Source organism: Sparus aurata, chromosome 4, assembly GCF_900880675.1.
Source record: "Sparus aurata chromosome 4, fSpaAur1.1, whole genome shotgun sequence".
NCBI lineage: Eukaryota > Metazoa > Chordata > Actinopteri > Spariformes > Sparidae > Sparus > Sparus aurata.
The window spans coordinates 33579834-33701729 of NC_044190.1; the positions used below are offsets into that span (position 1 = coordinate 33579834).

General features: G+C 42.8%; 2 protein-coding genes across 4 annotated transcripts; one reads left to right on the forward strand and one right to left on the reverse strand.

Moving 5' to 3' along the window:
* Positions 1-41520: 41520 nt before the first annotated feature.
* Positions 41521-115371, reverse strand: cd276 (CD276 molecule). Of its 2 annotated transcripts, none has more exons than XM_030415083.1 (8): positions 115115-115371; positions 108713-108808; positions 93778-94128; positions 90853-91149; positions 65308-65445; positions 61516-61557; positions 54625-54663; positions 41521-42424 (listed from the first exon to the last, which is right to left on the reverse strand). In XM_030415083.1, exons 2-7 carry the CDS (start codon positions 108756-108758, stop codon positions 54641-54643), a joined length of 897 nt encoding a protein of 298 aa, XP_030270943.1. In that variant the 5' UTR covers positions 108759-108808; positions 115115-115371; the 3' UTR covers positions 41521-42424; positions 54625-54640. The 2 variants fall into 2 exon arrangements, with proteins under 2 accessions (XP_030270943.1, XP_030270942.1); XM_030415082.1 differs by lacking the exon at positions 115115-115371 and adding an exon at positions 115054-115107.
* A 698-nt stretch (positions 115372-116069) lies between these two features.
* ubl7b (ubiquitin-like 7b (bone marrow stromal cell-derived)) lies at positions 116070-121648 on the forward strand. Of its 2 annotated transcripts, none has more exons than XM_030415081.1 (11): positions 116070-116180; positions 116636-116816; positions 117026-117145; positions 117245-117330; positions 119453-119537; positions 119640-119697; positions 119831-119964; positions 120488-120537; positions 120629-120805; positions 120961-121074; positions 121279-121648. In XM_030415081.1, exons 1-11 carry the CDS (start codon positions 116178-116180, stop codon positions 121417-121419), a joined length of 1149 nt encoding a protein of 382 aa, XP_030270941.1. In that variant the 5' UTR covers positions 116070-116177; the 3' UTR covers positions 121420-121648. The 2 variants fall into 2 exon arrangements, with proteins under 2 accessions (XP_030270941.1, XP_030270940.1); XM_030415080.1 differs by lacking the exon at positions 116070-116180 and adding an exon at positions 116187-116402.
* The last annotated feature ends 248 nt before the right edge of the window (positions 121649-121896 follow it).

Here is a 121896-nt window from a genome sequence, read left to right on the forward strand (position 1 = left end):
ATGTCAACTACTGAAACGTCTGAGCTCCCAGTGATGTTGTATATTGGCAACAAGGACAAAACTGACCTGTAAAAGAAGACACATGGCATGGTGATTTTTGTACTGCTGAACAAAACAATAACTATTCCAGCTGAAATCTAATTAAAACTGCCGATGTTTGTTTACTGTGAAGGGATTTTGACTGAATGTCACATTTGAACTCCTGTTTCCTTTAGTTGTGAAATTCACCCGTCTTTGGTTAAACTTTCAAAATTCTTGAATAAAAGCCGGGTGTAGATTCCATTCGCTGTTGTTTTTTAATTTTAATTATTTCAATAGTCCCAATAAATCATTTTTAATCACTAAACACCCAATGTAAGTATCCTTAATTTTCATTCTATGCATGCAGACTAATTACAGTGCATTATAAATAGAATCTGGTTCTCTTCTGCAGTGATTAATTAGGTTCCATGTTGCTCCATGGAAACAATATTGTATAACAGAGTCAAACATGTTTAGACTCCAAACAAATGAACATGAAAGAGACCAAAGAAACAGATTACTGTTCAATTCTGAGGTTTGTTTGCGTTTCCAAGCTTAGACGAATTAGGCCAGAGCAAAGAATTCTCAAATCTGGAGTGTAGTGACAGCCAAAGGGAAAGGAATTTAACTGTTTTTCTATTGATCCATCCATTTACAGTTGCCTGTAAAAAATACTCACCCCCTTGATTGTTTTCCCATTTTATTGCTTTCATAAATGGAATTATGGTCCGCTTACGAAAAAATACCAAAAAAAAAAATCACAATGAAAATACATTTCCCCAAAGTAATTTGAATTCATTAAAAATAGATAATGTATAATGAATTGATTGCATAAGTATTCACCCTATTTAAATTAACCGATCTAATCAAGCAGAGGTCTAGCCAATTGGTGCTAGTAGTCTCACAATTAGTGAAATGGCGATCACCTGAGTGCAGTGAATGTGTCGCAAGCGATTGGAGTATAAAGATGCATGTATCTGGAAGGTCCTGTCACTGGTTAATCAGCATTTCTTCTACAATTACACCATGAAGACAAAAAAAAATTCAGTGCAACCCTATGTGAAAACATCATTGAAAAGTATAAGTCAGGGGATGGATACAAAAACATTTCCAAGTCGCTGAACATCCCCCAGAGTTCAGTTTAGTCCATCAGGAAGAAATGGAGGGAATACTGCACATGTAAATCTGCCTAGAGAAGGCCATCATCACTGACTGAGTGACCTTGCAAGAAGGAGTCTAGTGAGGGAGGCCACCAAGACAACTATGACTACTCTGAAGGAGTCAAAAGCTGTTGTCCACCAGTCAGGGCTTTATGGGAGAGTGGCAAAGAGAAAGCTCCTTAAATCTCAACCAGAGTTGACTCAAAGCCATGTGGGAGACTCCAAGGTCAATTGGAAGAAGGTTCTTCAATCTGATGAGACCACAATTGGGCTTTTGGGTCCTCATATTACACTATGTTTGGCAGACACCAAACTCTGCCCATCACCACAAACACACCATCCCCACTGTGAAGTCTGGTGGTGGCAGCATCATGCTTTGGGGATGATTCTCAACAGCAGGCCCTGGAAGGCTTATATAGGTAGAGGGTAAAATTACTATATCTGGCTGCAAATGAATGCAGTCAGATATAAACAAACTGATTCAGTCTGAAAGAGAACTACGACTCGGGAGAAGATTTATTTTCCAGCAAGATGATGACCTGAAGCATGTTTAGAGACGAGGTAAATGTTGTGGAGTGGCCAAGGCAAAGCCAAGACCTCAATCCAATACAGAATTTGTGGCTGGGCTTGAAAAGGGCTGTTCACGCCCGATCACCATGCAACCTGACAGAGTTTAAGCAGTCTTGATTAGCCTAAATGCAGAACACTTGTGTCAATCAGTTGAACTTGTGTAGCTAATCATCAAAGGAAATGTACAAACATACCGGATATAAAAAGTTCACAATATACGCAAAAGGGAATATGTAATAATGGAGATAATTGCTATAGCCATCAGAGAACATAGAGCATATACAATTTAATGTGGTTTATTTATGACAAAACACCACTGGGTCTTGAAGGTTTTACATGAGTGCTTTGTTATAAATAAACCACAAAATTGTATATGCTCTATGTTCTATGATGGCTGTAGCCTCATGTTCCATCCTTGACTGAACAATGTATTAAAATCATGAGGATGTGCAATTTGTTAGAGTCCTACCATATAAACATGTTTTCTTGCATCTAGAGAACAACATTTGCAGGCCAGGGTATCCCTGGCTGCAGTCAAACTGCACAATATGGTTCAAAAGTGATACTGTGATTATTTTTGGCAGATATTACAATTGAAATATAATTCATGATTATTATGGATGATTACATTTTTCATCACGATTTTCATTGTCATTGAAAAACTAGTAAAATCATGATGATGATGATGATGATGTGTCATTTCTCCCGGTCTCTGCCAAACAAACGCGTTTTCTTTCATCTGGAGAATAAGCTTGTAGGCCAGAGCATCTCTGCAACACTACACATTTCATTAAAACACTGTTTTGTGTCACATTTTACCTCTTTTATGAAATAATAGCAGTTCTTGCGCTTTGGATATTGCACTTAGTCATATTGCCATTTCCATTATTTTGCGATAAATTGTGCAGCCGTACTCTGCAGCACTACAGTACTTTATTATAATGCTGTTTTGTCACACATGTAACCTTTATTTTTTTTTAAAAAAATGGCAGCTTCTTGGATATTGCACTTAGCCATATTGCGATTTTGATAATACTTCAAATAATTGTGCAGTCCCTAAAAGGAACCTTTTGCTTTTAATAAGCGTTTAATCAATTATAACCTTAATTTATTTTCCCTGGCTGGTCTGACAGCCCTGCTGGTTCACAATTACAGTGTCTGCTGCAGTGCAAAATAAGATGGACTCTGATTAAAAGACTTTTTGCTAAATTTACTATCTGTTATTTATGCAAATATCCCTCGCGCTGTCAGTAGCAGTGAGGGTCATCAAGGACATTTCAAGACTGTTTTAAACCCGCAGACTCAAACCTGTCTGCTTCAGAAAGAGACAATGCAGCAACACATACCTTTTCATCCACACTGTCATTCGCCATTAGCGCCGAGATCCAAACAGAGCCAACACACAGGACTGCGGAGGCTACTCTCTCACCTGTCTATAGCACTTCCTACAACCCCCTTACCAGCACACATCCATATGTGACAGTTGATTTGTCAGCTGCGTGACGCCTGCCTCTATTAATTCAAGACCGCCTGCCATGTGTCAGCCACTGAAATATATAAACAAATAAAGTGTTCTATTTAAAATTTTTCAAAGGCTGCACAGTAAGCAACAGCACGACCAGCCAGCGAGCAGGTCCTGCTTGTTAAATCAAAGAGCTGCAGTGGTCACAGGATGTCGCAACCCGAAAACTACACTAACATTTCTTTTTTTTTTTTTATCACCTCCCTGAAGAGTTTGCAGGGACTATGATAGAGACACTTGCCAAATGCAGTATTCAGAAAAAGGTCTTCAGAATTTACCAGTGAACCTATAACTGCTAAACCTTTTGAAGTGATTAAGGGCTGATTTTACTGCGTGTAGTTCTTCAGTGGGGATTGTGGTTTCACTTCATTTTTTTTAAACAGTTTTTAGGAGTTTTGATTGCATTGCATAATCAAAAAGTTCAGTCGCTCTGTTAGCACCCTCAAAAACTATTCTAAAGCTCAACAGGAAATGTTTCATAGCCAACGTTGATAAGTACCTCCCTGGAGGACGAAACCGCTCTTCCTCTCTGCTGCTTCACCTCAGGACACAATCAAGGCCACTGTTATTCAGATTCTCTTTGTACCCGGTGTGATTACATATCAAACCTTTAAAATGTTCCTCTTGTTTTTAGTGGATGAGCCACTGCATTGTGAAGTAATTTAACACTCGAGCTCCTTTCCTCTCGGCATAATTAACATATCCAGTGTGTCTCTAATTAAGCAATCTAGATATGCCCATTAGTATCGTCTAAAAATACGAACACTGTAAGAATATCCTTGCCCTTTTTTTTTTTTTTTTTCATCAAATTTGATGGGGTATCAATTTCCATCTTCCCGTTAATTGAAAAAATGTTTCAGAGATAAAAATGCAACACATTCTATGCCCACAAGACATGATTATCCTCGTGATTGAGCGTATCAGGAACACAGATCAAGACGGGGGAGAGGACTTCAAAAATGTCAGATGATCATCCCGCGTATTGTCAAGACAGAAATGGGGCACAAAGGGATTTCAACGAGCTATTAATGCATCTTATGGTCCATCATCGTGCAATGAAAAAGTGCACACCAAACAAAGAATAATGGCCACCGAACAAACAGGCAGAGGTTAAAGCGCCGGCTGAGGCTGCCCGGAGCCTCATTAAAGCAGGCTGCCTATTTTCTTAAAAGCGGCTCTGCTGGCGGAGTCGCCCATAGAAACTCCAAACTGACGGAATATTTCATTAGAAGCTTTGAATATTTCATTTGAATACACATCTTCGGATGCATTTCCTCTTTCCTCTCATACATTAGGAATCAGGCTGCTGCGACAATTAAACACACTCATCTGCATATGAAGAGCAAGCCTGGAAAATCGGCGCTCGGTGAATGGAAAATCCTGGCCGGCTTTTTTTTTTGAACGGGGCCCAAAAAAGGAAGCTTTAAGGGAGAGGGGGCTCCCTAAATTCCAAGGGCCCGGCTGTAGCAACGAGGCCCATCAGGCCTGTCAACACACCTCACGACAGTCATTACAGCCCCGGCTACTCCACACCCTGTCTGACGTCCTGTGGCCCATAGAAACCAACATCCAGCACCTCCTGGCCCGTCACTGCGTCGCCATGGCAACCGCTCTCTTGCTCACAACCCCTCATAGATGTTTTTTTTTTTTTTTTCTCCACAGCTACATTTCCTGAAGGCTGGTTTCAAGCATGACAGCTAGCCATCCAACTGGTGTTACCGCACTTCAAGGTGAAGTTGTGGCACGTTGCCAGTTTTTTTTTTTTCCCCCCTCAAAAAAGTGTGAAGGAAGATGAAAATGATTCAGGACAGATGTATTATAATCATTTTAGAAGTGATCTCATTAGTGAATTACCATAATGCACTGAAGCTTGCCTTTTGAGGAAGTGGTTACTATTATTGTATCTTAACCATTTTGTTTGCTGCTTATTTATGAGATGTGCCAACTGCCTTAGCACTCAACCTCAGCATACCAGATTGTCATTACAATAAGAACAAAGGCTTGGTGTGAAACTAATCAGATTATATTGTTGTTGTTTTTAAAATCATGAATATATTATAATGGTGTCAATTTGCATGGCTTATTATTCTACCTCCATCTTCGTGCCAACAAACTCGTCTCTCACATGCTAAAAATATGATTTGCAATACATTTGTGTGAAGACAGAACTCAAGTCAGCTCTGTTTAGATCAATCATTGACATGTTAATAAGGATATCCCTTTTTTATTTCTTATTCTTTAATTTAAATGCACCTAAAGCACTGTATATCATATCATATCATAGTTATAAGGACTCATATTCACAATGCTTTATAACAATAATCATTATTCATTGTGCAACGCTGATGTAAACACACTTATGTTATAGTGTTCCAGTTGTTATAAGCAACTGTAAATATTCAGAATGCTTATCATACATATAATCAATAACACATAAGTCATTCTGTGATGACTTATAGAGTCAAGTATCAGTACTTCATTATCGCTGGTCACTCACTATTTTTTGCAAGGATCATAGTTCATGAAAATCCTCATATTTGCAATACATTATTATCATTTTATAACACATTCTAATCACTATTTTAATGCATTCTAATGTGATTGTAAGCCTCTGTAAGTGGCCATTTGGGTGCCTTCAGGAAAGTAGTGTTACAGTCTGATGTAATACATTAAAAGTTGGTTATAAGTCAATAAGTGGTCATTGTTTGCTGTCAGTAAAGAGAAAAGAAGCCAACGCAGAAGCAGATGACACAAGACACTGTGAAATATATTTCTTTATTAGGCACTAACATACAGTACGGAGGAGGGATTAATCTTGTGCACTAAAATGTACAATGTGTACAATAGGTGTAACAATAAGTAATGATTATTGTTATAAAGCACTGTGAATATTCACATGCTCTTGTAGCGCTGAACATACACTGTAGATTGTAAGATTACATTATAAGGCAATAAAAGTATGTTTTATAGAAACAGGGCACATTGCCATACCTCATACATGGAAATAATAGCTGTGGTTACATTTACAGAAAAAAACAGCACACGAGGCGATGCAATGAAATATACAGATCTGTGAATTTTAAATGAGACGAGTTCTACTAGCAGCTTTTTGACCGAGCACATCTTTGAAATGCTCAGAATAACACGCCGATGAAGCTTATTTCAAGAGGATGCTGTAATTCCCTTGTGCCGGTACCATTTTAGTTTTCATTGCTATAATCTAGGCGTTCACTTAGAGATGATGTAATTGCCTCAGATCTGGTGTTAGTATCACATTAGCCGATGTTCCAATGTTGTGCTCTTGTGCTATAGCTTTGTCAATTAAACAAGTTTAGCAGTTATTATCACTGAAGCTTCAAAGGTCAGAACTGAGTTACTGAGCTGTCTTCTCCTGCCATGGTAACAAATGGACAAACCGCCATTGTGGCCTGGTTCTGTATATGTCCTGGGTTTATTTCTACTCTCGTGTCTGATAATAATGTCTCTCTTCCCTTCAGTGTCATTTGTCTCCGTGTACGCCGTGATGAATGTTCCACACGACATTTCTAATAGGATCACTCTCTTCTTCTTCATATCCAGATTCCTTTTTCTGCTCATCTCCTCGCTCGGTTAACAGATTCTCTTCTTTTCATGGCCTCTGCGTTGCTATATCTGGCACCCGCTGATCAAGCCGCACATTAGACTGACGTGATGACAAGCTTTGAACTCGCAACTTAACAGCCGCTGACACCTCAGCCCCTTGTCACCTTTGATATCAAGATAACCAACAATGACAAGTCTGTTAACTTCAGAAATGTGAAAAACGCAGGGAAACGGTGGTAAATGCCGTCGTGATGAACGCCGGGATTGTCTCAATAATGCAGGAGGAAAAATCACCACAGCTAAGCATACACACGAGCGTTACATACAGGTTTGTTTTTGTTTTCGGCATATTGGAAATGTCCAGTCGTGGCGTAAACCCCATTGACGTCAACTGATGATGCATGAGGGTCTTGAGGAGTTGTCCCATTTCATAGGGGGAGATTTCAATCCCTACCACTGTAACTCTGCTCTGAGGGGCAAGAGAGCAATCAAATATGAGGGGTGTGGGCAAAACTTGGAAATGGGATTGGCCCTTCGACTGTGTGCACAAGCACAATCAACACACTGCTGGTGACTCTGACACCATCACAGACGTTGGGTTTGTTTTCTTTTTCTGAACTCCCGTATTGATCTTGCGTAGGGGCCACTGTCTCCCTGACCGGATGTCGTGGTCCGGCTACCAAAAACATGTTTATTGTGCAGGGCTCGCTGTGACGTTTTTAAACAGTGCAGGAGATGGAAAGAACAGACGTCTTCTGCCTTAATAGGTGATTTTGCACAACCCCATTGCTTTGAGACAGGAAATTAAATTTAAATCGTGCTTCCCACTGGCTGTTCTACACTCGACTATCACGAGCGTGTATTTATGGTCATTTCAAAAACACACTGCTGTTCTCATAACTTTCATTTACAATAGGCAGGGATCTGAATGCTCGCGCCATCTGGTACCGTTCCTACCTCAAAGAGAAAATGCTGAATCCTCAATAGGGATTTTCATTAAAAAATGATATCCCAATCTACAATGTGATACTCAGGCAGCGATGCTAATTAAAATTTCATTCGAGTCATCCTTTACTGATTCTGATTTCTTAGTGTAGTCGCATACAAAACTGTTTTAAAGGGAGTTATAATAGCTGAGAATTAAACAACAATTACGGTTATGGTTATAGATATTTAGGCCTATCAAGCGTAAGGAAATAGCATTTTAAAGCAGAATAACACAAAAAGAGTTTGTCATTTATTAAATTTGCGCTCTAGAAAAGCACTTTATTCCGCGTATATCATGAAAACGTCGCTTTCTACATCGCTGACTTTTAAAATGTGTTTTGATGTAATCAAGTCGGCTAAATAACAACCTGTTCATCAGGCCCGTGATAAATGGTGTCGGTTGATTGTGAATGCGGGAGAGCGGTTTGCAACAGTTTGTGTCTATGGAAGTGCCTTTGTGGGTATTGTGATGAATATTGCATGTTTCAGGCGTGTTTTATTGTACTACATGTGACAGCTGGCCGCAGCGTGTGAAACTGCGGAGCATCTAGGCGGAGCTTTTGGGTCAGAGACGGATCATGTCGTCTCCGAGCGAAGAAGGAATTTCGGTATCAAAGAGCTGCTTCGGAAGAGGCGACACGGCAGAAGAGGGCCTTCTCATGTCGACGCTTGAAATATTTATTTGATACAATAGACACTTACAGTTGCTGTAGCTCAAGTGTGACATGATTGAAAACCACAGCAAGCCATTAATTTTTCACATGTGGTTATGAGTAAAAGATGAACCGGAGCCCCTTTCTTATTATTCTCGTATTATTTATATAGTCAACAAAGACGTGGAGGTAATTAATCATTTTGTTCACTTTTCTCCTCATTTTCTTGGCCTGACAGTGTTGTTCACTGAACATATTGTTTCAACTGAAGGCGCCGCATTAAATGAATTCTTATTAGCCATCTAAAAATAGTCTCCTGGTTTCAGGGTCTAGGCTGCCTGTAATCTGACAAGCACAGAGGGAGCATCATGACCAGCCAGCTGCCAGAGTCGTACTGAAAAACATAAGGAAAATAGGCATTATATCATGAATCTCCGGTGGACTATCAGTTGCTGTTATGAAAGATTTTCTTGCTGATCATTAGCGCTGGCAAATCACCGTGAGGTCGCTAGACAGTTCACTTCTGGCGTTTCCCCGAGAAGAATGTTTTTCATTCGCATTAATTTGCCATTTAGCGTCGTACATTCATGCAGTGAGAATCGAGCTTTTGGTATGTCGATGTGAGTTCGGGGATCGGAACATCAAGGCAGAATTTTACGAGACCTCATTTTGGAGCGTTTGCAGTGAGAATGGCTGCTTTTGCCCGCTGTGCTTCGCAGCATATAATGTTTTATGCTTTGTTCAATTATATTCACACTACGGGCCCCATTCTTTATCCAAACCTCTCTTTCTCTGTCATCACATTGTCCATATCCATATTCATTTGTAATCCTGAAGCCCGCACAATAACGCCCTTTGTAAAGCACCTATGCGCCTTTATCTACTGTACTTCTGCCTATTGTCTGTTTATGTGTATGTCTGACATCATTGATAACAATCTAATCACTGCGAGGTTCTTCTGAGAGGGCTTTTCAGAGAATTTGCGTCAAGGTCAGACGATCACTGTTATTATCAGTAGCTGCATCATTCTGAGAACACGTTCATCGGGACAATCCAGCCACTCATCCTGGATAGGTCACCACACTAAAGCAGGACCAACACATGGAAACGAAGTCAGACGGAGGTAATTTTATAGTTCATTCATTTAAAATCCAAATGCGCAAATATGGATAGCACTTTGTTTTAAAGCGGTTTGTGACGTCTGCAAAAAGCCTGTTAGCGAATCCAAACTTCAGTGACTTGGTCATTTTAAGTAAGCAAATGTTGTTGGCCTGAAAACACTTCCTTTTACATTCCCTATTCTGGTGTGCGAGTTTATCGCAGAGGGCCTTGGGCTCGCTCATACTCTCAATCACAAGTGTGTAACAGATAGACATCAGATAGCATCTGTTGTGATACTGCATCTGTTCGAAACTGCACTTCTTCAATGGGTCCAAAAATAGCCAATAGTCAGAATAGGATACAGCCATGTAAGAGTATCATTTTTCCACCCACCAATGTGATGTTTGATACCCTGATGCATCACAGTAATGTGCAATGTAATCAGCCTTAATGCATTCCTGTGGCAATTATGTTACACTCGTTGTTTAAGAAACATCAGACAGACCAGTCGGCTGTGAAGGCCGAGGTCAGAGGCAGAGAGGTAAATGTGTACTTCTCTCTTTAATTTGGTAAAGAAAAACAGAACAGCCATGAAACCCCTCACAAGATGATTTCTAATGGGTCATGGGCCAATGAGTTGAGTCAGCCAATGTCACCAACGTGCACAGACATTGAGGCAATAGATGGCGAGCTCAAACTGTCCCTAGAATATAATGTATAATGTAAGGCTACATTCAAATGTGCACATTTAATATGTATCATATCAACATTCCTACGATCTTGTCATATCACATTGACATTGAAAAATATAGACACATTTTTATTTGGCAGTGGATGGGATGGCGGTGGCATGGCAGCTGGGTAAAATGAGCCAGAGACCACCATTTGGGATGGCAGTGTAACATTTGTAAGCATGCAGTCACCAGGTGCCTTCAATGAAAGATTGGAACAAAAACCAGATACATTTGATGGGACATCAGGATACTTCCAGCCATGGAAGCAGCAGAAATATATATGTATATATATATATATATATATATATATATATATATATATATATATATATATATATATATATATATATATATATATATATATATATATATTCTGCTGCTTCCATGGCTGGAAGTGTCCTGATGTCCCATCAAATGTATCTGTTTTTTTTTTTTTTTTTTTTTTTTGACAAAGTGTCAGTACAAGTCCCATATATGGATTTTAGGCAACAGAACCAGCTCAACAAAAATGTAGCTTTTCCAAACCCTAACCAAGTGTTTTATTTGCATAAATCTAACTGGACCATAAACACAACACTGTTATCATACTGATGCTAATGAACCATAAAGTTGCAACATAAAAATGTGTAACGTTTCAACTAGGGATGTCCCGATCCGATCTGCAGGATTGTAATCTGGGCCAATGTGGGCATTTTTCCACTGATCAGGGATGGGCAATTTTGAACGTAAACCCCAGGCCATTTTTTGTTTTTGTTTTTTTCCACGCCAGAGCACAATTTGTGGCAGAACGCAGACGCGAACGTAACGTCACTCAGGCAAACCTGTGGATCAAATGTCTGCAGTGTGGAACTAACTTTTAAATTAGTAAAAAGTCCAACGGCGACGTGTAACATCTGTAATACAACCGTTTCACAAGGGGGTAACAAAACAGCTGCATTTAATACTACTCATTTGGTATGATAAAATATTGCAGAGAAGGTAATTAAACAAATCGCTCTGGATAACCAGCTCATCTCTGTAGTAGAGGTTCAGGGTTTTCTTTGTCATCTGGAGTTTTTGAATCCCTGGTATGCCCTACCATCTCGGCATTACATATTATCCATTGGATTGGGACTTGGTATCGGCATTTACTAAATATTAAAGGACTCGGATCAGGATCTGGGTTATAAAAAAACCTGTTTGGGACATCCCTAGTTTCCACATATCCAGGATTTGCAGAAACCTAAATTCCTCTCATTTACCCTGGCGTCTGTGTTGGCTCAAAAGAAGCAACAGCTTTGGGAAAAATCAGTGTCCTTGAGTGTAACCTATCTCCCTGTATTCCCTTCAGTCACTGCAGGCAAGTTTCACTGTCTGCAGTGCAACGACCTGGATTCCAATCCGCTGGGAAAGAAGGTGGGGATGCAGGATAACAAACTGCACAAGGGATTGCAGCAAGGATTGGCTTTAACACATGCACCAATTACAGTGAGCACAGCGTGCATCCTTTTCCAAACACTGCTGAGCGCGCCACACGCCCCCTGAGAAAACATCTGCTTTTGTACACAGATCCCAATTCTACTCCCACATTCAGTATATGCATGCATTATTCTGGTACACATGAGTACACAAACACACAGACACACACAAAAAAACCTTGTTAACACACATCATAATGCGCAAAATTAAAATAAAATAACTGCTCTTTGTTAAATAATAAAGCACATCTCAATTTCCTTCTTTCACATCAAACTATAACTGAAAAGCACAATAGTCTTGCTATTATCCTTATGCCTTCCAACCGTGAAATTAAAATTTACTTTAAAACGTACTAAAACAATAAGTAAGTAAGTAATTTGATCTTTCATTATTTCTATTTTTATCAAACCATTTAAGAAGGACTCCATGCAATCTTAACTTTTCCTGTTTGGGACATTCACAGACTCAGTTCTATTTGACCAACACGCATGTCTTTCCTGGGACATTAAAGTCTGTATGTTGCATTTCAATTAGTCTTTTGTCTCAATTCAATGGTGACAAAAGTATGATGGAGAGCTACGGCCTAGCTATGAGCTATGATGCTACATTAAGCTTTTTTGTCAAAGTGAAGGATACAATATTGAATACGGCAGATTAGTTTCATAATTGATTAACCTGCAGATTGTTTTCATTATCAACTGATCAACCGTTTAGTCTATAAAATGTCAAAGTGAAAATTGCACATCATTTCTCAGCCGCCCAAACGGTGTCTTCAAATTACTACTTCGGTCCAACCGACTGTCCAAAACCCAATAAGTCTTCATTTACCATCACAAATAACAAAGAGAAGCAGCAAATCCTTACATTTAAGAGGCTGGAACCAGCAAATGTTACATTTTTTGCTTGAAAAGGGCGACTGTGGCTCAAGGGTAGAGCCAGTCTCTTGTCATCGGAAGGTCGCTGGTTCAATTCCCCTGGTCTGCATGACGAAGTGTCCCTCGGCATGATACTGAACACCACACTGCTCCCGATGTGCTAGGCGGCACCTTGCATGGCAGCCACCACCATCAGTGTATAAATGTATATACGTACATACATACAAATACATACAGATGCATTAAAGCTAAAGATTAAAGATGTATCAGTAACACAATAAATAAATGTACAACTCTTGTTAACAAATATCTATATTTGATGGTCACCCATTTCTAATTACATGGCAGGTTGCCCACTCAATAAAATATTATTACTGATTATCACAAATACTGTAGGGCAGCATGTTGCACGGTGGTGCCAAATCAGTAACAGCTAATCCAACATTTGTACCTACAGAGAGGGTGTGTAGCAGTATGAAATCCTAATTCAGACTCTGAATATAAAATGCCAGACACAACATTGCAAGGTTTTCTCATTGTGTCCCCCTAGTGAGAGGTAGCTGAGAATACTTTGATGGAATTTCATCATACTGAAGTTGGTGAAGCAATGAAGGGTACGAGCCTCCAGAGCCCTTTACCCTCATATCTTATTTAAAATGAACAATCAAATTAGGATTCCAATCTAAACCAGGGCTGGGCGGACGAAGGAATCCATCTTCCATCGCCAATGGCTGACAGTCATGACCCGTGACCATCGCAACGCCGTGATTTAAGAGGCGCGCCACCAGAGAGCGCAATAAAGTGGTCCGTGCCATTACCGTTGCGGTAAAGCAGAAGTTGCTGGCGTTTGGGACATGATGGAATGAAAATGAAAAGAAGAACGTGTCCTGTCCTGTTTATTATGTTCTATCTAAACCCGTCCTGTTGGGCGAACCCAAGACTTTCAGTTACATTGGTGCCGGCGTTCTTTCTTGTCTGCAGGCCACCGTTAGACTGTTTTGCTCAACCGCGCGGTTGTTACTGCGTTTTCTTAGCTTAGCTTCCTCAGTATAGCTAGCCAGCTAACTTTGTTTCAAGCTTCGGATGCTGAACACAGCTAGGTTATGGACAAAGACAGTTGGAGGTTGTTGACTTTGACGACAACCTCCAACGTCATTGTCAGTTAGTGTAGGATTTAAGAACCATGTGACTTCGGGCGACCAATTGGTACCTTTTTATAGGGGACATCATCAATTCTCAGATGGTGTGGACACATTTAAAACACACAATAAGACCACATTTTGTTTCAGCAGTTTGATTTGGTCATATACCGCACATTTCTGTTAGTCATTTAGCTTTTTATATGGATTGCCACAACAGCATCCGCTGTTAGCAGTTTAACATCACAAGCTAGCCTCGTATGCACAAACATTTGTACACACTCGTGATTTTCACTCGTCTTTCACCTTCATCAATAGACCAAAGGACAAAGACTCAAAGAATAATCAAAGTTACCGGATTAAATCTTAGTTTCTATGATTGAGATCAATCATACTAATGACTTGTTAACAATCTGAGTTTTGCAAGGAGTTTTACAAACGCACACTTCAAACAGGCCTGCTGACACTGAAACGGGTGGAGACGGCAGATGAGGCGACGGTGTTGTGTGGGCACCAGCTCTGGCAAACATTTCTGCTTATATTTCCGCCCGTGCAGATAGTCACGTTTTAGAAAAAGCACAGCAGTGAGCGAATTTCGAAGCACAAGTTGAAATGGGCATAAACAGACCTCTCTTAGATCTCATAAAGCACTTTACTTTGATATAAATTCTTCACACACATCAAAGAGTCTGTACTGGCTTATATCAATCTGCCGGTTCAGTCGGCAGTTTTAAAATACCACAAATGCACATTCTTTAAATTTAGATGTGTGTGTGAATGCTGCATAAAGTCACAAAATGACTTGTTGGTTTGACTGAGTAAAATATCATCACTGTCCTGATTAATATTGTAATATCACAAAAATAGATCTAGTCTTCCTAATGCAGATCTGTTGGCTCATGCTCGGATATTTTTCACAGCTACGGTTGCTAATTCAGCGATCAGTTCCAAAGACAGTTTCACACCTCGGGAGCTTCAGGTTCCCCCCGGCCGGGGATACTGATAATCAGTCCCTCACAACTTCCCGGAAGGTGTTTCAGGGGTCGTCACTTGAGTTTTGTTGCTGTGCATTTTCCTAATCAGGACTCACGCAGCATAGGAGCCTCAATTAAATGTTAATTCTGCAACAAGTTCTGGTCGAATAAGCACATGACCTCCCGCGCCTTTTCCTGCACATTAAACTGTTTGGCTATTCCATTCAGATTTCACGTTTGTTCACTGAAATCACTCTCACTCAGATTATATAAGGATCAGTGCACACTGAGCCCCTAAAATATCTCACAGCACTTTTTCTTCCCCTCGAGCAAAATGCAAGACACCATTTTTCTCTGGATAATCAAAAACCACACTATATATATTGAGCAAATGGGATTATTATGGAGGCCTGTCAGTTTGTGAAATCATGTACTATAATGAGCAGACTGGATTACTTTTTTTTACAGCGTTATAGTCCACATGTTAATCTTATGGATTACTCTATTGAACTATTACCATTTTGGTGTACATTTACCCAAAACGTACTGATGTCATTGTCTCGTGTGCATAACTTCTTAGTCAAACATGGTAACAAGAATTTCAATGCACACACATAGAAAATTGGACATGGCTTTAATGTAAAACAAATTTGGGGTGATTTAGAATTTGGGTGCTGCATGTAGTTGTCTTTTTTTTGCTCCGGACCTCCAACAAAACAACAGTGAACAGGATATTGGCCATTATTGAAGCCCACGGTGCTACAGTAGGATTGCTAAGTGTAGATATATGCATTAATTGCATTTTATCATTACTTGCATATTGAGTATTAATTACATTTTTGCCATTAGCTGAGTTACGGAATATAGATGATCACCGATGACCGCCCACATGTGAACCGCAAATTAATTGCAAAATTGGACCATCTCGATCTTGATACAGAGTCGCAATGCAATGAGAAGATAAATGAGACAGACGTGTGCTGTGTTTTTACTCTAAAGCGCGATGATTGGGTTGAGAAAGAGCGACTGAATTAAAGGCTGTCCATTTCACTTCCACTCAGTGAAATCCCGTAGGCTTTGACGTCTGGAAACTGGGCGCGCTTGTCATCATGAAATAGATCATAAGATTGTGGATTTTAAGGAAACATATATATCTGCCGCCTTCCCTTCAACATGCAGATCTGCTCGCTCATCAGAGCAGCTCCAGTCTTTGTGACACAGTAGCCTATAGGCCATTACTTCGGATGTGGAAAATGTCAGATTCCATGTGGGCGAGACCAGAGAGTGGCGACTACAGACACAGACGGGCAGCTACATCAGAGAGAAGTAGCACATTGTTGAATTAATTGAACCCTCATCAAAAACAAAACAAAGAAATTATCCAATCCATGGCTCAAAACCGTGATACAATTAGACTCATCAGCGATTACATTACTTGCCCAAAATACTTAGTCAGACAACAGACGCTTCAATTACAAACTGGAGGTGTCTGCTCCACCACTTATCACTTATAGCGTGACGACGGCCAACAAGATGATGGCGTTGAACTGGCCATACACGCATAAAGTATTTAGAATTTAAACCCAATGCTAACAGGGAACCTGATAACCTTATTGAGGGAAAGGGAGTTGGTAACCTCACTGTGAAGTTGCAGCCTGTCACCTGCAGCTCTTTCAAACAGCTCCGCCTGTATCCATTACTCCCACTAACGTATTTGCTGCAAGACGGATCCAGTGTCAAAAAATGGTGGAAATGACTGTTGTTTTGCTCTGCAGACACATTTTGATGAACGATGGCAAGTGAGTGCCCGGCATACTGAGCACAATGCATTTCCTGTGGCCGCAACTTCAGAATAGGAGTCAACATGCGGTTCACCAGTTCAGTGCTTTTAATGTGAAGCCGCAGCAGTAGGGAAAACTTTTTAACTGGCAGTCGATGAATACAGCACTCAGATAGCGAGCATCTTTTCTTGCGAAAAAAACTGATGCAATCAATATCACTGGGAAAATATCGTCACCGAGACCAGATGAGATCCGAATTTGAGTTTTGCCGCCTGGACTGTCATCATTCACAGCCACGTGTGAGTGGCTAAAAACAAAGTGGTGGATTTTCAGCCTGCTTGTCCAACACATTTAACTCAACTAAAGTTATGCATTGTAATCCCATTTCCGTGAAAACATTGTTCAACCATCCCATCCCACACACAGAAGAAGCACACGGACGGCCGGCCAAGATAAGCTACCGTCTCTTGTGAACCAAAACTACGTCTGGCTGACAAAACCCACTTCCGCATCCATGACTCGACAGCCACTATGTAGGTCAACACCCTCTGACAGGCTCTATATGCTTCGGGGGTGTAGCTGCGCATTACAGAGGAAGCCTCATTTACAGAGAGACGGATACACACACACACACACACACACACAATCCTCAACCAACACAGTCAGGACAGGTACAGAAAGAGGTCATGAGCATCTCGGCGCGTAGAAGCGACTGATTCGACTCTACAGCATCACAGAAGACGACAACAACACACAGCTCACCTCGTCTCACCAGACTACAGTAAGATAAAGTGAGGCGCTAGCATCCGGGAAGCTCCCGAGATAGAAGCCACGCAGAGCACTTCAGTTCTGCTCAGAGATAAGGGGTGAGATGCAAATCCCCGCCCCCCCCTTTCAACACAAAACTACGTTGCGATTAAGACTCACAAGTGACGTAAACGCATGTTCAGGAGGATCAGTGAGCGGCGCGTGCCGAGTCAGAGGCACGACAGGCTGACGGATTCGAGCCCCCTCGCTGCAGCTTCTATACATTGGCAGGTTAATAAATGCAAGAATAATTATTTAGCATGCGAAAGAGCCACAATGCACTGGCCATAAGGCAGGAGTCCCTAATTACTGCCTTGTGGGGCCTTGCTTATCATCAGCGGCAATTTTTGTGTGGCAAATATTCCCACAACAGCCTTTGATGTAATTACTTTCCAAACAGCTCCCCTCAAGCCAATATCCTGTTCTAAATTCATGGCTCGGCTTGTTTGCGACGTCACTGGAACACACACGTTTTTCATTTGTTGCCCTGTAGAGAACATGAGACGCCGCAGCCCCACCGACACCAGGACGTCAAAACCGAACTACGCTCGCACACTGCGACAGAGCAGATGGGCAAAGACCACAGAGAGCATGCTGGAAGAACAGAGATCCATAAATAAAAAAAAAAAATAAAAAAAAAAGACTGGTGTTGTTGTGGCCAATTTCTAACCGAGAGAGGAAATAAATGTAAGGGAGATTTAAGGATGTAGCTCCTCTGAGAATCAACCTGCAGTGAGCTTCGTTACCCAAACTACAGAGGAAACAGAGGACAGGACCACAGTGCCTCCCGTCTACTGTTCTTTCTCCAGACGCTGTTAAAGGACAACTGTAGTAGCTAGAATGGGGGGGGGGGGGGGATAGTAAGTTCAGTATCGACAGAGCCGGGCTCTAATAGTGGACGATGATTCAGAGTGTTTTTATTTATTTTTTTTTAGCGAGGTCAGGAACCTGTACAACAAGTGGAAGAGCTGCAATTCTTGTGAGAGTTGCTTCTCACACAGTATTTCCTCCATAATACCAAGCTTCTCAAATGGAGTTACTGACAAAATAGTAGCTCAGAAATATAAGAAAGGATCCTAACTGCATTCATTAAAGTAGTGTTTTTTTTTTTTTTAATCCTGTTCCTGGGCCCCCTGTCCTGCACGTTTTTAAAGGCTTCCCTGCTCAGTGTTTCCCACACATTCGCTTATTTGCGATGGTCATTGGTCATTAGATGCCACATATTGATTTTCTACTTTGGGAGCTGTTTTCTCTCTCACTCAAGACAGCGCATCTGTCGGTGAATAGCATGATGTTGTATACTCCAATATATATGGATATGGATGGTGGTGTGGTTTTTAGTCTGCCGATAAAACCAACGAAGAAGAAGGAGGAGGACTGTTTAACGCAGTTGGCTTAACCGTAACTTCCTCTGCAAAGAAGACGGCTGGCCTCATTTTTGAGATCTGTTGTCGTGGCCAAGCCGTGTGATGACATCGTTGTGTGATGAACAATAACATGTAAAAGAGTCTAGAAGAGCTACCCAATTACATTTTATCCCCATCCGAGTTAGCTCTGCGCTAAACCGGAAGTTAGCCAACCAGTTGGCAAAGTCTCAAGTGCGCATGCTCTATGGCACCCCAGCTGGACAGCCACCGCCACAATTAAAGTCTGATTCTGTGGGAAACACCGCCTGCTTCATCACACCAGATTCAAATGAGCGTTATCGTTATCTAGCTGGGAGGGAGGCGAGGGTGGTGATGTCAGCTTGAAAATAACAACTATCCACTTTAGCTGCTCCAAAGTGTTGCCATCGTACTGGCCGAAAAAAAAAAGATCTGATATCAGTCGACCTCTACAAGTTTCTCTTTTAAAAACTTGAAGTGGTTTTCTGTCATATGCCACAAAGAAAACGTAATTTGATATAAGTAAGGGGAACACAAAAACTACATTTTTTTTCGAAAGCTATTTTCTAACACTGCAGTTAAACCTTGGCAAAGACTGTTTTGGCATTTCAAAGACAAAAAAAAACATTCAAGTAAAGAAAACCTTGAAAATAAAATCATACACAGCATGAATCACTCTGAATGAAGTAAAAAAAAAAAGTAAATAAACAGAAAGTTGCTGCCGTGGCCTCCATTATTAAAAGCTCGCTGCAGCTCTATGAATATCAATTTTGAACTTTACCAGTTCCCAACCAGCCATGACTCGGCATCCTTTATTTGACTCCAGTTATAAAATACTCACAGTCGCAGTAGTGTGGTGCTACTTTGTAAGAGGCGTCTCTGCACACTTTCTCTGTTGACATTGATGCTTCTATAGAATTCGGGTTAATTACATTTTCTCTTCTCCTCCCTCTGACACATAATGTATATTTTTATTTTGGTGACAGAAAAAGGCCCGGGTGCCTGTTAAGTGCAGGATATTTGGATCAAAATAATTCATAAAAGAGGTTCCAGAAGAACTCTGAATGGTGTACTCGTCCTCACAATGGCGCTTTAGATCAGCTGCCTCTCAGTAAAAGTGTGTCGACGTGTTTGAGCAGTTGCCATAACACATGGTCATTATCAGCATCAGCAGCATCATCATGTGAACGCACTAGGGCTATTTTCAGAATCAGAAACAGAAATCCCTTTTAACAGCTCCACAAACGGGGAAATGTGTGCGTCACAGCAGCCAAAGGACAGGTCAATATAACAATAAGTAGTAATAATAATAATAATAATAATAATAATAATAATAATAATAGTAAAAAATAAACAATAAAAAGGAACGAAGAAAAGCTGGGAGCAGAAATGGAAATAAAATCATATATACATTATGCATTTTCATTCAACAGACACTGACTCAAAACTCTTCCTCAGCTTCCTCATGAAGTCACTGCCCCGTCAGGTTCATTGAGTCCCTTCATGAGTAGTGAAAAGGTGCCTTGTTGGACAGTTCCTCTGTTCGTGTACTGTTCACGCAGAGATAAATCAAAAACACAGCAGTGGGAGAGCCTGTTTTTGGGGACCTTTCATCACATTTTATGACTATTGAATCTTTATCGGTGACCAGAATGTTCGGCCAGGCCATTGACCTTGACAAAAGTGCACAATTCAATCTCATTTCCTGCTTCAAAACGGCCACAATTATCGTTTGGCCCTAATAGAAACACGTCGACAAATTGCGATAGCCAGACTTTGTTTTGCCTTGGACGAGATTGTCATGTCCCGCTGCAGACTTGCTGTCACCCGGCTGCGAAATAGAGATCACGGACTGGGGGGTTCTCAAATGAGTGTGACCTTTTAAACCAGAGATTTGTCAACGCTCTCACGACTGCATCACCATTCTCATAATGACTTGATGAAATCTGCTTCAAAGGACCCTTACATATTTGGGGTGGGGTGGAAAGGGGAAATGCATTTCTGCTCATGTAACTTGACAAATTGTGCTTCAAGGTTTCTATTTATATCTTTCTCATCTCACGGGGAGGGTAGAATCTTCCCAATTCCCTTGCCGTTTGCCAGAGGCTTAGTGTGACATATTGCTAATCTGGTTATTATGCAATTTATCAGCCGTCTCTCTTTTACAGCCGTGCATGGATATTATGCAGGTTTCTTATGAGCCTAACTGCAATAACACTGCAAGGAGCTAATGAGCAGCCGCTACTACTGCGGTAATACATCTCAAGTCACTTCAGGGTATTCTTGTTGCAACAACTTGTTAGTCTAAGTCACTCCATTAAACTAACCAAATTATTTTTTTTGCTAATGATATAGAGAGCCTCTCAGGCTGGAACCAATGGATTGTGACCAAAACAACGCAGGAAGGAGTCATCGGAGTCCGTTGTTTGACAGCAGATACTTCAGGAGGGGAAAGTTACGGACCCCGCTGCTGCAGACCGAGAGCCTGACGTAACTGGTACCCTGGATGGATGCAGGGGATCAGGCATCTCAGCGAGGATTCATTACCGCCCCTGGCGTCTCTCAACACATGAGGTATGGCCACACAGCCACGAGTGGGGCCTGCTTTTTTGCAATGTGCGCGCCGCTTGATATGGATGACAGATTGCGGGCGGCCCGGAGCGAACATCATCCTGAGCCTCGGACGGTCATCCTTTTCGGCAGCGGCTGCGTTTTTTTGCGCCATCAGCTAATTAAGGGTGGCCCCGTCATTAAAGACACGTAAATCAGACCTTAATGTGGCTCAAGAGTCTCGGTTGAGACACTGGGCGGGAAGAATGTGGTCCTCTGATTTAATGGGCCCTGAGCTGAAGGGGATATAAGTCTTGATAATGATGGCCAAGTACAGTGTATTGATCACCGCTCCCTCTGGTGTCTATGGGGCCTAAAGCAGCCAGCACGGAAATTGAACTGGGATTTCTCAGCTGTGTAGAGCAAGCTCACACAGAGGCGAGGCGGTCAGAATAACTTGACTAATGTGTTTGTATAAGACCACGCCGGTTCACTTTGTCATTTCTACAAGATGCCCACTCATTTGTCCATCTGGCCGCGACTGTAACAGAAAAAAGTCAATTCTTTGGGGCTTTTTGGTAAAAAAAAAAAGAGATTGCTCTTGTTACATAAAAGTGTTTTTCTTTCTAGGGGAAGAAAAGAAAAAAAAACAACTTTGGCAAAAGACAACCGTCCTGGAAACATGTGCACACAAAGGATTAAGGACTTTGCAACTAGGTCTATTATTTGTTACTCTTGATTGTCAGAAGGATAAAACATTCACACCGAGTGGATGCCAGGCGCTGAATTAATGGTATCTCTTCAATGTGCAGTCCAGCTCTGTTCTACACACAATTCCCCTCTCTGTCACCGCTCCTTCATGAGAGTGCTAAACGCTGGCAGAGGCTGCACTGGGAAATTAGACAGTCAGAGCTTCCTCTAATTACACGACAACGGCGGCAAAAGTTTTGACAGTTAGCGGTTTGGCATTTTGCATTCCCATCATTATCGTAATGAAACATTAAATATTTATCATATACGAGTCAGGGGGGGAATCGTTTTGCCCGGTGTCATTAAGATTTTGGTTAATTATCATGGCCCATTGGGTCCAGCACCTCCCGCAATGTGCGACTACCCTCCGTCCATTATCCACGATGTAATTATCAGCACACTCTGTCTAGCCACCATCACAGCGTTTGCTCTTGGAAACATGTTCATAATCACCTCAAGATGTTGATTTGGCAAACACCGTTAATGGAAAGCTCCTGTTAGTTTGCCTGGTACTGAAATCAAAAGGTGTTGATGTAGACACTCGGGAGTGCTTTCTACAATTAACTGTTCCTGAAGTGCCCAGCTCGCAGTGTTTTACAAAAACTGCCTCCCCGCCGCATTTTCATCACGCAGTATTTTTAATTCAAAGTATAACGATAATGTCTCCGACCTGCAGTAATGGTGATGTGAAAGTGATTTGTTTTTTTTGTTTGTTTTTTTTTTGGGGGGGGGGGTTTAACCGTTCTTCCTGATTTTATATGAATCTCACTGTAACAATTTAAATGTTGCTTGTATTAAACGTATTAGCGTCAGTTAATCACTCATGCATACACAATGAAAACGGCTTCCAACTTTCCTGTTGGGTTCAATACAATGAGCAGAAAATCATGAAAGATCCCTTTCTCACGTTGATTTGGCTCTGAACATGGAAGATGAATAATAAATTAGTATTTCATTAAGAATGACAAATGTACCTTGTCTTTCATACAATGAAATGAACAATTTCATCTTGTCTACATGTTTAGTCCTTCATTGTTTAGCACAGAACACTTTATGATAGTAATATGTTTTATGACAAATGTGTGACTTATTCATATTTTCAGATTTAAGAAGATAATGATAGTCATTTTTTTAATGACACAGGTCAAATTCATAACGGGGCACTAAAGTCTAAACTATTAGCAGGATAGCAGTTACACTCACCAGGGTCCATTAACATTTTCACAAAGTAAACGGCGACTGTCTCCCTCTCAAGAAGAGCAGCTTCAAATAGTTGTGTCGCCTCACCAGAACATACAAGAGAGGAGGACGCCATCTTCAGCCAACCCATCATATAAAAAAATAACATTATTAATAATTAAAAAATGTTAGCTAGCTTGCAAGTACCACGTGGTAGCTAATGAAAGATAACTTCTTTGCAAAAACTTGACATTACTAATCACATTTAGTGGTGAGCTATCTGCCAAGGGTTGGCTGATTACACCAGTTGAAATTTAACTCAAGTTTATAATCCTCCTTTCATAGTCCAGGAAGTTCAGTTAGCTAAAGCTGTGCCAAACATCAGTATAGATTGCAACATGTTATTCTCACCATAACTCAGATTGAATCATTCCATTTGGAATAACATATAAATTAAAGAATTAAATTCTCTGAAAGGAATTGGACACATGACAAAAAAGATATATTGCCAGAATCATCAATGAGATTGTAAATGTGATTTTTATCTGTCTTGAACCAATAAAATGGGCGACTTCTGTGTCACTAAAGGTTGCTAATGCCACAACCTCCTCCTCCTCCTCTGATTGGCCACAGGAAACCTCAGTTTCATTGTGAGTTTTCAGCCCACCCACAGTGAGAGGTGCCAGTGTTTATGATTACAGGTGGTGATTGTCATCCATTCATTGGTTTGGTTTGTTAAATTCATTAGATCATTTATTTTAAATAACATATTTTTGTCTTTTAACCACACGTACTTTACTTCCACATTGTGCATCCGTGCATTGAATTTACAAATGCCAATTAGGCTCACTGTTCACAAATTTCACTTTGAATTTAGACTAAATATGATTAAACAGGTAATACATTCACCTACAGCATTACCAGACTTCGACAAATACTTCACGGAACACATCGGGTCACGGCACTGCTTACTTCAACCTCCAAAATCATGTAATATCGCAGATGTATCATGGCATGTTCCAGAGCCTCCTCACATATCAGCATCAGTTCAGGAAAGCAAAGCATCGTGTGCTGTTCCCCGAACTTATTTACCGAGGAAAAAATGGTGGCATTCATCATCTCACAAAGACTATATATTTTCTCAGTGTGCAAAGTTTTCACAAGTTGCAACGTGATACTTTTGTTTCTCAAATCTGCTGGAGCCCGGAGGAGTTGGTCACGTTTCTGTTGAGGAAGTTTTTCTCGTTTCTCAGCTTGACGTTGAAAATCAAAAAGGCGCTGACCATTATTTAAACATAAGCAAGAAATCTTACAACCGCCTATACGAACACTTGTGCTTAATCTTTGATGGTGCCCGCACTGAACGGCAACATCCGTCGCAAACATATGGAAACACAAACAACATCACAGACTGGTGATATAGCCCTACAACGCGTCCAAGCGCAGAAGTTTCTTTTCATGTCGGGAGGCTCATTAGAAAATCTGCTTTGACTTCGTCCTTGCGTTTGGCTGTAAGCAAAACATTTCTGTGGAAGTTAATATAAATAATGAAAATGATTTGGCGAGATCTGTCGGTGGGAAAAAAAAAAAAATAAGATTCATGAACATATTTCTACATCACAGGGATGGCGGCTGTCATATGTCTGAGAAGCGTTTTCCTTACAGGCCCCTAGTGTGTCCAGTGATTTCAAACAGTAGGAAGGAGGATCTAGCGCAGCAGTGCTTTCCGTTCGCCTCCCGCTGAGAAGCGACTGTAAGTGTGTGGGTGCTGAGTGTTCGTGTAACATGTTGCCTGTCGTGTGCATTAACTGCCAGACGTTAATTACTTGTTTTGCTGACAGTGAACCAGGCGTGAGCAATCTTTCCTGTCCTTTTTCTGAATGCCCCCCAGTCAATTACCAAGACGCTGCAGGTCACATGACCTGACCTGATCACAAATGGTGTATCTGGCCATCTGTCAGCGGTTTGCTGCAGTCAGCCGGTGGGAGGAAAACATAGACTCTGTGTCACATGTCGTGCTTATGTCATGTAACCTGGTAAGTCTGAGCGGAGCCCAACTGGGCTACTTTTTGAGTGCTCTTGGTAACATATATGTGAAATATAGTTTGGTACCTGAGAAGTTTTGAATGGCACAGATGGTGCCAAAATGTACCAAAAATGGAAATTCTGCCCAGGTGCTCTGTACTGAAACCTAAAATTTTGTTCTGATTCACTTTATTAGCATAGCAGTTGGCAGAGGTAACATTCAGATGTTTTGCTACAGAGAATTGGAGCTGCAGCTGCAACATTCCTCAGGGATATTCATTCTGAAAATGTATTATTATTATTTTATTTTTTAAATCTTTCATTTAGGCTGTGTGCCCACTTAATTTACTCGGACCTAGTGACATTTATTTATATTTATATATTTATATATATATATATATATATATATATATATATATATATATATATATATATATATATATATATATGTATGTGTGTATATATATATATATATATATATATATATATATATATATATATATACTTACACATCTAAACAAATATCTCAAGTGTTCCCTTTATTATACCTTGATTATTCAAATAGACCTTATTTAGTAGTTGCAGAGAGACACACTGTTAATTATCAAGCAGAGACAAAAAAAATAGAGGCTGGTTCTTAACAGGTTAAAAGTATTGGGCATCACATGTTATTTACATGTGTGTTTTGTAAAGTGGCTGCACAAGCTGACATTCCAAAAGTAAATCTCTAAACTTGCATGTCAGTTGGAGCTGTGGTTTGTCCTCCAGTCATCAAAAGGCAACGCACTTACTCCGCAATTACTCCATCACCACAGCCTCTGCTGACTGTATGATCTGTAACCTCACAAAGACAATGGTACTGTGAATGACAAGAGGAGAACAGTCGCATTAAGTCCTCCAAATAGTTCTGGGGGGGTCATTCAGGATTAATGTGGGCACAATTAAAGCAAAAGTGTCCAGCCGTTGAATGTGCTACAGTGGCTCAGTGGGAAATGAAGCACGTGTTGTCTTTATATAACAGTCTTTTTCATTTGGGTTTCCTCCTGTCGAATTCTCCACTTTGCAGTGTCCTGTGCTGACATGCTGTACAGAGTTAAAATAAAAGCTTAACATTTCGGGAAATACATGTATTCGCTTTATTGCAGGGCATGAGATGAGTAGATCAATATGATTTTCATGTCCGCGTGGTAAATCCGGAGGTGAATTAAGCAGCTGCTTAGCATAAAAGTGGAAACGGGAGAGGAAACAGCTTGGCTCTCTCTAAAGGTAACACCTCACCCCTAATCCAACACTCGTTAGCACCTTATATCTCGTGTGTTTAATCGGTAAAAAAAGGATTAGTCTATTTGAAAAAGGATGTGTTAAAATTAAATTCTGGTTCGCTGCTTGAAGAAAAGCGCTCACGGCAACATATGTCCTGAACGTAACTTGCTGATCTTAACTCTTTACGACCATAAGTTAGCGTGTTTGCATTTTAACCCCAGATTGTTTGAAATTGCCTATATATACAGATGCGTTATTCTTCATTTTTCATGGATCACACTTATTTAGAGACAATATAATTTATCTGCACATCACAATACACAGTTGATTTTGTGATTTGACATCCTCTACGTTCAGTCCACGTTATTAGCTGAAGAGCCTCGAAACTGGACAATCCACAAGTGGAAAATTGATTGTGTCCTTAAATAAAATGTAGTTCATCATGCTAACTGCTACATAAAAGAAACAAAGGGCATGAGTTTCCCCTCCAGCAGTCCCACAGTGCAACGAGTTCATCTAGACGGCCAATAGACAATATTCACATGGCGGCATATTCACATGGCATCATCTTAACTTCACCCTTTCCTGAATTCTGAAAGGAAAAAAACAAAAAACACCCGGAGGGTCTTTGGGACATATTTCAAGGTAAAACAACACATTTGATAAACCGTTAGCTAACAGTAGCATTCTCATCCAGCGTGTTTCACTTCCAGAGATGTGTGTTGATGTTTTAGAATGAATTGGTCCCAATATTTGTCCAACTGGCATTGTGTAAGACTTGGTGTGTGAGGTGGTTTAATGCTAAGGTTAGCTTCTTTCTGATGGAAGCTAATGGGTTAGCAAATATGTTGTTTTAACTTGAAATGCGGCCTCATGTCCCTCCAGACATTCACTATCCATCGTCTTATCGGTCGCTGATCAATCAGGAAGTGTTCAAATGAAAAACAGTAGATGCTCTATGTTTATATGACTCCCAACGTGGAACGCAGCAGCACAGCATCGAGCCAAGACCGCATGGAGACCACTTCCTGTTTCAACCAACATCTACGTAGCAACACAACCAGGTGTTTTAAACAAAATTTCAGGACGATTGGACCAGAATTGAAAGGTGAATAAACATATATTTTTGTCATTTCTGGGGTTTGCAGAAACATACGATGCCAACATTTATTCTGACGATCGGGTTGATCTTAATGGAGTCCCTGAGGAACGCAGCCACGCTGAGGGGTCACAGACAAAAGACTGACTACTGAATTAGAAACTTTCTTTAAATCCTACCACTGTTATGTTTTGATATCGACAGAAAATAGTTTTTGGAAGGCACACAGAGATGCACTCAGTTCAAAGTGCCTCAGCGTTTCTCGCCGGCCCTCTGATCACACATCTATTACCTCTTGGCTATTATACTGAAACAAGCTAATTTCACACTTTTCGTTCATAAAGAAGGCCCTTTTACCGACTGTGATCCTTGCATTTAGCGTGGCGGTATCTCACGTGGCTCAACCTGTCAGCATCAATTTATCTGGAATTAATCAAATTTGACCCAGCGTGACTCCTCACGGTTGCTTTTTTTTATTTTGGTAAGTCGCTTCACTGCTATTTGCGGGAGGTCAGCACTCGGAGACATGTAAAGGGGATTCACGAGGAGATTCAGCGGTCCCAGCAGAGAGGGGACTGGACTAATTTCATCACCAAACACATCTGTCAACTTCCAGTAAAACGTAGGGAGAAGAGACACAGCCCTCCATATAAAAACTTAAACGACTTCACTTTTATTTTTCTCCAGCTATTCATAGAGGAGGGGGTCATGGAGATGAATGCCAATGAACAGCTGTGTTTATTCATTATTCTTATCCAGGGCGATAATCCAAAGTTTATCTGATATGGATTGCGGAGAGCGGAGACGCACCACGGGAAAGCGTGGATAATTTTGGCAGAAGAGGCAGGCAGGCCCCAACACACCCCCACCCCGAGCCCCACCTCCACCCCCACCCCCACACAGGGCCTAATCTTTTATTGAGCATCCTGAATAACACAAACGAGTTCGTGCATCTTTATTTGTAACATTCAAAGGGACCAATCATTATCTTTTAATTACTAGTACCCAGTAGTGGGGCCCATTACAGCAAAGTAATTAATCTAACTCTTTGGCAAGGGAGGGGATCTGTTGTACAAACAGCAAGTTCATTGAAACTGGTTTTGAGCTATAATTTTTACTCACCAAGAGGCACTGAATAACAGATTACTGGTGCAAGCAAGAGCTAAAGTGAGGCGGCACAAAGCGCTGAGGGTGCTCGTGACACGTGCGCCGCACAATAGTTTATCAGACACTATTTAGTTTTTTTTTGACATTTCCTTTTATTTTCCCGGCTCCACCGCCGAGCCAAAAAAAAAACCAAAAAAAAACACCCGTGGCACAATGGCTCGAGATGAAAGACCGAAATAAATCAATGAGCAGAGTGCAAATATATTATGATCACACACAATGCCTGGTGTGAGACACCTTTGTCTGCATGCAATACAAACGCTATTTATATCCCTTGTTAACGTATTAGCGGTTGCTCCGGCTCTGTTGATGATTGATTAACATGTCAAATTAAATCACTGTCAAAGTAACATTAGCTGTGCTGATATTCCAAACAGTCCAATTACAGCCATTAATTGAGTGAACCCACTCAGCTCTCAAGGACAACAGGAGACTCTTGACGACCACAGAGATCTGATTTCACCGCCTGTAACCCACTGCCAACTTTGGTGTGGTCTATAGGAAATAACAGTTCAATCACTTTGGGTCGTCTACACAGGAATGTCACACAATTCGCAGCACTGTAGAAGCATATTTAAACTCCCTCTTCTTGGTGCAAAACTTGCAGATTCCACCCTTCGTCAGCCCTGTTTCCAGCAGCAAGAACAGCGCTGATAAAGCTGCTGTTAGCTGCATCAAAACACATCCCAAGCTACAGACCCAGATATGTTTCTTTCTAAGCGTTGGAGATGAGTAAAAGTGAATATTAAATGTCCAGAAATGTGAGACCAAACGAATACCAGTTTTCGTTGTTTACGCGAGAACTCACAACAAAAGATGTCAGAAGAGGCCTTTTGTGATTCCAGCTTGTTTGGGACTCTTTTCTGTCGACTTTAATGAAAAAAAATTTGCTCTTGATAAAAATTACATGAAATTCTACAGCTCCTTATTACAGTAGATGCCAATTTGCAAAAAAAAAAAAAAAGCTCAGATAGAAAAAGCCCAGTGGCACATTTGAGTTATCGGGAGGACGGATGAAAGAAATTGCCTTTTTAAAAAAGGAATATCAAAATCAATGACGCTACATTTGTTTGATTAGCACGCACGCATTAAATAATCATGAAATACAGTGATATCACTACACGGGTTAGCAAAATTGGAAGTGAGAGAGAAAAAAAAAGAGGGTTGCAGTTCATTCCGGAGAACGAGCGGGCCCTAATGTCTGTATTATTTATTTTCGAAATAACGATGTTTTAGCGTTAGATGAGAAAAGTTTTCATGCTGGCAGGAGGTTTTGCACATTTATTGTGCACTGTGGTGAGCAGCAGGGGAGAAAGTCAGCTCCACGAGACTGTGTCCTAGATAATGACCAACAGGCTGAAAGCTCAGTCAGAAACATACAGTGTATATATAGATATATGAGCATACAGGAACTATTTTAACTGGCTGATATACAACATCAGGGAGTTGTTACGTTGATGCATTTAACAGAATGAATAAAAAAAAAATACATTTACGAAGCAAAACACCCAAATTGTTCAGAAAAAAAAAAAAACGAACAAAATAAAGGTGTCTGCTGGGGCAATATCTTCAGTATTTTCTAAATCTGCTGTGGATCTCTCAAAAATCCAATATCACGCTGCTGCTGCAGGATCCATTCCCCATATTGGAAGTGGATATTGCAGTATCGATTTGCCATTTTGATATTGCACATCCATTTTCTATATCAGTAATGGACATCTCAGTATCCATTTCCCACAAAGGTGTGGGGTTTTTTTAATACGATAATCCTGTGATAATAAATAGTAATATGGTGCATACTGTAAAACACAGAGCCACGGGACAGCGAGAGGCAATCATCACCCTGCGGAACTTCAGACTGCTGATGTGCATTCAGTCAACAATTTAAACAGATTATTATGATCCTGTACCAACATATCTATCTCGCTAAAATCATAAATTGCTCACTGACGGAGATTGTTCTCCAAAATAAGATAATAATAAAAATATCCCTCCACTTTACGAGCAAAAAAATTCAACACTGAGCGCAACTAATTACGCTGTTTTGCAAACTTTTATTTTCCGCCTCAGGAAAAGAGAAAACCATCATCACCGTCGGAAGGAAAAACAACAATGCGCGGCTTCCAGACAAAAATGGTTTGGAGATTTGACAGCCCTGTGGTAATTTGTCAGGGTCGTTCTCGGTGAGCGTCTCTACATCGTCCCCACACTTCACACAGGAAATGATTCATCTGCATCCAGGACAGAAGCTGAGCGCCATTTCTAAATTACCTATGAGTTATCTCCTCAATAACTTCTAATCAGACAGCTGCCGTTTCCTCCACTGTAAACAAAAGTAATTACAGTAGATGTGATGGATGGAAAGAATAAGACAGCTTCTGCATGCTCAGGACCAGTCTGGGACTCTGTAGAGCAGAACACTTTAATTAGGTACGGCCTAGCCCAGCACAACTGAATGAGTCTGACAAAGCACACGTTTCAGTTGCTAAAATAAGCCTCTGCCTATGCAGTGTCTTTTGTTTTCCCCAAGTTCGGGGGCCGGTGATTTACTTCAGCGCCTCTAAAGAAGTTGTTCTGAGAACGGAATAGAATCTAGCATGATCTCACTTCATCCTGATTAAAGATAATGAGATTTTAAAAAGGCTTTAGGTTAGAACAATCAAATATGCAATCGCAGAGTCAAATAAAAGCTGCTGGTTTTCATTGGCCAGCCAGGAGTGTCATTACTCATTTGCTCTTCGGTGCGCTCGGTGATTGATCCTTATTTATGAGATATCTGAACTCAGAGTAGATACAGTACAGATGGGAAACAAATAAACTTCAGATCTTGTATATATTCAATATCCTGTCTGGTGCTAGTGCATTTATTATACAGTATTGATCCGAGGGTTATTTGGTAAAGTTGCAAAAAAAAAATAAAAATCTGGATTTTGTTTTATGCAATCAAATAAAAAAAATATTAATCCCTATGAATTAAATTATAATAGTATTTTGATAAAAAAAAAAAATCTTTAATCTTTATTTAATGAAAAACAGAAATTCGTTTTTCAGGGATTTAGTTAACTGTTAGCGGTGGCTGTTCTTTTGATGGAATGGGGGGAAGGATTTTTCAGATTTAATGCCCAACCTTTTTTTTTTTTTTTTTTTCATGTAGAAGCGGGAACAAGAAACACTATCCACAGACAGCCTGAGGATATCAACTATAACAGTACACTATATAAGCGATGTGGTATGATATGATACAGTATCCTCATACAATACGTTTTGGGTGTGTGTAAGTGCCTTCCGTAACAGCCGATACAACTGTTCCAAACAGGGTTTCAGATGAGTGCTCTCTGATCTGTGAGCGCTGGTAAAGTTCCAGCGACTCAAACTATTTAATGAGAATGGAGCGTTCAACTTCATGCTTAAAAGAAACCAACGCTTACTGTTATCGGAGCTGGAACTCAAACTAGTCAGACACTTTTGACGCTCGGCGTCGCGCCTCGTCCTTCTCCCTTCAGAGGTTTCCTTCAACAACAAGACTGACAAACAATCAGCGTGGTCATCCTGTGGCAGAGGACCGATCAAACTTTTAAAAAGTGTTTTACAGAAGGCCCATGGTTACATGATGAAGTAATTCTGGTTTAAAAGAAGCAGCAGCTGCTTTGATTTCTCTGCGACTGAGCCTTGGGATTCTCATGCAAAACGCCTTTGGTATGTATCCTTCTCAGGGGGCTCTGCGTACCTTCCTCAGATTTAACCCCCCTGCGATGTACATTGACAAGTTCAAAGTGAACCCATGATGTTAGAAACATAGTGTGACACAGATAAACCGTGATTAAACTTTAATGCTATTACAGGAAAATGCTTTCATTTCATTAGGATCCACACAGGAGCTGGATAACGGGTGTGAACTGAACCACTGCAGTTGTGTCCATCTTAAATATAGATGAGGGCTGTAGGTGGCAGGAAACACTAACCCAACCACTTACCCTATTCCCAGTGCAGTTTGATCTCGAGGTCAACACTACGCACGTGTCAGACTCACTTATCTTTTACCGTGCATTCAGTGTTGTGAAGTATTTGGGTTAGACTGTATCTATTATTACCTCAGCCGAGGAAGGTATATGTTTTTTCCGTACGTGTCTGTTTGTTGGTTGGAATAGGCATCATTACCTTTTTGTGCAGATCTGGATAAACGAAGGATCAAGGATTCTTTGTCTTTCTTTCGACTGCAAGATTTCAGGCAATAAGGCTTAGATGTTAATGAAAAAAACAAGCGTATTGAGGATTATGTGGTGGATTTAATTAGGTTTTATTTGATATTGAATTAGCCTTTATATAAATACAAGAGGGCAGTTCAAAGCAGAGCGTGTGTATTCTTTCAAGTATTTTCCTTTTGTGAGACCAAAGTTTGTGTGGTTTGTGTTTTTGGCCAGCATGAGATAGCTTCACTGTCTGTTAATGAAGAGAAACATTTTAAGTAAAATATATAGGCCGTCATCAGAAAAACAACCATATGAGTCCACTGTGAAAGCGGCTTATTACAACTCATGTTTACATGTCTTGTTAGGTGGCGACCTCTAGTGGCCGTAGTTATTATTACCCTCACAAAGGAGGGATTCAGGTGAGGTACTATAAAGAGCGACAGGTCCAGATGAAGAGGAGGTCGGGGACAGACAGTTGGGTCAAACAAGCACAGGACTTTTACCCAGGAGCCCACTCTCCATGTCCTGTGTGAAAGCAAAAGACAAGTGAAGTTACATATGTAATGTAGGTACATTTGTAACTGAAATTACATAGGTGAGGTAATTACATAATTATTTAAAGCCATGTCACAATGTTTTCCTAGACATAATGCAGAAGTTGAATTGACTAAACCTTACCAATATGTTTTAGTGCCTAAACCTCACCAAGAAGTTTGTGTGTCTAAACCTGACCAACGAACCAGCTTCATGGGTCAAGATGTTTTGGGAGTCACTGGCAGCCCACCTATTCAGTCCTTCAGGTATGCGGATGTCCATCCATCCATCCATTGTCTGTAACTGCTGTATCCCTTTTGTGGGGTCGCGGAGGTTTTTGCTGGAGCCAGTCCCAGCTGTCTCTGGGCGAGGGCAGGGTACACTCAGGACAAGTCGCCAGCTCATCACTGGCTCTCACTGATGGGCGCCATGTAAGGCGTCAACCGCACATAAGGCGCAATTTGGGGTTCAGTATCTTACTCAAGGACACTTCGACATGCAGCTCCGCTCAGCCCGGAGCTGGGATTTGAACCAGGGACCTTCCATTCGTATGCAGATATGTAGCAAAAAAAACATATTATGATTGCTTTGTGTGTAACCACACAGGATGCTACTGAAATAGACTGAACATTCACCAGAGAACAATAGGCCCTCTGTACATTGAACATTATAGTTTAGCACAAAACATCATCATATTTCTCTAATGTATGTGTAATCTCTTGGTGCTGTTGATGCGCATGTGCCATTTCATGGTCTTTCCCCCTTTGTTGGACCTCTGGCTTCATCCACATTGATTATTATGCTATATCCTTTGATGTTCACTGTAGTATCAAGGGATTTCTAGCCAACAGTTGCGTACATATTATACAGTATACCCCTACAGGAGGCCAGCCTTCTGTGTTGAATGAGTGCAGCTCCACTAGCTTTTGTACTCTTCACGTCTTTGATGTTTATTCTCAATAATAAACCACAACCAACTGACCTTTTCTTACCTTTTCTCCTGGTTTCTTTAGAGGCTATCACATATATAGCGAGAACCATGGCACGCTATCACTTAGCATTTTTCACAGAACACTGATCAGAGAACATAAATGCTAGTTGAAACTGCAGCCCACTGAAAAAGAAAAAGCACACGCTCGCGCTCGTATAGAGGGCATGTTGCTGTCACTCGTTCATTTGGCAAATCATGGTATTCTGATGAACTCTTATGCCAAGTTCAGTTAGCAGGGGGGATTTAACCGTTTTATTTAATTTAGCAGCAGCCAAAAGTTGGATCAGTGCCAACTTCAGTGGCTAAGGTTTCAACAGAGTAAGTACCATACATCAAATAAGGTCAGCTGCAGTCTGTACCTGTTAAATGTGCAAATTTGTGAAATCATGCAGACTGCTAGCAAGTGCATATGTACTTTAATTCTTTCTTTGAGGAACAGCAGCTGCTGATGGAATGATAAATATATCTGTCTGTATCTCTGACATCCAACTGCGACTTAAAATTAAACTCAATTCTATTGTAATTACTGTTTACCAATAATATTTACAGGAAAACCTGAACTCATGAACTTCAACTGAGTGATTCAGTTAGATACTCTGATTATATGTCAAGGGTTGATTGCAACATAACATAACTATAACTCTTTATATTTGTTCTTATCATAGATGCATGTAACGTCTGACTTTTTTTTTATTTTATTTTTTTACAGCAGTTGATTTTCATCAATTCATTAAATATAGACAAGTTTTTAAACATTCTGAGTAATGTTGGGGTGTGAGAATTGTGTGAGATTTACGGACCTCGATTGGATGCGTTCTCTCCAGCCACTTTCTTCAACCTTGCCAGGCTGATGTATCCTTGGTCTGCCTGGGGTGTCTCCTCCCAGCTGGACGTGCCCTGAACGCCTCCACAGGTAGGAATCCAGGAGGCATCCTGATCAGATGTCCAAACCGCATCAACCTTTGATGCAATAGTAATGGTGCAACACGGCTCATCGTGGACACTAGATTCGATATAAAATCTTAACCTTTCTGGTAAAACTAGAGCGTTTCTTCTTGTTTTCTCCTACAGTGCTCATCATATTATTACTGCCCGACCGATTCATGATCTCCTTCGCTATCTGTTTGCTTTGAATATTAGTTGTCCAACAGCAGAGATATCAAAAGCACTGACTTGACAGTGTAACCTGAAAGCTAAACAAATCCCTTCAAGGAATTCTTCACAGCTGGTATTCTCGGAATTTTTGGATTGAGGCTTTGCTTCTTAGCCCCTCGAGTGTCTTTTTCTCCACTCCATTGTAGCTTGGCATGTCTGCCCTCCCAACAGACACCTTCATTTCTGACTTTCTTAAATCCTTACATCAACATCTCATGCCCAGTAAGGCTGCTTGCTATTCAGAGTGGAGGACGACTGTGTTATAAATTCAGGTGCTTTCAAGTTGTGTTTTTTTTTCTTTCTTTCTTCTCATACTTTCACATCGTGATTTACTCAACGAATTCTGATCCAACCTCGAAAACCAACTCGTCCTTGAAGATATTCTAGTGTGGATGTACAGCTTTTAGAAAGACATGCGGAACGTAAACAAGGTCTTTTTCCAAAGATCTAACAAGCTTTTCTTCCCAGCTATCCTTACAAATGAGACTCACTGACCTAATAAGTTGGTACAACACAAACTCACCACTCACCACTTAAGCGATCATTGAAACACGGAGGCGTATTTGTCTGGATTTGTTCTGGTGTTCGGGCTGCTGGTACATTAACTCGCCATACCTCATAATAAACTATAATGAATGCACAGCCTACTTGTTACTGACCCATTCATACATTAAGTCTTTTCACACAAGAACCACTAGACCACCCACTACATTAGATTTATACTTGCTGCGAGTTTTGAACTTTAAAATGATCTATAAGTGGTTTCTGCAGGGTTTTCACCTCAGATTTATTAGGCAGTGTCGTTGAAGTGGTGCAGTTTTACCATCAGAGTACTCTCATACAGTGTTAAAGGAAAAGTCATTCAATTGCATGTCTCCCTGAGGGTTCGACGAGGAGATCGATACCTCTGTCATATCTGTCTGTTGAATGTGACGCTTCAGTCAAAGGGCAGCCAGCCTTGCTCAGCACAACGACTAGAAGCAAGGGGAAACAGCTAGCATGCTATCGTCCCATGCTAACAAAATCTGGTTTTGTCATCTGCACTTGTTTCCGATTTTTTGTATTTTTTTAGTTTTTAACAGGCTAGCAGCCATCTCCAGCATTTATGCCAAGCTAAGCTAACTGTCTCCAAGCTACTTAAAGAACATCTACAAGACTGGAATCAATTTTTCCTCTAAATCTCCGCAAAAGACACCGAGTAAACAAAACCAACTCCCTGAAATAGCTGACTCTTATTTTAATGAAATAACCCAAAATGTACTTAGTTATTCTCTATAACCTCAGAGGTAGGCGGGAGGGATGGAATCTGTTTTAGATGACCAGAAGTAGACGCTGATGGGGTTAGAGTAATGATAAAATGATCTCTGCATGGTAATTCCACAGAAGTGATTTCATAGTAAAAGTCTAAGGAGTATAAGGTATCTAAATAACGTTGGAGTTAGTCAGTTTTGTGAGCAAATACACAAGACCGTCTCTACAAGGTTTTGGTTTTGGTGAGTGTTAAACAAGACGGATGACGAGGCAGGTTTATTTTGGCTCAAATGATTTGCACGTCAGTGTTTTTGTGACGAGCACGTGGGCTGGTTGATTTTTCGGTGAAGGCATCAGCCAATCTCGCTGTGCGACAAAACGTCACGTCGCAAGTCACGTTGATTGTTTCTGTCTGTCATCACCCTGTATCATGTGACACGGGACACAAAATTAAAAAGACAATATGACAGAGGCGACTTGGGATGAGTGCCCTCCGTTGCTCCCTGCGCAGACAGACTGCTGTAGATGTGAGATTTACCCACACGGAACTGAAGCTGTTACATCCATCTGCTCCCTTCAAATCCACCAGACTACTTCAATGAAAACAGTAATTATACCTCACTGAACTTGGGAGCAGGTTTGACGGCGCCTCGATAAGTTAAGTTGTTTGCTACTTTGGTGTTTACACGCGCCGATGCATCATTACGGACCGGACTGAAGCCCAGGGGGCAGGCAGCTGAGATGACACGGCGAGCGCGACCTCTCTTTACCTGTCAGCGAGCGGATCAGGGGCTGCAGCGTGGGGCCCCCCCGGGGGTCTCTGGGGTCACCGGCTCTGTTTCTCTACCTGTCCCTGCATGCGATCCCAAATTTACATCGCTGAATTTACAGTGTGAATAGTTTTGAAGAGACACATTCACAAGCGAGTGTTTCGCATGTTCGAGTCCTTTCTTTGCCACGTCCCCGGCGTGTAGAGGCCTTTATGCTTAAACAGTGATACGACGAGCCGCTTCTCTCTCAAGTCGAAAAAAATATCTTTTCAATCGATGGACATCATGTGCGTAATTCATGGCACAATTCCACTTGGATTTATTTGTCGCTCATCATTTGCTACAGTGTATATATTCTCTCTGAAATGAGTTCCCATGGTGATCCACAGGAAGGGGGACGGAATGTGCCTCTCTATTTGAGTTTTATTAAATTCATAATATCATTGCGAACCTTAACAGCGCTTCACCCGAAGACTCCTTTGATTCACAAGCGTGCTGTTGATGTGAAGAACGTTACCCTGGAGTTCAGTGTGCTTGAATGCTGTTCTGAGCACCGTGCGGCAGCCTCGGTCAAAAAAAGTATCCGTCCAACTATCGGCTTTCAAAAGCCCGCACTGCTAGATCTCTATCACTGTTGATTCGCCTGTTTTATGTTTTGCTCCAGCCGCTGCATACTAAATACATTATCGAACGTCCTCAGGAGAAATAAAACACAGTGTAAAATGCTGGCAGCGTTCTCTCCTTAAGCGGTGAACAAACCCAGCAGATCGTAAAAATGATGCAAGGGGCGCCTCGCAGTGAGCAGAATTCTTAGCAAGTGTTTACTATGCTTACATCCAGAGTAACTGACTACTGGCCACAGCCCAAGCTATTACCATGCCACCTTGATAACTTGTGATAGAGTAGCCCACCGTTCCATGAATAAACCAATTACACAGTGGTCTTCAATCCCGGTCCTGGGGGCTGGTTTTCTTTACTACCGTCCGCTTAATTGCATTCACTTGCGGTCCCTGGTGTGAATCAGTCCCTGATTAGACCGAATGAAGCCAGCAGAGCTCTGGGTGCGGAGCGCTTGGTATCAGAGCTACTGACCTCAGGTGTCCCCGTCCCCGAACCGAACGCGGGCCTCCAGCAAGCGTGGAAGGGGAGAAGCCGCCAGCTGCCTCCTCTATATTTTACTTCTAATAGAGGGGGGGGGGAATTATTCATGCGGCGGCGAGAGGAGAGAAGAACAAGTGTACATGCTTACATTGAAGTATGTGGTAAACAAAACGGGGGGGGGAAAGGATAAAGGAGGATATTTACTAAAGAGCACACTAAGCATTTACCGTGCGCTGAAAATTTAAGGAGCACATCTGGCCTCGTCTGAGCGACTGCTTTGTCGGGACCTCATGTTCTCATCAAGTCGGATGCAAAGCAGATGAGGTGCTAATATAAATCTAGTTGCGCGTGTGGACCATAGCCTGAGCCAGGGCATTAGCTGTGAGGAGCTGGAGGGAAACGGGAGCACTGTTGTCTCTCTCTCTTCGCTCCAAGATCCTGTCTGCACTGGTATCAGATCGTTGCCTCGCTGTATTTATTTGAATACAGAATGCTTCGAACGCGACAGGAAACAGGTGATACTTTATGAACAGGTAAGATAAGTTGGCCCCCAATATAATTTATTTTCTCTCTCTATATAAGAAAGGATTAATACAGTGCATGACTTGACCTACTTTGACTTGACTTGAACAGAACAAATGATTTGGGAACCGCTTAAGAATGACATGAGTGGCATGTATGCTTAGCGTTTAGGTCAACGTCTCCATTTTACTGTAATTAATTTTTGCATTTTAACCATAAAACCACTTAAAATACACACCAATATAACAATGAGCCAGACAAGCAAAAGAAGTTGATTTGGCTCATGTGATTTGCTGCGAAGGGAACAGGAGCTGAGGCAAGTGGTGATTTACGGCTTTTCCTCAGGAAATGCATCATGTTTTTTTTGTATGATGCATCAAAATGTTCTAATCTTGATGCGCAAGCTTAAATTTGAAACAGTCTGATCTGCGAAATCTTTCCTTATGTGTGCGGTGTAGTCTGAGGCTTGGCTGTGGGGCAACTCCGAGCCCTGCCAAGTGTTTTATTTTGATAGAATAAATAAAGAGGCGGCATTACCATCTTAAACATTCATCCTGTCGTGCCCGGGTCTGAGAAAAGGTGACATTAAGTGTGATCAATTACGCATGTAAAGTAAGATTAAGTGAACTGTAGCTGGCAGGTCGAGTCGACTGATGTGCTGCGTGTTGCCGCGTATTTCGGTAGAAATTTAGACTTTGAATTTATTGTGTGTTATGGTAGGCGGTGTAGAGTCACATCAGCGAATTTCAATTTACGGTCTGCACTCACTGTCCCTGTGAGGCCCTGACACAATTACATGGTAAGTGAACAAGCACGAAATCAAGCAAAAGTTCAGCTAAAGCCATTATCAAGCTTTTATGAACTGATTTACATGAAGCAAAAGATAATCTCCCAGAGTCACAGTTTCGACTGACAAATCGATTTTATCATTAATATTGAAGTGAGTGTTTCGGTGTATTCTCCACTTTCTACTTCCTATTCGCGATTCAGTTTTTTTTCCTCTTGATTGACAATTGATGGTCACGTATTCGAGTGTTTGTTTGAAGCAAACGTAATTTGGAATTAAGGGCTGAGAAAGGCTTGACATACTTCCCAATTAAGGAGAGCTTGGCATTTCACTTCTTTTTGTCTCACAAGAATGATTTTTTTTCTTTTCATTTCAAAGGTGTACCTTGAGCACGGCTTAAATGAACACCCAGGTGCCGTTTCATCAGCGTTCCTTCATTTTGAATTTGGATTTTCTGTTCTATGATTTCTGTTTTGTTTTTTAAATTTCGCTTCCAAGCACCCGTTTCATCCCACCTCCCTCCCAAACCCATTCCCACTGGCCCTCTGTCTGATATTCCTACAATGTAAGCTTTAGAAGTCTTTGTAGACATTCCAGATTTAGAGGACCACTGGCTCCGGCGCTCACAGTTGGATGAAAGAAAATGTCTCCAAGACTGACATTTTCTTCCTTAAATCCCATGACATTTTTTTTTTTTTTTTTTTTCCAGTCCCTGAATTAGAGAATGAGCTCTTCTCAGAGAGGGGCCAACCAAATAAACCCCTCTTTGGGCCTGGAGCCACTAATCTGTAATTTAATTTCAGGCGGGTGTCTGGGCCATGAGGACACACAGCAAGGTCAAGGGCTACTGTACAGAGAGATCTGCGCATTTGGGCACAGCCTGGGGTTTGATCAACAGTCTCATCCAGCTTAGGAAGAGGATACTGTGTGTGTGTTGGAGTGTGTGTGTGTGTGTGTGTGTGTGCGCACGTGGCTTCACCGGGGAGGTATTTCTTCACTACTTATACAAGTCACACTTGATGCAAGGTAGCTATTTCGCGTATGACAGCAACAAACAATCACAGAGAAAAAATCCATTATTCAAAACAAGTCAAATGTTTGGGATGACTGAGCATCTGCAAACAGAGAGGGATTAGCCCTAAAATAGGACCGCGTCTAACCGGGAACAATTCAACATGTCACTGTTGATCTGCATGTGAATGAAATATTTGTATTACTTTGACCATAATTCATGTTTTACTCATTATGTAGAACAGTCTAGTAGGCAGATAAATCAACTAATGGAAAAAGTGGAAGGATGAATTTGAGCAGCGCGGCTAATCCTGTGGGTGGGAAGAAAAAAGAAAAAAAAAACGCCTTCAATAAACTCGACCTTGTCCTGCTTGAACGAGCACAAAGTGGCCCCGGGAATGGGACCAATAATTACCAATGACCAAGGCAGTTTCACCATGTCTCTTTAATGTAAATAGGCACTGGGTTATCTGACACAAATGGCTTTGGTATTCATACATCGGCATATGGCACGGGGACTTGCTGAAGTACCTTTAAAAAAACAACAAAAAAAACCATAGTAAAACAACCTGTACAGCCCCCAGCCTGGACCAGATACAACATCCCACATGAGCAGTAGAAAACGAGCTGTTCATTAAAAACAATTTCTTACATATAAGGCTGTCAGGTCAGTGAGAGAATCAGGGTGTATCCCATGCACCATTTGCAGTTTGTTAGAGCTTAGCTGGCATTCAATTTCAATTCCCTCAAGTTACTGAATATAGGCGAGCGGCACACACTGACAGGTACAAGTTACTCCGGCGACAGACGCTAATTAGCAAGTGCAGGAGTAATGGGGGAGCCAAGCTCCCTCTCTGGCGGAGAGACAGTGATGGCAACTGAGGCAGGGTCATCTCTTTAAGTGTCTCACTTCCTATTAGACAGGAGATCTCTGGCACATGCCCCATCGCAGCAGCGCAGAGTGATGTCGGCGTCAGAGAGAGGATCCTGTCACATCCTATAGTTTTCAAACAGGAGCGTCTCCTTTGCATAGTGCATACAACACAACCCACTCAACTGCACTGGCTCACCACCGCGGCCCCCCTCCATTGACAGAAAAGGGGAGGGGGAGGGCGATAGAAAATAATGGCACACGATGTGTTTATGTGTTTTGACGCAAACTCGGGGGGGGAAAAAGTCTTGGAAAAGAAGATAATGGACTCATCTTCTGCTCAGCGAGGCTTTGACATTCTGTAGGGGGGGACGCTGGAAATAGTCTTCAGGTTGATGGATAGGTGGAGTGGGATTACCCGCCAGACTCATCTCCTACCCGCCGTCTGGCCCCCGACTCCTAGAAGAAAGACACAAAAACACAATGCACATGATGTCAGGCTGTTTCGCCGCGGGAGAGGTTATTACCTTTTGCAAAAAGACTAATAAAAGTAAAGAAAATGCGCCTTTAAATTAACAATCACACCGAGAGGAACCTGCGTTTGCAAGGATGCTACAACCTTCACATCTCCCTCCGTCAATCCACCCATCCTCCTCTCTGTATCACAAGCACAGAACTTCTAATGCCTCTCCTCACTCGTAGCCCCTGCGGACCGCCCCACTGCTAGCACAGCGAAAGAAATTGTTCTCCCCGCATCATTAAACAGTTTGAATTAACTTGGGTGGAATTTAATTATGTCACACATGAAGCTCTCCCTACTTGAAGCTCTTTAAAGGCAATACAGTTGCCTATATGCTCAGAGGTTCGGCTTTTAGATACATTATTCCAGTCAGCCGGCCGTGTCTGCATGCGACCGGACTTCTAAATGAAAACAGCGGACTCGCCCATCAGGATGGATCTTTTAATTTTCGGTTTCTGGCGAGATATCCGACACAAAGACCCTGAGAGGAGCTTATACAGTCTCTCGTGGCAGGGGAAAATTCTCCTCATGCCCCGTGTTCCATTAAGACCTCAGACTAACTTGTCTAAACCTGTCATGAATTTACTTTTGATTTGGATGCACTGTAACTTGAACTCTGCGCATGTATCCTCTGTGTCTGCAGCACTCAATGCGTCAATCCGAAAATACACAAATACTTCCGTTGGTGAGCTGCTCCCACTTTTCTAATTGACACTCATTACCATGCCTTTATTATATTTTGGACACATGACAGGCTGGTGTGATGTGGATTAGTCCTGAGCGAAACCCTGGGGGCATCGCTAACAGCTCCAAAGTGTCAAAGCAAAAGCCGAAACAGTAATAAAATCTGTCATTCTAAATGATAGGAATCTTTTCAAATTGCAAAAGCTCGCGGAAGAATATCAGTTTTTACGGAGCGTTTGAAAGAAAACGCAGCCGGGTGCTTCCATTTGCCTCCCTGTCAGAGGGTGAGCTGACTCGCCCAACGTATCCATCACCCAAATGAACACAGAGCAAAATTTTCACACATGCATTTTCTCATTAGATTCAAATTCACCCCGACGCGCCCCTGGGGAGATCTGAGGAAGTGCATTTTGAAAAAGAGGAGTGATGCCGGCTGCCGGGTGCAGAGGTCAGAGGTGAAATGAAAGACACCGGGTGAGCATCTGCGGCGCAGTAATTTAGAGTCGTACGAATCGACAAGGAACAGCCACCCTTTTAGAAAAAAGGCGATCAGAAAGTAAACTCCATCTTAAGTGTTTAACAAACAGCTCCTCTCCATCCGAGGGAGCGAAGCAGCCGTGGCAGGGCAGAGCCGTTCCCTCCTCCACTCCCAACACCTGAGACGCGAGCTGATGGACAGATTCATTTACAGCAGGTACACCAGATTGAACACTAATTTGCCCGAGCTATAGGAGATTGTTCACGTGAAAGACACAGAGGCACAGTGGATCCAATCTAATGAAACGCTGTAAATCCACACTCTGCCCATTTCTTTCCTCATTTACACTGAAATGTAAGTGCCATATTCGATCCTCCCTGCTGGTTGCTGGTTACTTCCCGTTTTCTTTTTTTGTTTCTTTCTTTTCTTTTACTTCATAAACTCCTGAAAACATCGCACCCAAACAGCAGGCTTCGCTGCTTTTTGACACCGACGGGAACAACACAAATCAGAGCAGCTATCAAAGACAAAACACCAGGCGTCGAACTATGAAAGTAAATGCTTGGGAATAACCTTGGAGAAGTATTTGTGATAATGAGGAAGCAGCTAAAACCTTGGTGATACTTAAAGATCATTACCAGATGATCAAACACGCCATGACGATCTCTCCGCACAAGAATGGATAATTAAGAAGTATAATTTATACTGCTCACACAGCGATCTGCTTTCATGGATGCATTTACATTTCAACAAATGCCTTACACGCCTCTCTATATGCAGTAGGGGGCTGCGCTGAAAATAAGATCCCCTGGGAACCACAGGACACAAATGGTGGGGTGTGATATATATTTAAATAACGGTTAGTATCATCAGCGTGGGTGGAAATATAAGAGGGTATTATTAGTAGGCTTAACCGTGCATGTAAATACATGGCGTTCAAGTAAACTGTGTGGTGAATGCCTCCAAATAGTTAAGTACTTCATTGTTTCTTCTTTTCCAGCCTTTTCTTTCTTCTCCAACAAGTTCTAAAGTCAGTTACATAAGCATGAATGACATTAACAATCCTGGTTTAGAGGTCCAGTGTGTGGGATTTAGGGGGAGCTGGGGGGACAAATGCAATATAATATTCACAATGGTTTTGATTAGTGTATTAGCACCTGCAAATGAGGATCATTGTGATTTTGTTAGTTTAGATCTATAGAGAGTAAGGGTGTTTTTGTCTTAACAGGGTCCGTTGTTCTGCCATGTTTCTACAGTGGTCAAGAACCAAACATGAGGTCCGGAGAGAGCCTCCCACCTTTTTTGTGTATTTAGCGGCAACAGTCGGGGAAGGTTTAGATGAGGGGTGTTCAGTTGGTTGCAATCTGGAACCACACAACGAGATGCCACTAAAATGGATAAAACCATGAAGCCATCTGATTTGTGTGACGTTTTTTTGGGCTCATGTCTGCTAATATACACTTAAGTATCATAGAAACCTCATCAAAATGATTTTAAAGGTGCAGTACGTAAGATTTGAACGTTTGGGCATTTGACCAGTATATCACAAGAATTGCTAGCTGCTGCTTAATATAGCTCTCGTTAGCTAGCGAGTTCAGTTAACTGAGCAGCTAGCGGCTGTATTACCTGACACTGCAGTTTGGTTTACTGTCCGACTGTCACATTTTGAGGTACAAAGTGAATAGGGGCTACCTGGTTAGCATGCTATCTTCAATAGATATGTCTCTGTATTCTGTTGATAAATTGAGTTACATTTCATTTGTTTAAAATTATTATATATTGCCCCTTAAATAATGCCTATTAACACACATGTCTACTAATAATGTTTCAAAATGTAAGCTATCACATTGCTTTAGAAGATATTCGTAATGTGCGTCTCATTTTGAACAGAAAACAGTGAAAATGTGCAGAATTCTGCCTGTGCAGCACTTGAAAACAAAAGTTAAATCATCAGCCTCCGTGATAATTCACACAGGTCAGACTGCATAACAATAATCAGTATAAATGATGCTGTAATTTAGCAGCTCTCGCTCCAGGCCCCCTCTGCTTTGTCCCAGTAACAATAAGCCAGACTGAGGTGTCTGACAGGTCATTCTGTTCCCACTCCACAGTTTTTTTCCACAGCAGCAACATACATCACATTCTAAACATCTCACAACTTTGCCAGCTCTTTCTCCACAGTCGAGGAACCCCACCCTCGACCTCTCTCGAAAAGCAGCCTGCAGCCCCCCTGGTGTTAATTATAACACTTTTTTTTCCCCCGGAGCCTGGGCAGGACGTGGAAGTGCATTAATCTTGATTCTTCACTTCAGTCTAAAGGATCGTTTGAAGAGACTCCTGTGGTAAGCCCCAAAGGTGAGGTGACTCAGTAGGAGGATAAAGGCAGGAGGAGGGGAAAAGAAAGAGTCACAGTGTATTCTCTGCTCACAACGGGACGCCGGCTACCTAGAAAGGCAAGTCAATCATTTACCCTACACCACTTATATTCTCAGGGTGTTAATCTGGATGGACATTATGCAGAAAGGCAGGAGGACACGCCAAGCGACCATCTTCCAGCTGTGCTGCTCCCTGATAAAGAATGATGGTGACTGTCACCCTATAGGCTGAGCTGAGCAGAGCTGGCAGTGACTGAAGGACTGTCACATGTTTACATCAGTGAGTTCAAATTAAATCCCATTTCATCATTGCACGATTAAAATCACAATCTCAACTTTTGTCGGTTTGTTGATTATATTTATTCATATTGTCTAATATGATAATGCCATGATAATCGTTGGTACCCTTTGCACCAACCTTTATCAATAAACCATCGCAGCCCGATGCAACATTGCTGATACCCCACTGTGTCCTAATGTCACGCACTGTGAAAACGATGACACAGGCAATGTATATTTCTGCAAACCCATTATATGTTGAAACTTTATATTTATTTATGTTGCAAAGAGGTTTTAAGTCCAATTTTCTTTTTTTTTTTTGTTGTGACAACTTTGAGTTGTGCTCTGGTACAATAGCCAGTTGGTTAGGGTTTAGAAAATCTAACATTTCTGCTTAAAACATCTGTTTTGTTGTTCACAAACAAAGATGAAGATGTCCAGATGTCTCATCAAAAAAACACAATATTTGTCGGAAAAAACAACATTTCTGGTGTCGTGTTGTCAGGAAATTGACTTGAGGGCCCCTTAGAAAAAAAACACTGGTTTCACAGTATGTAAAATGTAATTTGTAGCTGATTTACAGGTTGAATAGTTACAAACACACCACTTATCAGCTGCATGGGACACAATAAAACACTCAAGTCAATTCACCAAGTGTTTCAACCGCATCATTTGTCTGCACTTGAATTCTGAATGACTTTTTCTGCATATTTGATAAGGTCCTCCTTATCTCAATAGATAATCTACTTCTACATTTAAAAAAAAACTGGAGCAGTTAGTTAGCATTCAGAGATATTCAACTTCTGCAGTTTCACGATAATGTGTGAACACTGCAGGAAAGCTGCACGTAAGACTCATCTCACCATTCAACACACAACATGTTTAGCATATTCTCCTCACAGCGGGGGGACTGCTTGGTGTTTAGGTCCGAGCCATCTGTACATTCTCTAGTGCTAAACATACTCTTTGATAGCTTTCCTTCGTTTACTATAGGCTGGGATCCTTTTAAAAAAACAGCTCCCACTGGCTGGTGATAGGACTAATCTTGGTTTAAAAAACTATACGGTAGGCACGGTTGGTTGCAGTGAATGGAATATTGTTAAATGTACAAAAATTCAGTCAGAGTGTCAGAGCAGAATTCGTTCATAAAGAGTGTTTTTGTTCTTCAGACGTGACGGGTGGGAAACTGACAGCGATCAGCCGCAATGAGGGATGCTGAGTGACGCTAATATGCTACGACAAAGGCCATGGCCTGGTGACCACACACAGAGCAAAGCATGCTGTCACCATGGAGATCTCAATTGACCTCTACAACAATGCAAAACATAGCTCTGCTGCATTAACTCTGTTGTGGGGTCACAGGTGTTACTATGTGTGCATGCATCTATATGACTGCGGTTTCTGACAGTAATCAGGTTATCGCAGAGACTACAGATCCAGAGCAGCCATTTCTACTTAATGTGTCAAAAAAAATATGCATCGCTGCTGCATCTGATGAAAATACCTCGGGGCACAGAGCCTCAGAGAATGTATGTATCTGTGCATGCAGATGTCTGTTTTCATTACTGTTTTCATCAATTTTTATCGATAAAGACACAATTAGTTTCCTCGTTTAAGCCTTTTTTATGGAGATTTTTCTTATCATCTATACATTCATGGCATATCTCAGCATCACAAGTCGTCCCCGTTGTCTATATCCATGCATGCACGTCCGTTTGTGATCTTCAACATCACCGCGACGCTGATCGTGAACACGGTCTCTCATCTGCATTATGAGTAATCTATGGTAGTTAATTGAGCCCAGAGGCAGTTGGTTTCAATGAAGGCTCCTGTGCTTTTCTGACAAAAACAGGAGAGAAGGAGCTCTCTGGAGAAGGCAGCTCTCTGTCGAGAGGCAAACAGAGCAGAACTCCTGCAGTGTTCATTAGCTGTCATTGATCAGTGATTCAGTTGCTGTGCAACTCCTACCACAGCTCAAGTATTACCAGTTTCATGTCGTAAAAATTAATATAAAGGTAAGAGCGTTGAGCCAGCGCAGCATTTTCGTCCTTATACTTTATTTCTCAATGCACTGTTTTGATGTGAATGGACGTTTGCCAAGGTTTTCGACGGTATGCAGAGACTCCTACGCAGCACACTTGTCCATTCCACTTTTCTGATATCAATATGAGCTACTATATTCGGTTATTGGCTTCCCTCAGAGGCCATCATCGCTGCAGCCTATTCCATCACGGGAGATGTACTGTAGAATGAGGCTGGGAGGTATAAAATTGCTGATAAATGGCTGAGACAAAAGCATAAATAATGCAGAGATCAGAGATACTGAAATAGGGAGTCAAACTCCACTTCAAGACACCTCCCTGGAGGGAGTCCAACGTAAGTGTCCTGTCTGACATCATCAACATCTGCCGGGCCTCACCTGCCACATGCAGCGGAGAGGAACTACAGGAGCTCTACTCTGTCTCTCCTACTACTTCGGTCTTCTTCACATTCACAAAAAAAAAAAGTTTGATCATCAAAGAGCTCACAACCCAGCTCGTACACCTGGATGCAGCAGGCTTTTAAAATGCATTTAGACTCGTTTTCTCCTTTCAGATTTGACTCTTTCTTACCCCTTTTGTCCCTTCCCCTTCCTTAGAGAGAGGACCCGCTATATACAGCCCACACTTAGAAATCCGTGACAGAGTAAACCCTGAGCTATTACTTCAAACACGTACAACAATGAAATATATTCTTAGCATGACAGCCCAGAGTTTAAGTGAATATATAGGGGTGAATAAAGCCAATATTTCACAACTCTGCTGAGGGGAACCGGGCAAAGGCCATTATGTAGCACTAATTGCACCTATAGGGCCGATCTGTAATCAAAATGTAATCTGCACTCTCATTGGAATTCATCGAAAGTCGTCAGGCAGATGACCGGGCCTGACCGAGCTGCTCCTCATTTCACTTTTCTTTATTCCCTTCATGTGTGCCTTTTGAATATTTATTCTCTTCTCATTTGCAGACATCTCTGGCTAGGCCTCGGATCTGCACAATACCATTCCTTATTTCGCCTTTACACATCAAACGACTTAAAAAAATAATCATTGTAGATTATGAACAAAAGTCTGGCAGTCTAATGCACAAGACCACCTGGAAAGTTGTAAGCTTTCTCTAGACAATGTTACCTTTTAAGATATTACTTTTTTTTTGTGTCAGATGAATCAATTGTGTGATGTGATGGATTAACGCCAGTGCCCCAAAGAACAATAACACTGATATTCAGCATTTTATTCAGCTGATGCTGGAACCAGCATTATTCAGACGCTGTGAAACTATCTCTGAGTAGTCCTCCATCGGCAAAAATACAAAGAGAGCGTTTCAACAGGGAAAGATTAAAACTCTGGAAAATAACCAGTTGACTCATTCACTTTTTCAAAGCATCCCTCTAGCAGTGGCAGATGGTTGGAGTAAGCACTACGGAAGATTTTGGATACTGATCTGCACTAAAGGAACAGCGCTCCTGATCGATGAGGAAGTAACTGTGCTTGGTCAGTATGAAGAGGAGGAAAATTTTAGCGACCAAATATTTTTGAACAATTATGATGAGGAAAAAGATAAGAAGGCCGATTCCCAATACCCCTCTTGCCCCTACCTCTTAGCCCCACCCCTCTGTTTTGCAAGTTCACGTCCAGGGATCGAGCGCTCCCAGTCCTTGTTGGGATAGAGGGGTAAGGTAAAGTGTTATGTATAATGGTCCTTTTCTTTGGATTACAAGCAAGCTAATGTTACATTGTTGTTGCTGGTATGCACCTGACGGTCCAACATTGTCGTGTATTTCAGTGTTGCAGCCCCGCCCCTCCTTGATGCAGGTGATGCCTCAGTTTTAACTTGAGTCCAGTCCACTTGGATCTACTTCCTTAATATCAGTGTGGACTGGCAGGGTTGGAGCACTGATTGCTATTGTTTGTCCATATGTAAAGCACCACTAGTTGCCAGGCAAAGAAGATTTGTTCTTTTTTATTTAATAATTTGACACGTAAATTGAAATCGGGTTGCATCTCTTTATGTAAACGCTGATGACGACTACTGATGCATATGAGGGTCTTAAAGGTTGTCATATTTTCTAGGTTAAGACTTCAACCACTACCCATTGTAACTCTGCTCTAAGGGGTAGGAGGACACTTGAGAAAATGAAGGGTTGGGCTAAAATTGGAAATGCAAATGAGCCGTTTAAAAAAAAATCTAAAAATCCTCTTTTACAGCACACCTAAAGATTTTAAGTTGTTGGTAGAAGAACAGGGGGAAGACAAAAGTTATTCAGTTAACTTGTTAAAGTTACAGAAAATTCCCTGCTTTAAATGAAGATTTAAAGCAGCAAATGAAGTTTTCCTTATTGAACACCATAATGATCGGTTGCCATAATGATCAGTATGCGGTATTTATAACACACAGTAAGTCTGAGCCACTAAAGATAGCAACAGAGCAGTGAGCACAATCTACAAAATATCGAGTGTGCTGCAGATAGCCATTTACTATGTTACATGTGCCGGGCTGCTAGTAATGAAACAATAAAAGTTCCAGCAGAGAAACATAAGTCACGAATGAACACACGTATCGATAAGGCAACGGTTTATGAAAACAAAGTACCGTCTGACTCCAAGAAGGACTTAATTAAATGCAGAGCCTTGCTTTATTAAATAAGATATGCCGAACTCTGCATAAATGCATTAATCGATAGCAAAACTGCCACACAAATATTAGAATAATTGATCCGGGATGATTCAGCAGCGGTGAGGTCCCGGGGCTTGCAGGATATTACCTAGCATTAACAGTCTCGGTGAAGGTCAGTAGATACTCCAGTAATGACAAATGTCCTCTCTTTGACTCCTACTGGCCAGACTTTATTTTGGCTAGTTACAGGAAATTACTTTCCGCACCTTCCATCATCTCCTGCTCACTCTGCATGCTGCGGCTTTATGGCAATGACCAATCAGGGTGTAATAAAAACAAGCTGTAACCGTCCAGCCTTGTATTAAAAAGTATTCACACGCCTGACACCAGACTGCTGGTTATTACAGTAAGACTTAGAGCAGAGCAGTGAAGAACAGACACATGCTGTATGCTAATTTGAGATAGCAGCGAAGCAACCGTGACTCCTGTGTATTTTTCCCGACCTCCTCTGCAATGAATGCATGCCCATACTGTACAAACACACGCATAGGCATGGACACCAATTAGATGTACACAGAACAGCTGACCTGCTTTTGAGATGCAAATTTCATCCAAGAATGTGTGGGAACTTCAGGATTCCCTCGTTAAAAGAATACATTTTAATTGCCCTGGAAAGTCGGAAATATTCAGCAACAAACAGCCAAACTTATCTCTCGCCATTTTCTGAGAAAAGACGGACCAGCTGTTTCGTCCTGTTATCGCTCCGGCACCACAGTGACAAAAAAAAACAAAAAAAACTTCAATATCTTTCTCATCATAATTGATGGACTGCCTCTAAAAATATCAGCATCAAATATCCAAACATCTTTGTCTCAGCAAAACGGAAAAACATTTTTTTTTTTTCCTCAGAGGAAAAAAACACAAAGCTTTGAACACAAAAATACACTCTGTCCTCACAGCTCCTCGGCTTTGTTGGTTACAGTGCTGCAGTTTTCCCCAAAATAGCTGCGAGGTCTGGGGCTTTCCTGGCCTATAGAGGTCCATGTGCTGTATCCAGGGAGGGATATAGTGGCTGACACAGGCTGGCTATGGTTGAGTGAACATGGTGCCAGTGCTGGGAGTGTCCTATTCCTCTCCCCAAGGGCTACAGGGTCCAACACTGCCAGCACCCTGGCTCCAATCACTATTGCTAATGCTGCCTGCCTGCCTACCACTGTATTACTGCTGCTGCTCCAGGTCAGCCTGCAACTAGAGAGGAGTCATTACAAAAAAGGGAATACAGCCATTACTCAGCCTTACACAGAGTATACTAGCTATCCAATATTCAAACATAGTCAGGCAAAGCTGTTTCACAAATGGAGCCTTGACATAACAAAACTTTAATTTTGTCCAAGCACAAAGTACAAATATCTTGGTCTCAAAAGAACATCTGGATGTCTTTTAAGCTGAAGGAAATGGGAGTGGGAGAAGTCAATCCACACTGCAGCAATGCACCTAATCATGTCACCCAGCAGAAGATAACACAACAGAGTGAGATGCAGTGATATCAGGAGTCGGGAGGATGCATGGAAGCATCTGTAGTTGGTATTCCAGGGACGCTTCCATCTATGGATGATTACATGTAATGATGCTGCACCGATGAGGTTCCTCTCAGTCTGGTCAGGCCATTTCCCCTAAAGATTAAGTAACAATCCCCCTCATGCGGGGAGAGTCCAACACTCCCTCCTCTGTCAGGTTGTTCATCTTGGCCATCTACTAATCGAGTTACAGCACCAGTAACCAGACATCCATCCAAGTCGGTACATGCCTTTAAGCCGAATGGTTATAGCATAGGCCCCACAGGCCGATCCCTGGGGAACTGTGTTGCATGTCGTACACCCCATCGCCTTTCTCCTCATGTCCTATCTGTCTCTTCAATATGGACTGTCCATTAAAATATTTATAAAAAGGAAAAAGAGAAGAAAAAAAAATATCGATATACAGTAAATCAGTAAAGACAGTAAAGTAATATCAAAAGTTCATTTGAGATTAGCTTTAACCACCTGCTTGTGCTGTGTGAGAAGCGGAACTGTCCATGGTCCTGAAATTCTGCTTATAATACAAGCAAAGACAGACTTCTATGTACTGTACATATCATATACCATAATATTGTTTAAGTTTATGTGTTGCAGATACAATTTGTTTTTCAGTTGGTTAGTTTAACCAGCTGGTTAGTTTAACCGTATTTAGTTGCATTTCAGACAACAGATAAAAGGGTGAACTCATGAGATGGAGGTTGTGGTCACATTGGGCGGCACAATTTATTCCAGTAGTCCCATCGCAGTTGGTGATTTATTTTTTGTGCCAATAAATGATACTAATAATATGCAGCGTCCTTCCCTCATGTTCTGTACAAGCAGTAGTGTGCATGCCGCAGCAGTTGTTTGTCCTTCTCTGTCTGCTGCAGCTACACATGTTTTTCGCTTGTACAGTAATAATCAGGCTTAACTGCTCTATAAGTGTCCAGATGCGCTCAGGACGTTTTTGCAGGAGCCTCCAGCAGCAGCTGGAGAAGGGCCTTCTAATCTGCCAGCTACACCACTCTCTGAAGCATGTAGGTTCAGAAAATTACTTGTGGTCTCTGATACACTAATATATGATTACTATTTGTTGTTGTTGTTGTTTATTACATTTTTCGGTTAAACCTTATTACTAATTAAACTGAAGTTTTAGTCAAATTGAATAAAGCTTATTTGTTCAGCACCTACTTTACATGAAGTAGAATGACACAACAGACTTAATGCAATGATGCAACAGTATGGATGTACTGCATGTTTGAAGGTCTTTGATTTTACATTGCATTGTTGCACTGCACTGTATTATTCAGTGCTTTGAAAAAAGCCTCGCCCGGGGCACCAATGTGGGTAGAGCTGGCCCTGGTCGTGGCTGCAAGTCTTGTCGACAAAAGAGTAAAACTAACACTGGGACCGATATCTTAGCAAGTAACACTGGTGACACTGTCAACAAGAAAAAAAAGGCTAACTATTTTGCTGGTCTCAAAGTTACAATAAATACTGTAATTCTTAAGTGTGGTGGTTACTCTCCTCCAGTACTAGGTAGAACTGAAAGGTTTTTTTTTCTTATTAATACAGGCAATATTCAAGATGGACCAAACATCCACATAAAAACAGTGTCATATTTCTTACATGTAGCAAAAGGAAGCTACCATTGCTCTTATTGTTGGGTTTAATATGTTCTCCTGCAGCTTTTCAAGATCTGAGGTTGAAAGACTGATCACCTCACAGGTAAACATGCACAGTTTCAGACAAAAAGACGACCGAAAGACAGGCTGCAAGACGGGCAACTTAAATGTTTACCGTTAATCAGACTCTTCCAGGGAGCTTTGAAGCAGGTCAGGGAAGTTTATGTTTGCGTGCCAGATAAGGCGAAATAGATTTGTCATATCAGCGAATGGCCCTGTGATTCCTGAAATCAAAATGTCAAGACTTCTCATATTCCCGACTGTCTGCTGAATTAATGCAGCCTAGCCTCATTACAGCAGCACTTACCCATAGCCTCCAGAGATGCCGTGTCCTCCAGAGAATTACTGCTGAGAATACCAGGCGGTTGTGATAAGGAGGGGAAAAAAAAACTGACACCTGAGCATCACATAAAGATGCACACTCACCTTTATTCTCTTGGCCTTAGCTTTTCAGCAGCGTCATGGCTGTGGAGAAAAGAGAGCAGACAAAAAGGAAACTTGAGATTGAGATCAACATATTGTGTCAATTACAGGTCTGTGCACAACACAACTACTGCGAAGCGATCGTGTCCGCGTCAGTGTCACTTTCATGTCTATTGTGTCATGGCCTTAGCATCATTACAGGCTTGGTAGATGTTATTCCATCCCTCCTCCTTCATCACCCCCTCCTGCTCCTCCTCCTCCTCCTTTGCTCCATCTCTGTGCACCAACCTTGCCATGGCTAACAGGAAGCAGAGGGCACAGCGCTTTATTTAATTAGTCACAGCAGCCGAGTGCTCATGTGGAACCAAACAGGGGAGGCAGATTGGGGTAGTGAGATGGATAGGCACTCTCCCACTGGGCCTTGGCTGTGCTGTCGGAGGAGCGTAGATTACATGACAGAAGGGGGAACGGAGGGGAAGGGGGAGGCAAGAGGATGTAAATGGCGTCTGTACAGGGGGATTCATCCCAGGAAAAGGATTGCCTTCACTCCTAAAGCACCCTTTCCTCTCACGAAGTCACGCTCCACACTGATACTCTTCTCTAATATGCAAAGCAGGCTGGTTCGCCTGTTGCCCCGGCCGCTTGTTGTGATGCGCGGCCATGAGTGGTTTGACCGCTTTTATTAACTGTGACAACGCTCATTATTCCAAATGATTTAGGGAGCTGCTATTTTTCCTCTATCTCTTCCGACAATGATCAGGTGGCCTTTTCCTCACGGAGCATCAGATAACCTCTGAGAGGTTGCAGAAGTAGCTCGGTGTGCAGCACATCCTTGATGAGTTTCATCCCAAAACTCCAGATGAGAAAAGAGGGAAGAGAAAAGTTTTCTCACCAACCGGCAGTCTCGTTTTATAATCAGACACTTTTATGATATTAATGGTATGAAATATAAAGAAATGACGAGGGGGAGCACAGGAAACGTCTATGTGTTAATAGTTTGAGATTTCAGTGTGTAACTCTATGATTTATGTGACAGGAGGTTTATAATCCCACCATTATTATCCAACCAGTGTTACTTGGCCTTCAGCACCACAACAGCATCTCTCCCCCTTGGAGAAAAACACAGCAGTAAACATGCAGCTTACTCTATGGTGCTGAACCAGCAAGGAACATGAGTGCAGTGTTTGAATAATGCGTGTGCAACTACTAAGCAATAGTGTGAGGGGAGCTCTTTTAATTAGCGCTCTTGAAGTTATCCAGTGACCCACATCTAATAATGAAGGCAACATGAATGTTCTATTTACATATATTTAGTCAGTAATGTGTGACCGCTGGGAGAGCCCGGTGGATGAGTGTGTGGTGCCAGAGGACATGTCAAGCAGGGCTGCCTGGGGCTGCTTTCTAAGGCCCTCTCAATTTGAAACTGCAGCAACGAGGAATGGTATGTTCTTGACCTGCAGGTCTGTCAAACTGGGTTACGCTTCAAGAATTAGGCATGCAACTTTTTTAATGAGCCTTGGTCTGGTTATGCCGTCTGTTCCATGTTTTTTTTCAGTACGCCATTATAGCTCAACCACCTGCAGCCTCTATACTTGGTGGCATGGATTGGGCTTGTAAATTTATGACAATTACCGTAAAAAGAAAACCAAACTAGCTTAAAGGTGCCCTGTGGACCAAAACAGGCTGTGTGCATCCCATGAATCCATTAAGAGTAATCTGGATACAGCGTTGGAGGCGGAGCTTTGTCCCTTCTTTTGAAAGCTTCTCAGTATGAAGCCGAACAAGTCCAACATCCTGCGTGTAAAATTGCCCAGATATTTCACGTCGCTTCCACATCACACCACCTGTAGTGGGCACTAAAGACTTCTGCTGGCTGAGCGGCTAACTTCCAGTTTGGCCCTCAGCTTACTTCATCATGCAGCTTTTCTGGTCTTTCTAAATGAAATATAGAAAGTGAAACAAGCAACTTTACATGGGCTGTGATGCTAAATGGCTTAAAAACCAGGCACCATTCCTGGGGACTTTAAACATGTCAACAGAATTTCCTTTCTCGTAAACTATTCGCAAGTCAATTTAAAAAAACCCATTTTTATATAGTGTATTGTTTACATCCATGTTTGCTTGTTAGCAGTCTTTTTCTTCCCTGCCTTTGAGACGCCTTACTCCGTTTATGTGCCCATTACTGCCACCAAATGTCGATCAGTGTCGTAGTGCCATATGCGACAAACTACGGGACGTGCAAAACAACATCCCTCCTTGAGTTGTGAAAATCGCCACAGGGGTCCAATAAAGTCGATCAGTAAAGATTGATTTTACATAACGTAATTTATAAGAGCATTTTCTAGTTTGTTACTTATCTAATTCCATACATTGCAGGTTTTATGGTTAAATGTAAAAACAATTTCCTAACTAACTAACTATAGATTATAATCCAAGAGGCAATAAAAAATATATGTACATCAAAGGAACGTCTAGCTATACCTGCCTTCACTATACTCTCATGCTACACTATGGTTCCAGTACGAGACAAAGGGTGAATATTGTGTGCATGGATGTGCTGAATTTTCATTGCTATGAGAATAACTCAATAGACAGGACAGAGGGGGGATATAAAAAGCACGGAGGTGACTTTGACTCTGGTACAGCTGTCCTTGTTTCTGTCTGTCTGCTCGGGAGTCACCTTTACACAGCCTCAGCTAGCTAGCTTCTTGAAATTAACACATTTAGGCTGATGAGCTACTGGGCTCGAGGCCCTAATATGATTTTAGCAACTGTCATCCATCTTTCAGTGGTGGCCTTGGCGTGAAGGAGTCAAGGCGACGGTGAAGGTTGGGGCTTCCTTCTGCCATCAGCTTTACAGGGCCTGATATTCCCTAACCTTCCACCTTCAAGGGACCTCGCCTCATTTAAGAAGGGTTAATAAAACCGTTTTTCACATGGAGCCTCCTTTTCAGAGGGCGTGTCAAATCGTTCTTTCCGACAATTCTTTGTCTATGAAAGAACTGGGTCACTGACTAACACTCTCTTCCAGGGGCCTTGTTGCTAAGGCCTGCCTCCTCGGAGTCCAGGATTTAGGGAGACAGGGGCTAGTGCACACAAACTAAAGCCAGCTTCTGACAGGAGGAGCTGCACTTGCGTGACTGCAGCCCCCTCTAAACAGCACATCATGCTCAGATTACTGAACACATTTCAGGGAGGAGGTGGGGAGGCGAGGGATGAAGCCGGCGACGACTGTACACACTCCGCATCTCCGCATGTGGACGTAGATTAGTAGCATAACAGTGTTTCCTCCTGTGTGTACTGTGGGTGTCCCTTCGCATGTGTGTGCATGTGTACCAGTGTGCGAAAAGGGGTTGCTGTTGGCTTAAGCAGCTGCAAATAAGTCCAGAATCGGAGCTCCAGTGTTTGTTAAACATTATTTGCGGCTGCTGTAAAGGCAACAAAAGGGATCCTACCCCATTGCAAATGAATGAGCCCAGGTCCCTAGTTATCACTGGTTATTGTTCAAATCAGGCTGGCTTTGAAAGGGGAGGCGCACTTTCCTTTGGACAGCTCATTAAGATAACACACAAACGTGGCTCCCCATCATCCTGGGTTTATTAAAGTGGGGCTCATTTCAGCTCCTTTGTCTCATGCAGGAACCTCTGCCTTTGTCAGCGCAATTGGAGCCAGATGGCAAAACAAAGCTGCCTGTCTGGAGTGCTTACAGAGTGATCTCATAAGGCAGAGCCATTAGCTTGACTTCACCAGCTCGCCGCCCACAACATCCACCTGGATCAACCAGGTGCATGGACGATGACGAGAGGCGGCGAGAGCAAAGGGCGGCTGTGAGTTGCCGTCTCGTCTCTGGAATACAGCCATCCCGCGCTCTCCCAGTTCCCTTCTCCCCTCGCCCTGCCCCTTTAGCTAAAGCTAAACTACCAAGTCTCACTGGTTGTGGGATGGCTGACCCCGTTCCTTGCTGCAAGATCTCTCTGAAACATTCATGAGAAAGGCATTAGAGAATAAAAGTCATTGTCCCCCTACACTCAGAGACTCTCCTTCACCTCTCAGCTTATTAAAATCACATGGTATTAACTTTGCCGTTCACAGAAAGGCTAAATAATTCAATCAGACTAAAGAAGGAGTCAAATGAATAACTCTAATGACATTAACGCTTGAGGGAGAACTGCTCAGAACTGCCCTCACTGCTGTGAGCAGTAGTCGCTGAGGCTGGCCAGGCAGAAGACGCTGGCTCTGCTTGCTAATGGTGAAATTAATTCTGGGCTCATAAGGTCATGCTAAGCATAATTTCACATCACTCTCATCACATGAAAAGAAGCACATAACTAAGGTTTTGTCCTGCTCCACTGCAATTATTATTATTAATAATAATAACTTTATTTATATAGCACTTTTAAAAACAGAGTTTACAAAGTGCTTTGACAAACAAAGCAGAACAAATAAAAGGAACACAATTAAAATTGCAATTGAGAATGTAGAGCAAACGAATGGAATAGAAATAGTTAATACTTAATTAAATGTATTAAAGAGATTTCATATAAGAACAATAGAAACAGATAAGGAATTTTAGACCATTAAACATAATGGGAGTAAAGTGCAGGAACATTGGGAAGATGAAAAATGATAAATGATAAAATTAAACTCAAAAGTTAAAAATTAAAAAGTAAAAAGGAGACAACATCACAAAAAGGCAAGTCTATAAAAATGAGTTTTAAGAAGTGATTTAAAAGAAGATACTGATTCTGTAAGCCTTATCTCCTCAGGTAGGTCGTTCCAAAGCCGAGGGGCAATGACAGAAAAAGCTTGGTCCCGTTTAGATTTGAGCCTCGACTCTGGAACTGCCAAGAGGCCCCCACCTGAGGATCTAAGGCTGCGAACTGGCTCATATGGGGTCAACAATTCTGTTATATAGCTTGGAGCCAGGCCAAGACGAGCTTTAAAAGTGATCAGTAAAATCTTAAAATCAATTCTAAAACGAACAGGGAGCCAATGCAGAGAAGCTAAAACTGGGGTGATGTGATGTCGTCTGTTAAAACCTGTGAGAAGCCTAGCTGCTGCGTTCTGGACCAGTTGGAGGCGGGAAAGCGACTTTTGATTTATGCCGGAGAGGAGGGAGTTACAGTAGTCTAGTCTGGAGAAAATGAATGCATGAATTACTTTTTCCAGATCAGAATGAGAAAGGTTTGATTTTGGTGAGGGTTCTGAGTTGGAGGTAGCAGGACTGGACAACTGTTTTAATGTGTTTGTCAAAGGTAAGATCCAAATCGAATTAACTTTAGAAACATTGACTTAAGAAAGCAAAAGATGATTAGTGAGTAAAACCTATAACTAATTTTAAATTAATTTTAATCAGTAAATATAAACATGCTAACACATCAAACTAAATTGGTGGGCATGCTTAACATTAACTTTAGCATTATCATTGTAAGCATCTTAGCACCCAGCCCAAAGGAAATAGCAAAGCAAAGATGCTAAACATTAAGATATTAGCTTTGCCGTTGCGAGGTAGCTAGCATGTTGGTGATGGCATTCGGCCTAAAGCGAAACACAAAGCTATTCAATCTCTCCCATGAAACATTACAGACGCTCCTGTTAACATCATCATGCCAGCATTGCTGTGAGCACGTTAGCATGCTGACATTAACATATAGCTTAAAGCATCATTCTACCTTACACAGCTCCTCAGAGCCGCCAGCGTGGCTGTAGACTCTTAGTCTTGTTAATCTCTATTTTCTTTGTTTAAAAGCTGGGCTTTGAACAGTTGTTAAATGTCTCTTCACCGAAGGGCAGAATTTCTAAATGTGGAATACGACTCCTTCTGGGCATTGCCTTTGTTGAGTGATTTAAACTAATTAGATCTGAAAGAATAGTGTCTTGCCAAACTCTGTATTGCAGTGAGCGATGCGAGGACTGTCGCAGGTGATGTCTGTCCATTTCACTGGATTATTCATCATAAGAATTCAGAGCAACTCATCCCGAGCGGTAACAATATGCATAACACATTTCAGCCAGGATTCAGTGCGACATCAATTTGGCTCGGTAAACAGGATCATTTGAGTGCAGGACCAGGCGGCGCTATTGTTGGCATTTCGTGCAACTTGGAACTTGTGGAACTTGTTACCATTAAATTTATAGATGAGATAGATTTCACTGTTATAGTCGTAGCTTTGGGGGGAACGTATAATGTAAAACAGCTTGTTGGCATCACTAAATTAGTGTGCTCATCTCCCCGCGCTCTCTCTTTCTTTGCCTCAAACCTTCACAGACACGCACACAGTGGAAGAGTTATGCCACTGGGTTGCTGTGTTGAATGGATTCGCTGCCTGGAGCTGGTCTCATTTCTCACGTGCACTCATGCTTCATCAGCCTTCACTCACACTTCAGTAAACAAACTTAACATTCAGCTACTTGTTCGGTTGAGCCTCTGCAACCTGGACTTCTTTTTAAAGAACACAGTGTTGTTTGATATTTTTGTGACGTCTTTGCACACAGTCAATAACATATGTGTTGCAATACGATTTCCAGATGAGGTTTCATTGATATTTTGCATATGCAAAGAGTTAATTGCACCACTCGCAGACGCTGATTCTTTTTTCTGGTTGTCTTTGTTGGATAAAATGCACTGTTGCCTGTTTTTGACAGTGTTTGCAGCTGTGCGCGATAACACAGCTCATGCGGCTGAATGCAAGAGATTTAACACATTTAAATATTTCAGTATACGTTGCAGCTAAATGATGTGACATTTTATTATAGGGAATTTTGTCTGCTGCTGCTGCTTCCTGACCAGCATTTGCCACAAGCGATGGCGCAGCTGCAGCGCCAGCTAAAAACAGACAGCAGCTCCCTGATGCATGTAGAGGCCGAGGTTTGACCAGGTGTGGGTTGGCTGACCTGTCTTTGACTCCTCTTCTTCCAGCATCTTGGCCTCTTCAGCTGTAGGGAAGACAGAGGAGTCATTATCAGTGGGCGCCACAGTACAAAAGGCAGACACACAATGTAGTCACTTCATCAAAAGCCTATGGTGAGCCGATCCCTCCACAGCTCAAAGGACGAGCCGCGGCGGCACGGAGGCATATGACGATGAAGCTCCTCACAATGCCATATCATACGCACACACGCGCAGAGCCGTAGCCACCCCTTAACCTCTTATCCAGCCCTTTCACAAAGACGGTAATCACATTAGGATTCCACTGCTGGCTCCTCTGAAAACCCCTCCCTGTAAACAGTCGGGGAGGCACGTCAGTGACGGCCGTCACACTTACATACACACGTGGCATGCGTGTGCGCGCACACACACATGCTAAAAATAGGCCTGACACAGAGCATCCAGGCGACTGAGATTCATTCTGTGACAGCATTTTCACTGTGATCGGGTCAGAGATCCGCTGTTCGACGTCTGGTACACCAGATCGAAACTGATAATTAGGTGTCCGGACAACACAATTCATTTGTTTATATTCTTTGAATTTGACAGCAGATGCTGTAACCCTCTGGGGAAATTAAGCAGAAGTTCTTATTATTGCAGCAGCGGAACATGCTGAGATTCCCGGATTCCAGCAGCCTGTATATGCATTAGTCCACCCGCACCTGGACTAATGCATATACAGGCTGCACGTACAGGCTTTGAGTTTTGTCATCAGGTTATCTAAAATCCCACATTACCACAGTATTCACAGGATGTGCCCACCTTTTATCACAACACATTAACAGTGATTAGTCCAGGATGTGACTTTGGTGAAATATCTTCAGATTTTAGCCGATTTTTTTTCCTTCCACTTTCTGGTGCCAGGATGGTATTTTTAATTGCCACCCTTGAACCGAAAGTCTGAGCCTTTCAGATAACCTGTTAATAATGTGTACACCTTGAAAAAAAATGCAACATTCACCATTCCTTCACAGAATTGCTGTTGTGTATCATCCACCGTGTGTGCACCACTTTATTCACCACCTTCAAATTGACTAACAGTCTCATGATTGTGGCAGCAGTGGGAATACCTCGAAGGGGGGGGGAGGAAGGGCTTTGATGGGAGAGTGAGGCTCATTTAAAGGCTCCTTAAAGTCAGGGTGAAGGCGAGGGCATCCACAGGGGCAGGGAGTGAGAACCGCTTTCTATGTACTTTGAGAGTGTTACAATAAAAGACTGGCTGCATCCCACATGTGTGCGGGGGGAAGCAGAGTGGCTGTGGCTTAGCTAAGCTGGACAAACCACATAAAAGACGGGCGAGTCGGGGGACAGGAACGACCGGTCAGTGAAGCCAGAAGAGTGCTACTGTTCGTCATCATCCTCCCCTCTGCCTCTGTGTTCTCCCTCCACAGATGTGGCGCAGCACTGCCACTGAATCTCTTCTAGCACTGCGGTGAGCGTTCCCAATGTAAGCAAAGGCAAACGGCCCCAGTTGGTAAACCTATAGTTCTATAAATACACTGATTAGACTAATTAATTCATTCTTGCACCGTAGGAACGGCAGGGCCTTCTTGTTTTTAAATCCTTTGTGCATATTGGGACATAAGGCTTAATGACAGAATTGTTTGTCCTGCGTGGGCTGTAATTCATTTTTCTCTGTCTTTGAATATCAACTCTTGATGACAAAAATGAAACAATTTTGCTCATTTCACAAGAGGGAACAGCTTCCTCCTGCCAACATTTTGACCAGGGATTTTAAAAACATTTGTTGTTTTTTTTTCACAAGGGTTTCATAGACTGGAGACTGGAGACCAAAACATGTACACGTCTGGTTATTTCATGTGAACCTCGTGCACACAATTGTTAAATCGCTGCATTTGGTCGATGGTAAACCTGAGGGTTAACCCCTGAGAAATATCCCCGTGGTAAAAACCCCCTCGGGGGAAACACTGCTTCCCTTATGACTTTCATCTGTCACACATGGGAGATCCGTCCCCCGTCACCTACATCTCCAAGCGCAGCTCTGATTAAATCATATGCTTATCTAAATGTAAAATAAGCTGGGGAGAAATGGAACAGTGGCCCTGGATAGGTCAGCGCGAGCACGTATTAGATACACACAGTCATTATGTAAGGAAGGACATGAGCGAGGGAGAAACACATCAGAGGGAACAGAGCCGTGCTGGTGTCTGGATACAACGCCGGCCCTGGAATTGAGCTTTCACTGCAATCCCACAACCTGCTCTGCTCCGTTATGATACACATTCGGCTCCTCCACATACATTATGACAGCGAAGAAAAATGACTTACTTACTTCTCCACTTCTCACTGACCCCTCCACCCCTCGCTACCCAGACACGGTGGAAAAAAAAAAGAAAAAAAAAAAGAGAGTCAACTTCAATCTGGCCATTCCCGGGAACGCCATTAAAAGATAAGACAACCACAATTAGGTTGCACTTCTCTGCTTCCTGCCCTCCCCACAGCTCGGGATATGTGCATAGCAATCCCTATTTTAAAACCCCTCCACATCTTTATTCATACAGTATCATTCTATCAAGAGCAAAAGAGTCGGCATGATATGTGAATAAGAGTCAGCTTTCCCACTCTTCAGGTTCGTGCTCGGGAAAAAAAAAAAAAAAAGAGGACCAAAAGACTGCAGAAGCATTGCCGGCAGGGGACAGAATGAGACTTAACATTTCAATAAGGAGGACAGCGGATGACCATGTAATCAATCCTGCCTTTGGTCTTAGTGCTGCGGGTGGGGCGACGCAGCTCCTCGTCCACTCCACTGAAGAAAAAAGGGCGCCGCAACCCTCGCAGCCTTTCGCCCGTGGGAGGACCTGCATTATATTTCTGTCTTTCCATTTCATTTGATTTCACATGTTCCACGGAGCTATTTACTCTCTCCTCCGAGTCTGTGTCACTTCCATATTTATTTTCAAACCTCTGGGCCCTGGTGCAGACACTGGCTGACCTTTATTTAAATGTCTCCTCCACTCTGAGCGGATCTCATTACAGCAGAGCTGGTGGCTCTGCACTATCTATCTCATTTCAAAACTTTTTCTCTTTGCACTTGCGGCGATCCTCAGCTATTCCGCAACGCTAATTACTGGACCCGAGTAATGATGTTCCTCTTTGCCGAAGATATGTGTCCCACCATCCGAGATCCTGCCTATACGCATTAAGCAGAACTCCCTCTGGATTCTCAAAGTTCCTTGAGCAGTTAACATCTCATCACTGCTTTCTGCTCTATCTCTCCCTCTCTCGCGCGCGCTCTCGTCGTGCCTCCCACATGATCCGGGGCAACACGTCGCAATTATGCATATCATCTACTTGCTCACTATGTGAAGACTTTAAGGAGGCCTTGTGCATTTTAATGAAGGCCCTGAGAAGGGTTGAAAGGGCCGGAGAGCATGATAGGTTAGCATTCATTATTCAGCGAGCCCTTGAACTGTGTACGCAGCAGACCAACACAGCACAAAAAAAATAAAATAATAAAAAACAGAAAATCATTCCATTACTTTACTTTCTTTCATGCGTATAGCTCCAAAGTTGTCACTGCTCTGAGATTAACTTTTCATATTGCCCCTAATGAAGGCAAGACAGCCCCCCCAAAACATACTTTTATCTGACCTTGAGGATTAAACATGGATTTTCCAGCGAGTTATCACCGATGAATTGTCCTCTTGTTAGAACATACACTGCTGTTGAATTTCACAGTCGCCTCTCTCCCTCTTTTTTTCCCTCCACCCCTCCCCGTCTCTTCCACCCCCTCTTACCTTCTCTCCTGGCCTCCTCGCAGCTCTCCTTGATCTTCCTGCGGCAGACAGCAGCCAGGGCAATGAGCAGCACCAGCAGACACACGGCCAGGCCAATGGTTACCCACAGAGCCACCGGGGGGAACGCGATGTTCTGACCTGAAGCAAAGGGCAGAGGGAGAGGAGAGGGAGAGAGAGAGAGAGAGAGCCTCATTATTCACTCTTGCAGTGCTAAAATAGAAGCACAACTGTCACCGCTGCATCCATCACCATTATTTCACCATTTGACAATTCGGCTGTTAAGAGTTCGTCCTCGTCAAGTGAAAAAAATGTAAAAAACTGAATTATCTTGGACTGCAGAATTACTAAAGCACAACATGATGACACAGATGATGATTACTGCCATCATCATCATCATCATCATCATCATCATCCTCGTCTCCAACCATCATCGCCGGCTTTTCTGTCGCATCATCGCCGAATCTGGTTTGACTTTCAGCGGGGACTGTCAAAGGAAACACCAAACGGGCGTGAAACCCCCTCGCTTTGTGTGAACGGAGCGGGAGCTTCTTTACTAGTGTCCAATTAAGACACTCGAGTCTTTCAATTGAGTCCAGATGGCGTATAGCTCACCAGTCGCAAAAGGCCGTGTTGTCGTTTTTCACTGAAACAGCATTGGCACAGCTTATAGAGGATGTTGGCACTAGCTGTCCCACCCCCTGCCTTCTGCTACGCACTGCTCAGATGTCTGAGGATCCGATGCGTTCGCTTTAATATTCTCTAACACGTCTGAGATATTATTATCATTATCACTCTAAACAGGAATGAAAACAATAATCAGAGATATATTTCAGACACAGACACCAAAAAAAACGCTAAATAAAAAAAAAGGAGTCTTGATTTTTTTTTTTTTTTTTTGACGAGTACAATGATATCTACAGATATCTTTTGGACAGCTAGGCAAAAAAGAAAAAAAAAACGTGGGAGACAATTAGACGTCAAAATAAGTGACAGTATCTTGGCAAACTGCAAACTGATGAGGAGAAATAAAAGGACAGCAGGACAAAGAAAAGATATCAGAGACATAGCCAAATTTCCCTGGGGTATTCAAACTGAACAGAGGGAGAAGAAAAGAAAACAGCCGAGCCACTAAATAGCTGTGAGCCTGGCTGTAGCACAAACAGGCCTCCTTCAGAGAGTGCCCGCTCTGGGCAGATAATAATAATACACACACAGAGAGAGAAGGAAAAAAAAAAAGGAAAGAAAAAAAAGACTGAAAAATTACTGGCATTGGAAAGAGGAAATGATGAAGCATCTGTAAGGACTTGGCATCAGCTATGAAGACAGGCAGACAGGCTATAATACAGCCCAGCCAAGATGGAGGGCAAATAGAGGCATCCTTGTGGAGGTGATGAATTCTCAGATGGAAATCCAGTCCATCTGACGCCGAGAAACAGATGTACCTGATTGTCCCAAGAAACAGAGTTAATGAAAGGCCACGCGGGGGCCGTAGAGGGGAGGAGGAGGGACACGTGCCTGCCAATGATGGAGAGGAGGTCGTTTAAAATATCTGCTCAGCCTTCGTTCTGCTGTTGTTTTTTAGACGTGCATGCTTGGCACCGCTCCGGGGACGCCAGAGTCCGTCCAACTGACGGTCACTTTGCTGCAGACTGATATTTCTCAACGATTCTTGGATGGATTGCCATGAAATTTCCCAGATGATGAGGCCTGATGACTTTGGCGATCACCTGACTTTTCTCTATGAGGTTCATATCGAACATTTTGATTGACATGTAGGACGAATCATGATCACCTTTCTTCTAGCGTCATCGTCATCGTGCTTGGAGCTAATTAGCGAATGTTAACAAGCTAAAACGCCTCACTACAATGGCTGACATCGACCTGCATAACATCACCATGTTAGCAGCTGTGTTGCCAGCATGTTAGCATGGTGACATCTGTATTTATCCTCGGTTAAATGGTGGTAATAAATCAAAACGTATCACTGCCTCCGGTGCGATAGAGGCAAGGGTTGCTCAGGCAGATGTTGCTATACGTTTTATATATTCCTTTTAATATCTGTTTAAGGTCACCACAGTCTGTTGAATCATGTATATCTATTTCAGGAAAGCCTCTCAGTCCACAAAGACTCTCTTGTACTGCTACCGCAAAGCAGGATAAACAACCAAATGTCACGGAGAAAGGATAAAATCTGGAAAGTCAATCTTGTCATTTTGATGAAGCTGCGCATGCCTCCCCAGGCTAGCCATGACTGATGATGCTGTGGCTCGCTGTCCACCGAGCCCTTCACTCTGTTATATTTAAAGAATGGCCATCTGAGAGCGGCTCCGTACCAGCGGCGAAAGAAACCACAGAACATGTATGAAAGAGGAATTCTCATCCACAAGCCGCCAACGTCTCATTAAATCAGAAGAGTAACAAATGTGTCCGGAGCTTAGTGACGAGTAAAAGGAAAAAAAAAAAAAAAAAAAAAGACGCGGCGCTCTTTGTTTTCCATCGTCTCTCTCATTCTCTTTTTACTCTCGCACCTTCCCACCACGCTCTCCCTCCCTCAAGGCAGACTGATAAAGACAAATGCCATAGTCGGCTATCATTGCTACGCCAGGGCCCAAAGGGCTGCAGGATCATATTTTTCTTTTTCTCTTGTTTGATGATGTGATTTTGTTTTCTTCAGAAATAGATTTGTCTCTAATGGCTCTGTTTACCTATCCTCTCTTCCCCCCCTTTTCCCTATTCCCTCTGTGCAAGGGTAAGGATGGAGTGCTCTGGGCTGCACTGTCACATTACCCGGAGTCTGCAGACTCAGACTTAAGAGAGCCGCACCAAACACAGCGAAAAAACTTCACTTCACACGCTCGGCATTTTTTTCCCCGGATGCCATGAATATGTAGCGCGCGTCGAGACAGGCATAAATAATAGCGGAAAATGTGTGTCTGTAACGAGCTGACATGATACGATGGAGAGAACGAAACCAAAACGATCTTAATTACAGACCTAAATGCCACTCGCTCACCGGGGATCCCGTCTCTGTTTACATCCTTCCACTTCACCCACCGTAAGTTGACTGGTAAACATAAACTGGATGCTGGGGCTGAAGTACGTACCCTGTCAGCGCACATAAAATGACACTATAAATACGGTATATCTTTGCGTTTTCTGTCATTTATTTTACTACCAACGTGGAAGCTTAGAGTCAAGACAAAATTCTGCACGTTTCAGCAGATTTAAACTGCACGCTGCCAGTTTATGAAGGATTATTTATTTATTTTTTTATTGCATTCTATATGTTTGCTGTGTCTTGATAAAGCTGCACTGGTAACATTTTGCCACCGTCAGCAGCCACACGGAGTGGTAAAATTCTGCTGCCACCATTTTGCACGAATCCGATCGATTTTTAAAAAATTATGTATCATATGGCTAATACGCACATATGTATCTTATTTTGAAATTTACAGAAGAGTTTGCTTCCTGTGCTACGTGACCCACAACTTATTAGCTTCTGGTATTCTTGTCATGCGTGTTTAAAATGTCCCTGTCGCACGTGTGTTGGCCCCGAGAAGGTGGACAGTCCACAGCTGTGTGAACTTGAACACCTGCACCACGTAATGCAAATTCAATACCACGACCTGCTTTAAGCATCCATACTTTATTGAAACTGTGCCTGAGTCCCTGAGTCAACACTGTGGCACTTTTAGAGACTATAAAATGGGACTGTTCTATTATACTCTATTATATTGTACGCATAATGTCAGCACTATCATTTTGTCTAAATTATTTATAATGAAACGGGACTACTGGTGGCTACAAATGTACCTTTAATTTATGTTTGCAACGCTTTTTTATAAGCGATATCGACCACACCTGGAGCCCATCCTCTACTGTTGCTTCTTATAGGCGGCGCTTCACCGTAGGTGTTTGTGTACCATCGAAGGCCACAGCAGACTGCTCAGGTAAAAATAGATATTTAATGGGGGCAGGCGAGAGTATGATAAAACACCACCTCCATATGGAGCCTCTAACACAGGGCACATCACCAGTGAGGAATGAGGCTCCCTGAGTCTCAGGAAGACACTATAGGGGACTCACAAGGGGCCAGCTTAGGTATTGTTTGGGCTTCAGTGAATGTGAGAGCCAAGATTTGCAGGCGTTTTTACAAGCCTGAGTGTTTTCTCTCCAGCACCTTTGGTGGAATAAAGTGCTCCTAAGGCTCCCTTGCCTGTCATCTTGGTTCTGCAATGTGAAGACAGTGGAGATCAAAGCTGCTTTCTCTCCAACTGTCAGCCCAGTTTCACCTGCCTAGAAGAAACCTAGCCTCTTAAGCTGTGACCAAAGGAGAATAATGTCCCTTGACAGAAGGATGGCTTCGGGCTAAAAAGAGCCTCAAGGCTCATTGTAGACAAGCCGGAGGGACGAGGAAGAGGAGAAGAAGAGTCAATTAGGTTTTTCTTTCATTGTCGGGACGAGCAACCTGGCCTTATTCCGCCGGCTCGTGAAAATCGAGGAAGAGAGCGGAGGAGGAACTGTAGAGGAGTGGCGCTGATCACAGAAGAGCCAGGTGGACCAGGGGCTAGCCCAGGGGTTGAGCAGCAGCCGGGCCCAGCCCTGCTGGAGGGCCTATACAGCCCTGGAGACCACAGAGGCACAGCCAGGCCCCAGCACATGAAACAGGCTTATATATCTCCCGAAAAATGAGTCACATGGCAGAGATAAAGACATTCATCCAGACAATACAGGGAGGCAGGGAAGAAACAGTAAAGTGAATGAGATATAAAACTCAGTGAGACAAAACAGAAGCTCACGCTTAAATCACATTCACCCAACACTGGTGAGGTGATTGATACATACTACCTCAGCAGAGTGCAAACAGGCTCGCAGACGCCGGTGATTTAAACTTTTTTTATTCAGTCTTCTGAGCGCCACCGCCGATCTCGCAGGGAGGAGATTGGCAGAAACAACAACAGCAGTGCTAATGGAAAGAAGATGGCCTTGGTGTCAGAGGACACGGATTAGCCGGAATGAAAAACACGAGCATGAATATTAGGATTACACTGAACGAATGACTTTGAATTTGTTTCAGCTCCAGTTTCAATTAGCGTCCTTTATTATCAACCTCGAAGGTGTCCATCAAAACCTCCGAACCCTCCCCATTCGGCCCCGGCATGAAAAGCTTGCGGCTGCACCGGCACACCAGCTGTTCATGCTCTATTTCTAGGGAACACCTCTCCTCTCTGGGAGAGGGTGAGAGGCTCACTTGTAGACGGAAAACTTGGCAAACTGAGATGGATGGCGACAGGTTTTTGTCCTGTCAGCATCTTTGCTCTGAGCCTTCTCTCCTCTTTTTTGCATTTCAATAAATTGCTTTTCGGTGCGCTGCTACCTCACTGTCTTATTGGCATGCAGGGAGGCAATGTGCTCGTCTCTGGGACGACCCGGCGCCCATTTACTTACACAATTTGTCTGACATTATTGCCCTTCCCCTGACGCCATGGGCTCGTGGCAAACACGAGTGTATGATGTGCAGACGTGCACATTAAAACAGAGTAATGGCTCTGCATTTATAGGAATAAAGTTTCTAACAGCCGTCTTTTTTTTCTCAGCAGGAGGACTATAAAAGCCATCTGGAGTGGGGGGGAGAGTAAGGTGGATGAGTTAGTGAGTCAGTGAAGGTTGGAGGGATGGGGCAGGCGGGTGAGTGACCGAGCGACCTGAGCAGGTACGAAAACAAGCAGGTGAAAGAGTTTGTGGGTTCGCAAGCGAGCAGGCACTGAGCTGGTACCTGCGTGAATGCCGGACTGGGCTGGAATCACAATGAAGTTTCGGTATTAGTCCACACTCGACTCATAAGCTGTCTCTCAGACATGTCAGGCTGCTACTGACCTTTCTCCTGTGGAAGGTTGGCTCACAGTCTAAAGGCACTCTGACTTTGGTGCGGCGGCATGGATTTCGAATGGTGTGTTGGTGAGGTAAGGTTACCTCCTCCATAAAATGAGTCAGACTTTTATCTGGTTGATCCACAGGTGAATATTCCCCCCGCCATCCAATGGTCACGCACTACTGAGCGAGGTTACAATGAGACACAGAGGCGGACTGAACTTGGGTTGCAATTTGCAGGTCAATGCAGGATATGGATTTGGATCATTGCGGTTTACTGCGGCAATACAAGACGACGCGGCCTGTTGGAAAATGAGGGACTCCTTCGCAATGAAAAAAGAAAGTAAACAGTGTAGATAAGGGGGATCTTACTTAAAAAAGGCAGCAAAAGATTTAGTGGCCAAGGTAATCAATTGGTAATGAAACTCTTGTTTATGATTTAGGGACACTGACATGGCTGGTTGACATGGTTTTCAAATAGTCCATCAGATTATATTTACTATCTGTCAACCGTACATAATGTGACTACTGAACTTTGCTAGCACAGCTGAGCTGAGTTGAGTCGACTACTGTAGTTTCTCGCCTGCTGTGCAACCCAATGATTGTTCCAGGTATTAATCAAACCCTGAGGTGTTGCCACGGAAACAGGGTGTAAAACTTTATATTTTGACTGCAAATTCATGACAATATAAATCAATGGTCTTCAAATTTTTATTCTGGCAAGAGACCACGGTGTAAAATGCGGGTCGGACAGTTCCGGCCTTCACCTCGTCCATTAAGTCCTGATAATGGACGTCTGGTCAGGTGCAATCACTTACTCATTTTCGGATTATTTCAAATGGAAATTCCAAACCTTTGCAGAACTCAGCTGTGACAGAAATCTCCCACTGAAAGCGAGAATGTGTCGTGTATATGGCATGGCGTTGGCTTGATGCAAATAAAGTGGGAAGAAATTGCAGAACAGACACGACAAAGACAAAAATAAGATTTGAAGTGAAATGATTTACTCTGCAAGAAAGATTTGAAAAGTTTGCATGAACTGTTTGCGTAGATTATTGCTGAAATCCACCGTTACTGATAAAACACTGTAATAGAATTGTGTCCATTGCAGAGCCACCTTCCTGTCTACACTCTAAGTGAGGACGTGTTGTGTTGTGTACATCGACATCTGCTGCTTTTGATCTCCCCGCATCTGCACTTCAGTTTGATAATATGCAGTTTATGAAATAACTGCGGAGGACTGACAGAGCTGGAAGGAGATCAGAGACTTTCATCAACTGCTCTCTGACAAACATCAACCTCTGCTTTACGGTGCTCATTAGATGAGTTCTCCCGCACAGCGCAGGGATCAGCTGGTCATGTTGCTGTTATAGCAGCCACGAAGACTGATCAGAATGTGTTGTGTTTTTTTTGTTTTTTTTAAGAATTGTGTTTGTGATGATGCTGCATGAGTCGGGCCGCTCGAAACAGGTGTTAAAACAATATTTTAGGGCACCAATTAGCTCAGATGGTAGAGCGGGCGTCCCATGTACAGAGGCTGTGTCCTCGCTGCAGTGGCCCCAGTCGAGTCCCAACCCGGGACACACTTAGTCACATCGTAAAGTTCTCCATGACATGGGCTTACCACTGTGTAACAAGCTGAGTGCTCCAAATGATATCATGATGTTAATAATTTAGTAACATACATCATCACACAGTTGAGCAGACTGTAAGCTAGTTATCGCTTAATCTAACTTCACACCAAAGATCGTCTGTTTAATCAGATATCTGTGGTGTGTGTGGTGACGACTCTATATGATGCTGTAGTCGGCAATAACAACTACAAGATAAGAACCAAAGCAGGAAATGGAGTGGAGTCCAAAAAATGGTTGTGCGGCATGAGGTCAACATATGAGTAGTGTTCACAATTTAGATTTTTAATATCATTTTCATATAGAACATGAATGATTTCAGCCGCCTCTTGTGCATGGTGAGCTACCCTTTAGCTATATTAGTTAATTATATGTGTGTGTGTTTATACATGCATACTGTACATACACATTATTTGAAAGGGAAAAAAAAACAAAAAATACTGTACATTGTAACAACATACTGTACATTATCTTTCAGTGTTTTGTAATACTGTATATTATGTTACAAACGTCTATGTACAGGTTTATGTGACATGTGGCCTTAGTCATTTGTAGTTTTTTCCCCCCCAAAAAATATCACAGTGTCTTAAAAACAAATTCATAAAACTGAGTCACTGAAGATATCTCACTTACTTTCTACCTGGAAGCTTTTTGTGTTTTACTCTACAACCAGACCAGCAGTATGACAGTCGCCGATGTTTTATTCTGGGAGGGAGGCTCGGGGAAGCTAAGTCACAGGTACATTTAAAGGGATGATTGCAAGTCTTACTCAGATATGCCCGGGGCAAGGTTAGAGTGATTTTTCTCATCTTTACAGTTGAAGGTAATCCTATACCCCGTAGACTGCCTAATTAACTGAACACACAGCTCAGAGCGAACTGCATGGTTGTCGTGTTAGCAAAGCAGAGGCTATGTTACAGGCGCAGAGGGTGTGAGAATGTGTAATGGCTCCGTGCTGGAATATATAAACAATGGCCTGGGGTGGAGGTGGGCAGTATAACCAGGATAAACTCAACACCGGTAGAAATATACATGCCCTGATGTGGATTTCGGCTCCACCATGGATTTTTAAATGTCACGTCAAAAGTGCACCGCGAGCATCAGCTTACTGCGTGTTAACCAGTGAGCATACGCTTCCCTTTTGCACTAAAACAAATGCACATTTGCATGCTAAGGGAAGGGCGGGTGAAGAAATGGAGTCAGACAGCTCAATGGAGACGGGAGCGAACCGTGAGGAAATATGTCAGCAAGTATGAGGAACGTTGGAGAATGTGCTCCAGCTGTGACACGAGTAGTGCGGCGATGGTGCAAAGAGAAAAACCACAATGCAGACAACGCTGCAAGAGTCCCTGTCCCAACGATAAGACAAGTCAGCTGTGGAGGGACGTGGTGAAAACACAAGATCTGTGGTACATACAAAAAAAAAGACTCAGAACATTTCAGAGTCCTGAACAGCTGCGATGAAAAAGTGAAGCAAACAACACACACACACACACACACACACACACACAGCTGTGCGAGGTGTAATAAGCTCTTAATTTCTACCAGGTATGAAGCTCTCCTCAACAACTGCTCTAAACTATATTAACGGTTAATTGGCCATAACTTTAACTTCAGGTGATAAAAATGTTTCTATACCAGAGTCTGTCCCGCATCTGAATCACATTTGATTGAGGTTATAAGAATAAAAGAACACCATTATATACCATCATTATACTTCGATATAAATCTCATGTCATAATGGCCGTCCCCAGTCACAGAGAGGGATGAAAGCGGCGACAGTACGCTCTCACATATTGGTCTGCCCACCTCATCTCACACCAGCCAGGCTCGCTCTCTCTCAACATCTCCCGTGTCCCTTCCAGCTCCACTGGGGCCTCAATTAAAAACTCCTCTGATGTCTAGTAACTGACAGAGACTCCATCACTTCCACACATCTCTTTCCACCGAGAGTGGCATTAAGATGTTGGAGGCAGAGTGGACTATTGATTTTCTTCTTCTTCTTCTTTTTTTTTTTTTTTGTGTCTTTTGGTTGCTCCGTTTCTTCGCTGGGCCATCTACGCAATGCGGGCAGAACTTGGGTGCAATACTCAGTTTACAGCGTTGTGTTGTCTAAATTTTTAATTAGCTTTAAAACTGCCGGCGCTGCCTGTGAGATGCTGAGGAGGAGAGGTGTAGGAGACAATCACTAGTGACAGCCACCAGCACCAAAACAGACTGTTTTGTTGATAATGACAAATAGAGGAGCAAAGAGCAGAGTGACAAGGGCAAATAGGTATGACAGCACTAAAGAGCCATTTGAAACAAAGTGATCCTGCTGAACAAACCCAAACTTAATTCTTCCCCTGAGCTGCAACGAGCTCCTCTTAAAGCACTATTAGTTTTTTTAGCCGCTCATTGCAAAGAGCAATATTACCATCTAAACAAGCTGTCATGGAATTTACAAATCAAACATACATTGAATAATGACTTAAATCTGTCTGGGTTGCCAGAAACACAACTGCAAATCAATCTGCTTTTAGCTCTGTTTTGTTCTCCACCACCTCTTGGGAGAAATATCTTGCTCCTCAGCTGCTCCACTATGTTCACCAGCTAATGGCTAATGTTTCCAACCTGCCATTTGGTGCTAGCTAAGTAGTGCACATGGGGATCACAAGAGCTTTTGTTGCTGAAAAACAGCTAGCCTGCTACTGCTGTTGCAAACGAGACGGATGAACAGTGGTGAACCAAACAGTAAAGTTGTGGGTTCCAAAACCAAAACAATGAGCTGGAGGATGCCAAAACGCAGTAAAGTTGTGGGTTCCGAAACCAAAACAATGAGCTGAAAGCTGCCAAAACGCTCTGCAGCGCTGAGGGTGACTGCATAGTTGGGGTGAAAATTCTCTGTAGGCTTGTTATTAAGAGCAACTTCTTTAACATTACAATTGTTCCTCTAAAAACAATCATTAGTGCAGATTCAAACTGCAGCCCAGTGCTATTTTTTTTCAGGGTGCACTCGCATACTGCTGGTGGCAAACGACTTTATGCAAGTGATAAAGTGCACAGATGAAAGCATAAACAGGGCTCATTACACATGGAATACATCAATGACACATGGTGACAAATAGTAAATAATACACTACTGGAAAGGCACGCTAACACGGTGGATGAGCCACAACTGCACAGTTCTATTTCCGATGGCTCATTGCACCAGGAGCAAACTGCAGCCTCAAACTCGCGGCAGACATCTTGTGAAGTGCGCACCTATTGCTGAAACAACCCCTGTGTTACATCAGTACAGTGCAAAGTGGGTGAGAAATATCATCCAGGATATGAACTTTAACATGACACTTATTGAGCCATCCATTCAAGTGCACCTTCAGGTCAGGAACACATTCAGTAGTTGCACCAGCCTTTGTAATAGTCTTTCACATTCGGTTTCCGTCTCTTTGGATCCCTGTGAATCACTGATGGGACGGCCAAAGGGAATCTGCACGTAGTCCTTGTATCCACTGTAGTAGTGTGCTCTAGTTACAAAATTGCCTTATCTCCTGCAAAACTTTCCACATTCAACGCTGATTCCGTCTGATTTAAAGTATCAGTGTTTGTTTACGAAGAAACAAAACCCGTCGTTCAAATCCACAGGAGCGGCTGCTGTTTGCGCGATAACATCTCTGAATACAAAATGACAGGATGTAAGCTTTACCCCTATATCACAAAGCAATGTGAGCTCCATCCCAAACATTAAAGAACCGCCTGGGCCTCTTCAAAGAGCGCCGGTTCTTAGTATGCTTCTCCCACTGCAGTATTACTAGGAGAATATATAATGACAGATTTTTTTAAAAGACATGTCTCTGTATGTCTTTGCCTAGGGCTCTCATTATAAAACAGCATTTCTCATTTTCCTCTGCTGCAGTCTTTGGTGGTTACTGGAGAGACAGATGAATATTCTCAAAGCACTCGAGCTGAGCCGACCTCAGACTCCGGAGCGGGTCAGCGCGGCCCTGTTTGCCGTTCATCTCGAGAACAAAAGCAAACCTCTTCACATGATTACACTGCAATTTGCTTAGCCTGAATGCAAATAAATACAAACACTGTTGGAACCACGCGGCCGTTGCTTTCAGGGAGGACGCGGGTCAAGTTTCACCATTGAATAACACCCAGAACAACGTTTGGTCACTTGTTAATGTTTAACAGGGGGATGAGCCCACCGACACACACACAACTTTCCAACTCAGGAGGTCGGTGTGGAGCGCCACTTCCAGTAGCACGGAAAGTTCTGAATCATAGTGATATTGTTGGAATACCACGGGCTGCAGCGTGTATCTGTGATCCTCTCACTCTGAGCGACTACACGTTGCTACTTGTTGCTGTGATTGGCTTTCTCTGCACCTGCACACTCTGAGCTACTAAGGAATGAAGAGGGGGTACTGCAGGTTAACGAGAGGGGTTCATTTTGGTCATTTTGCCAACAGGGGTTGCGGCACGCGTCCTCAGTGCCTCTCAAATTGCCTAGTGGATACCACTGATTAAATGGAAACACTGGGAAACACAGAGCCTGCCTTTACTCTCGCTCTTTTGTGACTATAAGTTGATCAAAAGGCTCACTATTTAACAGTATTTAGGCTACGATATAGTATAGAACTGATTATTTATAATTTACAGTAGTTGAGGGGATATTATAGATGCAAGATGATAATGACAGAGGGACATTGATACTTCAGCACGATGGACAGCGCCATTGCCATCGCCATCGCCATCACCATCACCCAATATACAACAGTGGCCTAACTGTGCTGTGTATTGGGTGATGGTGATGGCAATGGACAGCGCCATTGCCATCGCCATCGCCATCACCCAATACACAGCACAGTTAGGCCACTGTTGTTTCAGAGCCATGGATGGACGATAACTTCTAATTTGCACAAACCTTAGTGAGATTACAATGAAGGAGTCAGGCAAACTAGATTGTAGTCTGCACTCTGCTACAACGAGATGGAGAGAGGGGATTGCCAATAAACAAAGGGGATGCATTTTGGTCATTTTGCTAACAATGCAGATGGCAACATCCATGGTGCAAGCAGGGATACGGTTTCTTATTTGAGGTAATTACTCCGGGAAGATTCTCACCAACAAGCTTCAGACCCTTTCCATATCTTCACTCCTCTGCTCAAAGAAACAGAGCCGCATCTATGAGGAGCATTTCTGAGAAAGTGACGGGAGAATGCCTAGTTTAAACAAAGCAAAGTCCGAAACCACAAATAAGACCGAAAGGACTTAACATAGCTTTGATACACACTGTTGCATTACCGTTCCTCATCTGTAGCTTAAATGGCTGCAGTCCAGATGCTCGCACTGAGATCCATTGTGACATTTCGAAGATTTTGAACTTTTTAACACGGAAACATCTTTGTGTTTGTCCATTAATGGCTCAGCTGGATCAATAAATATAGCTCCTCTTAGAAAATCTAGTCATTTGTTGAGTTTAAATCAAAACAGTTTCCTCTCTCACTAATGACTGTGTCTGAAGATCTTGTAAAAAAATACCTTGGAACTGCTCGACGTGGCAAAAGTCTTGTTATTTATAACATAAATTACATGAAAATGCAACATTTATGGCACATTCACTTTCTCTTTTTTTATTGCAGTCATTTTACAAAAGCACAAGGCTTCTCTGGGCTGTGCCCTGACAGTTCTTTTAGAAGAGTCCCTAACAATGCCTCTAAGCTGTTCCAAAATCACTGTCAAGTACAGCTTCTCTTGGCTTATTGCTTAAATATACTTTGTATCCTTCCAGCACTTTTAAAATATGATATCTTGGACAGACTGAAAAAAATGACTCCGTAAATCTCTCTCTCTGTGGAATATAGCTAATCACAGTCTCACAACTTGTGTGTAGCTAAGTTATTTAGCCTGAGAAAATGCTCAGCCGCTGGCTCAGAAAAGGAGTCAGGGACAATATGTTCATACCAATGTCCCACAAGGGTAGCACTCTCAACAAAACTAATAAATTATGACTAAAACAAGGCCGGCTAATGCACAAATAAGGACATCCATTCTCTCACTTACAACGAGATAGCTACACTGAGGGCTTAGAGCAATGGGAGGAAAGTTCTGAAAAAGTCTGCGTGCGAGAATCAAAACGGATTAAACCTGACATTGATCAACCTTCAAGCATCTTATGATAACCAGAATATCAACAAGTTAGTAAAAGTTACGAACACCGATCACATACAACAAACAAATCACATCTTTTTTTTGCCTCTTAAACACAGAGAAAAGAGGGCAAAGCATTAGAAAAAAATACGAACATTTTCAGAAAACAGGAAGCAAGCCCACATGGGCTGCAGGATACTGTCCAGCTGTCCTTGAAGAGGAGGTTAACCCCTAAAAACTCTCCTGTGGAGCTGCTGAGTAAGTGGCAGAACGAGTGTGTGCTCGTTCCCAGGTGTGAGCGTGTGATCCAGGCCACTGCTATAAACAGCATGCACGCTAAGCAAGCGATTTTAAAGTAAATAAAGACAAAACTGACTCGTCCACTTGGGCCGTGACTTTGAGACAACAGGAGCTCACAGATGTAGCCTACCAGTACACTAGTTAATTCTTTGCGACGCAGCAGAAACGCTTAAGTAAGTCACACGTCCTATACGTGATGGCCGATGTCCAAACATGTGCAATGCATACTATACGCTCTGAACTGAATAGCAGCAATAGAAGAGGTGATCATTACTTCTCCCAGCAATTAGTTCCTGACACTCTGCATTGTTCTTTTTTTAGTTACACAATAGACCTCTACAGCCTCCACTGTACCAATGACTTGGAGACCTTGAAGCAAATGTAAAGACGCATTTGCCCTCTTTTCCTCCCTTTTCATCATATTTTGACACCATTGTTATGCACACTAGCGCTGTCTTTGAGCTGCCTGCCCCTGCGCGTTACAATGTATGATAAATAACAAGAAAATACTGGAGGAAACATTATTTAAGACATTCTTGTAAATCAATGGCAGATTTACAATGTGCAGGATTACAACTTGAATCCTATTTTACTCTGTAACCTTGACAGCTTCTTTCCCTGCTTTTGGAGTACCGGCACTAATTCTTCTTTGGTGGTACACAATACAAAACAGGACACACTTACTTTCATCTCTGGATGGAAGTCATCACTCTGCTGAAGCAGCACATATTTCAAACCTATAACCAGTTACATCATCGCGCCCACAATGTCATCACAGTATGTCACGTGGCTTTATTGAATGAAATATGGAGATCGAAGGACATCAGTCGTCTGCCTGCCTGGTGTGTCATTGAACAGGTTTACACGGGGCACAGCCTGCGGCAACATATTCAATATGTGGGATGCCAAACAAGATATATCATTGGAAATGGGAAATCCCTTTTAAGAGCATACAGGGCATCGAAGAATGTGTTTTACATGTACACGCCTCATTTATCAGGTCAGACAGTTTTCTCCATCTCCATTTTTCACAAAAAAACATATAATTTAATATGGATGTCAAATGTGATTGATGGATCGATTATCGGCCTGGTCAGATTATCGGCATCTTTTTCTTTGTGTCCTGTAGACGATGAAATAGATTAAACCAAAAATGCAATACTTTGGCTCTGGTGCAGCATCCTCTCTCCGTCTCTAAGTAAGAAATTAATAGCTAATCAACACAGAGTTATCTGAATCTGCAAAGTAACTAGTAACTGAAGTCATCAAATAAATGAAGTGGAGTGGAAGTATAAAGTGGCAGTAAATGGAAATACTAAAGTATTTCAAAATTGTAAAAGTACAGCATTCAAGTTGTAGCTTCTTATATAAAAATCTTTTTTTTTTATCAAAATTTAGAATAACGAAATGTATACATTCCACCACTTGTTATTCAAAATGTTGATAAAAAGATTTTTACTTTTACCGCAAGTACACTTTTTTCGGTCCCCCTGATTTTTCATAATCAGTATTGGTCCTGAAAGAAACATATCGGTTGATCTCTATCATTGTGTATCAAAGAAATAATTGAATACTTTGAGGCTTCTCTTTTTTTTTGCTAAGAGTTTTGAAGTCAGAGAAATTCTGTGCATCTCTGGTTAAAAGAAAGAACCAACCAGTTAGCTTAGCTTAGCTTAGCACAAAGAATCGTAACGGGGAAACAGCTAGCCTGGCTCTGCCCAAAGGTACGAGTAATTACCAAGATATTTCATGCCGAGCAAGTTGTTTCCCAACGTTTCCCATCTTTTCGCAAAACTAAGCTAACTGGCTGTACATTTATCAAATGGTCATATTTGAGGGCAGGCATAGAGTGAGCAGATCAGAGTTAAAGATAACGACAGTTAGCGAAAGGGTGAGAGGATCATAGAAGCAAACTGCTGCCTGTACCATTCTTATAATATTCCTATTATATATCTATGATCATTAAGTTGCATCTGTGCTGCTGGAAAATACCCCCCGAGACCGAGCTTCAGAGATGTGCATGGGTCTCTTTCTCTGTTGTGCCCTCCCCACTGTTAATATATCGCCAAATGGTCGTATCAAAGGTCGATCGAAAGAGCACATTTCCCAAAATATCAAACAGTTCCTTTAAGTCATATAAAGTGTGTCAGCAAACCTGTTAAATTCATTTCCACCTTTCCAAACATCAGTCTTGAGTTTCTTGGTACCACAACAAAGACGTAGTATTTGTGAACCACTCCTGGCAGTTTAACCCTGTTTGGATTGCTTAACCCCTCTAACAACCGCATCAGGGAAAACGACCCTGACATTACAAACGGCATCACTCTTCATCTGGCGCAGTAAGTGGCTGAAAGCATCGAGACAGATACATTACAGTCGATATGACAGACTCTTGCGGTGTGGGTGACCGGGCTGTCTCCGCCGCTGACAGAGACTCGCACTCACTGTGGCAACACGCGAGAGGAGGGCAAGCGATGAAATTAAACGCAGTTGACAATATTAATAAGGTAAGAGGAGCGAGTTTGTTTCCTCGTGGACAGTTTGTCTGTAATGAGCTGCAAGTTGTCATGCTCCGGGGAGACAGGCGTGGCCACAGAGTCTGAGCCAGTGGGAAGATATTAATGCAACCTGAAGGGGGACGTGAGTCATCGCGAGCCGCTGTCCATTCAAACCGGTATCATAGGGAGCACGACCACAGCATGGCTTAATCACAGTCATTACTGTGATATTTGACACCGGGGTTGAAATAAAGGGCTCTGTAATAGGTGCGTTTCTTATCGCACAATGAGTCAGTGGGTGCTCACGTGGTTTCAAGGCGAGCTGTCAGCGGCGGTGGGGAGGTGAGCGTGTCGAGCGCTACGCCCGCTCCAAACTGCTCTCCTCCGGGACGCAGCCACACTCGGCCCCGTTCTTAACTTCCATTTCACACCCGGTAATCAATTACTGGTCTCTGGAGGTATCGAAAAGAAAAAGAGCCACCTATCCCGAGAACAAGCTAAATCTCTCAACGCCTCCTAATTGAAAACACATTATATCGCCAGACAATGCTCTTTGTGTGTAGCCAGCCACTAATTTGGACTGTTTGCATGCACCGAACAAAGCAATTTACTGAGGTTGCAAACACCCTTTGCAGGACAATAATTCACTGCGTTATCAGGCGCAGAGTTTAAACATCAAATAAACGGGCTGAATAACTAAATCAGCAAACTTTTTGAAGGTGTGCCCAGCCGTTTGTTGGTGGCTATTCTCCCAGTGAGTCTGAAAAAGCTGAAACTAATATGATTTTATATCGTGAAGCCAAGACTGATGCCAGACCTCCCGAAACCAATCCCTCTTACAGGATTTAGCGAGAGCTGTGTGAAATGTACACTGCAGGGCCCCACCGGTCCCGATGATAGTCCTTGCTGTGAGTCCAAATCAAAATGAACCCGATCGATAACAAAAGAGGGCTTTTGTACGTTTACTGCCGCCATAAATACAGTGTCCCGAAAAGGGAAAGCGAGGGAGGACAGAGAGAGGCAGGTTTCCATCGGGCCGGGGACGGGCATAAAGATGTCAGACTGCTGTTTGTGAAAGGGTGGCAGCGGGTATCATGGTTTTGGAGCAAATATGACTCCTGTGTTTGATCATGTTGACCTAGCGAAGACAGGAGCAAGCTGAAAGTGTGTTGCATTTGCACGCAAAACAAACAACAACCGTCTGTTCGCATGCACATGCACGTATCAACGCATGAATGTCAAACAAAAAGTCAACAGCTCATCATTCAGGAAGAAATAGTGCAGCAGAGTGTCTTTTAATTGCGGCAAAGAAAAAGCATTTGCACTCCAAACCCATGAAAAAAAACAAAAAACTTTAAATGCTAAGAAGTCACGATGGCAGAGAGGGGGGACCAGAATAAAGGGAAAATAAATCCATGCACAAAAGATGAGGAGCTCATTTTATCTATATGATCGTACCGTTCTTAAAGAGCAGCGCACAGAGCAGAAACTGGCCACCGCTGACTCCGACTCAACAATCCCTCAGAGTCGCTAACAGTAAGACTGGGAGCATGACAAATAACATCGCCCGGGCCATAATACAGGGATAAAACTTCCTGCACTGAAGGCCCACAAGAGGACATTCAAACGTCTTAGAGCGCTGACAGCGGCGAGTGGTCCAGCCGAGTTAATAATCCTGGTAGGAATTAATGTGCTTACAATGGTGCCACTGCTGCCTACCTGAATTCATTTTACATTGTCTACATTGCTTCATCCGTCCATTCAGTTGTTTTCCCTGGCCGGCTTCCTGATAACACAGAGCACGCATTCAGCAAGAGAAAGAAGGCCTATTTGTGCACTGGACACTAATTAATACAGTGCTCCGTCGGGAAAGTTGCCTGCTTGCTGCTCTACTGACAACAGATTCATTTATACTGCTGTTTTCTGCTTCTCTGAAGGCTCTGTTAATTGCATTTAGATTAGCCCCTTATTCAGTAAAGAACAAGGACCGGCACAGGGGTTTGTTATGGAAGCTGGGAGCAAAAACAAGATTTTATTTATTTTTTTTGCTATTGCATACGACACATACTTCTCCAAAGTTGACAGACAGAGCTTTTGATGAGAGATCCTATCAGAGCGAGGCGCAAAACATGCTTGTAAAATACTTCATGAATAACCGCAATTACTGCGTTTTCACCACGACTGTAACTCTAACGAGAGAACCTTTGAACCAGTGAGATCACTGCATCTTTTCTGTTTGGCCCTTTGGCAAAGCTTTCGCTCCAATTTAAGACACAGAAATGTTTCAAAACCGCTACACGAGATTTTCAAAGATTCTGCAGCAAAGAATAATATTTATGACGCTACTCAGAGAAAACACTCATTGACCAACTTCTTAGAAAACGGTAGAAGAACGAGCGCGGAAAGTGTAAGTAAGCCGTGGCAGGTAGCTATTTAGATAGCAACATGATGTCAGGATCAGGCTCTGAAGACATAATAACAGAGTCGGGGGGGGGAAAAAGAAAAAGGGCAAGAAGCAAGCTGGCACACATCTAATGAAGAATAGAACCTGCTTAGTGTAATGAATAGCTGACTGCTCTCACGTAGACCGTTTACCATTAGCACCTGCATTAGATTCCATCTCCACAGTAAAGGTCAATGTTTATATAGCAATTAAAGTTGTTTTTTAACCTTGATTTACCCCGGGAAGGTTGGTTTAGCGTGCGTGTGCATCACAATCATACAGTAACAAAACTCCTCCTCTGGGAAATGTGTCCCACAAAAACAGTGTTGTACTTGGAGGAGAGAAAGTTGGATTAGAAAAGACTCTGGAAACTGGAAGGATGTGGCATGAAACAGAGGTAGTGTTAGAATGTGGTCCAAGGATGAGAAGTAAAGTGTCAGCGATAACGTGCATTCAATGTTAATTCCTGCACAAGGGAATAAACATGGAATAAGTGGCCATGTTAAGTCATGCAAAAGGGCCTTTCAAGAAGTTGATTATGTTGCAATCCTTTTAGAAAGTGTAGACTTCAGTAGATTTGGGGAGGATTTATACAGGCAACAAAGCTGGGCTGGTAGAGGAAGATAGCCCAAAGTCCTATTAGATGTTATGTTTCATTAAAGAGGTCATATTATGGTAACTTTGAGGTTCGTACTTTTATTAAAGGGTCCTAGTAGAATAGGTTTACATCAAAACACACATTATTTTCCTCATATGGTGCATTGCTGCAGCACCCCTTTTCACAATGTGTCTTGAACACTGTTTTAGCTACAGAGTGAGACATCGTGTCTCTGTGCAATCATTGGTGAGAGTTGCACATGTGCATTACTTAACAGGCAGGATGTAGCCAATCAGAGACAGAGTAGGGCTGGTCATGCCGAACAAGGTAGTGTGATCCAAAATAACGCTGCTACAGCTGGTAACCACAGCCATACATGTTCTAAAACTGAAACACAGGCAGAACAAACCAAACCACCTTGGCAACCAAGACTGGAGCTGGACGTTTCAGAGTGGTAGGTTATTATTTTGTTACTAAGTTTTATTTTAAATATGTTTTAACTTTGCAATTTCTCTACATCACAGTAGCAACTGTATGTCTGCTGACTGACAGAGTTCAGAGTTTATATATTATATAATGTGTGTGTATATATATATGTATATATATATATACACACATAAATTATGAAAGTAAAGGTTCGACCCAAAACCAGGTGTTTCAGGCAGTGCGGGAGCAGTGTTTCCTGTGGGAGAGTGTCAAGTTTACATTTCATTAACATTTCGTTAACATTCTTTAGTTTTACCTGATGGTCAAGTGCAATCAGGTAAGACAGGATTAAGTTAGTATTTAGAAAACAAAATAAGCCAGAAATTCACTGAAATATTAAAATGCTAAAAATGTTGTGCCCTGGGCAACAAAAATAAAAACACTATCAGAAATTTGAGATTTCTACTATGTCCATAAACTTGGACGTCCTTGCCAAGGGATGGAAGGAAGCCCACGCTAACATGGGGGAAAGCGAGCCAACACCACACAGACAGGGAACTGAGACTGGGAAGGAAATCTGGGATCCTCTCTGTGAAGAAACAGCGCTAACCACTGAGCCAGCGTGTTGCCCAGTGAAAAATACCAGCTAGATAGTAAAATTCAGCAGAAAAGTCTCCGCCACCACGTGGGGTGATCTCCCTCCTCGTCAGCGAGTCCATCTCCCGCCTGTCAGGCCGTAGTGCCACAACTCTGAGCTCAGCAAACGTTTGCGTCTCCATCTTGCTTTCTGTCATCCACTTCTCACCCCTCCTAACCCTGTCTCCCTGGCTCCCCCTCTCTATCTCCCTGCCTCATCTCTCTGTCTCCTTCCTTTCCCAGCTCTATATATCTCCATCCGCACACTGTTCACTGTAAACGCTGTGCCAGCAGAGCGATGCCGGGGAAATGGCGCCATCCTCATTGAGAGAGCAAGCAGACGGAGTGGGGGTGGTGCTGGAGGGGGGTGTTCAGCGACAGGCCCTGAAACCCAGCCATCAGACAACACACTGCAGCAATCACACGGCTCCAGTAGATGGGCTACATAGCTAAAGCTCCGCATTCAGAAAAGGATCAGTAAAAAATGATAGGATGTAGACTCTTGATCCCACAAAACTCCAGAAACATTATCCTTTTTTTTTTTTTCAGGAGAACAAAGAGGTCAGGATGGGCTGGGAGTGTGAGACAGTGCAGGCCATTAAAGACAGGTGGGGGAGGAGGGGAGCGGTACACAAGCTCGCTGGCCGGGCAAGCAGACAGGCCACGGTTCATTTGAGGACTGAAGCTGCTCCCTTCCATCATTCGACTGTTCATTAATACCAGCTGCTCCTATGGGTCTCCCCGCAACTAAGCCTTGCTGCACTCTGCAAAATCTATCAATATCCCAGCAACACAAAAACACTGCCTGCTCCACAGCTCGGCTTAAAAGCTGACCAGAGCTCCGCGGGGCGTGCACGCCAAACTAAAACTGAAAAGATAAATAAGCGTCTCTGAGACGCCTGGTAATAGTGTGCATTTGCCGTGTGCATATATTACCGGCAGTCTGGTGCTGTGGTTAAATAGTTGGCGACTATAAAAGAGGTAAGATTAACATGGATGACTTAACACAGACTCTCAAAAGTGGAGCTCGCCAGCCCAGATAGTGTTCCGCTCAGTGTGGGTAAAGGGTTCATTTTCTCAAAATTAACCTTGTCAAACTCCTGTTCTGCCTGGGGGAGATTTGTATTACTATTGCAAATTTTCAATCAGAGATTGAGAGGAGTGTGAAATTTTAACATGCTTGTTCACTCTCTACCCCCCACCCCCTCCTTTTTAGTCTGTTTTTTTTTTTTTTTTTTCTCCAAACCTCGCATCGTCCATTTAGAATTTTAAGCAGATTTCACCCGTTCTTATAATAGGATTCTCCACTTCCTCGGTGTGCTGTGCAGTAAGTGTATACAGCGAGCGAGCGTGTTTGCTGTATCAACTCAAGCTCGGCAACGCTCGGCACTCAGCTACTCCAGCAGAAGAGTTCTGCTGGGTCAAAATTAATTACAGAAGCTGTTAAGCACACACCAGCTGTTGTAAACAAATGCAAATACATTTTAATTTCAAACAAGCCCCCTTGTATCGCCGCGCACAAAATACTGTAAATCTTCTGTGTGTTTACTAACAACTTGGGCCATCGTCAAGCTGTGCTGGCGTGCCTACAGAGAATTTACTCTTCTTCATGTACGCCCAATCGCTGGGAAATCGTGATCACCACTGTTTTAATTGAGGGTTCCTCCCCCCCCCCCCCCCCCCCCCCGGTTTATTTGCGGTCGCTCCTCTTGCCATCGCTCTTTTAATCTTCTCTTCCTCTCACTTCAATAACTCCATTGCTCCTTGGCCAGACCTCTTTGTTGTCAGTCTGTTTTGCTCTTGGGCACTTTCTTTGACTGGGTCCGTTCAGACTGTTTCCTTTTTATTGTTTTTAGTTTGGGGAGCTACAGGACCATGACACTTCGACTAAAGGAAATGGCGATCAAAGTTTATAAAAAAAACTGCTCTAATATTGGATTTGATCCTGCCAGTATAAAGGCTGAAGCTGACTTAGTTACTGTATATATATGAGTGTCAAAACATAGTAAAAAAAATGCACAAATCCACAATTTCCCACGGACAGAGGTGACAACTTCAATTGTCTTGTTTTATCTAAACTCCGATCATATTCAAATAACTGTCATGTGTGACAAAAAAATAGCATCAAATTATCTCAACTCGAATGGCAGCAGCAGAAGGCAAACTGTCAAAAAGACCAAAACAATAACAGTAAGAGGAAACAACAATTTGAAATCACACAGTATCAATTAAACAAGAAAAGGCAAAACAAGTCAAGTATATAGATCAGAAGCTTGCAGTGAAAACGGTTCCGAAACAGCTTTATACGATTCGTCAAATCCGTTCGCTACCATTGCCAATAGATTTAGTTTTGCCAATATTCAATACTAACTTGTTCCTTCTCACCCATTTGGTATACAACTCAACATTTACATCTTCTTAGTCCCACCAAAGTCGGTTAAGCACGGAACATAGTTCACGTACATCACTACATCAGCATTCTGAACAACATGTTTTTAAGAAAATAAATAACCTTGTTGAACAACACAAGACACTTTTGTGGGGTCAGAGAAACTGCCACTGCCAAAAATACTGTCTGTGTGCTTCAGTCATCTCCTACAACTGGAGGCAGTAAAACACAATTTTCCTTCTTTGGGTGAACGTATTTAACAAGACTCTCTAGAGAGAGACAGCGAGAGCAGCATGTCCTCAGCTGTGTTCTTTTTAACCAGAGCAAATGCAAAACAAAATTAAATTGAACTTGGTAAGTTTATTTATCAACCTATAATAAAGGCCTCTATCTAAAAAGTGCCTGATTTATGAGCAGCCGGTTGGCTTCGTCCCTCTGAAGCATTAAAGATTTCAACCGACCATCAAGCCAAAGTGCACGACTGCAATTCACTGACCCCTTTTTTTCGAAATGGCTCATCCACTAACTTCACTGAGAATTTATCCACGAACGACCAATTTAAAGCTTTGACATCAACCACAAATGAGTCCGTTATGTGACCCGCATTCAACTCCAAACTCTGGCATTTAAGTCTCTCTTGTTAAAGCCATCAAAATGTGGTCACTGCGTCCAAGGCCACTGTTACTGCCTTTGAACACAGCAAAGGTACTTTAGTAAAAAATATGATCAATAAATGTTGAAATATTAACACCATTCACGGTTGTATAAATTCTAGTAGGCTGAGTCACAGACTAAAGATAAAGATCTGCCATAGAACTCAACTTCTTACGTAATGGACAATTTTAAACTGGTCAATATTCCGGTCACCAAGGAGGAAGGTATCCTTACTTTCATCCGTCCGTGTGTCTGATGTTTCATATTCTATCTACATGCATTAGAGCTGTGCTGCCTGTAACGACAACCAACTACAACAATCTCTCAGTAGGGACGGTGAATCGGCTGCTGTAAGTTCAATATCAGCATCGATATCTTTCCATAGTTCAACTTAAATGTCTTCCTGAATATTAAAATGCTACTCTGCCATCGTAGCAGTCCCGATATTTTTCTATATAACCTAAATCTTTTTCCGACAGGCATCTCTGAATCACCAACAGTATTGTGCCAGTGTGTTTCTCTCGGTGCAAACACCGCCTGGGAATCTGATTCTGGTGATCTCATGAACCTTGTTTCTGAGGCTGCATACATTAATGTGAGCTAACACCAAAAACTTGATACCAAAGATGGAGTTTTGTTTTTGTCTTTTTTGGGTCACTGTTAAATAATGACTCGTCTGAGTCATCTCGCCCTGAAGAAAGACAAAAAAATCCATGACCATCTAAAATTACCAATCCAGATGACTCAATCAACATTCCTCCAAAATGAGAAAGTGTCTCGTTTGTCGAGGGGAAATAGAGGAGACGAAAAAAAACGGACATCAAAGGTAATAAAACTACGATATCTATTTCCTGAAATGGTCCGACAATCCAGCAAAGGTCGAAGGGTAATAGCAGCCACAGACTATTTTACCACTGCTACCTTGCAGTTATATTTCATTCTCGCCATGTGTTTAATACCTTTCCACTCCCCCAATGGTCCCTCTGACTGGTTATCTGCGCTGTTTTGAAAGAGGCCAACCAAACTGTTAAAAGGCCACCCTCCCTCAGACGTCCAGCAAGCCTGCCCTGCCAATCGGCCATCCTGTTTCCAGACAGCACAGTCATTTCCCAGCCCAGTGGAGCAGCACTCCCTGACCTCTGCCTCGACCTCCGCCTCAACAGCCCGAGCTCCAGCACCAGCTCCAGCCTGGAGAGCAGACTTGGGCCACCTCTACTTATTTATGAGCCATTTCACACAGTGCTGCTCCCATTAGAGACCCAGCCTTGGCCCACCTTTACACGGCACTCTCCTTGCACTTAACACATAGAGTACACCGGCGGTGCCCAGGGGGCATGGGCGACGGGTGGTGGTGGGCGGGTTGAGCAGGCCATTAGACCCATCACACAGGTACTGTCACACTCCCGGCACAAAAATTATATGAAACTGTCAGAGAACAGGCAAACATATCAATCTAATTCCTGGTTATCAAACATCTCCTGCAAGGAGACCAATCACTCCATCTAACACAATCTTTTACGGCCGCATTGCCGTTTGAAATATGTGATGAATAGCTATTAGACTTTCCGCAGGGAAATAATCACCCACTGATTTAATCTCACGATGCACAGGAACTGATGGGTTGTGCATGTTGAACCATAATTGGACATTTCATTGTTTCCTATTCGTTTTGTCGGAGCTGAACTGTGGGGGAAACGAGAGAGATTTCAAGAGACAGAGCGAAATAAAGTTCGGCCTCCGCAGCATAAAAATGTGACTGATGGATTGATTCTCAAAAAGCATACAAGACTTTAATAAGAAACTACGCATGCATGACTGAAAACAAGATTAGTCTTGGCTGGTAACATTCAGACACTGCAGGAAGCCGGCGAATATTAGCTTGTTTATGTTGCACCAGGATGGAGGTGACAGAGTTGACTGAAAGACGCAGAGCTGCTGATAGAGAAAGAGACACGAAGACCCACCTGTGATGGTGACAGAGGCGTAGCCCTCCTCGCCCAGCAGTGGGTTGATCAGCCGGCAGCTGTAGGTGCTATTGGGCTCCAGCACCACTGTCAGCACGCTGGTCATGCTGAACAAGCCTTTCTCATTGGCCACCAGTGAGGTGGTGATATTGTCCGTCAGGTTGCGCCCGCCGCCATCCTGCCATATCACGTCAGCTTGAGGATAACCACCGTAGGCCACGCAAGTCAGGGCCACCGCGTCACCCGGCCGCAGATTGGATTCAGGCTCCAAAGTCACCACAGGCTTGGAGTAGGAGGCTGGAAACAGGCACAGGAAGAGGAGAAAGGGGGGGAGGTGGGGATGAGGATTCAGGGAGGGAGGGAGGAGAAAGAGGAGGTATGGGGGTGGGTGAGGGCGGGTGAGGATAGGGAGAGGATAAGGGAGCCGCAGACACATACCGACTTCAGTTAGATGCTCTGCAGTGAGAGTCACCCTGGGAACTGTTTGACATGATTCCCATTAAATTCTTAATTATATTTAGGGAGCTTAGCATAACACAGTGCTTAAGATCCCACAGACACAGACAGCATCTGTGGCACATCCTGATGTTGCATCCCTACACTCTAACGCTGCTTCCTCTGGAGAGCCAAAAGCACCGAGCCACTCCCAGAAAGGAAATACGGTGCAGGGCGGGGGTGGCGGAGGTGGGTAAGGCCTGGGAGAGAACTGGCAGGCTCAGAGATTCGGGACGACTCAGCCTATGGCATGGAAAAGAGCCCGCGAGGGGCGGAGGTGAGGGGTGAATCGTCACCCTCGGATGAAATCACGTTTCCCCAATCCCCCGAGCTCGCACAGGAGTACAGAGGTGGCGGAGAGAGACGCCGCTGTATTCCCAGAGCCAATCATCGCACAGCAAACAACGGGGTGGAGCTGAGAGCGAGATAAAATAAGTTTGTCTGGGCTGCCTCTTTTTTTTTTTGAAAAGTGGACTGAACGCTAAGGCGGACTGAGCGCGGTACACACTAACTTCCCCAGCTGTCCACTTGACTGACAGGGAGAATTCCATCGAGGGCTCCTTTCATTCTCTTCCAGCACAGCATGAAGGAAGTCCACAATGTTAACTGCAAACGCCGGCTAAAAATAGAACATCTATAAATCTAATGCATAAAACGGAACCAATTTGTCACTGTTGGAGACACTGATTTTTTTTTTCCCCCTCTCCCCCAACCAGGAGAATAAAGAATGTTGTTCATTAACACCGCCTAGTGCACATCCATCCTTTTGAGAATACAGGAACAATCTCACAGCAAATATAGAAATGGGAGAAGGGGGTTGGGGGGGGGGGGGGTGGCACACAGTATCATTGTAAATAAATAAAAGGCTCTCAGCTGTGAAGGTGGGCGATGTAGTCGCACCGCAGAGAAGATGTTAGCGCTGGGCTGATTGACCGTAACGACGGCTGATAATCAAAGTCAGCAGATATTGACCATGACAGAGACCACAATCAGCGCTTATTGACCAAAACCAGCTCAGCAGCCCCGAGGAAACAGTTTATAACCTGTTTACGTCTGGTGACAAGGAAATTATCATGAATCACCATCTCCATAGGTACTGTTACTGTAGAATACATTTTACTGCATACCATTAGCGTTTAGGCGTTGAGGTAAAAATCCTTTTCGATACAATCAATAAAAAGTGCAAACTGAAAAGTGCAATCAGGGGCTAATTTCAGACCCCTCAATCCATCCTCCACACTCTAACATATGAAACGCTTTTCTGCCGTTTTCTTTTTTTCATTGTCACATACATTTGAGCCGGTTTGTGACAAAATGGGGTCAACCCTCAGGCCGCCTCATCTGAAGCAGGGACTTGAACTCAGTTTCGCTCTACAACCCTGCAGATTGTAAATGACTAATAAATAAACCTTTAACCTTTGAACATTAGCTAATGAAACAGCGTTTATCCATTAGTATCTCGTCGATGTATTGAACATGCTGTGCAGAATGAATCCTTAAAAGGACATTTCATTTTCATTGTTCAGTTCATGAGACCCTTCTAATTGCCTTACCCTCGAATAAGATAAACCATGTAAAACTAACCCTTATGATGTCGGGTCAGGAGCTATCAGAGCTTTGAGAACAACTGTGAGCAAACTAGAGGTGTGGTGTTTAAAAAATAAAGATATGGGCATTTGCCCAGCAGATAAAGCTGAACTAAAGATGCTATCAAGCTGCATCATGGGAAATGTAGGATCCCTGGTTGTTGTTTTTCTTTCAGGTTTTACCCATACTAAAAGCCTTGACTAAAAGACGAGCTATGCTGGTCGACACAGCTTAAATCTGTCTCTTTTGAATCTCCCAACTTTACAGAAGTGCTATCCCATCTGGTGAACCAAGTACCAAGCACATCTCAAAATCCCTGAGACGCCAAATTGTTTTGAAAAGGTGTTATTTCATGTAATCGAGCTTGTGCACCCATTTCAGATGAGGTGCACGCTGACAGTTTTAGCTTCGCAACTACAGTGAAGACTTAAAAAAGGGTGCAAATAATGTCTTTTCCAATCAATTTGGAATCTCAGGGCTTCTGGAGAAGCTGTATGAAGGATTTTCTGTTGTTTTTTTAAAGTCCCCAGCTTCTTCAGTTGTTTGGGAGAAATATTTTGTGGACTTCAAAACTTTACCCAACTTTCCATCGGCATGGGGGTGAGTAGATAATGACTGGATTTTTCATTCTTGATTGAGCTCGTCCTTTAAGGTTTTTAATGGCTTCTCAGGAAAAGGAAAATGGAAAAGCACTGCAACCTTATGTACTACACTGCAGATATAGGGTGTCTCAGTTAATCTGCAGCCCACTCCCTGGTTTGGTCAGTGTGTTTTTTGTTTTTTTTTGTTGTGCATATTCATCTGTTTGTCTGCACGTGTCGTGGACATCACAGCGTGACTCACCGGCCACCTGCAGCAGCAGAGCGGCACTGCCGTAGTCCTGCACCCTGACGAAGCAGGTATAGCTGCCTTCGTCAGCCACCACCACCCTGCTCAACAGGAGCGAAGTGTTGCCCAGGCCCAGCTGGGCGGGGAACAGGCTGGTACGGTTGGCGAAGCTCTCGGCCTGGTCCACCAGCTGGTCGTGTCCCTCCCTGTACCCGTGCACACTGCGTTTGGTGTCTGTCAGCTGCCAGAAGACGGTCAGATCAGACAGGTTGAAGGGGGTGGCGACGCTGAAGGAGCAGTTGAGTGTGACGTCCCCGCCGTGTAGCGCCACCACTGGCATCTCTGGGACGTACACTTCCATCAGAGCTAAAAAAAAAAAAAGGAAAAAAGAGGAGTTGGGACACATGAGTGATGACAACGACAAAAATATACCTAAATTGAAACAGAAAAACAATATTGTGTGTGTGTCATCTCAACTCTGCAGCCTTGACTGAGTCAATCCGATATGCCAAACATCACCCATTTGTCACCTGGGTAGTCAAAAATAGACAATAAACAGTATGAATAAATACTATTCGGGCCAGGTCTAGTACAAACATACAGTATTCAGTGAATCACAGCATTAATTCAGTGCGCTGCGTTCAAACGGGACAGACTGACACCTACTCGAATTTGAATGTCTTTGAAAGAAAAAAAAGGAAAAAAAAATCAATGCAGCATTTGAAAATATGTGCCGCGGCTGCTTTCCGAAACATCCACTCTGTGTGTGCAGCATCATGGTAGCACGGAGCGGGTGAGGCTGGGGATGAAGGGCGAGCGGGAAGAAGAGGAGGAGGAGGAGGAGGAGGAGGAGGAGGAGGAGGAGGGATCTGGAGGTAAGCGTTAGGACTTTGTTTGTGTTCCTATAGGCTTTGCCTCCTGGCGATGGCTCAGCGCGATGGGAGCAACAACATCTGTATAGCTTTGGTTAAATCGTTAGTTAAATCGGTTGGAGGAAGTGGAGGGGGAAGCGGGAGGGGAGGTGTAACTGCAGCAAAACTCTTGAGTGTGTGTGCGTGTGTGTGTTGTCTGTGTGTGTGGGAATGAAAAAGTAAGTCTCACCAAAGGCATTAGAGCGTGTGCGTGTGTGTGTGTGTGTGTGCACGCCTGTGTTGCATTGTTTGTCTAGACTAGTCCAGGACAAAGGAGCACACCGCATAATCATTCTGGATTAGTAGCCATCTCAGGCGGTCCAGAGTACATCCATAGTCGTCAGCATTCTCCATTGATCCCTGTCTGCTCTTATACAACTCTGAGGCACTCATCAGCATCACAGGGGGTGGGGGAAAAAAAAAAAAAGAGCCAATCGGCCCCTGGAGCAATACGCTCTACTTTATGCTCATCCTCTCTAATTGTTATAATCACAGTGGCATTTTAGCCTCCTCACCCCTTTTGAGCTGTGTCTATCACACGGCCGACGTCGATGCGGAATCACTTTGCTATGGAGGCGATTTGGCTGCTGCAGAGGTGCAATAATTACTTCCCCTATTAACAACAAACAAGTCTTTCATCTGAGCGGGGTTCAAATATGGATGGCTGTTTGCTAAGTCAAGGCAGACCTATTTTCAATCACATTCAGCCGCTCCCCCAGCAAGGTAGCACTCCCCCAGCGGACCCGCTCGTCTGCAGGAACACTGCAACCTACTGCTTCAGCTGACAAGTGCAGGGGCATTTGGGAGAGGAACCTGCACAGACTGCTGTCCAAATTCCCCCATGTGCCATCTATACCTGTGTGTCTGGGCCTTTAAATTTAAATCAAATAATTACGGTACAAAGACATTTTCTCGTGGCATTCTCCAATTATGCATCAAACAAGAAACAAAAATGCTAAAAGCTGGAGAACAAAACCTGTTTTGCTATCATAGTCCACCACACCTGTGTCACGGGCTCACGCGTCGGCAATACTGCATTATTAAACAAAATGATGCTCCATAATTCCGACATGGAGAAAAATCAAAGCCTCCAAGTGTCAATCACACGACAGTTCTCTGACCCCCGTGGTGAAAACAGCCAAAAGGTTTTTTTTTTTTCTTTTTTTTTTTTTCCCTGCACTGTGATCATAAAAGCTCCTCTGGTGCTGTCGGGGGGTTTTCATATCGCCCCACACTGCGCCCACACTCACTCCGGCGCGGCAAACAATGGAGCGAGAGTTATCAGGGCAAAGCATGGCAGGAGCAGGCGGTATTGTGCCGCCACCAATAGGCATAGCCAAAGCAAATTTCTGGAGTGTGTGCCTTTGCTGTCCTTGGAGGTGGCCCAACCTTTGCAGTAATGAGTAGGACGCTCAGGTTTTTGTTGTTGTTGTTGTTGTTGTTGATGTTGTCATTGTTGTTTTTTTTTTTGTGGGAGTGGCGGGTCAGTGACAGCCCTCTCCGAGTTGCGCGTGTTGAGGAAGGAGGAGAGAGAGCAATTAAATCACTCCCCGAGCAGCCCGGGATGACTCACACCACTGAGTTCATACGGAAAAGGGGGAGGGGGGGGAGGGAAACGGAGAGAGAGAAAGAGATAGATAGAGAGAGAGAGAGACAGAGAGAGAGAGAGAGGCCAGCGTCGAGCTCACACTTAAAGATAATATCTGGAAACAAGCCAAGGAAGAGGCTGTGGTGGAGCCTCACACACTAATCCCTCAACACGGACCAAAGCCATGTCAGAGAGGAGAGGGAGATAGAAACTCCCCTTTCTCTTTCCCCCAGCCTCCTCTTTCACTCGCCGCTTCTATAACCGGTGACCTACTGCTCGCTCCGAGGCCCTGAGAGGACACAGATCTACACAGGGACCTTGTGTAGGGACACCGACCCCTGCGCTTGGAAAGAGAACACAAGGGGAGCGTTTTTTATGTTTTTTTTGCATCGCGACAAGAGGATGGGTTGGACATAGGAGAGGAGAGGAGAGGAGAGGAGAGGAGAGGAGGGCAAGCTAGGCCGAGCTGACGTCATGGAAAAGTGCACATCTGATGTCCTATTCGTCAGAGGTGAAATACCACGAGCCAAGGCGAATCGCTGCGCACTTGGCTGTTTTTTTGATCTGCTGCTGTTTACAACAAACAGAACCACGTTCTGCACCGTGGCCGACCATTTGATCGCCTCTCCTCAGGTCTGCTCCCGACATGAAAAAAACATGAGTTCTCCAGAGAGACAAGTGTACGTAGTAGAGGTTGAAGATTAGAAACGCAAGTGGTCTTTGGTGAGAGGGCCGGGCTGCACTTTGTAGCCGGGGCCGTGGTGTCTTCTCAGGGGCTAAGTGGGGGATCTCGCCTCTCCCTTCTCCCTCTCGATAAAGAGATGCTCAGAAGCCTTGGAGGGCAGGCTGGGAGACGTCAGGCTGTGGGGATTTACACACTGCACTTTGTGTTTATGGGCCTCAGCTCTGTTTGAGTGCCTGCGAGACAGAGACGGGCACTTTCACAGCCGACATGAAATAAACTCATTACAGCCTTTCGCGAGGCGCTGGCAACGGGCCCTGCTTAGCAGCGAAAGGCACAGGGACGGCTAAAGAAAGGCTGCAAGTGATCTTCACACCGCTCTACTTTCAAGACAACCCACCACCTTTTCACTATCAAAACCTCTTTCCATCACGCTTTTCCCTCAGGTGTGCACAGCATGGGTGCCGGCGGATTTGCCTCTGCCGTGTTATTTGTATAGTGAGCCGATGCTAGCTAGGCACACGAGGTGAGCGAGGAGGCTGAGTGTGAGACAGCGTGGGATGCGAGCAGACAGCAAATTGGAGGATCACAGCTTTTATAGGGAGGGTGCTTCCAGGGTGACAGCAAGGCTGTTGGTAAATAAAATCCAGTGATACCTCACATCATTCCGGCTGACGCAGACGGGACGTGTGCGCAGCCATGAACCTGAATTCACCTAAAAATACAGTATGTGCACAGAATCAGACAACTTGGCTGGGATTATAAGAGTGCACCGTTCAATTGAGTTATGTAGACAGGCATGATTATAATGTCTGCACCTTAAAGGCAGTGAGTAAAGTATGTCATTTCTGCCGGGAGATTATCAAAATAGAAACAAAGAGCGCGAGGTAGCGCGGGGAGATCATAAAGAGGCGTTCATGGACGAGGTAAAGTATTAAAGTTTGATTGACGTTGCGTTGGCAGACTTCCATCATCACCCTCTGACGTATCGTCTGATGTTTCCTTGTTTTTTTTCCTCAAAGTCGTAAGAACACACCACCAAATATAACGCAGTTAAATTGAGTAAAAGGGAGCGTACCTATGTTCCCCGGGTCCTATGTTCCCCGGTTTGTTCAACCCTAACCCTAACCCTAACCCTAAGGACCCTTTGGGTGAACAGCGGGGAACATAGGACCCTTTGTCTAAAAAATGGTCCTATGTTCCCCGGTTACATACAAAGCGGGGAACATAGGACCCTTTGGGTGAACAGCGGGGAACATAGGACCCTTTTTTAAAAAAAGGGTCCTATGTTCCCCGGTTCCATACAAAGCGGGGAACATAGGACCTGGGGAACATAGGACCCGGGGAACATAGGGATGATCCTGAGTAAAATTAGAATTTCTCTGAGTTTGGATACTGTTGGAAACCTCTTGGATAACGCAAGTGCACAACTGAACTTAATCTACATAGAAAATAGGGTCAAGTGGTTTCACATACACATACAAAAAACTTTGTAACTTTATAAACCATGCACACTTTACTGAACTACAATGTAAGCCTGAAGTGAACAGTTATGGTCACTACATTAAGTAAGAGATAAGACAGCAACTTTAACAAGCAGTCATATATCTACTTTCATGGCCATCAACTGCCTGTGATAATAACACTAATAATGTGCCATTTAAATGTGCTAATTCCAGGCCATTGGTATATCACAGCATAGTCTACAGGGACATTAATAAAACCAATCAACTTTCTCTAGTGTACACAGGGCGCGCTTTATTTATAGTGCCAAAACTTTATTAATCTGCGATGTGGAGACAAAGTGAGAAAACCGGTTGACAGTGATGATGATCAGAGTTGGTCTTCACTTAAAACTTTTTTCAAAGTTTGGGATTATTAATATCTTCAGTGATTGACAGGCACTGACAGCATCATAGATTTCAATGAAAAAGGCACAACATTTACAGTGATTAACTCTCGGAGGATTTGTTATGTTTTGTTTTGAGCGTCTTTGCCATTTTTTTCGACTATTTTGGGTTTCTGGCAGCTTTGTATTTCGTTATAGTCAGACTAATGGCTTAGTATTTGCTGGTAAAAAGGATAGCATGCACGCAGGGTAAGGAGAGTTAAAAAGATGGCAAACAAAGAAGTAATGAATGCGAAGAAAATCTGCAAAAATAAACCAAAAGGAATTCACATCTGTCATCATCCTGCTAAAGTCTGAAATTACAGTTCACGAGGTAACAACGTTAAATAATGTGGATACAGTCACGATGAGCTATACTGTAAATAAGACTTTCTAAATGCCATATGTGGGATGTTCAGTGGAAACTGCATACAGGCATATGTGTGGCACAGCCGCCTGTGCAGAAGCTTCATCCTGTTCAGTCGTTTCACATTGTTTTGTTTTAACTTCTTATCCCAACTCCTTGAGAGTGAGTCAACAAATGGCTGTCCTTGGCATCTGTTAGCACACACTGTTTCAGATTAACAGAGCTAAGGATGATATTCAAGAAGCAGTGCCAAACTAGCTACTGGAAGTAAAAATTCTAAAAAGTCCAACTACAGTTCCTTCAAGTTTATCACACCAACAATTCCAACAGGCACAGAGACTGAATACAATTGAGTAAGAAGAACTAAATGCGATGAGCTCGGGGGCGATTTCTATCTGACTATTGTCATGAAATACAACTTGTTAGAGCTGACAAATGGAAATTGTGAATTTAGCAGGGTTTTGGCAAAAAGTATGGCTATTTGGAACATACTGCGGACACAGATGGACAGCAGAGAACTGGATCATGCTGCCGTTTTTACGGTCATTTGCAGCTTTTTCCCCACTGTGAAAACCGGTCACAATTGGATCCATTAACTGACATGAAGTCCAAGTTTCTACATTTCAGGCCTACAAAGCAGGGAGGGTTCGAGACTCCGATCAAACCAACAGAATGGTGAGAACTTGAGAAAGAAATACGAGATTGAAAAAGCTTTGTCTTTCTTTTGATTGTGCTTAATTTATATCCATAGACACAAGGCCAGTCAGATCCACAGCATGTTCCAGTAGTAGATCATTGCAGCCCCACTCCTCCGAGGACTTAAAATACTCCACGATTCAAAAAGCTAATCACACCGGAGCCAGAAATGATCAGTTCTGTGAGTCGGACTCTTAAATGACGGTTTATTTCATTTCTGCTGTTGTTTATTGACGTTACAAGCAGAGACGAGCGCTTTTCAACGAAGCCGACAAACTGATTGATTGAAGCCATTAGCAGACAGGTAATACAGTGGATCAACTTAGTCTATCACTGAGCTGTTTGAAAGGGAAACTGGTCAAAGTGCCTGTTTTAAGCAGTATCTGTGGCATCACCATCAATAAAAATCCAGTCACACACACAAATACACACCCTGCTACACACAATTTCATGCAGAAACAGACAACCAAAGGCCAGAGAACACATTGATATTCCACACCTGTATGGCTCCTGACAGCTCCACGGCAGCACACTGTCTGAGGAATTGGACACGAGACACTACAATGCAGACGCCATGGCAGAGCTGCTCTGGAGCAAGAGAGGTTCCCATCAGCATGACCGGCAACAGTCACATACACAAACACACACATGTACAAACAGCTGCTGGTACACAGGTGTCTGGGCCCGGGTACTGTCCCTAACACACACACAGACACACACACACAGACAGTCGTGTTTCCATCTATTAAGAGGACGCTACTTGACTTACATTCACTTCACGAATACTTACCCCTTACCCTAACCACTACTTGCCAAACTCTCACTATTCTCCCGTACACTGCCCCTCTGTTAACCTAACCTTAGCCTAAACCTGACCTTAAACCAAGTCTTTACCCTGATATTGATTGATTTACATTAGAGGGAGTGTTTTGTCAAGTGTTTTCTTGAGGGCTGAACAATATTTCTTTTGTTGTTTTAAATGATATTGCAATATGTGCAATTGTGGTATGAATCAACATTTTAGTGGTAATGATAATTCTAGCATTTCATTACATTTAAAAAATATATACAAATTACTAATTTTGCTTGGATCTATGCCAAACAAGCATGTTCCCTCAAGTCTGGAGACTCTTACATGCAGCTCAGGACATCTTTGTTGTATGGGTAAGTTAGTTAGTTACTTCCAATGATTCTGTCTTGAATTATATATTTTTTAATGTTTTTTTTTTTTTTTTACCTGCACCAAAAATATGTGATACTACCAGGTATCACGTTATTAAAGTCGTTGATAAAATTGCGTTATTAGTCCCAGGCTTTAGTACGTGTACAGCCTTTTCCACGCAATGTCAGTATACTGCAGATTTTTTAATAATCATCGAAAGGTTCCCGTCGGCTATCACATAGCTCTTTTTCTTGAAATACCTATACCTACTCTGTAGCACCACAATACTTAATAATTTAGAAAGGTATGTTGCAACACATTTTGCCTTTATCAAAAAAAACTGCCTGTGATTTGAATATTGCTCTCGGCCGTGTTTTGATTAATTGCTTAGCTCTAGTTTGGTCCCTGGAAGGAACGTGGGTCCCCGCAATGTGAGTGTAAACAGATTTATGTCCCTACAACATCAGTAACACACACACACACACACACACACACACACACACACACACACACACACACACACAGTCTCCATTGTTCAAGTTAGTAATGTCTGCAGCTGTCTGTAAGGATTACTTTCACATCTCACTGACTTCAGATGCACTTCGTATGTTGACGTCCAGCCCATATCCGCAATATACACATTTAAACATGCAATTCGATACCAATTCAGGGCCTGTCACCTCAATAAGCAATACAACCACACCAATCCAATGTGGCTCAGTTCAATAACAACTATAGCCACCCAAAGATTACCACCTCACCATCTCTCTTTATGAAAGGTAACAACGGTGACAGTTCAATAACACATAGCACACAGTGAGCAGAGCCAGTCATAGACCTATTTGTTTAACACAGTAAGCACACAAGTTCAAAGGGTAGTTTGAAACTCTGCTGAAACATATGACAACGAAGGAAATACTCATGCGATTTCATAAATGAGGAAAATCAAGCAGCAGCACTGGAGGTGGGGGTGATATTGACACAGAGAAAGTAAACAGGTGCTAACAGATTGCAATGACAGTAGTCGGACAAGAAGACGAGCAGCAGAATATATGCTTTTACAACACTGCCCCCCTCTGTTGATGAGTACAACTGCAGTACTTTTTCACTCTGGACATTTTGCACCACCTGAACATCAAAGGATTCTGCTCAAAGGATCTGTGAGCTCTTTCATACCGATTATTCTTATGATATAACCAAACCCTGTAAAAAGTCTGAGGGGAAAGCTAGCTTTTGATTTCATGCTGTCAGAAGCAGATGTAGATGTCCATTTAAAAAAAAAAAGTAAATATATATATATATATATATATATATATATATATATATATATATGTATATATATATATATATATGTATGTATGTGTATATATATGTCATATATACAGATAATTATATATATATATATATATATATATGTATATATATATATATATATACATATATATATATACACATATATATATATACACATATATATATATATATATATAATTATCTGGAAAACATTAAGGGAGAGGCATGTGCAAAGTAAGCGGGATTTGCTTCGAAATTAGCAATCTGAAAAAAGAGCCTGTGTCTTGAGCAGCGCTTTTTTCAAATGGCCCCTTGGTGAAAGACCCACAATATGGATGAGATTAAGCGAGACTTAAAGCCGTCTGCGGTGTAAAGGGGTCACTTTCAACATTAAGCTGTGAGCATAATCTCTTCCTTTCCCATTTTTGCTCCAGGAACTCATCATGGAGTGTGAGTGCCCTCACTGAGGAAGGGATACAGGTGATGGCAGATTGAAGAGACAAGGACTCTTACTTGCTTATTTTCCGCAATGTCATAAATCAGGATGAGACTATTGTGGTATTTTCTCTTTTTCCACTCTCTTTTTCCCCCTATCTCTGCTCCCCCCACCTTGCTTCTTTCATAGGTGTATGCCATCTCATATCCCGTCAATAACCTGTTAATGGGCTCTGGCAGTCTGATGATGGTGCTGGCTGAAGAGCAGCGGGCAGATAAGGGCAAGCTTCTGGCTTACAAGTCTGAGAGACAGAGAGCTTTTGATGAGGAGGAGGCTCGAATGGAAAAGAGAGGAAAGGGGCTGGTGGACGAGGAAGCACCCCAAGGTAACAGCAGGGTCGTGGGGTTAGATCTGAGTTGAGTGCAGCTAATTTCTCATAGTGGAAGGCTATATTGTGGTGGACATTCACATTTGCCGCATTTCCACTTCAGCAACTTACTCCGAGGACTTGCAACCTTTGGAGCAGGGTCCAAAACACCAGGGTCTAAATTAAGCAGCATGGACATACCCCAAAAATGTACTACACGAGGGGTACTACTTTCCAAAAAGTACAGGAACTTTAGGGCTGGTGCTTGTGGTACATTGACTATTACATTTACTATTTCCATGTTTTTAACTTTCTCCCAGGACAAGGACCCTTTGTGAACCATGCATTTTAGGGCCCGAGCAACATACCCCCCAAAATGTCCTATTTGAGGGGTAGTACTTACCAAAAGTACAGGAACTTTGGGGGTTGGTCCTTTTGGTGATGACGACTCGAGTTACTGACTAGTCAAGGCCACACATTTTATTTCAGCTACCAAAATCTTCAGCCACAAACTAACACATCCCCTGTCCCTCAACACATCCAAATGGATTTACAGAGGAAAGCAGATGGACCAACACTGAAGTCCAGGAATGGATGAGTCCTGGGCATATTGCAGTATAGTCATGCCAAAAATTACTTCTAAAAACAGCCGTCGCTTTCCAATACGTCAATGGAATAATTTGTCTAATCTCTGCAGTTATTAAGACTTCATTGGAAGCACAGGCAACAAAGGGCTGAAGGAACCTTTCTGTTCCTTCCTGGGACAAGAAATTCCAGGTACTTTTGGTGGACACCCAAATGGCCATCAATACAAAGGAACCAGTAAGAGCGGATGAGAAAGACAAAGGTGGTTTTTGTCCTGATCCCACTGATGAGGCAGGCGTGTCACATCTGCTGTCTTATGAAATGCATCTTTTGGCTCTTTCACAGTTTCATTCTCTGCTGCATTCACCAGGAGTGATGCGAGGTCAAGCAAGGGTCAGCTTGTCGACAGCTGTGTTGTCTTCATGACATCACCGCCGCCACTTCACCAATGATATCACCCTGGGGTAGGTGTTTCCCTCTGTCTGCTCGCCGGTTTGCTTCCTCAGCAAGTCGGTAGCTGTGATGCTTTCCAAGCACAGATCAGCATCCGTTCAACCCATTCATCACAGCCCACTAGGCACACAACAGACCCACATATGGCTCCAGGCCCCTCTCCCCCTCCAGAACTGCAATCTCGGCATATTAACCGTATCAATTTTTTAACAATCCCACAAGGCAGCATTTTTTAGGACTTGTTGAAATAATCATGAGGTGCTTGTTGGGTAATGCACTCTGTTTCAATGAGCGCACTGTGAGAAACGAAGAGCCTGGGAAACAGTGAGTCAGAGGCAAGCCAACGGAGGCTGGTCATTATGTATGCATTGCGGCGAAACCAATCTTTGTTGAGCCTGTCCTCGATTGTTTTTAAAAGGATACTTCACTGGACGCAATCAAATTAGCAAGAACATCACTGATATGGGGTAATAACCCTAAATTGAATTTCTGCACAGGCTAAAGTGTCCCCTCTCTGCAGAATCAATTGCTGTGAAGGGAAAAGGAGGACAGGAAGAGGGCATTCACAGTTAGCAGACCTTTAAAAAGTACACCAGAGATGCAGGCACGAGCAGGCTATTTTCACGCTCCGGAGCTTTAGCCATAATGCTCGCCTGCCCACTATTACGATAGATGCAATCTATCCAATTATGCTAATTAATTTGAATTACCTTACAGCTCCCATCATCGGGGAGCGAAATTGGGGTCAGCTTTCCATTTCTGCATTTGCGTGAATACAATTCTCTTTCATTGTTTGGGTGCTAAGTGCTGCACACGGCGAGATCTGGCAGCCTAGTGGCTGTGCTAACTGAACAGAGTATGACAACAACAAGCAATTAGCTAGACAGCCTCCTGTTAGCTCTGCCACCGGCTGACACTGCTGCGTGCTGTGCTGGAGTGAGCCAAGGATGGAACTGTATTCAGCTACAGTTGTGGCTCGGCCATAATTGTACTCATACACTGACATTTCAGTCATTTTGCTGACATTTATAACTACTGTGGTGATAATGAGTGCGATAAAAAGAAACTGAAGCTGTTATGAGCAACCGGGGTCAAAGGTCGAAGCCAAGCTGAGTTGGATCAGCACATTTTCTTCACTTCTGCTCTTTCAACAGGGCATTTGAGCACAAAAACAACAACCCCCATCGCAGACAAGCCTCTTCACGGCCGCAGTGACACAACAGCTGTGCAGTGCTGTATGAGTAACATCAGGGAGAGAATGATCCATCATCTGACTACCGAGTCAGGATACAGCTGGGAGCTACAGAGACAATGTTACTGCGTTGGGATGACAGTGCTGTCATGTGCTTGTCCTTGTGTTTTCCTTCCACAAACACTGTCCTCGTAATAGGAAGTGTGTTGGCAGGGACCACAAAGTGTTATCGCGCCTACCGATATGGGCACTTGCTGGAGTTATCAAAGCAATGACGTGGCTGAATACAAGGAAGATTACAGCCAGTAATCCCAGCGAGGGACCCGGGGACCCTGAATCATATCAACGCACACATGCGCACGGATATACACATACACAGCTGCTCATGTGATTACACAAACGTGTGTGGTTTCTGTTTGCGGGGACAATAGAAGCAAAACATGGCTCTTTATAAATCAAAGGCAACCGAATTGACCTTTTTAATTAGTTAGTCAGATAATTACTGCTGTCCAATACAGGTAACAAATAGAAAAGGCTGTGCATTCATTTGTCAACCTGCAATTTTATCAAGCTCATGCCACGGCACTCAATATCTTAATTAACGCTGAATACAAAATACAGATTGAATTTGTCTGTTGTTCTGAAGTGCACCTGAAACCCTCTTCCAAGCCGGTGGCACAGCGCGACTTATACTGAATCAAATAAGCTCCACAAAGCATGCTGGGGTTTTTCTTTGTATCACCATACACTGTTACATGCACACACTATAGTATCAAACTAGACTCCAACTAATTCACTTAGTGCTCCAGTTAGCAGAGAGAAACGGAATCATTGTGTGAGCTACAATAGCCCATTACCCGTGAGTTAAAGAGCTCCATCAGTCCCCGACACCTCCTCCTCCTCTTCCCTCCCGGTGAGAGCAGCGAGTTAGGCAGTGGATGCCACGCAGCCAGTAATGAGCAGGCCGCGGGCCCATTTGTGCTGGGAGAGAATAGGTCCCTAATGAACCACTGAAGACACTTAGGTCCACTGAGTCAAGATTGAAATGTGCCGCTGATGGCCGACAGGAGGTTGTGTCAGCTCAACCAGAGAGCAGAAAAGGCGAAAAATAGCTCCCTTTAAACGATGGTGCTCTGGCCGATAAAAGGTTTTTGTGAACTTTGCAGCCGAGACCTGAGAATTAATTTATGTTTCTGCAAACGATGGACGTGTTGCAACTTTTAACTTTATGCCTTATTATGTTCAATTTTCTACATTGTGCTTATGGTCAGCTTAGGTTTCGACATTGAAAACGCCAGAGATGGACAGAGTACTCGACCCCAGTACTTGAGTAAGAGTACAAATACTACTGGTCAAAATTTACTCCATTACAAGTAAAAGTAGCTCAGTCGAAATGTTACTCGAGTAAGAGTAAAAAAGTACTTGCTTTTAAAGGTACTTAAGTATCCAAAAGTAAATGCTTTTAAATTTACTTTAAGTAAAAGTAAGAGTAAGAGTAAATTTCTTATTTTTCACATCAATGAATTACTATAATTTTTTCTAAATGAATTTAAGGACCTTTTAACTCTTGTTTCTGAGAATTAACTCTTTGAAACCACCTGCACTGATGTGCTTGCTTTGAGGACCACAATGTTATATAAAGCCTGCAGAAACACCTATAAAAACAAATAAAATGAATGGGATCACAGGAAGACAGCAGATGCTGCAGATGCAGATGTTTATTAACAATCATTAAAACTGTAACCAAATGAACCTGCACCGTCCAACTAACTCTCTATCATTTAGCTAAGTTGGGAACTGGAACCCCCTCAAAGACCAATGTTGTCCCCAGACCACTGGTTGGGAATCACTGCTTTACAAAAAACTACATCTGATGCAGCCATTGTCGCGGTTTTGTGTTGACAAACGCAGTCGAGTGCGTGGCTACTTTGGTGGTATCCTTATGGGGAGGGATGACATATTTCCGCATTTACGTAGATCCCAGTGGAGAGCGTGCACTGTGATAGGTTTCCTTCTTTGACAAACACAGCTTTTGTCCAATAGTATTTTCGAAAAAAAAAAAAAAAAGAGCTGACCTGAAAGTAACGAGTACTTTTCAGCCTTCCTAGAAATTAACTCGAATTAACTTAAGTACAGTACTCAAGTAAATTTACTCCATTACTGTCCACCACTGGAAAACACTGGGTTATAGTAACGATAGATCGTGTTTTGGATAACCTGGGCCTTTTGCCACACAAATATCCAGAGGTTTAGTGCTTACAAATATTAGCATGGTGTCTTGAACAGTGGTCTCTGGCTTGGCCGCTATCGGCTGTAACACCTCCAGCATCCCCTCTCCCTCCTGACATGACAGTCAGCTCATATACAGGTACAGTAATGTAAATTTGCCCAAATTTGAACGTATTTGCTGTCTGCAGAAATGCAACATGACAACATTTTTGTTCTGCCAACTAGGCTGAACTTTCCCTCCTTCGTCTTCCGGGTATACATTAATACACAGGAATATCACCCACTATGAGATTTTAATTTACATTACGTGTCAGCCACACACCAACTGGGAAAACAGTTGTTGTTCAAAAAATACGAACTGTCGACCCCGTTTCTGACATGCTCACTTCCCTTATTTTATTTACGGCGTCTCGAGACGTTATCAAGCCCGCGCAGGCTATTTGTCTCTTTTTTTATGATGACACTTGTTTTTCTTGGAGCACCATTTCTACTGAAGTAAAACTTTTGAGTGCGTGAGTTATGAATCCTCAGTTGCAACATCAACCACCACCCCTGCTACCCCGTGTTATAAATATAAAAGGATGACTTCGACACCGCACTCCCTGAGTCACAGCGGAGAAACTGCACTTCTAGCAAATTTTCATCGAGGGCCTCACCCAAGCCCCGAGCTCTACTCCTCACCTGTCAGGAAAAGGTCAAAGCTATTCTGTTTTACAAGCTGAATAATAAGAGAAATATATATGGAAAAAAAAATAAAAGCACACTCCCGTATCATAGAGTTGTAACCCTATAAAAACTCCAACTTATTGTGAGAAATGTCTTTTTGCTCCCTGAGGCAGGATGTCTATATAAATAAGAAAATGTTCTTTGTCAACCCATCTAGATGGATGAGACTTTAAACAGAGAGGGTTTATAACTCCATGGCTATTGGCACATTACTTTTTGGGAGTAGCCTCATTTGAACTGTTGTTTCACCCAGTGAATGCTTTGAAGGGAGAAGACTAATAGGCCCTGCAGGGCGTATTGTTTAACAGAAAGTGGCATTTGCCACTGTGGTTGACTCAGATTTAATGGCAGGGCACAGGCAGGGGCGACACCCACCCATAGCTTGGACGGCCAGCATTGCGGGCAGCAGGAGGGACAGCATGGTCTTTCAGGGTGGATTCGAACCGCAGGTCAACTTCTTCAGACACAGCGCTGCAGGGGAAAAAACACAAGGCACTGTAAGAACAAGGAACACAACAGCACAGTGAATTATGAAGACTGAGGATGGAAGGGTGAATAAGAGGAGTCACAAACAGAGAGGGGTGTTTTTTTTAATGTCTTTGGTTTGACTTTATTCCCCTCTCGGGAGGAGATAATGAGACGACCCGACATATTTCATAAATTAAAGGCGCGTTGAATGTCTAGAATAATTTCTTTTTGTGACTTATAAACTCATCCGAAAAGTACGTCTGAAGGACTATTTCAGTCTACTGTCTGGCCGGCTCAGGGCTTTTTCTCTTTCAGACGGAGGGAGTGGAGCTGTGATGACAAATGGGGACTTCCAAAGTTGACGGGAAACAGCCGAGTCATTCTCTCTGCCTTCCAGAGGGAAAACACTACTTTAGGAGTGAGTAGAGACAGACAAAAACTATCCCCGCCCCGTCTACTTCCACTCCACCATGCATGAAATATTTATGAGATATATATCTGAGAGAGGATGTTGGAGGTCACGATTTGTATTTGTTGAAGACAAAACAACCTATATATATATATATATATATATATTTATTTTTATTTTTTTCAAATAAACCTGGGAATAAGCTATTGTAATTTATATGAAGCTGTTTTTCCACAGTCATCTTTTGATAAATAATTGGCTAGAACAACATCACTCACTATATTGGTTTCACAGGGTCCGTGTTTGCTTGCTGCATTTCCTCCGGGATGATTTTTGAAACACAAGGTGCACAGATGGATAAGATGTACAACATTTTGTTCAGTAAGAGAAATGGAGAGAAGGGGAAAGAGTTTTCTATTATTAAACGACATACTCGGCATTTTGGATATTCGGCAAATGGGGTGTATAAAACATATATGTAGAAAGGCGGTAATTCAAGTGATTGCAGAGTTCACTGGATGCCTTTATCGAGTTATAATGTCTTTGTTTGATATTCACGTTCGTGCATAACGTCATTCTGTCCGCTGTTAAAAAGGATTTGATGATTTCATGTGCTTAAAATGAAGTTTTGAAAGTTAATGTTTCCCTCGGCCGAACAGGATGAGAGCAACAATCCACCAGCAGTCATGATCCATTTGAACTGACCTCGCATGACATCATTTGTTTGCACATTAAGGAAGAGTCACACGGGTCTGCTTCCTCTCTCTTTTCCTAACACTTGCGTTCTGTTTGGTGAGTTATCCACGTCCTCCTTCCTGCCCGCACTCTCTATTCCTCTTTTCCTATAAATACCTGGAGGAGCAAGTTTTCAGTGCCCAGAGACAGTGTGTGTGAGCTGGATGACGGTCGATTAAAAAGCTCCGCGTCCTCATCTCATGTCAAACATCTTTCAAAATCATTCTCACGTTTTTGTTCCACAGGTTTTTGTTTGTGGACCAATAAGATAATCTGCAGACTGCTTTATCAGCCTATCCAGCGTAGCTCTCGGTGCGACTGTCTTTTTTCATTCGACCACTGGGAGTCACCAAAGTCTGACTTTTTTTTGTTTCTAGCCCTGTAAATATCTTCTCATGAGAGCCAAAAAACAAATGGAACAGGAAAGTAAAGCTAAGCGAAGTGTTCAGTATGTTTAAAGGACTGAATACGAAGAAAAAAATATCCATAACACTTTAATTAAAATAATAATTCAAATAATTCAAGTGTGTAATTAAAGAGTCATCCAGACATTTCTGCACACACACACACAGACGTAGGCTTTACGTTTTTAAAAGCTTATGCGTCAAAACATTTTCTATTTGTGTATTTAAGAAACACTTTAATAACTTATAGTAGTGACGCAGACAGGACACATCTCTTCTTCTGCCTCTCTTTAACAACAAAACACCCATTGTCTCAAGAGCGTGGCTGTATTAAAGTTACCACACTAGTTACGGCACGTCTGTTTAACCAGTTGGCAGGATAACGTTCCATTTCTGCTTGTTTAAGCCTTGTGATCGCACAATACACGATCAGGGACAGTGTGAACTTGTCTGACAAGAGAAACAAAGGCAACATCTGCACAGGGCGACTGTTAACCCGAGAGGAAGTCGGCTTTAAGACATCGCTGCTGCACTCCAAAGGCTCAAGTTTTCCTCATTGATTGTGAATATTTTGAAATATCAAATACTTGTTTTTCAGACTATCTTCACCCCAGCACCAGGAGCATTGATTTTTTTTTTTTCGCTGTACTCTCTGACAGCCAGTTGATACATGCACTGCTGTGCCGCCCACCTCGTCCGGAGGCAAATTAACTCAGACGCTGTTGTGCTCGTCACGCAGTAAACAAGCATCGCTATAACTTTCTGTCACAAAAAGATCTGAGATTTTATGCCAAGATGGAGATTAAAGTATCACAACAACACAACACCCACACTTGTATTTCTTTTGAACACTTATACGAGCTTTCGATTCAGGGAGAGAAGTGTTTTTAAATTTCATCCGTTTTCTACTTCGACCCAGCATTTACAGTAACTACCGTGGGCGTTTCACAGCTCTGAACACCAAGGCGTGGCCAGATGTGGTGACGTCCCACCAAACAAGATAAGTGAAACCTTATGTTGGAGCGGATGTACGTAGACGCGAACCTACGACGATTAATGTCACCTAACGCCGTCCTTTCGCGTTTTAGACACACGTGTAACATTCATATTGGATGAAGGCAGGTAACAGAATCTGTCATGTGGCGTTTTCAGTATGAATGATTTCATTATTGCCATCAGCTGTGGCTCCACCTCATGGCTCAACCAGATCCTTTTCCATGAGGTTCCATTTTATGGCCTCGCCAGAGAGGATGTGGGCAGGAGGAGTGCAGCTTCATCACAAAGTTTCCATAACAGCACACTCACTCTGCTCGCCCTCCGGACTCTCCGAGAGCACGGGCCTGCCGCAGACCGACTCGCTGGGAATACTATCGGAATCTCCTCAGCGGCCTAGACGTTCTGAACCCGGTCTAAATATTCAGTGGAGGAAAGACACATCCCAGCCGCCCTCTCCACACGGGGTTAGGGTTTCTGTTGATATGTCTTTTCCAGCATGACCTAAAATGTGCCGACACACCAAACCACAGTCTGAGTCCGTCTGTGTTGTGCAGGCACCAGGAAGCCTTCAAAGGGTTTTTTTTTTTTTTTTTTTACTGAATGACTCAAGCACTAACCCGACCCCCTGCCGGCATCCTGTTTTTTCACTATTCAGCCTTTAATGATTGAGTTCAATGTCAGAGATCAGAACAAGCTTTGACCACACCTGCAGCCCGAGGGATACACCGCCACAGAAAAGAAAAAAAAAGAAAAAATCTATGCTATCATCCATTACTGTGTTACACCAATACATCAAAACTATCACCAACTCCTCATTCTGATTTCGGCGCTGTTCGTGGGAATTAACTAATAATGGCGCTCTCTACAGTGAGAGCCATTAAACCGGGAAAGAAACGGCGGCTGACAGACTGTTTGACAGTGCGAATGTCTCGGATTTCCTTCGGTGGTCGGCAACTTTTGAGCCGTAATCACCGGTGTATTTCATTTTGACACAGCGCTAAGGATTATTAAGCTCCTCGCTGAGGTCAAAGAAAAAGAGAAATGACTCCTAAAGTATCACAGAACATTAAGATTTACAGTTTAATGCCGTGGTCATTGTACCGCCGCACTGTTCGTTTTGAGAAAGCTGTGACAGTTGGACGCTGCTGCTCTTGAGTCCGACTCCTCGATGATGAGGGCAGTCTTAAACGATATCGGTACAACAGACCTGACTGACCTTCCGGGTTGAAATGTCTTACTTTGGCCATATGGCTGGCATCGCTGCCGAGCTCCTCAAACCATTGGGAACTGTTCAACCCCTTCGCGATAGAGACATTTCCTACCTGGAAGACAACCGGTGCCATTGAGGAGGACTGCAATCGTGGGATGAATTGAGCTTTACTGTTCTTTTTGAGAAAGCTGTGACAGTTCGACGCTGCTGCTCTTGAGTCCGACTCCTGGATGATCAAGGCAGTCTTAAACGATATCGGTACAGGAACAGACCTGACTGACCTTCCGGGTTGAAATGTCTCACTTGGCCATATGGCTGGCATCGCTGCCGAGCTCCTCAAACCATTGGGAACCGTTCAACCCCTTCATGATAGAGACATTTCAAACCTGGAAGACAACCGGTGCCATCGAGGAGGACTGCAATCATGGGATGAATTGAGCCTTCCGGATCCATATGGAAGCAGTAGTTAGAGTTTAGCAAACCGTTTAAAGGAACGACCGGATTCACTCCATGCGGGGAAAATGCATCCCATATCGGGCGACTTGATTAACGCATTAATCAGTCGAATTGCACATTAGTCTGTCAAGCTACGGAAAGAAGAGCTCCATAAACTTCAGAAAAGATTTTTCTTTACGGCTCAGGCGTGTGAAAGTTTTTACTTGCCGACTGTCTCTGTAATCACTGAAAGTCTAATTCACAGCTCACACCAGGTCAAGCATCAGTCTCATACAGCAATCCAATAATAGGCGAGATAGCCAGACTGTGTATTTTTATCTGGCTGACAATTAGCGAGCGGCGGCGGCGTCAACTGCAGGGCACCAGAAAAGTCCATAGGATCAGTGCGCAACGTGACAGCTGCTTCAACATCCTGCTTTTGTGAAGCCGCGAGAGCCAATTTAGTGTAACCTTTATCTTACAGCAGCTCGACGTGAATGCGCACTAATACGGAGATGAAATAATATTTGGGACTTCCAGCTGTCACAAACTGCGATCACATCCAATGCACACACACACACACACACACACACACACACAAAAGAAAATGTGTTGGAACATCTTGCACAGTGTCAAATAACATCATTATCTCGCCACTATCTCAAGAATAGTTTCCTAGACAAGTAGTCACAATGGAAAATACTGCATCCTCCAACACCTCACAGGAAGCTGTATCCTGCCAGCAGAGCAGAGCTGTACATCATGTGATACGGGCTGCGCGAGGCCAGGCAACATCCCCACTACAGCCAGGAGTACAGCGTCTCCTACACCTCTGTCACACAGAGTTTAAGTAGCGCTGCAACAAAGGCTTCAAACTGAACCAGGCAGTAACACCTCTATGACCACATCACCTCTGTTACTACTCTGGATCAGAGGCCTCTCTAAATGTTATACAGAAGGCAATGTGGATTACTCCTGCCTTGAAAAGGGCCTCTATAAAGAGAAAGGGTTCCCAAACTTTTTTAGCTCTTACCCATTTAAAACTAATAATTGCCAACATGCAACCCACTGCTCCTGGTTGCACGTGTCTTCAACCAAAGAGTCATTTATTTCACTTGTATTTTCCTCCATCGTATTTGAATAACTTTCAGGGGAAAGATTTTCTAGTCATTTTTTTTTTCTAGCCTCTCGGCCCCTCAGATGTGTCCTGTGGCCCCATGTTGGTTCTTAAAACCTCAGCTTGGGAGCCAGTCTGTGACCGAGCCTGTGATGCGGTTTATTCCATCCACAAAAACACAGACAGAAAGGAAAAAAAAATGTGATGACACATATTTAAGTAAATCGATAAAAAAATATTATTGAGTTATACATATTTCATAACTACATATGTTGTAATCATGCAATACACAGCGAATGAGGATTTAAAAAGAAGAAGCGCTGACTGACATATGAACTCACTGGCAGGATGGGAAGTGCTTATTTTTGTAGAATTAAAGAAAAATAAGCAACAAATACTTTCATTATTATGAGGAAGCTCTGAACTGACTCTAAGGAACTGAACTCTGACTTTTACAAAATTGCTCTTCGCTTCTTTTTAAAAAGTTATTGTATGATAATTGACTTTATATAAATGTGTTGTAAATAAAGTTTTGAAAGAGAGAGAGAGAAGAAAAAAACCCTCTATGTATTTTGAGTTGTGGGAGCTCCCGTTACATTGATATAACGCAGTGTTGACTTTATGTCAAACGGGGCGCAGTCCATTTCATTCATAAACACTCCCTGCTCAGTCCGTGAAACTGTACACTACACAGCTCGGCTTCACGGGCCTCTGTCTTGATTTAAATCTAGAAGAAGAAGAAAAAAAAATGTGTGCAGTCATGCCGGTGAACAGTGCCAACACACAGCTCCAGTGTCCTGAGTTCATGGGGTTCCTCCTCTGCTCCCCGCCAGCTGTTGCTCCTCTTTACGACTTAAAAGTTAACACATGCGTGTTTTTTCATAAGATTTCTAACAACAACATGTCTGTCCGCTCTGAAACACAGTGTCTGTGGGATCTTACCATGTTAGGTGGGCGAAACTTATTTAAAAAAAAAGAAAAAAAAAAAAAAAAAAGCACCAACCATCCAGCGGCGGTGACTCTTCTCTCTCTCTCTCTTTTTCTCTGAACCAGCACAGCCGAGGTTTTATTCTCCGCAGCAGTTCATTCCTCTCACAGCAAAGCGCTCGAAGAAGTGCCGCCGACGAGCCGACAGTTTGTTTTGACGCTGGATGCAGATGCGGGGTGGATTTTTTTTTTTTTGGAGTGTCTGGGTGCGTTCCATTGATTTGGGACGCGTCTCTTCACACAAACCACTCCTTGCTGCTTTGTCCAGCGGTGATGTCATGCGGAGAGAGAGAGGGAGTGGGGGTGGGGGGGGAGAGTCCCGAGCATCCCGACCCCCAGGGTTAACCGTTTGTGAGCACGCACCGGTGCGCCTCGTTGTATTTCTTACCACGCACACTGAATACTGTGCTATTAACGCACGTTGTGATTTATAATTTCATCTGACTTTTTTCGCCTCATATGGCTTTGATTTGACATGGTCCCTAAACGTATCATGCAGTGTACCCCCTATGCAATAGATATGACATTGATTTATAAATGCGTGGATCGATGCAGCGATATGAGAAAACTTTTTCTTATTTTAAATGATGCTACTGAATGACTTTGGCACCGATTTATGGGCTTGACACGTTCAGACTATACGCTGTAATCATAGATTTGCCCGATAATTACACTTTTATATTTTTTTCCCCCTCAATTTTCCTCGATTGATGTGGCCCGAAATAAGACGTGCAGACGATGGAAACTACTGACTTGAATCACATTTTCCACAGACATGAGACAGCTTTAGAAAATGTTTGGCAGGAACAATCAATTGCGGTGCGCAGCGCATGAAAAACACACTCAAAAAACACAAACAAAGCTGAGTGTAATAGGACAGTAATTTGAGTAGTTTTTTGTTCTTTGCTTTTACTTTGTGCGCTAAAGAGAGAGAGAAAAAAGGATTTTAGGATAACCGATGATTAGAAATACAGTGAAGGGCACAGAGAAGTAAAAACTCCTCTGTTTTGACAGTGGACGTGAACGCAACGCAGGCCACGTGATTAAAACCCGGAAGTGATTCGAGTGTCAACAAAAAAATGGTGAGTGTGCGGTATTTTTTGACAGAAAACGCAGGCTTCGTGGCGTTTTTGTGCATTCATTTTGATGTTAACAAGGAATTGTTCTAAAACAAGTTATTCCAGACGAATATCTCACGTTTAATTCAACAAACCGGCATATTTTTGAAGGAAAACGCGAAGCAGCTAACCGGGGTTGAGCAGTTTTGCTAACGTGACCCCAAAAAGATGAACATGAGCGTAATGGTGCGTTTTGTCCCGAGCACCTCCTTCTTAAAATCACTGTGTTATTTGTCAAACGTTTACTTTGTTATGTGGGGTATCATCGTTTTGTCTAACCCATCTTCAAATGTCAACAGTGACTTTCTTCCATACATTTTAATGTGAGCTAACGTTAAGTTAACTGTTACAGATCAAACCTAGCTTGGACTCTGTGTACATGCCCGCATGTTAATGTTGTGTTTTTGTCTGTGTAACAGGTGGAGATGACCTCTTCAGAGTGGCAGCTGTCTTTGAAGCTGGTGGATCAGCCCAAATCCACCTTCCACTTCCCAGAGATGATGCCAGGGGATGTCTCACCTGGAGGATACAGAGTGGCCACTTTAAAACAGCTCGTTGCAGCTCAGTTTCCAGACTCCATCCCAGACCCTGAACTCATAGGTCTGTCACAGCGAGGGCGTTCGAACACAATAAATTGACTGTGAATTAAATGCTTCTGTGCCTGCGTGCGAGGCTGGCAAGACAATTCCACGTCTCTATTAAGTAATCTGTTGAGTAGATTCCTCGAGGTAAATGCATGTTGTGTGTTGCTCTGCTGTCTGTGTATTTCATTGTTATTTGTTCCTCAAATGTTCTCTGTCTCTGATCAGAGCTGGTCCACTGTGGGCGGAAACTTAAGGATGAACTAACACTGGATGCCAGCGGGATTCAACCGGGATCCACCGTGCACATCCTCAAAAAGACCTGGCCAGAGCCAGAGAGCAATGCAGGTGTGTGTGTTTTATATGTTAGGAAACTTGAAATGAAGCTGTATTACAAGTGAAACTGAAAGTCTGATTGTGAACATGTGAGTGCTCTTTGTTCTCCAGAGCCCGTGAACAGAGCAACTGCGGCCAGGGAGTTCAGGGTGTTTCATGCGGCTCTTCACTCTCTCAACTCGGCCTACAGAGACTCAGTGAGTAGAAGACGCACATAGGGACTTTGTTTTTACTACTGTTGTATTGTAGTACTGTTGTGCTAAAGAGTTATGGTGGCTGTTGCTCAGGAGGTAGAGAGGGTTGTCCAACTGATCGGAGGGTTAATGTGGCAAGTGTTGTCTTGAATATAAATACAAGTCAATTTACCTTTTTAGCTCATGGTAGTCAATGTCAGGAAACTCAATTATGAGTCTTCCATCCACTGCTTTTTAAGATTTCTCTGTAAGCATTTTGGTGAAATATTCAAGGCTTGCATTATGTTATTAAGCTGAAGAGCATGGGTTTAAACCTTGTGCACATTGATTTATTCAGATGTTCAGGACTGGCTTCTTAAAGATCCCATCCAGTGATGTATTAAGACACGCATACAGATAGTCTGCTTGGAACAATAATGTGTGTCAGAGATTCCCACAGTAAAATCCTGAATAATCTACTCATTCCGTGTCATTAAAAAAATGCTGTTCACTTCACACAACTAAAGTTTTCCTGCTGGACAGAAGATGTGTCCGACTTTACTGTTAAGTCCATTCGTTGTGCACTGACAGCAGCAAGTTTCAAGACGGACTCTTAAAAGTCCCAATCGGACGAGGATTTTCCCTTTCAAACTAGTTGTGATGTCACTAATCTGGCTTGTAGGCCTGCTTCTTAAAATCCGATTTTCATCAAGCGCAGAGAAAACGTACACTTTCAGCAGCTGAATGTGAAAACAGCCTTATTGTGACAAACATGCACATGCTTCACGTTGGCTACATTTATATGCACACAATATTTAGTTTTTGTCCTTATTCCAATAAAGACAATACTCCAAACTGTTCACATGGCTAATGAAAATGAATATTCCACTGATATTCTGATATTCTGACACTGATGGTGTGTTTACATACACTGATTACATTTGCAGAATGCAGGAATGCAGTGGTGTCTGCACTGTACTCATTTTCTGACACACTTACCTTGGATCTGGAGACTATTTGATTTGAGTTATGGATTGTGTTTACAGCTCTTCACTTCTGACTGGATCACTCTAGATGCATTACAGTGCAACATGGGAACTGGACCTTGGGCAGCTAAATATTACCCTCAAGGGGAACAGGAGGGTTCAGTTATTATAAGCTGATAGCTTTCCATGGCATGAATCACTTTTAGAATAACAACCTCGGCTTGAGTAATCAGATAGGAATAGGCTTATACTTCAGTATGAATTACTCCCTTGTGCTTATTGATCTGTTGATATTGGCACAGATGGAGATGGTTGTCAGTACCAGATGGGGTCAGTTAACAAACCATGTAAATCAGAACAACAACAGCACTCAAATAACATTTTATTCTTCGTTCTGATCTGTCATGGAATCGTTAAAAGTAAGATAACGCTTAATTTATTCTGAAGGAAATTCTTGTGGCTGAGAGTGGTCCAGGAAACATTCACAGTACAAGCAGTAACAGGTCAGGGTCACACACTGGGCCCAGTTTATATGATATTAGTGAAATATACAGAATATACAAAATATAAGTGTGTTAGTGGAACAAACCGGTGCCTAATTGAATGACAATGTAAGTAAGATGGAGAAAGTTAAGCACAAGACTAAAATAAAAATGTACTAAAATAGTTGCATTGGCAGTTAAAAAACACACACAATACTAACGTTATATTGTACATGACAATTATAATGAGAAGTATCATTACACAGGATATTGAGAGGAGATATTGTGCGTAATGTTGAAAAGGAGTATTGCACATGTTGGGTGGGGATAAAAAAAAAAAAAAAAAAAAAGGTATTTTATTCACATAATAATTTATTTGTGGACTGATACAAAGATGATACGGAAACCAGACACCAGAATCAACCAGAGGTTTGCAGAGAACGACTAGAATGTATATCAGGAGTGACTCACACCACCTTATATCAAATCTGCAATGCACATCAATCTTGCATGTAGTTAAAGATATATTGATTTAGTGTAATAGTTTCTCATTCAGTGTTGTTTGAATACATGAACAGATAACTGGCTGCGACTATTCCTGCAACTAGGTCACTGCTTTTTATACCACTGTTGCTACATTAACAAACGGGACTTTCTGTCTTCCCCCTCCACACTTAGGTCTATAAAATGCTGACAAACAAAGAGTCTCTGGATCAGATCATCGTGGCGACACCAGGGCTCAGGTCCGACCCAGTTGCCCTCGGTGAGACCTGCTGAGTTTAATAAACACTGTCATGCCATCTCAATACACCATGCTAATATGCAAATCGTATCATTTCCTCTAACTCTGTGTTTACCTGTGCAGGGGTGCTCCAAGACAAAGACCTCTTTGTGCAGTTCACAGACCCGAACATGCTGGATGTGTGAGTGTGTTTTTTTTTTTTTTATTGCTTTCGTATTTGCTCTGACATCACGCACGATGAGTGAGAACAGTAGAGACGCACAACTGCAAAGTCATTCAAATTGACATCTGTTCTGCTCTGGTTGGTTTCATAGATTGATCAGTTCACACCCAGCCCTCGTCAACGCCATCATCTTGGTCCTGCACTCCGTGGCAGGCAGCATGCCCGCGCAGTCCAGCGCCAGCTCCTCTCGCAACGTCTCTGCCAGTTCCTACAGTGATATGCCTGGTGAGCATATGAAGGATGGTGCAGGAAACACAGGCAGTTTACAGCGAACAAATGAGTATCACTAATAGTTAGACATAATTTCTATTGACAATAAGAGATGCAATGATTAACCGATTAGGCGTCAACTATGAAATGTACTGCCAACTGTTTTGATAATCAATTAATCAGTTTAATGTGAATATTTTCTGGTTTCCTTACTCATCTGTTACAGTCAACTGAGTATCTTTGAGTTGTTGACAAATCAAGACATCTTAGGGCATCATCTTGGATTTAGGGAAACACTGATCGACATTTTTCATACATTTTTTGTACGTTTTACAGACCAAACAACTAGTGGAGTTATTGAGAAAATAATCCACCGATATGTCTCATCGTCATTGATGGCCAACTAGACAAGCTCTGAATATTGAAACAACCGAACTGAGGCAGACACTAGTTTTAATATTTTAATCAAATGCATACACAGGTTACAGTTTGTCATGTTTTCATCCCAAACATACAAATAATGATCTTTCTCTGGCAGGAGGCTTCATGTTTGAAGGCATGTCCGACGACGAGGAAGACTTCCAGTCGGTGAGTCTGCACATCAGATCTCGTGCACAGGCAGACTGACGGTTCCCAGGGGGCCTGATTGTATTTCTGTGTGTCTAAATGTGTGTGACAGGGGAGCCCAGCGGGTCCCTCCAGCAGAGCAGGAGGCTCAGCAGGAATGCGTCCAGTGTCTCTGAGTCACAGTGGCGCGACGGGCCCTCGACCAATAACGCAGAGCGAGCTGGCGACGGCTTTGGCCCTCGCCAGCACACCTGACAGCAGCGCCGTCACTCCAACAACGTCAAGCCAGGTCAGATTTATTTACACCAGGAAACCGATTCAAATCTAAGAAAGACATTTTTGTCTATTAAAAACATGATCTTTGCAACAAAGCCCTGCTACATTACAGCAGATTCACACATTTATCTTTTGTTGTTCTTTTCTGTCATTCTGTGTGTGGTTTAGGCGGACCCCTCCAGTAGTGTAGCCCCCATGCCAGCAGGGACCCCAGTCAGTAACGATCTCTTCAGTCAGGCTCTGCAGCAAGCTCTGCAAGCCTCCAACATGTCCGCTCTGCAGGTGAGACTGACTGAATCCCACATATTCAATTCCCCGGAGGAAATGTACTTTATGAATATCAAATAACTGCTCTGTTTATTCTGTATATGCTGTGGTATCAGTTTAATGTCTCCTCTGCAGCTGAAAAGCTGTTTATGATCTGTGCTTTAGACTCTGGTCCTCGGTCTGAAGAGTCATTCAGTGAATGTGTTTTTGTTGTGTCAGGGCCGCTGGCAGTCCCAGATGCAGCAGCTCAGGGACATGGGGATCCAGGATGAGGAGCTGATGCTGAGGGCGCTGCAGGCCACAGATGGTGACATCCAGGCTGCCCTGGAGCTCATATTTGCTGGAGGCCCAGGGCTCTGAGCTCGTTACCCCATGGACAAAAAAGCTTTTCATAGAGGAGGAAGAGGCTTGTCATGCTGCCAAGGAATGATAAATGATGGCTGTAGACATACTATATATATAGTTTTTTTAACCTATGTACCACATTTACAAACAGTTCGTTTCAACTGAGCCGTCATGACAGCCTTTTTCTTATGGATGTTACTAGACCTCAATTTTAAAATAAATGTAATTATGCTGACCTCATCAACTCCTGAGCCCCTGTCAATGTTATTTCATAGGCGACTGATTTATGATTTTATTTATGTATTTAACTTTGCTGAAACGCTGGCGAGGTCACCTTAGAATGTTCGGATTTCATTCTTCTTTTCTACCGCTGCGTTATCGTGCAAGCACTTTTAACCTTCCTGCATCTAACGTCGTCTGCTCAGCATATGCATTCCCCCCGTTCGCCCACTAGATGGCAATGCAGTAGTTTATTTCCACCCAGCTGTGACT

What these genes read in the sequence shown, in the direction of transcription:
- ubl7b (XM_030415080.1), top strand. An exon ending in ACTCGGCCTACAGAGACTCA is followed by an intron (nt 117,331 to 119,452) that starts GTGAGTAGAAGA and finishes CTCCACACTTAG; the next exon opens with GTCTATAAAATGCTGACAAA. An exon ending in ACGAGGAAGACTTCCAGTCG is followed by an intron (nt 120,538 to 120,628) that starts GTGAGTCTGCAC and finishes TGTGTGTGACAG; the next exon opens with GGGAGCCCAGCGGGTCCCTC.
- cd276 (XM_030415083.1), bottom strand. Translation starts at nt 108,758, where the DNA reads ATGCTGTCCCTCCTGCTGCCCGCAATGCTGGCCGTCCAAGCTATGG. An exon ending in TCTGCTGCTGCAGGTGGCCG is followed by an intron (nt 91,150 to 93,777) that starts GTGAGTCACGCT and finishes GCCTGTTTCCAG; the next exon opens with CCTCCTACTCCAAGCCTGTG. An exon ending in CGCCTCTGTCACCATCACAG is followed by an intron (nt 65,446 to 90,852) that starts GTGGGTCTTCGT and finishes CCTTTGCTTCAG; the next exon opens with GTCAGAACATCGCGTTCCCC.